The sequence below is a fragment of the Tachyglossus aculeatus genome, chromosome 13 (assembly GCF_015852505.1).
Source record: "Tachyglossus aculeatus isolate mTacAcu1 chromosome 13, mTacAcu1.pri, whole genome shotgun sequence".
Lineage (NCBI taxonomy): Eukaryota > Metazoa > Chordata > Mammalia > Monotremata > Tachyglossidae > Tachyglossus > Tachyglossus aculeatus.
The window spans coordinates 20,504,478-20,643,312 of record NC_052078.1 but is presented as its reverse complement, the minus strand read 5'-3'; the positions used below and the strand labels follow the sequence as shown (position 1 = coordinate 20,643,312).

The 138,835-nt window shown below is 47.0% G+C and overlaps 3 protein-coding genes, 1 non-coding gene and 1 pseudogene across 4 annotated transcripts; 2 read left to right on the top strand and 3 right to left on the bottom strand.

The window, feature by feature from the left end:
* The first annotated feature begins 8,526 nt into the window (after positions 1–8,526).
* MSRB2 (methionine sulfoxide reductase B2) lies at positions 8,527–20,019 on the top strand. Its single transcript, XM_038755650.1, has 5 exons — positions 8,527–8,635; positions 12,432–12,529; positions 14,357–14,433; positions 17,740–17,887; positions 19,514–20,019. The coding sequence occupies exons 1-5, from the start codon at positions 8,527–8,529 to the stop codon at positions 19,610–19,612; spliced, it is 531 nt and encodes a 176-aa protein (XP_038611578.1). The 3' UTR covers positions 19,613–20,019.
* LOC119936431 lies at positions 17,062–17,182 on the bottom strand (annotated as a pseudogene).
* Positions 20,020–36,791: 16,772 nt separating the features above from the next.
* PTF1A (pancreas associated transcription factor 1a) lies at positions 36,792–38,545 on the top strand. Its single transcript, XM_038755649.1, has 2 exons — positions 36,792–37,525; positions 38,242–38,545. The coding sequence occupies exons 1-2, from the start codon at positions 36,820–36,822 to the stop codon at positions 38,445–38,447; spliced, it is 912 nt and encodes a 303-aa protein (XP_038611577.1). The 5' UTR covers positions 36,792–36,819; the 3' UTR covers positions 38,448–38,545.
* Positions 38,546–49,451: 10,906 nt separating this feature from the next.
* C13H10orf67 (chromosome 13 C10orf67 homolog) lies at positions 49,452–110,333 on the bottom strand. The gene is made up of 16 exons (XM_038755947.1): positions 110,239–110,333; positions 108,314–108,434; positions 106,954–107,097; positions 105,630–105,704; positions 96,460–96,612; positions 87,079–87,223; positions 85,892–85,950; positions 80,382–80,447; positions 78,153–78,212; positions 64,540–64,632; positions 64,244–64,326; positions 64,099–64,164; positions 63,209–63,296; positions 60,411–60,491; positions 60,234–60,324; positions 49,452–49,704 (listed from the first exon to the last, which is right to left on the bottom strand). Exons 1-16 carry the CDS (start codon positions 110,331–110,333, stop codon positions 49,508–49,510), a joined length of 1,617 nt encoding a protein of 538 aa, XP_038611875.1. The 3' UTR covers positions 49,452–49,507.
* A 14,523-nt stretch (positions 110,334–124,856) lies between these two features.
* Positions 124,857–124,994, bottom strand: LOC119936452. The gene has a single exon (XR_005453778.1). It is a non-coding gene; the product is annotated as a small nucleolar RNA SNORA7 (small nucleolar RNA).
* Positions 124,995–138,835: the final 13,841 nt, after the last annotated feature.

Genomic DNA, 138,835 nt, shown 5'->3' with positions numbered 1-138,835 from the left:
TGTTTGTACATATTTATTACTCTATTTATTTATTTATTTTGTACATATCTATTCTATTTATTTTATTTTGTTAGTATGTTTGGTTTTGTCTCCCCCTTTTAGACTGTGAGCCCACTGTTGGGTAGGGACTGTCTCTATATGTTGCCAATTTGTACTTCCTGAGCGCTTAGTACAGTGCTCTGCACACAGTAAGCGCTCAATAAATACGATTGATGATGATTGATGATATATGTAGATATGTTTGTACATATTCATTACTCTATTTATTTTACTTGTACATATCTATTCTATTTATTTTATTTTGTTAGTATGTTTGGTTTTGTTCTCTGTCTCCCCCTTTTAGACTGTGAGCCCACTGTTGGGTAGGGACCGTCTCTATATGTTGCCAATTTGTACTTCCTGAGTGCTTAGTACAGTGCTCTGCACACAGTAAGCGCTCAATAAATACAATTGATTGATTGATTGATTATGGCTTTGTTTTGATGGGTCCTCTCCCTCAGTGATAATATAATGATGATAATGATAATTGCTGATTGACAACTTTTATTATTACTACTGCTAATAATATTACATGGTATTTAACTGCTTACTCTGTGCGAAGCACTGTACCACATAAGTCCGTCAGACACAGTCCCTGTCCTATGGGCTCATATTCAGAGGGGGAGAGAGGACAGGTCTTGAAAACCAATTTTACAGATGAGGAAACTGAGGCACAGAGACGTGAAGTGACTTGGCCAAAGTCAGACAGCAGATAAGAGGTGGAGCTGGGATTAGAGTTCATGTCATGTTGGAGAAGCACTGTGGCTCAATGGAAAAGAGCCCGGGCTTTGGAGTCAGAGGTCATGGGTTCAAATCCTGGCTCTTCCAATTGTCAGCTGTGTGAGTTTGGGCAAGTCATTTGACCTCTCTGTGCCTCAGTTTCCTCATCTGTAAAATGGGGATGAAGACTGTGAGCCCCCCGTGGGACAGCCTGATCACCTTGTAACCTCCCCAGTGCTTAGAACAGTGCTTTGCACATAGTAAGCGCTTAATAAATGCCATAATAATAATAATAATAATAATGTCCCCTGACTCCCAGGACTGTGCATTTTCCACTAGGCCACACTGCTTTTCTAACATCAGAATTTGCCTCTCTATAGCACATTCTTTCCAAGGGCCCCAGAGGTGTTCTCAGCCTGGTGGGCGGGGTTCCCCCCATCCCCACCCGAGACCAGAGGGGCTCTGATTGCTGACGTCCTTTCACAGCTGGAGGATTCAGGCCACAGAAGGGAGGAGTGGGAAGCAGCATGGTCTTGTGGAAAGAGCACAGGCCTAGGAGTCAGAGGACCTGGGATCTAATCCCGACTCTGTCACGTGTCTGCTATGTGACCTTGGGCAAGTCACATCACTTCTCTCTGCCTCAGGTACCTCATCTGTAAAATGGGGATTCAAGCTCTGAACCTCATGTGGGGCAAGGACTGTGTCAAACCTGATTAGCTTCTCCAGTGCTTCATACAGTGTCTGGCAAAACCAAATACTATTAAAAAAAAAAGAGGGACCCTCCCCTGGCAGTGGTTTCTCGCAGTAATGCTCATAACCACTACTGAAAGGCAGTACCCCAAGCCCGAAGCCTCCGGGCTCCCTCCTCCCCCCCCCCACATCCCCCCCGCCTTACCTCCTTCCCTTCCCCACAGCACCTGTATATATGTATATATGTTTGTAAGTATTACTCTATTTTATTTGTACATATTTATTCTATTTATTTTATTTTGTTAATATGTTTTGTTTTGTTGTCTGTCTCCCCCTTCTAGATATGTATATATGTTTGTACGTATTTATTACTCTATTTTATTTGTACATATTTATTCTATTTATTTTATTTTGTTAGTATGTTTTGTTTTGTTGTCTGTCTCCCCCTTCTAGACTGTGAGCCTGCTGTTGGGTAGGGACCGTCTCTATATGTTGCCAACTTGTACTTCCCAAGCGCTTAGTCCAGTGCTCTGCACACAGTAAGCCCTCAATAAATACGAGTGAATGAATGAATGAGTCCCCTCCTTCCTCTCCCCCTCGTCCCCCTCCCCATCCCCCGCCTTATCTCCTTCACCTCCCCACAGCACCTCTATATATGTATATGTGTTTGTACATATTACTCTACTTATTTTATTTGTACATATTTATTCTATTTATTTTGTTAACATGTTTTGTTTTGTTGTCTGTCCCCCCCTTCTAGACTGTGAGCCCGTTGTTGGGTAGGGACTGTCTCTATATGTTACTTGTACTTCCCAAGCGCTTGGTACAGTGCTTTGCACACAGTAAGCGCTCAATAAATTCGATTGAATGAATGAATGAATGACATTCCCCTTGGACACGTGGGGGCCTCTGACCCTCCCTACATCTTGACTAGGCCGGGGCGCCCACGCATCCGCCCTCAGAATTTGGGGAGCCCTGTGGACCCGCCCGGACACTTCCCCTGCCCTACATCTATCAGTCAATCAATTGAGCACTTCAGGTGTGCAGAGCACTGTACTAAGCACTTGGGAGAGTACAATTCAACAGAGTTGGCAGACACGTTCCCCGCCCAAAACGAGCTCGCGTCTACCTCCATTTATCCTCATAATATCTCTCTGAGGTAGGGAGATCAAGAGGTAGGGAGAGGTGGGCCTTCCCCATTCTACTACTGAGGAAATGGAGGCCCACAGAGATCAAGGGACTAATCCAAAGTTACACAGCAGGGTAGGAGCAGGGTTAGGCCAGGAATCCAGCTTCCTGACTCCCAGCCCCGCGTACTCTTTTCTCTACACCAGGCTGCCTCCCTTGAATCCAATTGAAATCTCTCCCGTTTGAATTTCACCCATTTCCTCTTGATCCTCAGTGGACAGTGACCCAGCTGGTCAGCTTGAACATCACAGTTTTGGCGATCGTTAATTATACCCCTTCATCCTTCTTTTCTCCAGACTCAACAACTTTAATTCCTTCAACATTTTCCCACCTTTTTTCTGTCCCTTTAATATTTGATATTCACCCCCCTCTCAGCCCCCCAGGACTAATGTATCTATCCCTAAGCGTTCCCGTTTCCCCTAGCTGTAATTTATTTCAAGGTCTGTATCCCCCTCTAGTCTGCAGACTAGATCATTGTGGGCAGGGATCATGTCTACCAACACTACTGTACTCTCCCAAGTGCTTAGTGTACAATAAGCGCTTAAGAAGTACCACTGACTGATTTCATTTTTATTGCTCTTTTCTGGGCCCTCTTCAGTGTTTCCATCGTCTTTAAAGTGGACCGCAGGCTCTGCGCGGGTCTGTCTGGGGCAGAGTGCAGAGGCAGCGTTAGATACCGACTCCTGCTTATCACCCTCCTAGTAATATATTTTCGGAACTACAATAACACACTTCACTTGCGGGGCAGGGTAATATCGACTTGCAACTTGAAATAGAGCTTGGGAGACATCATAATGCAATTAAATGAGCTTCAATAGGCTAAACAGGTTTGTTAATACAAGAATAATTCATGCTATACATTGTGTACCTGACATTTAACAGATGTTAGTGCATTCCGCAGTGCAGGCAACAATTGTGACATTGTAATTAATAACTACCCGGTTATCTCCAGAGACATGAGAACCCTCTCAATGACACAGCCTCCGGAGGGGATAAGCTTATTCCCCCTAGGAAATATTCACATAATTCCCGGAGGGGCACGGAAATTCCTGACTCCCGGGAGCATGTGAATGTGCGGAGAGATGAAGGAGCAGAGCCTGATCGGCACAAAAGCACGTCAGCCCCGCGCTGTTCGCATGGGTGACCAGGAAGAGGCACAAAGCATCACAAAGGCAACGTGGCTGGAAGATTGAAATGGTTTATTTTGTCTTAAATCCAGGCCAGGAAGCAAGTTTTGTTCTGGTCTTTAATGGTATTTGTTAAGTGCTTACTATGCGCCAGGCACTGTACCAAGTTTTGGGGTACTTACACTCCTCTGGACTGAAGCTTGCTGTGGGCAGGGAACATGCCTAACCTCTCTGTTATCACTCCCCCAGTGCTTAGTACAGTGCTCTGCACTCCATTCATTCATTCAATCATATTTATTGAGCGCTTACTGTGTGCAGAGCCCTGTACTAAGCGCTTGGGAAGTACAAGTTGGCAGCATATAGAGACGGTCCCTACCCAACAGCGGGCTCACAGTCTAGAAGGGGGAGACAGACAACAAAACAAAACATGCAGACAGCTGTCAGAGTCGTCAGAACAAGTGGAATTAAAGCTAGATGCACATCATTCACAAAATAAATAGAATAGTAATTATGGTACAAGTAAAATAGAGTAATAAATCTGTGCAAATATATATACAAGTGCTGTGGGGAGGGGAAGGAGGTAGGGCGGGGGGATGGGGAGGGGGAGGAGGGGGAAAGGAAGGAGGGGGCTCAATCTGGGAAGGCCTCTTGGGGGAGGTGAGCTCTCAGTAGGGCTTTGAAGGGAGGAAGAGAGCTAGCTTGGTGGATTTGTGGAGGGAGGGCATTCCAGGCCAGGGGAAGGATGTAGGCCGGGGGTCAATGGCGGGACAGGCGAGAACGAGGCACAGTGAGGAGGTGAGCGGCAGAGGAGCGGAGGGTGCAGGCTGGGCTGGAGAAGGAGAGAAGGGAGGGGAGGTAGGAGGGGGCGAGGGGATGGACAGCCTTGAAGCCCAGGGTGAGGAGTTTTTGCTTGATGCGTAGGTTGACAGGCAGCCACTGGAGATTTTTGAGGAGGGGAGTAACAGGCCCAGAGCGTTTCTGCACAGAGATGATCCGGGCAGCAGAGTGAAGTATAGACTGAAGTGGGGAGAGACAGGAGGATGGGAGATCAGAGAGGAGGCTGATACAGTAATCCAGTCGGGATAGGATGAGAGATTGAACCAGCAAGGTAGCTGTTTGGATGGAGAGGAAAGGGCGGATCTTGGCGATGTTGTGGAGGTGAGACTGGCAGGTTTTGGTGATGGCCTGGAATCAGTCCCATTGATTAATTGATTGATTTGGGTAGATACAAGCTAAGCAGTTTGGACACAGTCCAACTGGACAGCTGGCAGAGCTGGGATCAGAATGTGGGTCCTGTCTCCCAGGCTTCTCCTCCTTCCTGAGCCCTGGTTTTGGCCTGTGATCAAAATCCCGGCTCAGCCAGTTGTCAGCTGTGTGACTTTGGGCAAGTCACTTCTCTGTGCCTCAGTTACCTCATCTGTAAAATGGGGATTAAAACTGTGAGCCCCCCGTGGGACAACCTGATTGCCTTGTAACCTCCCCAGCGCTTGGAACAGTGCACATAGTAAGCGCTTAACAAATACCATTATTATTATATGGCGGGGGGAAGAGGAAGGAGGGGGCTGAGTCTGGAGCCGCTGATCTGGGAGCCCCTCCTGGGGCAGCCACCGGAGTTTGCAGGCAAGGCAATAGGGGCAGGATGGAATCTCCAGTGGCTCCCAATCAATCTGCGCATCAGGCAGAAACTCCTCACCCTGGGCGTCAAGGCTGTCCATCCCCTCACCCCCTCCTACCTCACCTCCTTTCTCTCCTTCTCCAGCCCAGCCCGCACCCTCCGCTCCTCTGCTGCTAACCTCCTCACTGTGCCTCGTTCTCGCCTGTCCCGCCATCGACCCCCGGGCGTGGAATGCCCTCCCTCTGCCCATAATAATAATAATGTTGGTATTTGTTAAGCGCTTACTATGTGCAAAGCACTGTTTTAAGCGCTGGGGAGTTTACAAGGTGATCAGGTTGTCCCACGGGGGGCTCACAGTCTTAATCCCCATGTTACAGATGAGGTAACTGAGGCACAGATAAGTCAAGTGACTTGCCCAAAGTCACAGCTGACTAGTGGCAGAGCCGGGATTTGAACCTATGACCTCTGACTCCAAAGCCCGGGCTCTTTCCACTAAGCCACGCTGCTGCCTCATCCGCCAAGCTAGCTCTCTTCCTCCCTTCAAGGCCCTGCTGAGAGCTCACCTCCTCCAGGAGGCCTTCCCAGACTGAGCCCCTTCCATCCTCTCCCCCTCGTCCCCCCTTCATCCCCCCATCTTACCTCCTTCCCTTCCCCACAGCACCTGTATATATGTTTGTACATATTTATTACTCTATTTATTTTACTTGTACATATCTATTCTATTTATTTTATTTTGTTAGTATGTTTGGTTTTGTTCTCCTGTATATATGTATATATGTTTGTACATATTTATTACTCTATTTATTTTACTTGTACATATCTATTCTATTTATTTTATTTTGTTAGTATGTTTGGTTTTGTTCTGTCTCCCCCATTTAGAGTGCGAGCCCACTGTTGGGTAGGGACTGCCTCTATATGTTGCCAACTTGTACTTCCCAAGCGCTTAGTACAGTGCTCTGCACACCGTAAGCGCTCAATAAATACGATTGATTGTTCTGTCTCCCCCTTTCAGACTGTGAGCCCACTGTTGTGTAGGGACTGTCTCTATATGTTCAATCAATCAATCAATCGTATTTATTGAGCGCTTACTGTGTGCAGAGCACTGTACTAAGCACTTGGGAAGTACAAGTTGGCAACATATAGAGACAATCCCTACCCAACAGCGGGCTCACAGTCTAAAAGGGGGAGACAGAGAACAAAACCAAACATACTAACAAAATAAAATAAATAGAATCAATATGTACAAATAAAATAGAGTAATAAATACATACAAACATATATACATGTGCTGTGGGGAGGAGAAGGAGGTAAGGCGGGGGGATCAATCAATCAATCGTATTTATTGAGCGCTTACTGCGTGCAGAGCACTGGACTAAGCGCTTGGGAAGTACAAGTTGGCAACATATAGAGACAGTCCCTACCCAACAGTGGGCTCACAGTCTAAAAGGGGGAGACAGAGAACAAAACCAAACATGCTAACAAAATAAAATAAATCATCATCATCATCAATCATATTTATTGAGCGCTTACTGTGTGCAGAGCACTGTACTAAGCGCTTGGGAAGTCCAAGTTGGCAACATATAGAGACGGTTCCTACCCAACAGTGGGCTCACAGTCTAAAAGGGGGAGACAGAGAACAAAACCAAACATACTAACAAAATAAAATAAATAGAATCAATATGTACAAATAAAATAAATCATCATCATCATCATTAGTATTTATTGAGCGCTTACTATGTGCAGAGCACTGTACTAAGCGCTTGGGAAGTACAAATTGGCAACATATAGAGACAGTCCCTACCCAACAGTGGGCTCTCAGTTTAAAAGGGGGAGTCAGAGAACAAAACCAAACATACTAACCAAATCAATCAATCAATCAATCAATCAATCAATCGTATTTATTGAGCGCTTACTATGTGCAGAGCACTGTACTAAGCGCTTGGGAAGTACAAATTGGCATCACATAGAGACAGTCCCTACCCAACAGTGGGCTCACAGTCTAAAAGGGGGAGACAGAACAATCAATCAATCAATCGTATTTATTGAGCGCTAACTAACCAAATAAAATAAATAGAATAGATATGTACAAGTAAAATAAATAAATAGAGCAATAAATATGTACAAACATATATACATATATACAGGTGCTGTGGGGAAGGGAAGGAGGTAAGATGGGGGGATGGAGAGGGGGACGAGGGGGAGAGGAATAAATAGAGTAATGAATACATACAAACATATATACATGTGCTGTGGGGAGGGGAAGGAGGTAAGGCGAGGGGGCTCAGTCTGGGAAGGCCTCCTGGAGGAGGTGAGCTCTCAGTAGGGCCAAGCGGCGGTTGTCCCCGAGGCTGACGAGTCGGTGGGGGGGGGAGGGAGGTTGCCAACTTGTACTTCCCAAGAGCTTAGTACAGCGCTCCGCACACCGTAAGCGCTCAATAAATACGATTGATTGATTGTTCTCTGTCTCCCCCTTTTAGACTGCGAGCCCACTGTTGGGTAGGGACTGTCTCTCTATGTTGCCAACTTGTACTTCCCAAGCGCTTAGTCCAGTGCTCTGCACACCGTAAGCGCTCAATAAATACGATTGATTGATTGATTGTTCTGTCTCCCCCTTTCAGACTGTGAGCCCACTGTTGGGTAGGGACTGTCTCTCTATGTTGCCAACTTGTACTTCCCAAGCGCTTAGTCCAGTGCTCTGCACACCGTAAGCGCTCAATAAATACGATTGATTGATTGATTGTTCTGTCTCCCCCTTTCAGACTGTGAGCCCACTGTTGGGTAGGGACCGTCTCTCTATGTTGCCAACTTGTACTTCCCAAGCGCTTAGTCCAGTGCTCTGCACACCGTCAGCGCTCAATAAATACGATTGATTGATTGTTCTGTCTCCCCCTTTCAGACTGTGAGCCCACTGTTGGGTAGGGACTGTCTCCATATGTTCAATCAATCGTATTTATTGAGCGCTTACTGTTGGGATTGATTGATTGATTGATTGATCAGCGGGGGCGGTTCGGTCCCTCTCCCGCCCGGATTTTAGGCCGGGCGCTGAGCGAGCCCGGCGCTAGGGGGCCTCCTTGAGCCGGCGGAGCGGAGGGGCGTGTGCGCGTGCGCGCGGCCGCGGCGGGTGGGCGGGGCCTCCGGGCGCGCGACATGTTGTGCCGTGTCCTCCGTGGCGCCTCCCCTCGGGCCTCCGCGGTACTGCCGCCCAGGCTGGGGAGGGGACGCGGGGCCTTGGCCTGGCCCTCACGCTCGGGCGCAGGTAAGGGAAAGGGGGAAGGGCACCGGGCTCACCTCCTCCAGGAGGCCTTCCCAGACTGAGCCCTCTCCTTCCCCTCCCCACAGCACCTCTTTCTATAATAATAATAATAACGTTGGTATTTGTTAAGCGCTCGCTATGTGCAAAGCGCTGGGGTGCATACAAGGTAATCAGGTTGTCCCACCTGTATATAGAATAATAATAATGTTGGTATTCGTTAAGCGCTTGCTAGGTGCAAAGCGCTGGGGTGCATACAAGGTAATCAGGTTGTCCCACCTGTATATATAATAATAATAATAATGTTGGTATTTGTTAAGCGCTCGCTATGTGCAAAGTGGTGGGGTGGATACAAGGTAATCAGGTTGTCCCACCTGTATATAGAATAATAATAATGTTGGTATTTGTTAAGCGCTCACTATGTGCAAAGCGCTGGGGTGGATACAAGGTAATCGGGTTGTCCCACCTGTATATAGAATAATAATAATGTTGGTATTTGTTAAGTGCTCACTATGTGCAAAGCGCTGGGGTGGATACAAGGTAATCGGGTTGTCCCACCTGTATATATAATAATAATAATGTTCGTATTTGTTATATATTATATATATATTTGTTACATATATACATATATATGTATATATAATTATAATAATGGCATTTATTAAGCGCTTACTATGTGCAAAGCACTGTTCTAAGCGCTGGGGGGACACAAGGTCATGAGGTTGTCCCACGTGGGGCTCACAGTCTTCATCCCCATTTTCCAGATGAGGGAAGTGAGGCCCAGAGAAGTGAAGTGACTTGCCCAAAGTCACCCAGCTGACAAGCGGCAGAGCCGGGATTTGAACCCATGACCTCTGACTCCAAAGCCCGGGCTCTTTCCCACTGAGCCACGCTGCTTCTCCAGTAATACCAATACCAATAATAATGTTGGTATTTGTTAAGCGCTCACTATGTGCAAAGCGCTGGGGTGGATACAAGGTAATCAGGTTGTCCCACCTGTATATATAATAATAATAATGTTGGTATTTGTTAAGCGCTCGCTATGGGCAAAGCGCTGGGGTGGATACAAGGTAATCAGGTTGTCCCACCTGTATATAGAATAATAATAATGTTGGTATTTGTTAAGCGCTCGCCATGTGCAAAGCGCTGGGGTGGATACAAGGTAATCAGGTTGTCCCACCTGTATATAGAATAATAATAATGTTGGTATTTGTTATATATATATATTTGTTATATATGTACATATATATACATATATATGTATATATAATAATAATAATAATGATGGCATTTATTAAGCGCTTACTATGTGCAAAGCACTGTTCTAAGCGCTGGGGGGACACAAGGTCATGAGGTTGTCCCACGTGGGGCTCACAGTCTTCATCCCCATTTTCCAGATGAGGGAACTGAGGCCCAGAGAAGTGAAGTGACTTGCCCAAAGTCACCCAGCTGACAAGCGGCGGAGCCGGGATTTGAACCCATGACCTCTGACTCCAAAGCCCGGGCTCTTTCTCACTGAGCCACGCTGCTTCTCCAATAATACCAATACCAATAATGATGTTGGTATTTGTTAAGCGCTCACTATGTGCAAAGCGCTGGGGTGGATACAAGGTAATCAGGTTGTCCCACCTGTATATATAATAATAATAATGATGTTGGTATTTGTTAAGTGCGTGCTATGTGCAAAGCGCTGGGGTGGATACAAGGTAATCAGGTTGTCCCACCTGTATATAGAATAATAATAATGTTGGTATTTGTTAAGCGCTCGCTATGTGCAAAGCGCTGGGGTGGATACAAGGTAATCGGGTTGTCCCACCTGTATATATAATAATAATAATGTTGGTATTTGTTAAGCGCTAACTATGTGCAAAGCGCTGGGGTGGATACAAGGTAATCAGGTTGTCCCACCTGTATATAGAATGATAATAATGTTGGTATTTGTTAAGCGCTCACTATGTGCAAAGCGCTGGGGTGGATACAAGGTAATCAGGTTGTCCCACGGAGAGGGCTCACAGTCTTCACCCCCGTTTGACAGATGAGGGAACTGAGGCCCAGAGAAGTGAAGTGACTTGCCCAAAGTCCACAGCTGACAATAATAATAATGGCATTTGTTAAGCGCTTACTATGTGCCAAGCGCTGTTCTAAGCGCTGGGGTGGATACAAGGTAATCAGGTTGTCCCACGGGGGGCTCACAGTCTTCACCCCCGTTTGACAGATGAGGGAACTGAGGCCCAGAGAAGTGAAGTGACTTGCCCAAAGTCACACAGCTGACAGTAATAATAATAATGGCATTTGTTAAGCGCTTACTATGTGCCAAGCACTGTCCTAAGCGCTGGGGTGGATACAAGGTAATCAGGTTGTCCCACGGGGGGCTCACAGTCTTCACCCCCGTTTGACAGATGAGGGAACTGAGGCCCAGAGAAGTGAAGTGACTTGCCCAAAGTCACACAGCTGACAATAATAATAATGGCATTTGTTAAGTGCTTACTATGTGCCAAGCACTGTTCTAAGGGCGGGGGGGGGGGGGGGGGGTTACAGGGTGATCACGTTGTCCCACGTGGGGCTCACAGTCTTAATCTCCATTTACAGATGAGGTAACGGAGGCTCAGGGAGGTTAAGTGACTTGCCCCAGGTCATACAGCAGACGGCTGGCGGAGTCAGGATTCGAATCCATGACCAAAGCCCGTGCTCTTTCCACCGAGCCACGCTGCAAGTGGCGAAGCCGGGATTTGAACCCACGGCCTCTGACTCCAAAGCCCGTGCTCTTTCCACTGAGCCGCGCTGGTGCTTCCCGCAAACGTATATGTTTGTGCTTATTTATTACTCTATTTATGTTATTTGTACATATTTATTCCGTTTTATTTTGGTAATATGTTTTGTTTTGTTGTCTGCCTCCCCCTTCTAGACTGGGAGCCCGCTGTTGGGTAGGGACCGGCTCTAGATGTTGCCAACTTGTACTTCCCAAGCGCTTAGTACGGGGCTCTGCACACAGTAAGCGATCAATAAATATGAATGAATGAATGAATGAATGAATGAATGAATGAATGACCAGCGCGCGCCCCCGCCCCGTGACCGCGGCCGCGGGGACTGCTGGGCGCCAACGCCATCGTCCTCCTCCCCTCAGGGCCTCTTCAGACGAGCGCTGTGGCCCAGTGGAAATCAATCAATCAATCAATCAATCGTATTTATTGAGCGCTTACTGTGTGCAGAGCACTGTACTAAGCGCTTGGGAAGTACAAGTTGGCAACATAAAGATCCCGGGCTTGGCAGTCAGGGGTCATGGCTTCTAATCCAGTGCTTAAGTAAGCGCGTAACAAATACCATCATTATTATTGCTATTATTATTAATCCCGGCTCTGCCACTTGTCAGCTGGGTGACTTTGGAAAAGTGATTTCACTTCCCGGTGTCTGTTTACCTCAAGGTAAAATGGGGCTAAGACTGAGAGCCCCCATGTGAGACAACCTGATTACCTTGTATCCACCCCAGCGCTCAGAACAGTGCTTATGAATTGATATGAATGTATGTATGTCTGTACATTTTTATTACTCTATTTTACTTGTACATATCTATTCTATTTTATTTTGTTAGTATGTTAGTATGTTTGGTTTTGTTCTCTGTCTCCCCCTTTTAGACTGTGAGCCCACTGTTGGGTAGGGACTGTGTCTATATGTTGCCAACTTGTACTTCCCAAGCACTTAGTACAGTGCTCTGCACACAGTAAGCACTCAATAAATACGATTGATGATTGGAGGGAGGTAAACAAAAGTCGTAATTATGGCCTTTTGCTCTTTCTATTTAAAGATTCATGTTCTCCTACTCAAAATGAGTCAACCACTGACGGGAAAAAGAAACTGACTCCAGAGCAATACTATGTTACCAGAGGAAAAGGAACGGAGCCGGTAAGAGACTCAGAAGTCATTCATCTAATATCCAGAGGGAAGGCACCCTTCACCATACACATCCAGCGAGCTGGAAATCCAACCAGTTCATTCACAGAGAAAACATTCCTCTTCAAAGCCACTGGCTGGCTGGCCGTTATCCTTATCCTTCTGCCCCCTAAATAATAATGGCATTTGTTAAGCGCTTGCTATGTGCAAAGCACTGTTCTAAGCGCTGGGGGGGATACAAGGTGATCAGTTTGTCCAACGTGGGGCTCACTGTCTTCATCCCCATTTTACGGATGAGGTAACTGGGGCTCCGAGAAGTTAAGTGACTTGCCCAAGGTCACACAGCAGACACGTGGGGGAGCTGGGATTCGAACCCATGACCTCTGACTCCAAAGCCCGGGCTCTTTCCACTGCGCCATGCTGCTTCTCTAAAGGATATGACCTTAAATTCAGCTCAGCACCACATTAGCTAGTCAACTGATGTCTGTCCCTATGCTTCCAGATGGTCTTCACTGTGAGACAGAGGAGAACAGACCTGGAGGTTTTTGTTGTTTTTTTTTTGTTTTGGCTTTTTTTTATAGTATTTAAGTGCCTACTATGTGCCAAGCACTGTACTAAGCAATGGGTTAGATACACGCTAATCAGGTTGGACATAGTCCCTGTCCCACATAGTGTTCACAGTCTCAATCCCCATTTTACAGATGATGTAACTGAGGCACAGAGAAGTCCAGTGACTTGTCCAAGGTCACAGAGCAGACAAGTGGCGCATGCTCTATCCACTAGGCCATGCTGCTTCTCTGAGATCCTTATGGTGCTTGGCACATAGTAAGCGCTTAACAAATGCCGTCATTACTATTATTATTATTATTATCATTATTATCGTCATCTGACGGAGTCCAGATGACAGCTGGCTGACTCATGTGGGCTTTGTGACCAAGGACCCACCGTTTATTTTGTTTCTACTTTTTAACCAGCAGGTGCTGGGCTGATTGGCTTGCCTAATGCCTCTCCCCCATCTTTGTGAGGGGTGGTCAGTCTGAGAGGAGGAGCCCAATCTTTCAACCAAAAGGCACAAAGGAGCTCGAGGGTCTCCGACCGTGGGCAGGAGAGGTTCTGTAGGGTTGATGCCTGCCCCACTTAGAGAGGTCCAGGAGCAGCTGTGAGTGGTCCCCTCATGCTCTAAGTAGTAGTAATAATATTTATGAAGTGCTGACCGTGTGCAGAGCAGCGTTTTAAACGCTGGGAGAGAATGTGCGGTCCCAGACACCTAAGGAATGATGAAACGATATTGAAAACAATGTAAAAGACAGGGACAAATGCACAAGAGAAAAGCAAGGATCAATAGGGTACTGCTGGCGGAGGGTTAGAAATTTAGCCTCCTCGTGACTCCGAGTCCAAGTCACCCCCGCAGCTACTGCTGCTTTGGATTGGTTTCTGGGGGCCTAAAATCTCTCTGTGCTGTTGGGTATTTATACGTGTGCCGTCCACTCGGCTAACCTTGCAAGTCCTTTTGGACTGATTCTGGAAGCTTCTGAGCTTCATCCAGAAGGGGCCTGGGGAAGACATGAACTAAATGAGCATCTGCCTTCCATACTCCTTCCATTCTAGATTGTAAGATCCTTGAGGGCAGGGATGTGACTACCAATTCTATTGCAGCGCTTAGAACAGTGCTTCGCACATAATAAGCACTTAAAAAAATGCCGTCATTATTATTATTATTATTATTGCACTACGCTCTCCTAAGCTCTTAGTATAGTGCTCTGCACCACAGTAAGCACTCAATAAATGCCTTTTGTTGATTGAAGTTAGAGGTATAAGGGAAACTGTGTTTCTTTTTAGCCTTTCAGTGGGATCCATTGGAATAACACAGAACGAGGAATGTACCACTGTGTGTGCTGTGACATGCCCCTGTTCAGGTAAGAGCCAAAGCAGCTCTCTCAGAGAGCATCCATGATTCAGCTTTTGCGACACTGAGCCTGTTGTCTTGGACTTTAGCTGCAGGGTTTTGGTTGAGGCAGCGAACAGTGGAACAGAAGACGGAATGTACTAGCAGGCTTTCAGCCCATTGTTTTTAGAATTGATCCAGATCGTCTCATGTTTTAGCCTAAAATGTACCTTTCTTGTATCCCGGTATTGGGAAAACATAGTCATTGGTGGCCTTCCAGCAAGAAATACATTTTTTCCAGTTAGAAGGGAAAAATCAGGAGGAGTTTGATGATATAATAATAATAATTGTGGTATGTGTTCCGTGCTTACTGTATGCCGAGCACTGGGGCATATATAAGATAATCCGGTCCCACATGGGGCGCACAGTCTAAATAGGAGAGAGGCCAGGATATTTGACCTCGAGATTAAAACTGGAAGGCCTTCCCAAGCAAACCAATTTAGACCTTCATTGAGGAAATGAAGGATTTTAGGAAAAGAAATTCCCAGAAGTCCTTTGCTATCAGAAGTGAGTGTAAGAGTAAGTTTAATCGTCCCTTGATTTCAAAGCCTCTTTTAAAGTCAGTCGGGATCGGCAACAAGGCTTTGTTGTTTAGATGCGCAAGGAAACAGTCTAAAAAAGGAAAGCGGATGAAAACGAAAAGGAAAGCATCTTTGAAGTTCCGTTTTTCAGAAGTTGAAAGATCTTTCCTTTCTCCCGCATCTCCTCTAAATTGGCTCAGGATAAAATATAAATGAAGGAAGGCTGAGGACTCCTGTACACACAGGTTCTAGCACTGCCGTGCCTGTGTGCTGCCTTCAGGGGCATCCGGGCCCTGCTATCAATCGCTCAATCAGTAGAATTTATTTTAGCGCTTTTTCTTTATGGTATTTGGTAAGCACCTGGCACATAGTAAAGCGTGTAGCAAATACCATTAAAAAAATGGGCCAGGCAGTGTACTAAACTCTGGGGTAGATTCAAGCTAATCAGGTTGAACACAGTCCTTGTTCCACATGGGGCTCACCGTCTTAATCCCCATTTTACAGATGAGATAACCAAGGCACAGAGAAGTTGTGACATGCCCAAGGTCACACAGCAGGCAAGTGACGGAACTGGGATTAGAACCCAGGTTCTTCTGACTCGCAGGCCTGTGCTCTATCTACTAGGCAATGCTGCTTGTGTTGCAGAGCATTGTACTAAGCGCTTGGGAGAATACAATAAAGTTGGTAGACGTGTTCCCAAGGAGCCGTCAAGAGAGGATTGAGCCGGTGTCCCCTCGGACTGGGCGAGAAGAGGCCCAAGTTCCATACTATTTTTCACCTTCATTTTTTCCAATTTCCCACAGTCATCTGAGGGTGAGATCAAAGAGTCGCAAATAGTCCCGTCCACGGTGTCACTTTGCACACCTCAATTTTCTGTTTTCTTGTGTTTGCAAATGTTATGGGGATTATTGATTGTTGGGTAACTGAAATCAAGTCTCTAGGTGACTGGATTCTTTCATTAGCATCTACAAATGATTTTGCCATGAAGCTGACCATTTTGGAAAATCTGGCCTTTTGTTACAATGTTAGACTCATTAATAATGATTGGGATTGGGTTCCTTCCACATATAAAGTGGAAACTATTTGGAAAGAGCACTGGTAGGTAGAGATGAGATTATTCCCAGTAACTGAAGAGCTTTTCTGACCTTCTACTGTCTGAATTTTGTGCGTCGTAGGACTCTTCCAAGGCTTTATTTTAACCCATCCAGAATCGTGGGAAGGCCCTGATCTCTGGAAATAGTCTATAAGATGTACAGAATGAAGTGGCTCTGTGGAACTAGTGTTACTACACGCAGAAAGCGATTATCTCTGCAGTTTCATTCTGCACTCTCACGTAGCAGAGCCTATAGGGTGGAATGCAATTTGTTCACCAGAAACCTTGAGACGATAGGCAGGAGAACTGCGTGGTTCAGCGACTAGAAAAGACCATCTTTCCCCCCGTTTGGCCCCCAAATCCCCATGTTATCTGTGGTTTAGAAACGGCACCTTTCCCAAGCCTGCTGTCGCACAGGTGTGCTGTGTGGAGCTTCGAGTTCGGGAAAGGGCTCTCTCTGCCTTTCATTTTTCGGGACTATTCGCCCAGCTTCCCTCACCTTTTCCTCTCCCCTCTTGGGCCTCGTGGTGTCCTCTGATACGGTCCGTGGCTTGATTGGATTATCTTGTGGCCGTCCCAGCATTTAGCACCGTGCTTGGCACACAGTATGCCCTAAAGTATCATCGTTATTGTTGTTAATTATTGGTATTATTATTATCATTATTCGTATCAGACCTCTGCAGAGTGTGAGGCGTGGAATCTGAGGGGTGAGGAGAGCAGGATAAGGGGCCCCACAGGTCTAAAGTGGCATAGATAATGTCTGGGTTCTAGGGGGTTGACGGGCCGTTTCTCTGAAGGATCAAGTGTGCCCGGCACAGCGAGTTCCACACTCCCAGAGGAGATTCTCCACTGTGGACTTGTCTTTTTTTTATGGTATTTGTTAAATGCTTCATCATCAATCGTATTTATTGAGCGCTTACTGTGTGCAGAGCACTGTATTAAGCGCTTGGGAAATACAAGTTGGCAACATATAGAGACAGTCCCTACCCTACAGTGGGCTCACAGTCTAAAAGGGGGATTCTTCCTCGTGGTTTCAGTCTCTTTACACTTTCAATCTCACTTCTCTAGTTACATACTATAGAAATGATTCCTGAAAGTATAGTCTTGCTCCGTGTCAGGTACTCTATCAAAGTGCTGGAGTAGATACAAACCAACTAGGTTGGACACAGTCCTTTATCCCACATGGGGCTCCCAGTTTAAATCCCCATTTTACAGTTGCGGTAACTAAAGCCGGGAGGAGTGAAGTTACTTGCCTAAGGTCACACCACAGATAAGTGGCAGAGCCGGGATTAGAACACAAATCCCAGGCCCGTGCTCTATCCATGAGGCCGTGCTGCTTCTCGCATGGCCTCTTTTTCCCGTGGAGTTAGGAGGCTCAGCCCTTGAACTGCCTTCGTGCAGCTGGCTTTGCAACCAAGCTCCCTGGGTGTTCATGGGGTAGCCATTTTCCAACCCCTCAGGATTGAGAGCGACGTCACCGTCAAAATCACAAGGAACCCAGTCACCCTGCAGCCTCTCTGGTGGACGTGCAGAAGGCAGGAATCTTGTTTGAAGCGCAGTGGGGGTGGAGAAGGGGAACAAGAGGAAAGAAGGAAACGGGCTCTTATCTGATCGTGGAAACCGTCCCCCTTCCCCTCAGTGACTGCGATCGTCTCTCCCCCAGTTCGGAGAAGAAGTTCTGTTCTGGCACTGGGTGGCCTTCATTCCTGGAGGCCCACGGGACTCAGGGCACCGATGAGAGCAAAGCTGGCATCCTGAGAAGGCCTGACCACAGCCTGGGCCCAGCTCGCACTGAGGTTGTCTGCAAAAGGGTGCGTTTCCCTGGGATCCGCTCTGAGCGTGCTGGTCTGGGAGGGCTGCTTCCTGCTGGGGTTTCAGTCAGGTGGCGATTAGATGTACCCAAGGGTCAGAGGCCCCGCCGGTCACTGGCAATGGGATCAGGCAGGAAAGAGGCCTGGGAGGGGCCTCCCCAAGCCCCCCCACCTCAGTACTATCCTGTCCCAGCGCCCTGCGGCCTTGGCAAGATAAGGACGGGAAACAAGCTTTAAAAGTAAAAAGGTGCATAAGGAGGGCTTGGAGTTGTGGGGTCCCTGATGGCGGGGTGGGGGCTACAGGGAAGCCACAGTGGTAGTCAGTTTGGGGGCCCACAGGGTGAAGGAGGTGTAGAGGGCCCACAGCAACAGATGTTAGAGTAAAGGAGGTTGAGGCAAGTAAAGATGAAGTGGATGAAAAGCCTCTCCTAGGCAACAGGAAGGGGAATCACAGCAAATGGTCAGAAATGGGTGACAGCAAGTGAAAATACCTGACTGACACGGAATCCCACAGATCTCCTAAGCACCCCATTATACACGCTTCTCCATCCCGGAAAGGGCTTGGTTCTCCCCGCCCTTTGGTTTCTGTGTCTCCTACCCAGTTTACACCCTGCACGGGTCTTCCTTCCATGACAGATCAGGAAACTGGGACCTTTCCACTCCCCTGGCCCAGACAGCTGGTCACCAGATCCATCCTGCTCAAAGAGCCCACGTTCCACGATTCTCAGATTCTCCCAAGAGCCTTTTAACAGGAAGACTCAGACAACTGAGTATGGAGAATTGGCCTTCCCCCACATGGTTACTTACCCAAACTAACGGTTTTATCTAAACTTTCACCCATGAGGATAACCCGTCTTGCGCTCCTTCAGATCTTGAAGCCAACATTTTCAGATAAGGACTTGGTATAAAGTGGAGATGGGGATACCACAAGCTCTTGACTTGCGCATAATAGAAGCAGCAAAATAGGCTAATCTCAAATGCTAACCTTCAGTGGGCAAGTCAGAGTGCCTTTTTAATGCCCAAATTGGATTTCTTCCATGGGTCGAGCTGAGTCCAGAGGACTAGGTGAACCACTTGGTGAGGGTGGGAGGGAGGGAGAAAAAGAAAAAAAACCACCCCCCCTTCCCGCCCTCAAAGACTTTATGAAGCATCGAAGCAACAGGCTCTTGCCACTTGTCTTGAACCATCAGACTTGAGTCGACTACCCCACTTAGCACTGGCCAGTCAGTCAATCGTATTTATTGAGCGTTTACCATGTGCAGAGAACCGTACTAAGCACTGTGGAGATACAGTATAACAGGCACATTCCCTGTCTACAACGAGCTTACAGTCTAGAGGAGGAGACAGACAATATAAATAAAAAAAAATTACAGATATGGACATAAGTACTCTGGGGCTCGAGGGCGATGGGTGGTGAATAGAGGGAGCAAGTCAGGGTGATGTGGAGGGGAGTGGGAGAAGAGGAAAGGAGGGTTTAGTCAGGGAAGGCCTCTTGGAGGAGATGTGCCTTCAATAAGGCTTTGAAGTGGGGGAGAGGCATTGTCTGTTACCTCTTGTCACCTGGTTTGTGTCTGAACGGGAAGACTCGTCCCCAGTAGGGGCCTGACAGTGGGTTCTGGTCCGCAGTGTGAGGCCCACCTGGGCCATGTGTTTGACGACGGTCCTCCGCCGACTGGACAGCGGTTCTGTATCAACAGCGTCGCGCTGACCTTTAAGCCAAGTTAGAGGCAGGCCAACTCAACCTAACTCCGGACGCACGACCCCACCCGGCCCGCAAGGAACGCTTCTTCTCGAATGGCACTGGATTGAAAGTCTTGCACGTGGGAATTTGAAACTAAATCACGGTTAGAGTATTTTAGAGTGTTTTCACCAGCCGCTCCCTCCCTGCCTTTAGTTCTGAACGTTTAAGGATGTTTGATCTTTACCCAGAATATGAGTCAGCTCATCTAAACATTTTATGAGTCGTTTGTTCCAGCAATCAGGTTTGTAAGTGGTCTGCAGTTAACAGGTACTTGTAAAGGGTGGTGACACAGGAAAATGAATGTTGAATTACCCTAGTGGATTAAACAGTCTGCATTATTTGGCTGTAAATGGAAAAGATTTGGGAAAAATAAATATATGTCTCTTTTGAAGGGAGGTTCTTTAATCACTAGCTTATTTGTTTTCTGCATTTAAATCATCCTTATCCACTGGCTTTCAAAGACAAGCTACAGTAGCTCCCTGTCGCTGTAGGGAGGTTTGAGAGGGCCACAGAACACTCCCTGTTATCTGTCATTCAGCCAGTCTGAACAGTAGAAATTAAAGGCAGAATCCCGACCCTCAAGGAGCTTTAAGTTTAACTGGGGAGACACACAAGCTACAGAGATTAATTTAGATAGGAGGAAGGAGAGAAGAGTGCTGAATATGAAAATTGCAAAGTTCAAAAGGGCTGTGGGTGGTTGTGCGGGCATAGGTGGGAGGATGGGAGTGGGAGAGAGGAGAAATTAATCAGGGAAACCTTGCTGGAGGAGAGGGGGGTTCAAGAGGGCTTGGACCTGCAGGATCTGGGAGACTTTGCCAGTCAAGATTCTTGTTTCTGTCTGATGTTGAGACACTGATTCCTCCCAAGAACAGGAGTGCAGGGGATACCTGGTCTCGCATGGCCAATCAATCCATTAATTAATGATATTTATTGAGTACTTACTATGTGCAGAGCACTGGAATGAAAACTTGGGAGAGTACGCTGCAGCAGAGTTAGCAGACCCATTCCCTGTCCACAACTAGCTTACTAGTCCAGAGGGGGGAGACAGACAATACTAGAAATAAGTAATTTATTAATTAAAGATACATAAGGTGCTGTGGGATTGAGGATGGAGCAAATATCAAATGCCCAAAGGTCGCAGATCCAAGTGGAAGGGAGAGGGAGCTGGGGTAAAGGAGGCTTAATCAGGAAGGCCTCTTGGGGGAGATGATGATGATGGTATTTGTTAAGCGCTTACTATGTGCAAAGCACTGTTCTAAGTGCTGGGGGGATAACAAGGTGGCCAGCTTGTCCCACATGGGGCTCACAGTCTTCATCCCCGTTTTACAGATGAGGTAACTGAGGCACAGAGAAGTTAAGTGAATTGCCCAAAGTCACACAGCTGACAATTGGTGGAGCCGGGATTTGAACCTGCGACCTCTGACTCCAAAGCCCGTGCTCTTTCCACTGAGCCATGCTGCTTCTCTAAAACACCGTTCGAAGCGCTGGGGAGGTTACAAGGTGATCAGGTTGTCCCACGGGGGGCTCACAGTCTTAATCCCCATTTTACAGATGAGGTAACAGAGGCACAGAGAAGTGAAGTGACTTGCCCAAAGTCCCACAGCTGACAATTGGCGGAGCTGGGATTTGAACCCATGACCTCTGACTCCAAAACCCGTGCCCCTGCCTCTCCACTCAATTCCGTGAGGCCGGCAGCAAACTGGCCAACTTCAGCCTCAGTTGGGCGCAGCCTGGCTATCACTTGAGGTGCAGGGGGGAGTCTGGCCCGGAACAACACCCCTGTGCCCTGGAATCGAGGACTCGTTCAGTCACTCGTGACCGGATACGATCAGGTCCCCCAAATCCAAAAATCACTTTAAGCACTATGTAAATAGCACTGACTGATTGAATGGAGGTTCCCATTTCTGTAAACCGATTCTAACTGACCTTTCAAAGTGGTCAAAGAGAAGCAGCGTGGCTCAGTGGAAAGAGCCCGGGCTTTGGAGTCAGAGGTCATGGGTTCAAATCCCGGCTCCGCCACTTGTCAGCTGGGTGCCTTTGGGCAAGTCTTCACTTCTCTGGGCCTCAGTTCCCTCATCTGGAAAATGGGGTTAAGACTGTGAGCCCCCGGTGGGACAACCTGATCACCTTGAATCTCCCCAGCGCTTAGAACAGTGCTTTGCACATAGTAAGTGCTTAACAAATACCATCATCATTATTATTATTATTTTTGGATTTTGGGGACCTGATTGTATCCGGTCACGCCTGGCTGAACGAGCCCTCGATTCCAGGGCACAGGGGTGTTGTTCCGGGCCAGACTCCCCTCCCTGCACCTCAAGTGATAGCCAGGCTGCGCCCAACTTTCCCTGTGGGCGGATCCCTCCTTCCTCCTGCCTGGAATTCCCTCCCCCTTCTTATCTGACAGACCTCCACTCACCCCTCTTAAAAGCTCTATAAATATCATGTCTCCTCCAAGAAACCTTCCTTGACTAATCTCTTCTCTCCCCACCCTTTTTTCCCTCCCTCGGGCTTCCGAGCAGGGGTCTGGACCCCCTAAGCACTCATTCCAACACCAACGTACTTATGTACGTACCTGAATGTTCCGTTCCTTCCCCTCCTGGTAATTTCTTAAAATGTCTATTCAACTTTTCTTTTTTTGGTATTTGTTAAGCTCTTGGAAGAGAGGACTGGACTTATGTGCTGGGGTAGATACAAGCTAATCAGGTAGGACACTGTCCATGGCCCACATGCAGTCAATCCCCATTTTACAGAAGAGGTAACTGAGGCACAGAAGTTAGTGACTTGTGCTTAATAAACACCATAAACTTTTTTAAAAAGTATGTGAAGGAGTGAGTGTTCTAGCGTGGATGTGTATGAGGGTTTGCGTCGAGGTGCCGAGTATGTGCGTGGGTTGGCAGGGGTGAGAAGCAGCATGGTGTAGTGGGTAGAACACGGGCCTGGGAATCAGAAGGTAGTGGGTTCTAATCCCTTTTTCGCCACGTGTCTGCTGTGTGACCTTGGACAAGTCACTTCACTTTTCTGGGCCCCAGTGACCTCATCCGTAAAATGGAGATTTGCTGAGTATGTGCATGGGTTGGCAGGGGTGAGAAGCAGCATGGTGAAGTGGGTAGAACACGGGCCTGGGAATCAGAAGGTCATGGGTTCTAATCCCTTTTTCGTCACGTGTCTGCCGTGTGACCTTGGACAAGTCACTTCACTTTTCTGGGCCTCACTTTTCACCCGTAAAATGGGGATTAAGATTGTGAGCTCCATGTGGGAGGTGGATCGGGTCCAACCCGATGATCTTATACCTCCCCCAGGGCTTAGTACAGTGCCTGGCACAAAATCTCCAGTGGCTACCAATCAATCTGCGCATCAGGCAGGAACTCCTCACCCTGGGCTTCAAGGCTGTCCATCCCCTCGCCCCCTCCTACCTCACCTCCCTTCTCTCCTTCTCCAGCCCACCCCGCACCCTCCGCTCCTCTGCCACTAATCTCCTCACCGTACCTCGGCCCACGTCCTCCCCCGGGCCTGGAATGCCCTCCCTCTGCCCCTCCGCCAAGCTAGCTCTCTTCCTCCCTTCAAGGCCCTGCTGAGAGCTCACCTCCTCCAGGAGGCCTTCCCAGACTGAGCCCCTTCCTTCCTCTCCCCCTCGTCCCCCTCTCCACCCCCCATCTTACCTCCTTCCCTTCCCCACAGCACCTGTATATATGTATATATGGTTGTACATATTTATTACTCTATTTATTTATTTATTTTACTTGTACATATCTATTCTATTTATTTTATTTTGTTAGTATGTTTGGTTTTGTTCTCTGTCTCCCCCCTTTTAGACTGTGAGCCTACTGTTGGGTAGGGACCGTCTCTATATGTTGCCAACTTGGACTTCCCAAGCGCTTAGTACAGTGCTCTGCACACAGTAAGCGCTCAATAAATACGATTGATGATGATGATGTTGATGACCATCCCGGCCAGGCCCCGGGGCAGCGCCGCCGTGCTCCGCGCGGCCACCAGAGGGCGCCAGAGACCGCTCAGCCCCAGAAGGGGAACCCAAAGGCCTGCGGACATTCATTCATTCATTCATTCATTCATTCATTCATTCATCCGCTTGGATCTATTGGGCGTTCACTATGTGCGGAGTACTGTACTAGCCGCCTGGCCGGGCGCATTCCTTGGGATCAGCCCAGGGGAGGCCGAGCGGCCCCCGGCGCCTGTGAGCCCACTGTTGGGTAGGGACTGTCTCTATATGTTGCCAACTTGTACTTCCCAAGCGCTTAGTACAGTGCTCTGCACACAGTAAGCGCTCAATAAATACGATTGATTGATTGATTGATTGAACCGGCCTGGCTCCAGCTTCCTCCGCCCCGCACAGAGAAGCAGCGTGGCTCGGTGGAAAGAGCACGGGCTTTGGAGTCAGAGGTCATGGGTTCGAATCCCGACTCCGCCACATGTCTGCTGTGTGACCTTGGGCAAGTCACTTAACTTCTCTGAGCCTCAGTTACCTCGTCTGTAAAATGGGGGTTAAGACTGTGAGCCCCACGTGGGACAACCTGATCACTTTGTAACCCCCCAAGCGCTTAGAACAGTGCTTTGCACGTAGTAAGCGCTTAACAAATACCAACATTATTATTATTATTACCTTCGCCCGCTGCTTCCCCCACCGCGGCAGCGGGGAGCACAACGTGCTTGTTCGCCCTAATAATAATGATATAATAATGATAGCATTTATCAAGCGCTTACTATGTGCAAAGCACTGTTCTAAGCGCTGGGGAGGTTACAAGGTGATCAGGTTGTCCCACGGGGGGCTCACAGTCTTAATCCCCATTTTACAGATGGGGAACTGAGGCACAGAGAAGCGAAGTGACTTGCCCAAAGTCACACAGCTGACAATTGGCAGAGCCGGGATTTGATGGCATTTATCAAGCACTTACTATGTGCAAAGCACTGTTCAAAGCGCTGGGGAGGTTACAAGGTGAGCAGGTTGTCCCACGGGGGGCTCACCGTCTTCATCCCCGTTTTACAGATGAGGAACTGAGGCACAGAGAAGTGAAGTGACTTGCCCAAAGTCACACAGCTGACAATTGGCAGAGTCGGGATTTGAACCCATGACCTCTGACTCCAAAGCCCGGGCTCTTTCCACTGAGCCATGCTGCTTCTCCCTAGTGGGCGCCGGCCAGGGAGCGGGCAGGCAGGCAGCCCGCCCTTTAAGGGCCAGTGGAGACGTGGCCGTTTACCCATGTTGGAGCACGGGCAGAGAAGCAGCGTGGCTCAGTGGAAAAGAGCCCGGGCTTTGGAGTCAGAGGTCATGGGTTCAAATCCCGGCTCCGCCAATTGTCAGCTGTGTGACTTTGGATAAGTCGCTTAACTTCTCTGTGCCTCAGTTACCTCATCTGTAAAAATGGGGATGAAGACTGTGAGCCCCCTGTGGGACAACCTGCTCAACTTGTAACCTCCTCAGCGCTTAGAACAGTGCTTTGCACATAGTAAGTGCTTAATAAATGCCATTATTATTATTATTATTATTATTATTTAATCCCTCCTTCATGGATAAGGAAACGGAGGCGTAGAGAAGTTTTAGGCGGCTTCCCCAAGGTCACAGAGCAGGGAAATGGTGGATCTGGAATTAGAACCCAAGTCTCCTAACTCCCAGTGCTTAGAAGAGTGCTTGGCACATAGTGAGTGATTAACAAATACCACAATTATCATTATTGTCATTACTATTATTAAATTCCACAATCATTAGTGGCCTTACCAACAAACACCAGTTATTATTAACATATACCGCGATTTTAAATATTAATAAATACAACTGATACTATTAACAAATTCCACGATTATTAACAGATGCCATAATCGCTACTGTTATTATTATCATCATGATTGTTGTTATTCTCAGGGAATACCAAAATTATTATTATTGTTGTTACTGTCATTTCTTCAAAGAGACACCCCACCCCCAGGATGAGGGCCGGGCGAATCCCTGGAGTTGTAGACTGGCCTAGCCCTACCCAGCCTCCTGGGGCTTTGGTGGACACTGTCAGTCAGTCGTATTTATTGAACGCTTACTGTGTGTCGAGCCCTGTACGAAGCGCTGGAGAGAGTACCCTAGAACAATACAACAGACACGTTCCAAGCCCACAACAAGCTTCCAGTCTAGAGGGGGAAAAGCTGGGGCTGGTCCAGGATTCAGCGAGCAGTGCCTACCTTCCTGCTCGTCACCAGTTCTAGGGCAGCTAAATCCTGCCGCCGTCCTAGACTGGAAGCTCGTTGTGGGCAGGCAAAGTGTCTACCAGCGCTGTTCTATTGATTGGACTCTCCCAAGTGCTCAGTACAGTGCTCTGTACGCAGTAAGCAGCAGGGCTCAGTGGAAAGAACATGGGCTTTGGAGTCAGAGGTCAATCAATCAATCATTTATTGAGCGCTTACTGTGTGCAGAGCACTGTACTAAGCACTTGGTAAGTACAAGTTGGCAACATATAGAGACGGTCCCTACCCAACAGTGGGCTCACAGTCTAGAAGGGGGAGACAGACAACAAAACCAAACATATTAACAAAATAAAATAGACTAGATATGTACAAGTAAAATAAACAAATAAATAGAGTAGTAAATATGTACAAACATATATACATGTATATATATATGTATATATATATATATATAGATAGATAGATTACCTTGTAACCTCCCCAGCGCATAGAACAGTGCTTTGCCCATAGTAAGCGCTTAACAAATACCATCATTATTAATATTATAACATGGAGAGACGGTCCCTACCCAACAACGGGCTCGCAGTCTAGAAGGGGGGGGGGACAGACAACAGAACAAAACATGGAGACAGATGAGGGAGCTGAGGCCCAGAGAAGTGAAGTGACTTGCCCAAAGTCACACAGCTGACAATGGGCGGAGTCGTGATTTGAACCCATTACCTGTGACCCCCGGGCTCTTTCCATTAAGCCACGGTGGGTTCAAATCCCGGCACCGCCAGTTGTCAGCAGTGTGACTCTGGGCAAGTCACTTAACTTCTCTGTGCCTCAATTACCTCATCTGTAAAATGGGGATGAAGACTGTGAGCCCCCCGGGGGACAACCTGATCACCTTGTAACTTCCCCAGCGCTTAGAATAGTGCTTTGCACATAGTAAGCGCTTAATAAATGCCATTATTATTAGTAGTAGTAAGCGCTCAATTTAATTTGAGGAACGCCCCGTTTATCCTCAATTCAATTTCATTCAATTTGACTGAATGATTTCCCGAGATCGTTGTGGGCAGGGAAGGTACATTGGACTGTCTGCTCACAATAAGCGCTCTATCAATGCGATTGATTGATTGATTGATTGATTGATGGCCTCGGACTCCGGCTTCACCTGTTTCGGCGGGGAGAGAAGCCCATCAGCTGGGTGCTCTTTCACCAGGCGGCCAGCAGGGGGCGGGGGCAGTAGTCATTCATTCATTCATTCATTCATTCAATCGTATTTATTGAGCGCTTACTGTGTGCAAAGCACTGTACTAAGCGCTTGGGAAGTACAAGTTGGCAACATATAGAGACGGCCCCTAGCCGACAGCGGGCTCACAGTCTAGAACGGGGAGACAGATAACAGAACAAAACATATTAACAAAATAAAATAAATAGAATAGTAAATATGTACAAGTAAAATAGTCATAAATATTCAGTCATTCATTCAATCGTATTTATTGAGCGCTTATTGTGTGCAGAGCACTGTACTAAGCGCTTGGGAAGTACAAGTTGGCAACATATGGTCCCTACCCAACAGCGGGCTCACAGTCTAGAAGGGGGAGACAGACAACAAAACATATTAACAAAATAAAATAAATGGAATAAATATGTACAAATAAAATAGAGTAATAAATATGTACAAACATACATAGATATATGCAGGTGCTGTGGGGAGGGGAAGGAGGTAAGGCGGGGGAGGGGAAGAAGGGGGATCGGTCTGGGAAGGCCAAAGTGGCTGGACTATTGAAGCACTGGAAAGGTAAAGGCCCGGGAGGCCTCCCGGGGAAGAGGGAGTGGTAGGAGACAACTTTATTTAGGATTTGAGGAACGCCCCTTTTATCCTCTAGACTGTAAGCTTGTCTCTAGACTGTAATTTTGTTGTGGGCAGGGAACGTGTCTCCCAACTCAGTTGTATTATACTCTTTCAAGCGCTTAGTACAGTGCTCTTAACACAGTAAGTCCTCAATAAATGTCATTGACTGATCCCATCCAGGCAGCCGGGGGAGAGCCTCTCTGGGCTAGCGGGGCTTAAGGCTGAGGTGTGATGTCCTGGGAGACGCAGGACAAAGGCGGCCGCTTCTCTGGGCCTTGGGACGCGGAGGATACTGAGGCAGAGTCTCTCGCTGCTGCGGTCCTGAGGGTCAAAGGGAAGTGGAGAGTCAGGTCCAGGCAGCCCAGGGCCTTCGCCCCATCCTTGAACCACTGACCAGATGGACAGTGGCCCTGGAAGGGGGAATCTTTTAGACTGTGAGCCCACCTTTTAGACTGTGAGCCCACTGCTGGGTAGGGACCGTCTCTAGATGTTGCCAATTTGTACTTCCCAAGCGCTTAGTGCAGTGCTCTGCACATAGTAAGCGCTCAATAAATACGATTGATGATTGATGATGATGAATCACCACGGCTGAGCTGGGGCCTGGTAGCGGCTGGCCCGGAGGGGGCCGGCCTGGACACAACCTGTCCGGGCTGCACAGGGGCGATGCCTTAGGAGGAGGCAGCTGTCACGCCAACTCACTGAATGAATGAATGAATGAATGAATGAACGAACTCATTCCCTAGCCCTGCTCTCTAGGATGAGCTGCCAGAGCGCTCCCTCTCCCCCGACTGGGGAAAGCAGGGAGAGCCCACCCCAAGGCTAAAGGGAGAGGAATCACCACAGGTGTCCTGCCAGGTTGGCCTGGTGGGAGGGGGGCAGGGGTCACCGGTGACCTCCACTCTGCGGCCCCGCTCCCGGACTGCTGCTCTAAACATCCCTGCCCTCAGCCCTTTTCTGGGGATTTGGGGAGCAGAGATAGGCAGGTTCTGGTGGAGCCGGGGTGGGCAGAGCAGGGGTGGGCAGAGGAGGGCCGGGCCCATCGCCTCCCCTTCAGCACCACGGCCAGAGCCCCGCGCCGCCCGGGATCCCCGTTGCCACCGCCTCCCCAAACCGCCCCTGCCCCCTGCCCCTTCCCTGACCTGACCTGATAACAAGAATAATAATAAAAATAATAATAATAATAATAATAATGGTATTTGTTAAGCGCTTACTATGTGCGAAGCACTGTTCTGATCTGATGATAGTAATAACGTTGGTATTGGTTAAGCGCTTATTATGTGCCAAGCACTGTTCTAAGCGCTGGGGGGGATACAGGGTAATCGAGGTTGTCCCACGTGGGGCGCACAGTTTTAATCCCCATTTTGCAGATGAGGTAACTGAGGCCTAGAGAAGTTAAGTGACTTCCTAAAGTCACACAGCTGCCAAAGTGGCGGAGCCGGGGGGATTAGAACCCATGACCTCTGACTCCCAAGCCCGGGCTCTTGATCGGACCTGATCTGGACAAAGCGACCCTGAGGCCTGAGGACCCGGCGGGGGGGGGGGGGGGGGGGAGCCCTGTCGCGCGTGGATTCCCCCCCGTCCCGCTCTGAGCGCCCCCAACTCAGCCACGCACCCGCGCTCACATCATCATTATCATCATCAATCGTATTTATTGAGCGCTTACTGTGTGCAGAGCACTGTACTAAGCGCTTGGGAAGTACAAGTTGGCAACATATAGAGACAGTCCCTACCCAACAGTGGGCTCACAGTCTAAAAGGGGGAGACAGAGAACAAAACCAAACATACTAACAAAATAAAATAAATACACTCACACACTCCCAGCCGGGGCAACCCAGGCGCTCCCGGCCCCCAGGAGGGCCCGGAGCCGCCCACCTCCCCCCCGGGAGCCCCCAGCTTTTGGATTCAGAGGTCATAGGTTCAAATCCCGCTCCGCCAATTAGCTGTGTCACTTTGGGCAAGTCACTTAACTTCTCTGTGCCTCAGTTCCCTCATCTGTATAGTGCGGATGAAGACTGTGAGCCCCACGTGGGACAACCTGATCACCTTGTATCCCCCCAGCGCTTAGAACGGTGCTTTGCACATAGTAAGCGTTTAACACATACCATCATTATTATTATTATAATTCTTACTATAATCGGGACTGTATTTACCATGCGCCAAGCCCTGGGCTGGGCCCTCGGGTACATGCAAGATCGTCGGGTCGGACAGAGTCTCTAAGGGGATGGGAGGACGGGTATTTAACCCCCGAAGACGTTGAAAAGACCTAAGGTCACTGCCACTTTTCTGCCGTGTGTCTTTGGGTAAGCCACTTCCACTTCTCTGGGCCTCAGTTACCTCGTCGGTAAAATGGGGATCGAGACTGTGAGCCCCTCGTGGGACGGGGACCGCGTCCCGCTCGATTTGCTTGTGTCCACCCCAGCGCTTAGTAATAATGATGGCATTTGTTGAGCACTGTTCTAAGCGCGGTGCCTGGCGCATAGTGAGAGCTTAGCGAATACCACAATTATTATTACTAAGTGCGGGGGGGAGGAATTAGAACCCAGGTCCTGGAACTCTTCCCACTAAGCCAGGCTGTTTCGCAGTTGTCTTGTCCCTCCCCTCTCCTTCCCTTTCCTCACCCCGTCGTGGTTCTTCATTCCGTCCTAATGAAGGCCCCGGATTCCTGGTCTCGGAGCCTTCCCGAGGGCCTTGAACTGGGGGTGGGGGTGGGAGGGGAGGGAGACGGATCCCCCCGCCCCTCCCTGCGGCTTTGGAGGGGGAGGCCTTCGCCTTCTCAGCCCTCCGAGACGCCTCAAAATCCAACCCCGCCTTTCAGGACCCGTCTCGCAATCCCGGAGGGGGTTGGTGTCTGTGTGTGTCTGTGTGTGTTGGGGTGGGGTGACTTGCGCCTCCTCCTCCCCCCCCGCCCAGGCCCAGCAATAAATACATTTTTTATAAAAGAGACAGAAGAGGGGGCGGGAGGGGGGCGAGCCAGCAGATACCTGTTCCCGTTCGGCAGCCCGTGGCAATCGGCGGGAGTGACCATATAATTTGATTTGCCAGGCAATCTGCAGAGCGACCGCCCGTCATTTATAATGTTCATTGAGCGTTTTGCTGAATTGTGTCCGTCCTGAAAGCCGGGCCCCGGCGGCCGCGCACAAGTGGCGAGATTCCCATGGAGCGGCCCAGCCTGCAGCTTGCGCGCAGACGGGAGCCGCCCCGCTCCAAGCCGGGACCGGACCGGGACCGGACCGGAGGGCAGCGGACGGCACCGGGCAGCCCTCCGGGCCTCCATCACCGGGTTGAGGGCTCTGTCCGTCGGTCCGGCTGGCCGGGGGTCGGAGACACACACAAACACACACACACACACACACAGACACACACACGCGCGCTCACGCCGGGGGTCGGGCGCCCGTTGGGGGGGAAGGGCCTGGTTGCCGTCCAGATGCCGAAATTGTATTTTGGGGGCTCTGGGCCCCCCGCCCGCCCGCGCGCACAAGTGTCGGGATTCCCATGGAGGCGGCGGGCAGGGCAGCCTGCAGAGCGGCCCCGGCCCGGCGGGCACACGGGGATCTGTCGGCGCGGTGACCCGGGCGGGCTCCCCGTGAAAGGGCCTGCAAGCCGCCCTCAGGTACCAGCTCCGGCCCTGCCCGCCGGGGGGCCGGGGGTCAATCAATCAATCAATCAATCAATCAATCAATCAAACGTATTTATTGAGCGCTTACTCTGTGCAGAGCACTGTACTAAGCGCTTGGGAAGTACAAGCTGGCAACATATAGAGACAGTCCCCACCCAACAGTGGGCTCACAGTCTAGAAGGGGGTCGGGGACCCGGGGCCACCCGCCCTTCTGCAGGTGCCGCGGGACGAGCCCCGGTCCAGGATCCAGCCCCCCCTCCCCCCCAGCCCAGCAGTTCTTCATTTCCTCTTTTCTGCCCTTTCGGGGAAGCCGGCTGGGGCCCAGCCTTCCCCCCGGCCAACGGCCTCGGATTCGTGGGCCGCCACCGGGCTCTGCCCTACCCATCAATCAATCAATCAATCGTATTTACTGAGCGCTTACTGTGTGCAGAGCACTGTACTAAGCTCTTGGGAAGTACAAGTTGGCAACATCTAGAGACAGCCCCTACCCAACAGTGGGCTCACAGTCACCTGGCCAGGGCCTTGTGGGCATTGGAGGGAGGGGAAGGAGAAGAGAAAGAAGCATGGCCCCACGGAGAGAGCCCGAGTACGGGAGGCGGGGGCCCTGGGTTCTAATCCCGGCTCTGCCACTTGTCCGCCGTGTGGCCTTGGGGAAGTCACTTCACTTCTCTGGGCGTCAGTAACCTCATCTGTAAAATAGGGATTAAGATCGTGAGCGCCCCCCCCCCCCCCCCCCCCCCCCCCCGTGGGACGTGGACTGTGTCCGACCTGATTATCTTGTATCTACCCCGGTGCTTGGTACAGTTCCTGGCACAGAGTACCCGCTTAACAAATAGCAATGAAAGAAGGAGCCCAGCTCCCACAAGCACACCTGCTGCTACCTTCGCCATCCATTCCTGATCCCCCTTGGGGTCAGCCCCACCGCACTGGGTGACACCACAGTGCAAGAAATACGGCCAAGGGCCCTGTTTTAACAGGCAGCATCGGGGCTCTAACTGTTCCCTTGGGGGCCTGAAAAAGTTCATCCCCTTCGACGCCCATGTGTCCATGTACCCGGCTTTATGTCCCCAAAGCGGTCCAGGGAAAGAGTGGAGAAAGTTTGCTCTCATGGAGGGGGAGTGGGGAGGTGGGGAGGGGGACCGTTGGCCAAACCCATTGTTCCGAGGGTTTGGGAAGAGAGGAGGACTAACCGTTAACAATGAAACTGGTCAAATTGGGCTCCTCTTTCTACCTTTGGGGAGCCCAATCAATCCATCCGTCAATCAGTCGTTTTTATTGAGCACTTCCTGTGTGCAGAGCACTGTTCTAAGCGCTTGGGAGAGTACACCACTCCCAACAGTATCACAGACACATTCCCGGCCCACGGGGAGACACCAAACCTTTCCTGGTACCATTCTGCAGAACTCTGGGGCTTGGAGAATTCAGGATGCACTAACCTAATCCCCTTCCCAAATGCCCAAGGGGAGATTTGAAGCCAACGTTTCCTAAATCCCGTGCAGGCACTAGAGATTATATCCTGGAGATGCAGGAGGTGGAAAGGATCAAGGCCATTGGCCGGTCGCATCAGGATGTGGGGAACAGGAAGAGGTCACCTCACAGGAGAACTGATTCTACTCTTCAGTTTTACTTTGAGGCATTCCTGGGAGTCTTGGAGACTGCCCTTCATAGTCAGTCAGTCAATCAGTCAATCAATCAAGGGTATTTATTGAGCACTTAATGTGGGCAGAGCACTCTACTAAGCACTTGGGAGAGCAGAATACAACAGGAACAATCCCTGCCCTCGAGGACCTTAATGACAAAGGAAGAATGATGACTGAAATGGAAAAAACACAGATTTTCATTTCCTCCCGGAATTATTCTGCAGATTATGACATCCCAGCCAAAGGACGTGAAAAGTTTTTATCCTGAATTTAAGTTTTTCCTTGGCTTGTACTGTGGGGAGGAAAAAAAAAAGCTGCACGTATTTTAGTCATTTGCCACCTCCTGTATTTAGCAGCCACTTTTCATTACATCAGATCTCAAATATCTCAGAGACAGAAGGCCGATGATTCTTTCTGACACCTTCTATGCTGTATCAAGCCATCCATCAGTCCATCCTTCAATCGTACTTATTGAGCACTTACTAACTACATGCACAGTACTAAGGGCTTTGGAGACAGAATTGGCAGACACGTTTCTTGCTCACTAAGAGCTTACAGTCTGGGTGGGGAGGCAGGGGGAGATAGGCATTAATACAAATAAATAATTTATAAGTTAAAGCTGTAGGTACCAAAATAGCCAAAGAGCTAAGCGGGTGACTCTGCTCAAGAATGGATGGGTACTACATTCCCACTTCTCCCTCTGGAAAGTTAAAGGTTCAGATGGTTTGGACATTGCCCGAGTAGCTCCCAAATACGGTCTTGTGGTCTACCGTCACCTTGAACCTCATCAGACTCCCAAGCAGGGGATCAATTCCACCATGTGATGCTTGGTGTGCTGCTCGGGGGAGAGAAGACCCGCAAAAGAGATGGTTTTTCTGGTGCATAAATTCTGAAGGGAGCCTTCCAAGCCAAGAATCTGTTTCAAGATTCTTGAAAGGAAAAATCTCTCCTGAGACCCTGCTTGGCACCAGATTTCGGTCCGGTTTAAATTTAAGAAAGGCCAGTCTAAGCAGCCTTCTCTGTCAGAACGGTTTCCCAAGGAGTCGAAGGAGTGGGGTGCTCAGGGGTGGAACGGCTTGCTATAGGAGCCCTGTCTCCTATAGTAATAACCGTGGCCTTTACACGGTCTAGAGGGGCACACTTGTCATGCACCAGGCAGGGATTGTTTCTACCAACTCTGTTGTAGTGTGCTCTCCCAAATGCAGAGTATAGTGCTCTACCCACATTGAGAGCTCGAGAAGTACCCTTGATTGATCGATTGACTATCAAGGGCAGTCTCCAAGGCTCCCAGGAACGCCCCAAAGCAAAGCTGAAGAGTACCTGATCACCTTGTAGCCTCCCCAGCGCTTAGAACAGTGCTTCACACATAGTAAGCGCTTAACAAATGCCATCATCATCATCATCATCATCATCATAAATAAATGCCCTCCCTCCGCACACCTGCCAAGCTAGCTCTCTTCCTCCCTTCAAAGCCCTACTGAGAGCTCCCCTCCTCTAGGAGGCCTTCCCACACTGGGTCCCCTCCTTCCTCCCTCCCTCCTCTCCCTCCCCATCCCCCCGCCTTACCTCCTTCCCCTCCCCACAGCACCTGTATATATGTATATAGGTACGGATTTATTACTCTGTATTTTACTTGTACATATTTATTCTATTTTATTTTGTTAATATGTTTTGCTTTGTACTCTGTCTCCCCCTTCTAGACTGTGAGCCCGCTGTTGGGTAGAGACCGTCTCTATATGTTGTACTTATATGTTGTATTATTGAGCTCTGCACACAGTAAGCGCTCAATAAATACGATGGAATGAATGAATGAATGAATGAATGAATGAATGAATGAATGAATGGCCCAAGGTCACTCAGTAGGCCAGTGGGAGAGCCGGGATTACAAGCGGGTCCCTCCGCGCCCCGGGGCAGGCCCACCCGGGCTGTTCCCGCTGCGGCTTAGTGTTTCCCTGCGGAGCCCACTGTTGGGTAGGGACTGTCTCTATATGTTGCCAACTTGTACTTCCCAAGCGCTTAGTACAGTGCTCTGCACACAGTAAGCGCTCAATAAATACGATTGATTGATTGATGGATGGGAGGGTGAGGAAAGGGTCCTCACTGTGCCAGGCCGGGCGCGGATCCCCCACTTAAGGGGGCTGAAGCCTCCCAACCCGGACACCAGGGCCTCGAGACCTCTCCGCGCCAGGCCTCCCCAGACAAGGGACCTTCTGTTTGCACATATTTATTACTCTATTTATTTATTTATTTTACTTGTACATATCTATTCTATTTATTTTATTTTGTTAGTATGTTCGGTTTTGTTCTCTATCTCCCCCTTTTAGACTGTGAGCCCACTGTTGGGTAGGGACCGTCTCTATATGTTACCAACTCGTACTTCCCAAGCGCTTAGTCCAGTGCTCTGCACACAGTAAGCGCACAATCAATACGATTGATTGATTAAGGGGGCTGAAGCCTCCCCAACCCGGACATCAGGGCCCCGATACCTCTCCGCGCCAGGCCTCCCCAGACGAGGGACCTTCAAGCTTCGTTCGCGGGGCCGGTCCCGGGGGTCGGGGCACTTCCGAAATCAGAACGGGCCTTAGGGGGCCGCCCCATCCCGGGGCACGTCCTGGGCGAGTGGAGGGTGCGGATCCGGCCCGGCCCTGCCAGCCCCAGGCGAGGGTGAGAGGTGGGGCGCGCAGGCTCTCCCCCAAGCCCACCGCCCGTTTTAGACTGTGAGCCCACTGTTGGGTAGGGACCGTCTCTCTATGTTGCCAACTTGTACTTCCCAAGCGCTTAGTCCAGTGCTCTGCACACAGTAAGCGCTCAATAAATACGATTGATTGATTTTGTTTTGTTTTCCGTCTCCCCCTTCTAGACTGTGAGCCCACTGTTGGGTAGGGACCGTCTCTCTATGTTGCCAGTTTGTACTGTCCCAAGCGCTTAGTCCAGTGCTCTGCACACAGTAAGCGCTCAATAAATACGATTGATTGATTGATTTTGTTTTGTTGTCTGTCTCCCCCTTCTAGACTGTGAGCCCACTGTTGGGTAGGGACTGTCTCTATATGTTGCCAACTTGTGCTTCCCAAGGTCCAGTGCTCTGCACCCAGTAAGCGCTCAATAAATACGATTGATTGATTGATTTTGTTTTCTGTCTCCCCCTTCTAGACTGTGAGCCCACTGTTGGGTAGGGGCCGTCTCTCTATGTTGCCAACTTGTGCTTCCCAAGCGCTTAGTCCAGTGCTCTGCACCCAGTAAGCGCTCAGTAAATACGATTGATTGATTGATTTTGTTTTCTGTGTCCCCCTTCTAGACTGTGAGCCCACTGTTGGGTAGGGGCCGTCTCTCTATGTTGCCAACTTGTGCTTCCCAAGGTCCAGTGCTCTGCACCCAGTAAGCGCTCAGTAAATACGATTGATTGATTGATTTTGTTTTCTGTCTCCCCCTTCTAGACTGTGAGCCCACTGTTGGGTAGGGGCCGTCTCTCTATGTTGCCAACTTGTGCTTCCCAAGGTCCAGTGCTCTGCACCCAGTAAGCGCTCAATCAATACGGTTGAGTGATTGATTGATTGAAGGGAGGGGCGTGTCCCCCAGCAGGTGTCCCAGCAGGGCCGCGCGCAAGGTGCAATAGGCGCCTAATAGGCGCCGGCCCCGCCCCTCCCGCGGTCCCCGGGAGGTTGGCCGGGGCGGGGCGGGGCGGCGGGATTGGCTGGGGCGGCGGGGCCCCGGCACGCGCCCGGGGATGTCCCTATAAGAGCCCTCGCGTGCCGGGACGCCGCGCCAGCCCCGCCGTCGTCGCCTCCGCCGCCGCCTTTCCCTCCCCTCCCTTCCCCTCCCGGGCGCACGCGGCCCGCACGGGGAGCCCGGGCCAGCCGGGGCCCGGCCGGGGGGCGGGGGGCCAGACCCTCCCCGCCCCGCCCCGCCGGGATGGACGCGATGCTCCTGGACCACTTCCCCGGCGGGCTGGACGCCTTCCCGTCGCCCTACTTCGACGACGACGACTTCTTCACCGACCAATCGTCCTCCCGGGACCCGCTGGAGGACGGCGACGAGCTGCTCCTGCTGCCGGGGGCCGAGGCGGCCCTGCTGTACCACCGCGGGCCCCACGACGGCAAGCGCCTCCCGTCCAACCCCGCGCCCGGCGGCCCCGACGGCGCGGCCTGCGGAGCGACCCCCTGCCTCGGCGGGGGCGCCTTCCCCCGCCCCCCCGGGGCCTCTCCGCCGCGGCCGCCGCCCCCACCACCCACCTCGGGCCCCGGGGGTCCGTCCCCCGGCGGCGGGCCCGGGGCCCCGGGGGCTCCGCGGCGGCGGCGGCGGGGCCGGTCCGAGGCGGAGCTGCAGCAGCTGCGGCAGGCGGCCAACGTGCGGGAGCGGCGGCGCATGCAGTCCATCAACGACGCCTTCGAGGGGCTGCGCTCGCACATCCCCACGCTGCCCTACGAGAAGCGGCTGTCCAAGGTGGACACGCTGCGCCTCGCCATCGGCTACATCAACTTCCTCAGCGAGCTGGTCCGCGCCGACCTGCCCCTGCGCGGCAAGGGGGGCGCGACGGGGGCCGGGGCCGCCGGGGGCCCGGGCGCCGACGGCGCCGGGGGACAGGCCCGGAAGGTCATCATCTGCCACCGGGCCACCCGTAAGTCACCAACGGCCCCACCGGGGACCGGGGACCCGCGGGGGAAGGGCACCGGGGGTGGGGTGGGGACCAGGACCAGGAGAGAGGCCCACACTGGGTCTGACAAACACACGCGGGGGGCACACACCAGTTGGGAAACTCAACGGGTGGGCCTGCAAAAACCCACCCTCAGGACCTCGAACAACAGGCCCAGCCACCCGCACTGACCCACCCAAGGGTCAGCAGGCCGAGGCCCCCACACATGCACACAACTGCAAGCGCGCACACGGCGGAGCTCCCTTGCCCGGGGCGGCGCGGCTGTGCAGTCCCGGGAAAAGGCGAGCCCTTGCTGTTCGGGCCACTGCCCCCGACGGAAGGGAGGCCGGTAGAAGGCGCGGACTTTCAGCGCGGGTCCTTCCTTCATTCAATCGTATTGGGCGCTCGCTGTGTGCAGAGCACTGTGGTAAGCTCTCGGAAAGTACAATTAGGCAACAGGTAGAGACAGTCCCTACCCCGCAACGGGCTCACGGTCTAGTAACCCTTCCGCGCCCAAAGACTCACTTGCGTGGCTCGAGGTAGGACTGGTGGGGAGAGGAGACCCCCCCCCTTCCCTCCCCTCCCTCCCTCAGAAGAAGCGGGGCCGGGAGGCGTGGGGACAGTCTCTCACCGTGTCTCTGTGTGTCTCTGCGTCTCTCCTACCCACACACCGCCTCTGCCCCTCCCTCCGTCCCCGCCAGGCTCCGCTTCTCCCAGCGACCCCGACTACGGGCTCCCGCCCCTGGCCGGTCACTCCCTTTCCTGGACGGACGAAAAGCAACTCAAGGAACAAAACATCATCCGCACGGCCAAAGTGTGGACTCCCGAGGACCCCAGGAAAGTCAACTGCAAACCCCCCTCGCTCAACAACATCGAGAACGAGCCGCCCCTGCCCTGCGCGACTTGAGAACGGTGGGGCGGGGCCGGACCCCTCGGTCCTCGGCTTGCGGGTGTGGGGCCAGTGTGAGTTGCGGATGTGTGTGTGTGTGTGTGTGTGTGTGAGAGAGAGAGAGAGAGAGAGAGGAGAGTCAATGCGTGTGTGGACATAGCTCTATTATAAATGTAATTTAAGAAACAAATTTTTCTAAAGGCAATCAACCGTTTGTTATTTATCTATTTATTGCCCAGTAGACTGGATGAGCTCGAATGGTCTTTTGTGAAATGCAAAATTTTTATCTAATTTATCTTGATTTTGTTTTAAGAAAAACCGACAAAATATGCAATAGTGCCTAATCCCTTAGCGCCTTTCGGGAATGCGCTCCTGCGAGGGGGCGGGGGGGGGGGGGGAGTGAATAATCTGCCCTGAACCCGGACTGTTACTTATTACCAGAAGACGGACTGGCCCTGCGCATGGTCAATAAATCCTGATTCACCCCTTCGACGCTGTCATCCGTCTGGGGTAGGAGACGGAGGAAGTTGGGGCGTGGGGGGGTAGAAAAGAAAAAAGTGGCGGGACGTTGGGTGGGAGGGAGGGAACAGGGCAGGGGGCTGCAAGGACCAAGCGGCCCGGCCCCTCTATTTCGAAAACTCTACAGGGACAGTCCCAAACGCGCCACATTAGAAGGGGAAGACGGGGGTTCTGCGTGGGGGGAGGGAAGCGATAAAGACAGCTCGTCGAAGTTAAAATTTCCCCTCTCCTCTCCTTCGCCTCCATGGAGGAGAGAGAGAGAGAGAGTGTGTGTGTATGTGTGTGTGTGTGTGTGTGTGTTGAGGGGGTCCCCTGCCGACCCCCGGTTTCTCCCCGTCCAACGCCGGCTCCGAGACGCGTCGGGCCCAAAGGTAAAAGACGATGCCCCGCAACCTGGAAGGGGAAGGGGAGAGGGAGGAAAAGAGGGAAGAAGGGAAGGGAGAGAGGGAGAAATGGGGGGGAAGGAGGGAGTGAAGAAGGTAAGGAGGGAGGGAGAGAAGGAGAGAGAAAGGAAGAGAGACGGCGGGAGAGAAGGGAGGAGGAAAGAAGAGGAATGGAGGAAGGGAAGGAGGGTGACAGGGCGGCCCTGGCAGGGTGGCCCGAGGCCTGATTGGAGGCGTCTGGGCACGGGAGGTGGCGGCCAGATAGACAAGGTATAATTGCTAATCCCCAAGTAGCCACTTTGTCCGCGCCCTGGCCAACTGGGAGCAATTAGTCGACGGCGCGGCCAATGGCTCTATCCCAGGTAGCGGCACATGGAGCCTCTTTAGCGCCGGCCGCGCTCAGCACAGTGCCAGAGCCCCCTCAGGCCGCCCCCGGCCAGGGGGGCTCCGAGGGTCCGCCCCGTACAATGCCCGAGTCCCCTCAGGCCGGGAGGGACGGAGGGAGACGAAGGAAGGAGAGAAGGGAGAGTGATAGAGAGAGAAATGAATAAGGACACATGGGCAGAATTCGAGAGAGGGGCTTTAAAGGGATAGGGGCAGAGAGACATGGAGACGAATATTAATATTCCCGATTAATACTTGTCTACCAATAATTGATGAGGAGGAGGTTCTAACAGGGCCGAACCAGAGACCCAGGCCAGAGGAGCAGGAGGGCTCCCCGCAGACAGAGCCCCGAGGGGGGGAGATGGGCAGGGAGACTTCCACTAATTCGATTTCTCCCCGTATTAGGTCCTCATTAAGCCCCGAAAGCCGTTCTCGTCCAAGGGTCTCCACTAGGCATGTAATCGCATTACTCTGATTAGAAAGTCAAATACCGGCCCGGCTCCGACTCCGCTGGGAGCCCGGGCAGCGCCGTACCGTGTCCTTGAGCGGTGGAGGCCCACCGGAGGCCCGGAGCGGGTGGCGGTGATCCCGGGGTCTCCGGGGTCTCCGGGGTCCCCGGGGTCCCAGGCCGGGGCGGGGGGAGAGGGAGGAACGCCTGTTTTACTTGTATTGCCGTCTGTCTCCGTAAACCCGTTGTGGGCAGGGATGGTCCCTCTCAATTGCTGTATTGCACCTTCCAAGCGGTTGGTACAGTGCTCTGCACACAGTAGGCGCTCAATAAATACAATTGCATGAATGAATGAACTTCCTGGGGGGTGGAGTCGGGAATGCCCCTGGGCACTTTTCCGGGGATGCATCCGGGGCCGGCCAGGCTCGGGTAGCAGTAGGTAAAACACGGGCCTGAGAGTCAGAGGACCTGGGTTCTAATCCCGACTCTGCTACATGTCTGCTGTGTGACCTTGGGCAACACACATAACCTCTCTGTGCCTCAGTTCTTCATCTGTACAATGGGAATTCAAATCCTGTGCTCCCTGCTACTTGGGCTTTGAGCCCCACGTGGGGCAGAGACTGGATGCGAATTGATGCTCTTGTATGAACCCCAGCGTTTTGTACAGTGCCTGGCACATAGTAAGCGCTTAACAATAATAATAATTATTATTATTATTATTACTGTCCCTGCCAGGACGAGCATAGGGGCAATCCGAGAGGAGAGGGGCCTCAGCCCCCGACCCCCCAACACACACACACACACACACACACACACACACTGTGGTTTCAAAGCGAGAAAAACCATTTTCCAGCGGTCTCGAGGCCCGTTGGAACCCTCTGCCGCGGGCACCGCTCTAGCACCAGGAGAGTTGGGGTGAGGGCCCCCCCTCGGCGTGCCCACCCACCCATCAGGGGAGATGCCGAGGGGCAACCCTCTGTGGGAGGAATATTTTTGTGTCTCTCCCTCTGGGAGCCTCCGCCCCAAGGACCGGCCCGTGGAGATGGCGGGTCGGCGGATTAAAGGAGGTGTTTTTTTTTTAAAAAAATAGCATTCGTTAAAAGTTTCCCGTGTGCCAAGCACTGTACTAAGCGCTGGGGTAGATAAAAGCTAATCGGGTTGGACACAGTCCAGGTCTCACATGGGGCTCCCAGACTTAAGCCCCATTTTACCGATGAGGCCCAGAGCAGTGAAGTGACTTGTCCAAGGTCACACAAGCAGACAGGTGGTGGGGGCAGGACTAGAACCCAGGTCCTTCCGGCTCCCAGTGCCCTATCCACTAGGCAGTATGTGTGGGAGCCGCCTGGTCTGGAGCCTCGCCCCGCCCTGAGATTTGTGATAAAAGGAAGCGGGAGGAAGTCCCCCCAAGAGGCTCTTGGTAGGTTTGAATGCCCGCGCCCCCCACCTGCCTCCATTAAACTTGGAAGGAGGGTGAGGGAAGCGCCTCCTCCTCCCTCCTCCTCCACCTCCATCGGCAGCCTCCCTCTTCCTCCCTTCAAGGCCCTACTGAGAGCTCACCTCCTCCAGGAGGCCTTCCCAGACTGAGCCCCTTCCTTCCTCTCCCCCTCGTCGCCCTCTCCATCCCCCCCATCTGACCTCCTTCCCTTCCCCACAGCACCTGTATATATGTATATACATATTTATTACTCTATTTATTTATTTATTTTACTTGTACATATCTATTCTATTTACTTTATTTTGTTAATATGTTTGGTTTTGTTCTCTGTCTCCCCCTTTTAGACGGTGAGCCCGCTGTTGGGTAGGGACTGTCTCTATGCGTTGCCAACTTGTACTTCCCAAGCGCTTAGTCCAGTGCTCCGCACACAGTAAGCGCTCAATAAATACGATTGATGACGAGGATGACCCTCGGGGCAGGGGCTTGTGTGCAAAGCGCCCAGAAGGAGGGGGGTGTTGGGTCGGCCTCGCCCACCCCCGGCTTCCCTCCCGAGCCAGAGAACGCGTGAGAGGGTTTGGGGCGGGGGGCAGTCGGGCGACGGGGTGCCCCCCCACCCCACCCCAGGCTGGCAGAGGCCCCCCCGGGCACTGTGAAATCGGCGACCCGGAGTTCCCAGGGCCCCTCGCCTGCCAGGCCCGGGATTAACGTCCCGCCCTGGCGAGGGTGTGCAACCCCTGCCTTCGGCGCACTCGTCCCATTTCCATGAATGGGCCTCCGCCGTGGCACCGCGGACCAGCTGCGAAGTGGAACAAACACCAGTTGAGTGCGTCTCCCCCCACCTCGCCTTCTTCCTCTCCCCCCCCCTTCTCTCTCTCTCTCTCTCTCTCTCTCTGTCTCCTCTGTCTCTCTCCCTGTCTCTCCCTCCCTCCCCGTCCCCGTCTCTCCAAAGCCTCCTTTGGCCCGGGAGAATGGTCCTAAAGAACCCCGCCCCTCGGACGGCGGTTTCGAGACCTGGAATCGCTCGGAGGGAGCGATTCCCACGACGGGCTGTGAGGTCTGGCCAACAGGTGCTCGATTTGGCCGAGGGAGATGGGGAGAGCCAGGGACGGACAGCTCGGCTGCCAGATAAAGCAGACCGCCCCAGCTCCTCTTTGCTTTACATGCCGTGGAAGCCGCGGACAATCGCAATGATATCTTTATTGCTAGGTTCATGTCCTGGGCTATAACATATCAATCCCTGTCGTGGTGCTCTAGGATGCACCTGGTATTTCAAACTTGTTCTTTTTTGTGCTTCTGGGTCCTGGACTGCAGCTGCTTAAAACAAGCAAAGAGAGAGGCTCTTACAATGTCTCCAAGACGTGTTGGCATGGTTTGCTTGTCTTTAATGTACCATTAACTATTGTCTTTACACAATATGGGAACTGTAAAGCATGACATGTGTTATAATAAAACACATTTTCAATGATACACTTGGACTCGAAGCTGGGATGCAAACAAACAGGCCCAAATCTTGTTTTGTCTCCCTGGCTGAGCCTACTGGCAATTAAACTTAAGACCACCGGCCCCGCCCCCGCCCCCCCGCCCCCCCCCCCACCCCGATCGGCCAATTAAATTTTATGTCTCCTAATTTTTCACATAGAAAAAAAAAAGTCTCCGAGCCGGCCCCTACAGACATCGATTTTCCCGCTATCACCTGGCGTTCGGACCTTCTTTCCATTTATCAAGAAGGAAAACGTCAGGCGTTACATAAAGTGACTCTGTTCCCATAAGGCTCTCACCACCGCGGGCCATTGTTTTCCCTCGTTAATAACTCATTACCAGGATTTAACAAATCGGGCATTACATATGTTTTGTGTCCCCATATTTTGATCCGTCCGATTAAGCAGATGTTACGATTGAAAATTGAAAAGTCCGAGGCTCCTCTCGTCCGAGAACGAGGGCGGCCTCAAACAACGACCTCACAATGAGATTCAGAAGATCTTCAGAAAAACATTTACCCCCAATAAACGGGCTCCAACCCGCTCCGTGGCCACCATTGTGCGCGGGGGGGAGGGGGGATAATTAGGTTTAATAGGAAGAGGTCCGCGGGGTTTTCAATGCCAGCATCACAGGTGCGGGCTGGCACGATGAATGATCCCCCTGATTTTTGCCAAGCTCAAGGGCCCTTCTCTCGGACTTTCAAGCGCACGGGAAATATTGTCATTTCTTTGAATCGGCAGCGTTGGTTCCAGGCGGAACAAAGGCGGGGGCGGGCGGGGCCGGAGCGCGTCGCGGAGGCCGCGCGCAAGGGCCTGCCCCTCGGCCGCCGCACAAAGGCCGCTCCGGCCCGGGCCCCGCCGTCGTCGTCGCCGCCCCCCCGGCCCCGGGACGGGCCCCGGGACCCCCCCCACCGCCGCCGCCCCCCGGCCCGGCCCGGCCCGGCCCCGCGGGGGACCCCGGACTCCCCTCCCGCGGCCCTCCGGCGGCGCGGAGGGGCGCGGAGCGGGGCGGAGCGGCTTGGGCTTTGGGGCCCAGGGGCGCACGGTCCCCGGGCTCGCCAACCTCCGGGCCCGGGCCGTCCGCGGGTGGGGCCGCGGGGTCCGGCGGGGGTCCGGCCGGGGGCCGTCCGGCGGCGGGGCCCGGGGGTCTTTGGGGTCGCGGGGCCCTCCCGGGCCGCGCCCCCGCCGCCCCCTCCGCCGGCTTTGCGCACGGAGCTCTCCAAGGCGGCGCGGGGAGGCGCGGGGGCCTCTCCTCTCCTCTCCTCTCCAACCCGGGGCTCCGTGCCCCGCCCGCCTCCTCCACGCCCTCCCGGACCCTCCCCGCTGGCTTATTTATTATTTATTTCACTTGTACATATCTATTCTATCTATTTTATTTTGTTGGTACGTTTGGTTTTGTTCCCCGGCTCCCCCTTGTTAGACTGTGAGCCCGCTGTTGGGTAGGGGCTGTCTCTCTATGTTGCCAACTTGGACTTCCCAAGCGCTTAGGACAGTGCTCTGCACAGAGTAAGCGCTCAGTAAATACGATTGATTGATGGATTGATTGCGCCCCCAACGCACACCCACACCCCTCCGCAGACACACAAACACACACACACTCCGGTCCGCGCGTGGCGAGCCCCTCTCCGGGACCGGAGGGGGTTCCCTGGCCGGGCCTGTTTTTGAGGCTCCCCTCCCGCTGCCCTCGGTGGGGGAGGTTCGTGGGCTTACACCCGGGACCTGGGGGCGAGGGGTCTCCCCAACTCCCGCTCCTGAAATCGCCGCGTTTTGGGGGGCCCCAAACCTTTGCTCCTCTTTCCTTAGGGGCAGCCGGACACCGCGGCCAGGGCGCCTCGGCTTGGGCAGCCCTGATCACACACACACACACACACACACACACACACACACACACACACACACACACACACACACACACACACACACACACGTGTGCCAGGTCCTCACAGTGCCAGGGCCGGATCGAGATCCAGGCCCAGGCCCAGCCCTGGCCTTTGAGGGGATGAGGGTGTCCGTGTGAGCCCGTTGTTGGGTAGGGACCGTCTCTATATGTTGCCAACTTGTACTTCCCAAGCACTTAGTACAGTGCTCTGCACACAGTAAGTGCTCAATAGATACGATTGAATGAATGAGGCTGGGCCGTTGGGCGCGGGCCTGCTCCCTCCGGGGCCGGACAGGGCCGAGGGGAGTCGGGGACCCGGGAAGGGAAGGGGGGAAAGGGGGGACCCGTCCCCCTCGGGGCGCCGGGAGGTGCTGGTCACCGTCGCATTTCTAGACTGTGAGCCCACTGTTGGGTAGGGACCGTCTCTATATGTTGCCACCTTGGACTTCCCAAGCGCTTAGCACAGTGCTCAGCACACAGCGCTCAGTAAATACGATTGATTGATTGATTCACCACAAACGCGACGCGGGCGACAGCCCCGCTCTTTATCACGCGACTCCGGGGGCGTCGAGTGGCACTTGAGGGTGGACCAGGCGGGGGACGTCTCGGCGCAATTATTCGCAACTTTCTCATACTTTTAAAAGCATCCTCGAAGCCCCTTTGAGATCCGCTCAATAGGTCCCCCACCCCGGGCTTCCTCCTCCCCAACGTGCCCGTTTCCAGCGCTCGCTTTCATCAAGGGCTTGAATTGTGTTGTCAAAGTTGGGAAAGGGGGTGGGTGGGGGCTTGGAAAGTCTTGGAAATCGGTAGGTTTTGCAGGTGTAGGATGGGATCACAGCGTGCTCTCCCCAGCGGCCAGAGGACGGAGGCAGGGCCAGCTGCCTGTTTGCAGAGGATTTGGAAGACGCCACCCCACCCCACCCCCCCAGGACCAAACACAGCGATAGTGACCTTTCCGCGGGGGGACCGGGGCCGGGCCTTTGACTGAATTAGCCATAAAGCCGTCTTGCTAGAACTTTTCTCGCCCCCCGCGCCCCCGCCCCGAAAGCAAAGAAATACCGCGCCTAATAGAGCCGTGCGGCTCACAGCTTGTTCGTGCCTGACAAGAAATATGATGGCGGCGCGGGACGCCGGGGTCCTAATAATAATAATAATAATAGCATTTGTTAAGCGCTTACTATGTCCTAAGCAATGGGGGGGATACAAGGGGATCAGGATGGCCCACATGGGGCTCACAGTCTTCATCCCCATTTTACAGATGAGGTAACAGGCCCGGAGAAGTTAAGTAACTTGCCCAAAGTCACACAGCAGACACCCTTTGTGAGTTCTTATGGACAGGTTCCTTTTTCTCCTCCTCCTCCTCCTCCTCTTCCTTCTTCTTGTTCTTCGTGCGGACACGCTGGCTTCCCGAGAAGTTTCCTTTCCATCCGTGGGGGAGCCGGGATTAGAACCCACGACTTCTGGCCCTTTCCACTGAGCCACGCTGCTTTTTCCATCACTGACAGTCAGGGAGGGTTGATAGGTGATCACCAAGCGCGGAGCCCCCTTCCCAAGGTCAAGTGGAAGATTCTTGTTTGCCGTTTAACTGGGGTTTGTTAAAAGATAAATAAATAAACCAACCCGGAACAATGCCGGCCTGTTCCCCGTCCTCGGCTCCCTAGAGCGACCAGAAACCGGGTTGGCCGGGTTTTCCTAGGCTGTGCCGGCCGAGCCACGGGCAGGAGCAGGAGTGGGGGTGAAGGTCGACCCTTTCCGAGGCGCCGGAGACGGACGTGGGCGTGCTGTCGGCGGGGGGATTCGTCCAGCAATCCATCAATCAATCAATCGTATTTATTGAGCGCTTACTGTGTGCAGAGCACTGTACTAAGCGCTTGGGAAGTTGGCGTACAGGGCTGTGTGTACGCTCTGGGCGTGTGTGTGCGCATGGGTGGGTGCGGGAGCACGTGTGGAGGGATGTGTGGATGCACGTGGGTGCAGAGCTGAGGAATCCTCTTCCAAATCCCGCAGGGATCAGGAATTTTGCAGCGGGCCGGAGCCACTCCCGGCTCCCGGCTCCGCCGGGCAGGACCGGCCAACCCATTCGTCTCGCCGGCCCCCAACCTGTGGCTTTCCGACTCCAACCAGCGCTAACCCTTTGTGAGTTTTTATGGCCAGGTTCCTTTTTCTTCTTCTCCTCCTCCTCCTTTTCCTCTTCCTCCTCCTCCTCCCCTTCCTTCTTCTTGTTCTTCGTGCGGACGCGCCGGCTTCCCGAGAAGCTTCCTTTCCATCCGTGATGATTGATATTTTTTATTCAGCCAACTTTTATTTACCTTGCAAAAATGTTGGGGACCCATGTGATAAATTAGATATGCAAATTTCTTTGAATGGTGTGGTAAGTGTGTCTAGCTGGAGCTGAATGAGGCCATGCAAGTCGGTCTGTGCGCACTCCGGACCCCAGGGAGCTGATCAAAGCACCTATTCTCTCCCGTCCACAGTATTCTCCTCCGAACTATTTCGATACAATATGTTTCCATGATGCACTTAATGTGGTAGGGACACAGAACTCATTACAACCTAGCTAGGTCTGCCGACCTCTTTGTTCCGCGGCATAAAGTCAAAGAAAAAAAAAAAGGCAAGCCTTTGCCAGTTGCCAGCTTTCTGAAATGCTAAAGCATGCGTCATTTTTCACCAGGTCTCGTCTTGATATCCTCAAAAGACAAACTACGAAACCGGCTTCAGCCCTTTCTGGCATTAATTACGCCGCCGCCCAGCCGACCCGTTTTGTGTGTGTGTTTTTTTTCCCCCCTTTTTCCTATTATATGCATTTCTCAGCAGGATTTTTCTCTCTCCCCCCACCCCACCGCCGCCGGCTCCGTCCCCCCACCCCTCCCGCAAGACCAATGCAGCTGCGAGTGAAACTATGAATGCGTTTTTATCGCTATGGAAAGAAAAAAAGGAGCGAGGGAGAGAAAAATAAGGGGGAAAGCGCGGCGTTGCGTTTGCAGGACCGGCTTGGGCGAGGGGGCCCGGGGTGACGTCCCCGGAGGCGCCGGGACCCCTTTCCTTCCCCCTCCCCGGGGGGATTCGACGGCTTGGACCCCCAATTCCGCTGGCGGTTCCGGTCCTCGTGGTGGGGGGCTACCCACGGGACCCCCCCCCCTCCCCTCGACGGGTCCGGGCCGCCCGGAGACCCCGCTCCCCTTCCCCCCGGGGCCGGCCCTGCCGCCGCCCGACAGCCGTGGCTGGCCGCCAGTTCTGGGAAAGATTCCAGCCCTGACTCCGATTAACCCTCTCTGGTGAAACTCTGCTGGAAACCAACTCACCAGCAATTGCCATTAATCTACTTACTAATTAAGCCAATTCATTTCTAAAGGAGAAAAAATTCCTTTCTTTGGCCAAACCGATGGGAGGAAATCTGAAAGAAGAGCCAAACTGTGTCACTGTAATTCAGCCGGGGACTGCTAGAACGAGGTGTTGATATATAGCGGGGGATTGAGAGCGAGTTTCTAGGGCAACAACCCACGGAGGCGGTGGTATATAGTGCATAGGAGATGAGGCTCGAATAACGCGGGGCCACCCTGTGCCACCGTGGCCTGGGCCCGAGAATAAGGCGTCTTTTCTCCCCCTGCGGTGGTGCGGCTGCTTTTACGCACTGATGGATGGGCTCGGCGCTCGGGGCCCGGCCCGCAGCGCACCGACGGGACCTCGGAGCGGACGAGGGCAGGACTGGGGGACAGGGCAGGACCCCCCCTTACCCCCTTTCCCCCCCCCCAATCCACCCCCCCCCCAATAAAGAGGACCGGCCCCTCCTCAGCCGAGCCGGCTCCGGGATCCGGAGCGCCTTTACGCACGCAGGGCCCGGCCCGGCTCGCCCAGCGGATTGGTGGTGCCACCCCTGACCCCCAAAAAGTCATTTTGTGCCAAAGGCCCAGGCCATCTGGGTCTCTCCCCACCTGAAGGTGCGACTGCGGGGGCAGGAGATGGGGGAAGGCCCAAGTAAGCCCAGGAGCCGGCCTTTTCGGCCTCCCTGGCGTTACTGCCGGTCCCTCCTCCTTGAGGATGATGATGGCATTTATTAAGCGCTTACTATGTGCAAAGCATCATGATCAATCGTATTTATCGAGCGCTTACTGTGTGCAGAGCACTGTACTAAGCGCTTGGGAAGTACAAATTGGCAGCATATAGAGACAGTCCCTACCCAACAGTGGGCCAGCACTGTTCTAAGCGCCGGGGAGGTTACAAGGGGATCAGGTTGTCCCACGGGGGGCTCACAGACTTCACCCCCATTTTACAAATGAGGTAACTGAGGCCCAGAGAAGTGAGGTGACTTGCCCGAGGTCACACAGCAGACATGTGGCGGAGCCGGGATTCGAACCCCTGACCTCTGGCTCCAAAGCCCGGGCTCTTTCCACTGAGCCACGCGGCTTCTCCTTCCCACTGCCCCTGGGGGTGGGCGGTGTAGACGGCGCCAGGGAGCACGATTCTAAGAGGATTCCCCAAAGAGGCCCGTGGCCTTCTTTATTGCCCCCCCGCCCCGGGGCAGGGCACACGTTGGGTCCCACCGCGAAGCCGGTCAGGGCGGGGTCGGTGGTCCAGACGACGGCTCCTCCTCCTCCTCCTCCCTCCCTGCCCCCTCGGCCCGCCCTTTGGATGTGTCCATCGCTCCCTCTGGTCCCGACCCGGGGCACGGGTCGGGGCTCGGGGCGGGAGGGGCGAGTCCTGAGCCCTCACTGCCATCCATTTCTTCCGGGCCCGGCCCCGGCAGGCTCCCTGCAAAAGGGACAGACGGGGGGGGGGACAGTGAGACCCGGGCCCCGTGCTGGACGCCGCTATAACACTCGGAAAGGCCCGGGACCCAGTCTTTACCCTCCTTCTCCTTCTCCTCCTGCCCCCCACCTCACTCCTTAGGCCCAGAAAAGCCCTGGGGTAGGTCCATTGCCCATGGGGTTGATTCTTGTCCGGTTCTGTGGTCTTTCGTGGAGCGGGGGGCGAGGGTGTGGGCTGGGAAAGTACCCACGCTAGGCCCTGAGCCACACTGGCCCCCACGCTCCCCAGCCCCTGCAGAAACCACATGCCCGGAGCCAAAGGGTCAACAAGCCCATCTCCTCATCCCTAGGAGAAACCAAGTTTCATCTTCGTGTCTGGAGGCAGCTGGGAAGTAGCTGGGACAGTCCAGCTGTGCCTCTGTGCTAGCCTCCACTAGACTGTAAGCTCCTGAAGGGCAGGGGTCACATCTACCATTACCTAGTGTCTATTGTACCCTCCCGAGTGCTTAGTATAGTTCTCTGCGCACAGTAAGTGCTCAACAGATACCTCTGGTTGACTGACTGGGCTCCTCCCAAACTCCCTCCTACTTGGACTGTGAGCCTCCAGGTGGGAGGGACTGTGTTTGACCTGATTAACTTGGACGTAGCCCAGAGCTTAGGAGAGCGCCTGGCACAGAGTGAAAGCTTAACAAATATGATAATGTAGCAATGATGATAATGATGATAATGATAAAAATAGTAGCTCCAGCGAGTCTCCTGGGCAGCCTAGGCGCTAGGAACAAGCCCCGCACCCAGCGGCCCACACTGCCTCGGGTTGGTGGCCACCTGGACTGGGCACATTTAGCAACCAGGAATGGTGCTTGGCTTTCTGATGTTCCAGCCAGGAGCCGACCACCTTGGAAGGGCCGTGTCTGTTCTTGCCTGGAAAGTCAGACCAACCAGCGATCGGGCTTCCCATTGGATGTGGTGGTGAAGCTGGGTGGAGGAAGGGACCCTGAAGGCCTCGAGCAGGAGTTTAAAGTGGATGGCTGCAGGCTTAGGAACCGGAAACCAGCAGGGAAAGCCCTGCCTTAGCCACAGGACACCCCTCTCTAAACTGGAAACGAGACTCCGCTGCCGTCTCCGCCAACGCAGTCTTCCCCATCCGGTGGGAGCTCTAAGAACATGTGTTTCCGCTAAGGATGCGCCCAGGAGCCAGACCCCTTCCAAACCCTGAGGTTAAAACTCAAATCCCCGCTAACCGTCCAATGCCGAGTCACCTCGACCTCCGAACTTCTGATTTTCCTTAAGTAACTCTCTTAAATAATAAAAAAAAATAGGATGTAAGCCTCCTTAAAAGACTAATGACATTTCACAGGTAATGCAATTTAGAAAGCAACACTTCCATGTTTTCTTTTCCAACAATGTGCATTTTTGTAAACTGCTATAAATTGCAATTCAAAAGCACTGATCTCGCCATCCCCAATCATTTTTTATACTGATCAAATGAATGCAGATACTCCCATTTGGGAGGGGCGACATGACATTTCACTTGGCAGTTCTAAACAGGTCACAGACCTTTCACAGACCCTAAGGCAGTGGGAGGGAGCTCTTTGCGAAACCGTGTAACCAAATCAAACCAATGGTTACCCCTTTTCAATACCATTGGAATGGTTTGCACAATGCTATTCACATAGCAGCACAGACACTGAAAGGATGGTCATCCAATGGAAATTTCTTTTCCTTTGTTTAATCTTCAGGGCTCAAAAAGTAATACCCCAAGGAAAACAGTTCCATTTTGCCGGATGAAAATAAACAAAAACAATATGCCCGCGCTCGTCTTAGCACGTTGCGCCCCAGGCTCACGGGCAACATTTATGTGTAGCCCCATCCACGTATATGTATGTATATGTATGTATATTTATTGGAGATGTTGCTTTGTTAGAAACCATAGGCACAAAGACACAACATGGCTGCCCTGGAGATGACCTATTGCTTTCAAGTTGCTTGAACACATCAGAATTTCCATTGTTAGGGTTGATTAATTGAAACTGATAAGTTACCATGAATAAAGATTGTTTTTCTGTTTAATGTGGTGGGCCTGATTTGGTAAATGCTTCATTCATGTAGCTTTGCAGGGCAGCATATGGGCAAGATTCATTCAGTATCACAAACATATACGATTTATTATGCTTGTATAGCCACGACTAAAAGCCCTTTCTATTTTAATGGCAAAGTTGGAATGAAAAATTCCACGTAAAGAGCCACTAGTAACGTTAAGTGTGATTTTTATCATTAATTCCTAAGAGTTTCGGGCTCTTGGCAAATGAGAATAAGTTAAAGGATGTAAAATGAGGTTCCGGAAAACAAATGGATATACGTCAGACTAGAACTTTAGCGTCCTTTCCTGGTTTATCTGTCCGGTTTGTGGACACATATGCAGGGAACATGTTTTATGGTCCGGTGTCATCTTGTGTCACATACCATTGATAAAGTTATCACTAATGTTGCAATGAGATGCTGTCATTGTGCCTCCGAGCTCTACATTCCTATGGAGTATAATTAGGGGAGACCCAGGGGCTTGTTTAGAGAATAAACAAGGCAACTTCCCAACCTTGTGTTTTTTCAGGGAAGCATCCAAAGACACATATATCATTTGACTTGTGCGATGTTATATCGAGAATGATGGTTCGATTAATATTTAATAGGAATTCTATTTTATATTTTTTTTCCCCTCAATTTCCTCCTTCAGGACTCCTGAAGAAGGTCTGTAGAGCCAAGTAAAACTGAAAAACTGGTTCATGGGAAAGGCAGATTTTTCTCATCTCCCCCCCACCCCCCAAAAACAAAACCTATGGATTTTATAGGTCTCTGCCATTCTGCTACTGAGTTACTTTAACTTCTGCCATCATCAGGCACAATGGCAATAGCAACAGAGCTGAAAGACAAGCGAGTGCTTTTGTATCACACAGACAAACTAGAGAACTGTTGCTGTCACTTGGTATCTTACCCAGTAAAGTCTTCAGGGCCTGACAAATAGTTCAAGTTCATCCAGTGTTTCTTTAATTAATTTAAGCTGGGTAATCTCGGTTCAAACTCTTGAGCCGAGTAATAAACCAAATTGGTCACAGTTGGTGTGTGGTTAATAAAGGACTGGATGTGCTTTGGGGAGTTTATCTGGGTGCCATTACATGTAAAATCTCCTCCTATTCCTGCAGCATGCCTTGTTAGCCCTGGAACTTAAGTTTGTAGAGAAGATAAACTTTCTCTGTGATCCTAGGAAACGGATTTGCTCTCTAGATCAGGAGAAAGGTCGTGAGTAAAATATATTCTTTATACAGTTCCCCCTGAGGTATTTCCTGCCTTATCATTTGGGGATGTTATCATCATCCTCATGAGTAGTATTTATTGAATGCTTATTGTGTGCACAGCACTGTACTAAGTGCTTGGGAGAGTACATACAACAGAGTTGGTAGATTCAATCCCTGCATACAATGAGTTTAGAAAGGTACCCCTCTCAAGATAGTCTGCGAGACACGATAAGATCTGCTCCGTGCCCTGAAAAGTCTCTTGAGCTTTATGGCTCTTTGTGGAAGATGAACAGGAATCTGAATATTAGGTGAGTTTGTGGGGCACGGGGAGGGGGAGGATTAAATGGGGTGGTGCCAAAGGTAGCAGAGAGCAGGGAGGAGGACAGAGAGCAGAGATGGGTAAGGAGGAAGCAAGTGTTTCTAATCGGGCCCTTTCTCTGGGTGAAATTTGCAGAGAGGCAGAATTGCAGGGACTAATCATTTAATAGGTCAGTCTGCCAGATGCACCCCCAGTTTTTATCCTCATGATGGCTGTTGGCTTTCACTTCCAACTGACTACCAACCTATTCCTCTTCGACCTTCAAGCCATGTTTGCATGGGATTTAATACTTGAGTTTAAAGGCTTATATACCTTACAAGCTACTTTTTTAAACAGGTGAAAATGGTCAGCATTGGGGGTGTTCTATAAAATGCACAATTTGACTTAAGTTTGGGTTCTCTTACTTTTAAAAACAAGCAGCTGTCTTTGAGTAGTAGAAATCAAGCTTTTCATCCTCAGGACCAGACTCCTGCTTTTATTCTTTGCTTTCCCCACCAATAATGAATACAGTTGCATATTGCTAATACTGACTTTGCCAAATTGCTTAAGTTGATATCTGTCACTTTCCAAATCTGGAAATCTGTTCCTAAACTAACAAAGGATGAATAGTTTGGAAGGACATTGAAGTGCTAAGTGTGGCTCTCACAGAGGCATGACTATTTCAGATGTTTATTAAAAACATCACCAGAGATATTGTCTTTTGTGAATTAATGAACCACTTTTAAAAAATTGGAAATGACTTCCTATTATGCTTGTAATTTTCTAATTCCCAAAGGATGTCTCTATCTATGAACAATTAATCTGAATAATAACTCAAACATCAAAGCACCAGATTTTCTTTTTTTTTTTCCCCACAACTCCTAGGAAGCAAGGTAGGTATCTCCCAGTTTTCAGATGGATAAAAGGAATCTGGTGATTTCCCCACTATAATCCAGCAGGAGCTAAAACTGGTCGTTAGAACTCCAAGCTGAGTTTTTTATTCAGTTTAGTACCGCTTTCTAAACAGTGCTGTGCTGCCTGCTGTTCATTTCAGCTTACTAAAATTTCCCAGTAATGCTAATACAGTAATACCTCCCAATTTATTCAAGTGTCTGCCCCTTTCAATAGACTGTAAGCTCCTTGAAGGCAGGGATCATGTCTAATCATTCTGTTGTCCTCTCCTAACTGCTCAGTACCCTGCTCTGCACAATGAATACTGTGTCTGCAACCCTCTGGGCCCGGGCTCTGCTCTCGGGAGCAGAAACTGGCTTACACCACGAGAGGCACGGCATGATAACCTGAATCCAGGGCTTTGGAGGCCCAGTGATCTGGAAGGGTTAAGGTCTCCTTCTTCCCAAGACTCCCATCTACCCTGGCAGAATCAAGCCCTGCTTTCCCTGATGGCCTTTATGAATCATTTTACAACCCTGCTCCTGATATTATTTGGATGCAATAACTGCATTACGGCACAGTCAACCCTCTCCTAATAATGCAAGTTCTAGCTGAAGGGTTCTTGGACTACATTTACTAATAACTGTGGGATTTGTTCAGCGCTTTTTAATGTTCCAAGCATTGTACTAAGTGCTGGAGTAGATACAAGACCTTCAGGTTGGATGCTACTCCTGTCTTACATAGGCTCAGCGTCTGAGCTGGAGGGAGTACAGGTATTTAATGCTCATTTTACAGAGGAGAAAAATGAAGAACACGGCCTTACCACCCGGCAGCCACTCATTCAGTCGTCTTTAGTTCATACATTCTTTCATTCAATTGTATTTACTGAGCGCTTGTTGTGTGCAGAGCACTGTACTAAGCGCTTAATCCCTGTGTTTCTAGGTGGTGCTTTCACTACCAAAGCGCCTTACATTACTTAATTACATTAGAGAAACAGCCTGGCTTTAGTGGAAAGAGCCAGGGCTGAAGAGTCGGAGGACGTGGGTGCTAATACCGGCTCCGCCACTTGTCACTCTGTGACCTTGGGCAAGCTGTTTAACTTCTCTATGCCTCAGTTACATCTGTAAAATGGGGTGAAGACGTGGGACAACCCCACGTTGTATCTACCCTAGCACTTAGAACAATGCTTGGCATATAGTAAGCGCTTAACAAATAGCAACATTATTATTATTATTAAATGACTTGCCCAGGGTCATAGAGCAAACAAGCAGGAGAGCCGGAATTAGAATCCAGGTCCCCTGGGTTCTTTCCACTACGCTGTATTGCTTTCCTGAGCAATAAACAGATTGAAGTCCCTAATTTATGCTTTCCACATATTTTTGACAGGGTCATCTAGATTTTAATTTTTCCATCCTTAAGCAGCACTTTTAACCTGAAACAGTCATCAGTGCTGCAGCTCAATTTGTAAGACTCCATGAGCAACAAATGGCTGCATTTTCTATTAGAAAATATACTGATTTCAGAAAAAAAATTCCAATTTTAAATTGCCATGGAATTCTACTCATTGGGAGTGAAAATAAAAGTTTTACAGAGTCATTGATTCTGTTCTTTTGAATTCTTAATAAGAAAGAACAACACATCCCTTAACTGGTTTTTTCCTGGATTATCTCGGGAGGGTTAAAACACAATGTAATCTAGGCCTTTAATACTAGTTCCTCCTGTGCATCAGATATTTATGTTTGAACTTTCTCTTACTGACAAGCCAGGAAAAGAGTCACTGTTACTTTGAGGTTTTATCTCTGAGATTCGTGTCTTTTGTGCTCATTAAGAACATTTCTAGAGATTACAAAGTCAATAGCAGCCAATTACAGGGCTGTGAGAAAGTCTTCTTGAGTACATAAAATCAGTTGCCCTGTGTATCATACAATGGGAGGCTTAGATGCTAAATTTTATCATGACTAATTAGCAAACAAAATTAATAATGTTACAAAGTCTTAGGTTAGCTCTTCCTTACCAAATTGCTTTGCATTTCTGCTAATAGCACTTTCTTTCATCTTGTCATTACTCTTTGTAAATTCTACATTTAATAATTTATTTGCTTAATCTCTTTTTCCTGTAAACTACCTTCTCACGCATAAGTTTGTTTAAAATTTGACAACGTGTTTAATATCATTTTTAACCTCTGCATCTATGTATGCAAGTAGTCTGGATAACTGAAGTCTAAAAATTATACTCTGAGCTTAATTATCAAGCCGTTTCTAGCCAATGTGCCTGAAATAGTATGAGAAATGAGGTCAGAATACATAGTCTGGGACTGAATTTCTGGGACTCAAGAAATTGCATATGTACAAGTTTCTTTTATGAAAATATATTTCATTATCAAAGAACACGAGACCATTCATGAAACTGTACATCTGTACTGATCCTTTCATTTCAGAATTCTGTGTTTTAAAAGATTTGTTGCCCTTTGAGCATATCAGCATGAGTTGATAATAACACATGCCCGAGGAAGAAGTTAAGTTTCCAATTGGGAAATCCTGGTTTTTACCAGGAGTGTTGTCCATTTCACGATGCACATTTATGAAAGAGACCTCAAGGAGTTGTGAGACCATTTTTCCCCACAAATAAAGGCAGATAAAATATTAAAGAGTTACTGTGAGCTTAAGATGCAGGCCTCTGTATTGGGGTACAATCTTCCTTGTGGTTTTGATCATCATCATCATCATCAATCGTATTTATTGAGCGCTTACTATGTGCAGAGCACTGTACTAAGCGCTTGGGAAGTACAAATTGGCAACACATAGAGACAGTCCCTACCCAACAGTGGGCTCACAGTCTAAAAGGGGGAGACAGAGAACAAAACCAAACATACCAACAAAATAAAATAAATAGAATAGATATGTACAAGTAAAATAAATAAATAAATAGAGTAATAAATATGTACAAATATGATCATTCAATTCCACCAGAAATAGGGTGGATTCTTTAAGGTTCCCGGGGAAGAGAAAGTTACATTTGCTCCTCCGAACTGATTAGCAGATGGCCTGAGAGAACTGGCCTGGAGCTATCAATCAATCAATCAGTGGTACTTATTGAGCGCCTACAATGAACAGAGCACTGTTCTAAGTGCTTGGGAGAGTACAATACAAGAGAAATTAGCAGTCACGTTCCTGCCCACAATGAGCTTACAGTCTAGAAGGGGAGGCAGACATTAAAATGAATAGCTACAGATGCTATTTCCCAACAAACTGCGAAGGATAGTCTAAGTTCTGTGAGCTGGGTTTTAATTCTTGACGGCATATCCACTGGGCCTGGGGCTATGGGTTGTCTTTGTGTTTGGCTGAAGGAATAACGTGCTAAGGGGGGTGAGTATCCATGGTGCTGAAAGCCAAGACCGTTACATGTGCGAAGTGTGGGAGTGCCAGGGAACACTTAGAGCAGGAACTCAACCTCATCAGTGTAGTGGTATTAGCATTTGTTAAGCGCTTATTGTGTACTGAGTGGTGTACTGAACACTGTGAAAGACACACAGGTGGGAATTAGACGGGGCCCCTGACCCGAAGGAGGCTCACAATCTAAAAAATCATCAGTGTAAAGGCTAAACTCACAGTGGGCAAGACAGCAAGAAAAAAACCCACTTTTTTGGTATCCTTTGTAGATTCACTATTTGATGATTCCCTGGTACTCTTTCTCCCCTCAAACACACAATTACCTGACTTCTAAGAAGCTTACAGCCCTCCCCATGTTCTGCTAAACTGGCCCCAAATATCCAATTAGGAAGGGGAAGAGGAAGTTATTTTTTCTGATTTCCTCAGGGGAGACTGAAGTGAAGTGAGTCTCAAGTTCACATTTTGGATGAGAATGAAGAGGTAGAGGTAGAGAATGAGGAGGAGAAGAAGGAAGAAAGTTGGAGGAGGAGGAGACAAGGGAGAAGGGAGAAAATGAGAAAAAGGAGGAAGGAGATAAGGAAGAGGAAACAATGGAGAAGGAAGAGGAGAGGGAGTTGCAGGATATAGGAGAAAGAGAAGGAGGCAAAGGAGAAGGAGGAGAAGAAGCAGGAGACACAAGGAGGAGGAAGAGGAGACAAAGAAAAGGCCAAGTGTGATGAGGAAGAGATTAAGAAGAAGAGGAAGAGAAGGAGAAGAAAGAGGATCCAAAAAAAGGTGGCCATGATCCACCAGCTCTTCCCAGGTACAATACACCTTCATTATTATCCCCAAAGATTTTTCAGAAGGGACAATGTAACATTCTCTAAAAAAATGCTAGTGAACTACGGCTGCTCTTTGCTAGACTTTGAGTACTTTGAAGGCCAGGTATCATGTCCACTAATTCTACTGTGCTTCCCCAGCTCCAAGTAGAATGCTCTGCACCCAGCAGACATGTACTGAATGCTATTGATTGACTGAGCATCCAAAAGATAACTGTACTAAAATTCTGTTTTTCTTATATATATATATATAAAATCAATTTCAACTAGAACAAATACTTGCATTGGAGAGAAAAGGCACACACACACACACACACACACACACGCACACACAAAGAATCTCTCTGCCGTTAGTGCAATTTCTGAGCTGGAATGATGGATACACACACATATGTACTCCTCCACAGAACAAGTTAAACAAACATGATTCTTAACCCCTAGGAAGTTTATACTCTATGGCTGTTTCTTTTCTATTACTTAGTTAACCTTGTATAGGCATGCCACATAGTGCAACCGAGCTACGTTGCTGGAAAATGTGGATGTATTGTGGGGTTCATTTTCCACCAATATACATGCAGTTGTTATTTTTTTTTTGGCATTTGTTAAGTGCTCACTATGTGCCAGGCACTGTTCTAAGCCCTGGGGTAGATACAAGATCATCAGGTTAGAAACAGTCCATGTTCCACATGGAGCTCACAGTGTTAATCCCCATTTTACTGATGAGGTAACTGAAACGCACAGAGTAGTGAAGTGACTTGCCCCAGAGATTAGAACCCAGGTCCTCTGACGCCCAGGCCCATGGTCTTTCCACGAGGCCACACTGTTTCTCTCTGCTATCGAAACTCAAGGCCAAAAGGGTTAAAAGCAGGAGCATCCCTCTTTCAGAGGATTGTCCGGTCGCATTTACTAGTGTGTCCCCTCCACTACTCTGACCCAAGCCACAGGCCCTGAAGAAGGTGTGGGCAGTGGGGCAGGGATAGTCAACTGTCATCTTTTTTTACGGTATTTGTTAAGCACTTAGCATGTGCCAGGCACTGTACTAACCGCTGGAGTAGATATGAGGTAATCAGGTTGGTCACAATCCATGTCCCTCATGGGGATCACAGTTTTAACCCCCATTATACAGATGAGGAAACTGAGGCACAGAGAAATGAAGTGACTTGCCTGTGGTCACCCAGCCGATAAGTGATGGAGCTGGGATTAGAACTCAGGTCCCCTGTCTCCAAGGCCCATGCTCTTTCCACTAGGCCACACTGCTTCTCATCTTCTTTAGCTAATTGCTACACTGGGTGTATGTCAGAGGGAGAGTAGGTGGGGAGGCAGCGGGGCCCATTGCAACCATCAGGGAGAACAAGCAGGCCTTAGAAACCCGCTGGCTCCAAGCCTGTTTTCCAGGCAGTCCTGACTCTGTTTTTAGATGCTGAAGAAGCAGTGAGTAAAATAATAATGATAATAGTAATAATTGTACTTGTTAAGCACTTAGTATGTGCCAAGCACTGTTCTAAGCGCTGGGGTAGATACAAGCTCATCAGGTTGGACACAGTCCCTATCTCATATGGGGCTCACGGTCTTATCCCCATCTTCCAAGCACTATTCTAAGAGCTGGGGTAATCAGGTTAGACCCAATCCTTGTCCCACACTGGGCTCCCAGTCTTACTTAATCCCTATCTTACAGATGAGGTGATTGAGGTACAGAGAAGTTCAAGTGACTTGCCCAAGGTCACACAGTAGACACGTAGCAGAGCTGGATTAGAACCCAGATCATTTCGACTCCTAGGCCTGAGAGGCTGGTTCCTATTTGTAAGTTCTCTTTTGAGCACATTCATGATACTAACAGAAATCCTTACCATCATTGCAGGCCGGCACGTTCTCTGCTTCAGATGGGATCCCATCAATCTCTTCCCCTTCCACGGGAGGACCTTGGGCATCTGTGTCAGGCTAAGAAGGAACATTTTCTTACTGAGGCTATACATAGGTACTGGTCAGTGATATCAGAAATGTTGGGGCAGAGAAAAGGGACATACCAAAACGGAAGGACATGATGGGTTCTCTGTAGCAATATCCACCTGAGTTGATGAGGGTGTTATGTATAAAGGAAGATCTTTCTGGAAGAAACAGAGTTTGTGACAAGCATATTGAGATATCAAGGCAAAGTATGAAGATGAGCAAACTTTGTAAATAGGAGTTGGAGCCTTGCACGATGGGCTCAGGTAGCTGAGAACAGGAGGATTTTAGTACTATTCATGGCTCAATGGAAAGAACCGGGCTTTGGAGTCGGTGGTCATGGGTTCAAATCCCGGCTCTGCCAATTGTCAGCTGTGTGACTTTGGGCAAGTCACATAACTTCTCTGGGCCTCAGTTACCTCATCTGTAAAATGGGGATTAAGATTGTGAGCCCCCCGTGAGACAACCTGATCACCTTGTAACCACCGCAGCGCTTAGAACAGTGCTTTGCACATAGTAAGCACTTAATAAATGCCATTATTATTATTATTATTATTATTATTATTATTATTACTATTCATTTTGTTCATCTGTAGCCAGAGGATAAGCGTTTCCTTTGAACTGGAATATTCGCCACCACCAAATAATAACTGTGGTATTTCTTAAGCTCTTAATTTAGTGCCAAGCACTGAGGTAAGTACAGGATAATCAGAATAGACACAATCCCTTTCCCACATGGGGCTCACAGTCTAAGTAAGGGGGAGAACTGGAATTGAATCTCCATTTTACAGATGAGGAAACTGGGGCACAGAGAAGTTAAGTGGCTTGCCCAAGGTCTCACAAAGCAGACAAGTGGCAGAGCGGCATTAGCTCCCAGGTCCTCTTCTGACTTCCAGGCCTGTGCTTTTTCCACTAGGCCACACCGTTTCTCTAGCTTATAAAGAGCAAGAGTTTTTAGTCAATCACAACTCCATCACTGCTGTACCAACAAATTAGTCTTTGGACTTCAAATATCTGACAGGCTTTTGGGCATCTTTATTACCACGAAGAAAAATAGGATATTGGTTTTAAGGAAAAAACACTCTGATTAAAATCTTTATAATGCATGAATTTAATTTGTGTCCCTTAATTCACTTTTTGTAAAAGGATGAAGAGTAAACATTATCATTACAGTATTTGTTAAGTGTTAACTCTGTGCCAAACATTGTACTAAGCACTGGGGTAGATACAAAATAATCCTATTGGACACAGTCCCTGACCCACATGGTGCTCACAGCCTAAATAGGAGGGAACTGTTTGTTAACGATGCTGCAACAAGAGTAATTGTTGGAACAATCAGACTAAAGGAAATGCAAAATTTCAAGATTTGATACTTGATAAGATGCCATACGATCCAGGACTATTTGGTCATGACCAGTTTTCAAGTCTTGGCAAATAAGCAGGTTTTGTCTGATTGTGCCCAAGTACAAACGCAGTACTTGGTATTAGGACAGGTGCTGGGGTGCTTAAAACCTGCTCCTTGTCCACTGCCCAATACAGTGGCTATTGGAATGCTTGACTGGGAGAAACGGGAATTTCAAGATGGAAGCTCAGCTATTTCAGCCTTCCTCTGGCAGTGACTAATGGCACCACTGGGCTAATGCCAGGAAAACCATTGGCACTGCCCCTGCTGCTGTAGCTATTTCCCCCAAAGGTGCTGGTGTCTCAGGGCATGCTCTGAGATGGGGCCAAGCTAACATCACTTCACTTTTCTGGGCCTCAGTTCCCTCATCTGTAAAATGGGGATTAAGATTAAGTGTTTCTTATAGTTTCCAGGCTTCCCTGAGGATGGAGGACTAGGGAAGGAAACACTGCTGTTATCTCTGCCAGTGAAGCAGATGTGCTATTTGGTGGTTTCTGGGCCTTCAAAGCAGGACTGGAAGCTTCAGAAAGGTTGTTCCTTTCGGCAGGGCACCCTACCCCTAATGATAGACTGGCGTTTAATGCTAGCTTTGCTCTGTGTAGATTTGAGCCCCTTATGAATTTTTCTAAGGGAAAATTATTCCTCTGCAGATCCAGCAACAATATCCTGCTCGAAAAAGCTGATTCTCACTGTTTGGGAGGAAACAATTTAAGAAAGGCCATGAGCTGGTGGCCATATACTGTTGTTCATCTAGGTCAGATTCTGAAATTATCAAATTAAATTGGAGAAGCAGCGTGGCCTAGTGGAAAGAAGCATAAACCTGAGAGTCAGGAGAGTGGGGTTCTAAACGTGGCTCCATTACTTCATCATCATCATCAATCGTATTTATTGAGCGCTTACTGTGTGCAGAGCACTGTACTAAGCGCTTGGGAAGTACAAATTGGCAACATATAGAGACAGTCCCTACCCAACAGTGGGCTTACAGTCTAAAAGGGGGAGACAGAGAACAAAACCAGACATACTAACAAAATAAAATAAATGGATAAATAGAATAGATATGTATTCTATTCTATTCATTACTTGCCTGCTGTGTGACCTTGAGCAAGTCACTTAACTTCTCTGTGCCTCAGTTTCCTCAGCTGGAAAATGGGAATTAAATATCTATTCTCCCTCCTATTTAGACTGGGAGCCCCACATAGTACAAGGACTGTGTTTGACCTGATTGCATTATATCTAACCCAGTGCTTAGGACTGAACTGAGCACACACTAAATACTTCAAAAACACCACAATTCTTATTATTAAACATCTACAGAATGAGATTATTCCGTATTTTCCTTGGAAAACAAGAATATATTTTCTCATACATCAGCAGTAAACTTTAAATTCACTGAAACAATTCTCAGAGCACACCCAGAACCCCCAATAAAGCAAATCACGATAATGACAAATAAACACACTCATTTAATCTACATACGGAGTAATTGAAGGATGTCTCTGGAATCACTGCCAACTGACGTTGCAAAGTGTGCCTAAGAAACATCTCATCCTTGAGGGCATGCAGACTGAAAAGAGAGTACAATAAAAATGTAACTGAAAATGTAAAAATAACTTTCCCTAAATTTTTAGTGATTCTGTGATCATTTAAGGGGGTAATTCTGACTTAACTGTGAGTTACTCAGAAACCAATGTGTAAAATTGACTTTTCAGCGCTATGAAAACATTGAAATCTTGGTGATGTCAGCAACTCCTTCCCCACATCCTTCCTCTGCCCAGGAATTCCCTCCCCTCTCACATCTGAAAGATCCCCACTCTCACCATCTTCAAAGCCTTATTAAAATCACATCTCCTCCAAGAGGCCTTCCCTGACTAAGCCCTCATTTTCCTATTCCCTCTCCCCTATGTTTCACCTATGCAATTGGATCTGTACCCTCTAAGTACTTGATATTCACTCCACCCTCTGCCCCAAAGCTGAAATGTGATTTATTTTAATATCTGTTTCCCCCTATATTCTGCAAGCTCCTTTTGGACAGGGAGTGTGTCTACTGACTCCGTTGTACTGTGCTCTCCCAAGAGTTTAGTACAATGCTCTGCACACACAGTAATTACTCCATTCATTCATTAATTCAGTTGTATTTATTGAGCTCGTACTGTGTGCAGAGAACTGTAAATATCACTGACTTATAATCTGTTCTAGTTCAATTTTTTTGCTTTTCATAGTCAAAGCAAACAAGACAGCCTATTATGAACTAATATGGCATTAGTATGTAGGAGGAAACAATACTGTGCTCTTAACTCCTTCAAGATTACTTTAATGAGATACTTTCACAAATAACACTGAGCCAACCTGAGTTGGGAACACTGTACCTGTTCTGGAGAATATAGAATTTCTTTTGCCATATTTTGCTTGACAGGTCAGCTTGATTTCTAAGCCTGAAATTCAGTTTGAAATTTGTTAAGTTGTTTGACTAGGTTCAGAGAAGTTTCTTGAAAAGAGAATTGGGGTCCAAACCTTTCAATGGACTTTTTCTCTTTCTCTAACTTCCTGTTGAGCTTTTCCAGTTCATCTTGCAGTGCTCTTTGTTCCTCGTGACTCTATTTTTTGGGGGGAGAGAGCAAATGCGGCACAGAGTGTTAATACATACATACAGGATTGTATAACAGTTGCATGATTTTGCTTTTGGACTTTTAAAGATGGGTTACATTGGAAAGAAAGGGAGATTATCGATGACTCGTGTTGCATAGCTAGAGGGTCATCAGTCCCTGAATTTTCTGTTGTAAGAATCTGAATATCTTATGAAACTGTACCTTCATAAAACTTCTCTCTGGAAACCTGCGATACAGCTTCGTGTCACGTTTTTCATGTGCTAATTTTCCTTCTCTTTCCTGTTTTTCTTCACTCTGAAAAGAAAATGAACTGGGATGAATTTAAGCCTCAAATCACTCTACCAAAGTTGGGTTTTCCCAGGCAAACCTGAGTTTGAGGATTTGGGGTAAGGGGGTTGGAAGAGGACTATGGAGCTAATCCAAGCCTAAAACTGACTTTGGTTTGAATGACCTAGATAACTGCCTTAGCCCAACTGTTGACAAAACTTTTCTGCGTACCACTGACCATTTTCTTACACTCAGCATTTCACTGTGATTTTGAAATTGAGTTGTTTTGTCCCCCTGAAATCAACTCGGCTACTGAAAATCTATCGCTTTTGATGGAAACAAAGAGAAATGAGACCAGCCCACCTATGAAATGTTGGCCAAACTCAACACCCCGTGTGTGGCCTTAGCTGTGGCCTAAGGATATAGAACCCTTGTGGGTATATCTATAATTCCATTTATTTTGATGGTATTGACACCTATCTACTTGTACTGTTTTGCTGTCTATATCCCCCTTCTAGACTGTGAGCCCGTTGTTGGGTAGGGACTGTCTCTACATGTTGCCGAATTGTACTTTCCAAGTGCTTAGTACAGTGCTCTGCACACAGTAGGCGCTTAATAAATACAATTGAATGAATGATCTAGTGGGCCTTAAGACACATTGAGCCTATCCCAACCTGTCCAGCAGGCCATCGGGAGGCTCCTAAGTGCAGAGAAAATCCCCAGGGAGAACTGACTGTTTCCTGTGCAGGGAGTGGTGCGTGTTGAGCATCCCTGAAGTAGGCTGTCAAGGCTGCCTGTTCCCTGAGACCACCAGACATGAGACCATTCCCCAGTCCCTGCAGGGAACTTGCCTCTTGCTTCTGTTATATCTTCCCAAGGACAGAGTAAAGTGCATTGTACCTGTGGGTGCTCAATAAATACTATTACTAGTACTACTGCTACTACTCTTATGGGCCTGGAGTCAGAAGGACCTAGATTCCAATCCTGGCTCTTCCACTTGTCCGCTGTGTGACTGTGACTTTGGGCATTTTACTTATCTGTGCCTCAGTTCCCTCATGTATTCATTCATTCAATCGTATTTATTGAGTGCTTACTGTGTGCAGAGCACTGTACTAAGTGCTTGGGAAGTACAAGTTGGCAACATATAGAGACGGTCCCTTGCTTGGGAAGTACAAGTTGGCAACATATAGAGACAGTCCCTACCCAACAGCGGGCTCACAGTCTAGAAGGGGGAGACACAACAAAACAAAACGTATTAATAAAATAAATAGAATAGTAAATATGTACAAGTAAAATAGAGTAATAAATCTGTACAAACATATATATAGGTGCTGTGGGGAGGGGAAGGAGGTAGGGCGGGGGGATGGGGAGGGGGAGAGGAAGGAGGGGGCTCAGTCTCTGTAAAATGGGGATTGAGACTGTGAGTCCCATGTGGGACAGGGACTGTGTTCAACCCTATTTACTTGTATCCACCCCAGTACTTAGTACGGTGCCTGGCACATAGTAAGCGCTTAACAAATACCACAATTATTAACATTACTACCACCACCCTATTACACAAGGTAAGAGTGGTCATCTTGTTGCCTATGATTCTCTCCTCTGTCAGAGTGGCTTAAGTCAAGAGTTCCTGACAATGGGGTTTAGCTCCCCATGCTCACCGAGCACCCTGTGGAGAGCATCTAGCTAAGACCACTTTTATTTTTTGACGGTATTTGTTAAGCTTTCTATGTGCCAGGCACTGTACTAAGCACTGGGGTAGATACTAGCTAATCAGATTGGACACAGTCCCTGTCCCACATAGAGCTCACAGTGTTAATCCCCACTTTACAGATGAGGCAACTGAGGCCAGAGAATTTAAGTGACTTGCCCTAGGTCACGCAGCAGACAATTGGCGGAGCCAGGATTAGAACCCAGGTCCTTCTGACTCTAAGCCCGTACTCTGTCCACTAGACCATGATGCTTTCCTGCTTGCATGGGTATGGAGGGAGTAGGAAGGTGGGCTGCAGGTTCATCTTCAGAATCTGGGAAAGTCCATTGCCAGAATCATGGGGTAAATTTCCCATGGCCTTGTCCACTTTGTGCAAATAGTAGCTTGGTTTTTCTCCACATACAAGGATTCATTCATTATTTCCAAACAGTAAAAGGTTTTCATGTCCTCAACCATATATCAGGTTTGGTCTTCAAGTCCCCCCTTTCTGCTTCCAGTAAATTTCCCCATCCAAATTTACATGAAAGAGAGGCAGCTAAAGAAGTGGTTAGCTGGGAAGCAGCAAAGCCTAGAGGATAGTGCAAGGGACTGGGAATCAGAAGGCCCTGGGCTCTAAACCCGGCTCTGCCACTTGTCTTCTGGGTGATCTTGGGAAAATCACTTCACTTGCCGTGCCTCACTTACCTCATCTATAAAATGGGGATTAAGATCGTGAGACCCATGTGGGACAGGGACTGTGTCCAACCTGAATAGCTTTATCTACCCCAGTGCTTAGAACAGTGCTTTGTGCTTAACGAACACCATAAAAAATTAAAATAATTGTTCAATCACTTTAGAAGACTGGTGATCTCATGGAGACTAAAGCAAGTTCATTTTTTTCCTTTAAATCTGTGCACATGGACTATATTGTTTGCCCTTCTAGGAATGGAAGTTTCAACTTTGCTCTAGCATGTTAGGTTGAATCCAGTCCTCCTTCCCTTGAAACCATCATTTTGTTTTGTCAGCTGCTCACATTCCTCTTTCTCTGGATTAAACATGCTGATCTCTAGGTGGTCAGTTGGCTGGCAAGTGCAAACAACAGCCATTTAAAGAATAAGTAGAAGTAGAGGTGATAATGAGAAATAAAGGAAGCAACATGAAAACAGTATACTTTATAATGAGAAAATGCAAATGAAATTGATTGTGAAGAGAAATGTCAGACTCTGACAACAATAATGATCACATTTTTTTCCCCAGAATTTGAAGAGTGAAGCTTCACTCGTCACTCCTTTCTCTCATAAGAGCTTATATTTCATATTGTACTTTCCATTTAAATGTTTAAGATCTTTAATATATCATTGGTAATGGAGAAGGTTTCCAAAGCTGGGATAATCAATCGATCAGTGGTATTTATTGAGCACTTTCTCTGCACAGAGCATTGTTCTAAACACTTTGGAGAGTACAATAGAGTTGGTAGACATGAACCCTGTCCTCAAGGATCAAGCTAGGAAGGGGAGACAAAATACTAAAATAAATTACAGGTAGGGGAAGCAACTGGGTACCAAGATAGGTATGGAAGTGGGAGTGGGGGCGGAGTGAAAGCATAAGGATTTCGAAAGGTAAGGAATCAAGTGCGTAGGTGACACAGTAGGGAGGTAAATAGGGTGGGGGAGATGAGAGTAAAGTGTCTGAGTGTGTTTTGATGAATCTGAATCAGATTATTTTGTTCCTTCTTTAGTCGGCTTCCAGGAAGGCATGATCGGAGTGACTTGCCTCACTGAAATTAAACTCGACTGGCAGCTTTCCAACTGTTATAAAGCCCATTGCGTCTCCTGAAGAATACTCACAGCCCCGGCCTCTAGTGCCGTTGTCCCTCACTTTGGGCAAGTCACTGCTCTGTGCCTCAGTTACCTCGTCTGTGAAATGGGGATTAAGACTGTGGGCCCCATCTGGGAAACTTGATTACCTTGTATCTACCCCAGTGCTTAGAACAGTGCTTGCATGTGGTAAGCGCTTAAGAAATGCCATTATTATTATTATTATCTGCTTATGCCGTGTCTACGCTGGCGTTTGGTTTGGTGCTTGGCACAGAGTCAAGCTTATTTCTATTGTCATTAATCGGACGGGCTGGGGTGTGTTTGTGTGTGTGTGTGTGTGTGTGTGTGTGTGTATGTATATATGTTTGTACATAGTTATTACTCTATTTTACTTGTACATATCTATTCTATTTTATTTTCTTAGTATGTTTGGTTTTTTTCTCTGTCTCCCCCTTTTAGACTGTGAGCCCACTGTTGGGTAGGGACTGTCTCTATATGTTGCCAGCTTGTACTTTCCAAGCGCTTAGTACAGTGTTCTGCACACAGTAAGCACTCAATAAATACGATTGATTGATTGATTGAGAGATTAGTCAGAGAAGGCATCTGGAGGAGATGCGAATTTTAACAGGGCTTGGAATACACACTGTTGGGTATTGTGTCTGTTCTAGGCATTATGTGAACTATAAAATGAAGTGTGCCCTAGTGAGAGCAATGTAGCCCTCTTCATGTAGTTATAATAATAATAACTAGGGTACTTGTTAAGTGCTTACTATATGCCAAGCATTGCTTTAAGTGCTGGGGTAGAAGATACAAGTTAATCAGGTTGGACACAGTCGCGGTCCCATATGAGGCTCACAGGTCTAAGTAGGAGAGAGTAGGATTGAATCCCCATTTTACAGATGAGGTAACTGAGGCACAGAGAAGTTAAGTGATTCCCCCCAGGTCACATAGCAGACACATGGCAGAGTCAGAATTAGAACCCAGGTCCTTCTGACTCCCAGTCCCGTGCTCTACCCACTATGCCATGGTGCTTTTCTATTCTTTAAATACTGTAATAATGTAATTCCTTTGACTTTCACCTTAAACACCTTCATCAACAACAGCATTTTTGAGTGCCTACTGTATGCAGAGCACTCACTGAACTGGATACTTGTGAAAAATAATTTACCTGGTGGACAGATCTCATTTAAATGGTAAATGAGAGCCTCCTTTTCTCTTAAATGTGCTTACTGCAAATTAAATGATTTAATGTAGTACATTATTTCAATTACACCTAATAATAATAATAATAATAATGGTATTTGTTAAGCGCTTACTATGTGCAAAGCACTGTTCTAAGCGCTGGGAGGATACAAGGTGATCAGGTTGTCCCAAGTGGGGCTCACAATCTTAATCCCCATTTTACAGATGAGGTAACTGAGGCACAGAGAAGTTAAGTGAGTTGCCCAAAGTCACACAGCTGACAAGCGGCGGACCCTGGATTAGAACCCATGACCTCTGACTCCCAAGCCTGTGCTCTTTCCACTGAGCCACGCTACCTCTCACTATGTATTTAGAACATGTATTTATGCATGTATTTCGAAGTTCCTCACTAAAGCAAAAATTCTATTATTTTTCATATCTTCTGCTGTAACAGAGCCAATCTTCCTGAGTAAACATAATCTGTATCAGTCATGTAAAAACCCTTTAGAAAGTCTTTGGGATCAGTGCAGGTGTACATCTGGATATTATTCAGCCCAAACAGTATGGCAATATAAACACCGGACAGTTTGCTAGCTAACATTGTAATCGTGTATTTAATGTTAACAGCCTGTTTCCTCTAAGATTATCAGCAGAGCCACGAAAAAAAAGGGAAGTGAAAATAGGAAAAAAAAAAACCAGACACCGTGGATTTATTTATACTACGTCCTCAAAGGGAGCTCACTGTGGGCTTCATAGTCTCTGTAACCGTGTATGCCCAACCATGAATCTCAGTATTCAAAAGTATCTCTCTGTCACTCCGTGGCCAAGACCAGGTTCAATCAATCAATCAATCGTATTTATTGAGTGCTTACTATGTGCAGAGCACTGTACTAAGCGCTTGGGAAGTACAAATTGGCAACACATAGAGACAGTCCCTACCCAACAGTGGGCTCACAGTCTAAGAGGGGGAGACAGAGAACAGAACCAAACATACCAACAAAATAAAATAAATAGGATAGAAATGTACAAGTAAAATAAATAAATAAATAAATAAACAGAGTAATAAATATGTACAACCATATATACATATATACAGGCTCAGACACTCTTGGGCACAGGCCTGGTTTAAAGCAGGGACCCCCACTGTGCTCACAGCTTGCCCCTCTTCCCCCCAGCATCAACAACAATATTGCCTTAGTACCTCCTTTTTTTGTGGTTAAATGGCATTTGCTAAGTGCTTACTACGTGCCAAGCACTGTACTAAGCCTGGAGAAGAAACAAGCTATTCAGGTTGGACTCAGTCCCTGTCCCATATGGGGCTCACAGTATTAATCCCCATTGTACAGATGAGGTAACTGAGGCATAGAGAAGTGAAGTGACTTGCCTAAGGTTTTACAGAAGACAAGCGACGGAGCCAGGATTAGAACCTTGGTCCTTCTGACCCCCAGATCCGTGCTGTATCCGCTGCGGAGCCAGGTTCCGCAACAATGTGGGAAATTTTACTTTGTGGGGAAGCCTTCACTGCTGTCCACCCTTTGCCCTAGCTGGCGATCAGACAGGTCCCACCCTTCTCTCTCATTGGAGAAGCAGCGTGGCTCAGTGGAAAGAGCACGGGCTTTGGAGTCGGAGGTCATGGGTTCAAATCCCGGCCCCGCCAACTGTCAGCTGTGTGACTTTGGGCAAGTCACTTAACTTCTCTGTGCTTCAGTTACCTCATCTGTAAAATGGGGATGAAGACTGTGAGCCCCCCGTGGGACAACCTGATCACCTTGTATCCTCCCCAGCGCTTAGAACAGTGCTTTGCACATAGTAAGCGCTTAATAAATGCTATTATTGTTATTATTATTATTATTATTCGTTCTCCAGGCTTCAGTCCTCCCTGTGAAGCTACAGAAAATAGGAGTCATTTCCTTTCCCAGGGCCTCTTATGTCTGCCCATGCTGTGCCACTGGATGGCAGGTGCCCCTGCCCATCCCCTCCCACCCCAACCAATCTGGCTCTGGTCCTGGTGAAGCAATGTTTTTTTCCCCCCCCTAAAGTCGTTTCACCAGTGCTGTTGCTTGCCCTATCCCTGCTTGTAGCATACGTTCCTCGGGACTGCCAAGCTACTGGGCTGGGACTGGATGGGTTAGGCGAGGAGGCCTGATCCTGTCCCACTTGTGGCCATTTGTCTGGTTTTCAGATGGCACGGCTCCTGTCCGGCAGGGAAAAACATCACCAGAAAATAATAATAATAGTTTTGGTAGTTATGTGTTCATTCATTCATCCATTCATATTTATTGAGCGCTTACTGTGTGCAGAGCACTGTACTAAGCGCTTGGGAAGTACAAGTCGGCAACATATAGAGATGGTCCCTACCCAACGATGGGCTCCAGTCTAGAAGGGGGTGACAGACGACGAAACAAAACATGTAGACAGGTGTCAAAATCTTCAGGACAAATAGAATTAAGGCTATAATATATATAAAGTTATGTTTACTGTGTGCCACCGAGTGTACTAAGTTCTGGGGTAGATACAAGATAATCAGTTCCTGTTCCTCAGGGGGCTCATGCTCGCATGTTTGGGTCAAGGAAGGGAGAAGAGAGGAGGGAAAAGCAGTGTGAAGATCCTGGTGAGTGGGTGCCATCTCTCCCGAGGGGGCTGGGTACAGCATCTGCAGTAGAACAGTGCTGCGCACATAGTAAGCACTTAATAAATGCCATTATTATTATTATTATTATTATTACTCCCACAATGTATGTGCCATTGGTGCCCAAGAGCAATGGGAACTGTGTCCAACCTGATTTGTTTGCATCCGTCCCAGCGCTTAGTATAGTGCCTGGCACATAGTAAGTGCTTAACAACTAACACAATTATTATTATTCCTGGACAACCACCGTTCTGCCCAGAAGATAAAACCACCCCATCCTTGCCCCTACCAAATTCTTTCCTGCCCTGATACATTTCAGTTAGCATCTTTGCTAAGATTAAAAGAGAGGCAAAACTCCTGCTAATCTCTGACCTTAAAGGATGATGGTCTTCCATTATCTATCCTGTGTCCTGTGTGAGCTGACAAAATCAAAGATAAATTTCTAGAATTACGGTAGGAGTGGTGGTTCGTTTTTGTAATACTTTCCATCTAGGAGGGAATTGAAACTTGCGACAGATTTGAAAGAACATGGGCCTGGGAATCAGAGGACCTGGGTTCTAATCCCAGCTACATCACGTACTTGCTATGTGACTTATGACAAGTTACTTAACTTCTCTGTGCCTCAGTTCCCTCATCTGCAAAATGGGGATTCAATCCCTGTTCTCCCTCCTACTTAGATTATGACCCCCATGTGGGACCTGATTATCTTGCCTCCATCCCAGTGCTCAGTACAGTACTTGGCACATAGGAAGTACTTAGCAAAAACCTTTTATTATTATTTTCATTATTTTTTTATTATATGCTGAATCTCTCCATCTCTAAAGTGGAATGAGGTACCCCTCGATTTTAAATTGGAAGTTTTTCAATATTCACCTGCTCAGCTCCCCGGTTCCGTAAAATATTTTCTAGGAATTCAACTCAACCTTGGCTTGGGACCCCCCTGTACATGAAGTGTTTTAAGAATATCAAAAACCCAACTCCACACAATAAAAAACTATGAACAAATACAAACTTCACTTGGCAAGACATTCTTTCTACATAAATCAGGCAGAAATGCGTCTGTCATTTTTTTTTTTCAGATCGGCTACACGTTCAACTTATCTGTCAGCATGTGTGCCATTCCCACAAAATGCCACAGATTTCCAAAAATAAGTATGATTAATTAGATAAGTTTAATGGTTGACGCAGAATGGCCCTGCACCCAACTACTGTAGCCACCGACCAATGTTAAATTCAGAAAATTCTCTTGCAGTGAGTTTCAGGAAACCTGCCACTATAAAGCTCTACACAGAGAAAAATCTAAGGAGTGAAATGAAAAAATTTGGTCTAAATGGAGATCACCTAAAAATTTTCATGCATTATATGGGAAAATTTTACAAGTGAGAATTACTTAGAATCAATCAGTGGTATTAACTTAGCATGTACTGTGTGCAGAGCACTTTTCTAAGCCCCTAAGAGTACACTAAAGTTAGTAGACACGATTCTTCCCCACAAGGAGCTTACAGTCTTGTGGATCTACAGTAAGAATAATAACTATAATAACACTGACACCGAGAGGAGGCACAGATCCCAATTACCCCAGTTCTCATATAACGTGAGGGTCATGTTCTTGGGACACCTCACGATCAGGAAATCTCATGCTACATTAGCCACTCTGATGCCATGCTCACGTCCCAAGCAGCTTCTTCCAATAAGGTGACCCACAGAATCCGAACAGACTCATGTTGTTGGAGGAATGCTCCTTAATTCTCTGAAAGGATTCAAATTGAATTTTGAAAACGTTCATTCTAGCAGAACTGATAGTATTTATTTGTTCACGATATTAAGCTTGGGGAAGATCCAACAGCAGTAACTTGATGTCCAAAGAAACATTTTCAAGCTTTGAGACTCCTTGAAAATAGAACCAAAATAAATGAATATTTTGCTCTGTAAAGGGTAGGTTTGTGTTTTTCCCTCAAAGTGGTAATAAATGGTCATGGGAAGTTTAGAAGTATTTTATTGTTCACACAATCAGGTGGGAATCTGGTCTTATGGTTTGGTGAGGATTTACCTCCTCACTCCTTAAAAACTCCAGTGGTTGCCCCATCCATCTCCACCTCAAACAGAAACATCTTACCATCGGCTTTAGGGTGCTCAATCAGCTCTTCCCTTCCTACCTATCCTTGATGATCATCTACTGCAACCCAGACCACACACTCCGCTCCTCTAACACTAACCAACTCTCTGTTCCCCCGTCTTGTTTCTCCTGCTGCCCACCGTTTCCTCCCTCTGTCCGGGAACTTCCCTCCTCCTTCATATCTGCAGGCCGCTAGTGTCCCCTCCTTCAAAACCCTCCTAAAATCACATCTTTTTCAAAAGGCCTTCCCTGACTAAGCCCTCATTTTCCCTCCTCCCCGCTATGTCACCTTTGCACATAGTTGTGTACCCCTTAAGTACTTTGATACTAACTCCAGCCCCACAGCACTCATGTACATAACCTTATTCTCTATTTCTCCTATCTGTAATTTATTTTAATGTCTGTCTCCCCGTGTAGACTGTAAGCTCCAGGAGGGCAAGGATCGTGCCTACCAACTCTATTAGAGAAGCAGCTGGTCTGGTGGATAGAGCATAGGACTGGGAGTCAGAAGGACCTGGGATCTAATCCTGGGTCGCCACGTGACCGGCTGTGTATGACCTTGGGTGAGTCACTTCACTTCTCTGGACCTCAGGTTCCTCATCTGTAAAATGGGGATTAAGACTATGTGCCCATGTAGGACAGGGACTGTGTCCAACCCGATTATCTTGTATCTACCCCAGTGCTTAGTTCAGCACATAGTAAACACTTAACAAATACCAGTATTATTATTACAATTATTATTACAATTTTTACTTTCCTGAAGTACTTGGCCAGCACACAAGGTCTGGTTTGGGAACGGCTCCCAATTGCATGTAAAACAGATTGTAAATTCATTGTAGGCAGGGAACATGTCTGTTAATTCTGTTGTATTATGCTCTCCCAAGTGCTTAGTTCAGTGCTCTGCACACAGGAAGTGCTTAATAAATACAGTTGATTGATCAATTGATATGTCTGTGATGAAATGTACCCCTTATTACAGTCATTCAAAGTACAACCACACGTTGAATATAACCCGGTTGTATCATGGAGTGTGTCTGGCTAAGACAAAATGCCCATTTTCCAGCTTTGGTGGAAAATGCCCAAGCATTTAATCACGTGAATACAAGCAGCTGAGTGTCACTGCATGGTAGGCAGGCCCGTGTAGCTGGACAGTTCTGATTTCAGGACGCTGGTATATTTCAACACAAGTAATACTTGGTCCTCACCTTTCACAAGAGTCTCTTTGTATCTAACTCATTCACCCTTACTAATCATGTTTCTTATCTGAGACAAAAAACAAGATATCAAGAAACTGTCATATTCTCAATGGTGTAGCCCTGGAAGCACCCTGTCTGGGACTGGTTCTATATCAGCTGGATCGCTGGGACCTGATAATTTGAAATGTGGCTTTTATAGCAGCTTCATCCTAGCTTTAAATTTTGGTGGCTCTGCTCTTCTGGGTATAAGGGGGAGGAAGAGGAAGATTCAGTACTTTTCTGACTACTGATACAGACTTCCCTGCCTTCCCAGACATCTGTAAAAGGAGAAAAACACAACCATGACTCCCCACAGACAAACATTTCACTAATAATGAACCAATCGTTTTAATAGTATGGTAAGTTTACTAATATACTGGAATATAGATTTCTAAAAGTGATTGCAAGGCAAGCCTACCATCAGGGCAATTTGCATCTTATAAAACTCCCAGTTACAATATTGTTGATGGTAGGGCAGTTTTGCTGAAGGGCAGGAGGATGTTGCACAACTTTAAAGTTTGCCTTGGGAGCAAAATAACTGTATCCCAATTCTGTTGCCCAAGACAAATTTGCCCAAAGCACAATTGCCGTCTCCTCTCCTGAACCCTGAGAGTGGCATGGAAAGTCTCCGAATTTCTTTCTTGTCAGAAACAAATGAAAAGGAGCACATTTAATTTGAAATTACAATTCCACTTTCAAAGTTCCAATGTGTCATTATTTTACGAACAACATGAAAGGCAGATCCATTAAGATCTTGGGAAGTTTCAGGGTGCTTTTGGATGAAACAGCCTGCACCCAATGCTAAAAATGCACTACGTTTTTCATGTTGAATTTCAATAGGTCATAAATATAAAGGGTAGAGCGAGAATGGGCTATAATGGACTCTTGTTACAATGAGTGGAAACAAAGGCACTGTCAAATCGACTGGGTCAGAAATGCACAGCCAGCAGTACTTCAGAGCGAGTTACTTGAAAATGTGACTTTTTAAGATTTCAGGAATATCTCTCCTGTGTCTCCTTAAAAACGGGTTATGTCAGTACAAGTATCTCACTGAGAGGATGTCTAGAGGGCAGGGAATGGAGTTGAGGAAGTGTGTGGTTTTTGAGGTATCCCTGTATAGTAGTTGAAGTAATCAGAAACTCGATATTTGTTGTTAAATACCCGTGAGTGACTGAATAATAAGGCCTCAATCAAGCAGGGAGGGGTAGAGCAATTAAAAAAAAAATCCTTTCCTTCCCCTCCTGGTTACCTGAGAAGCATTTATAGGTCTATGGCTATGCTCCCTCTTTTTTTAAAATGGTCTTTGATAAGTGGGTACTATGTGCTAGGTACTGTACTGAACACTGGGGGAGATACAGGCTTATTACGTCAGGCATGGTCCACATACCAAATGGGGCCTTACAGTCTTAATATCCATTTTACAGGTGAGATAACTGAAGCACTGAGAAGTTAAGTGACTTGCCCATCGTCACAGAGCATACAAGTGGCAGAGCCAGGATTAGAACCCAGGTCCTTCTGACTCCCAAGCCACTTAACCACTAGCCTATGCTGCTTCTCCTCCACTACTAAGTGCTCTTGTAGTCTCGGTGCAGTTAGCCACAAAACAAGGTCCCAGCTGCTCTAAATTCATCCACTCCTGCTCATACCCCTGGCTCACATGCACGGACACACACTTACAAACTCGGTCACAGGAGACATATAAGCTAGAAGTGTGTGACCCTTAATGATGGGGTGGGTGGGTGGGTATTCTGGGATGAAAGGTAGGCTGGGATTTCTGTCAGAGCTTTAATGGGGGGCCCTATCAATCAATCAAACAGTCGTATTTATTGAGTACTTACTGTGTGCAAAGCACTGTACTGAGTGCTTAGGAGAGTATAATATAACAACAGACACAACAAGCTCACAGTCTGAGGGGGCAGACATTAATATAAATAAATAAATAGATAAATAAATAAATTACAAATATATACATATATGCTGGGGGGAATACATGAAGAGTTACAGGAAAGCTTTGTGGAAAGGGTCAGTGACCGGATTGTTTTCATGATTCTGCCCCTGATTAGTTGGGGGCAAATTAATTGGGTAACCCAGAACTAGCCACCTTAGTTCTTTTAGTTCTCTACTCAGATTCATCATCTAGGAAAGAGAAAATGATGATGATGATGTTGGCCACTTCTGCTCATCTCACAAAACACCAAAGGGATGGGACCGAGACACTGTCACCTCTTTTTAAAAATAGTATTTGTTAGGCACTTACTATGTGCCAGGCCCTGTGCTAAGCACTGAGCTAGATACGAGCTAATCAGGTTGGACACAGTGTAAGTCCCAAGTGGGGCTAACAGTCTTAATCCCCATTTTACAGATGAGGTAACAGAGGTACAGAGAAGTTAAATGACTTGCCCAAGGTCATACAGCAGACATGGGGCGGAGCCAGGATTAGAACCCCTTTACAATGGGTGACTCCAAGTGAGGTGCACGACTGACAACTGGACATGTGAAAGTTAGCACAGGTCATTTTGCAGGGCCTGAAGCTGTTGCCTAACAAGGTTGTCAAGGCACGAGTGTATCTGTCCTCAAAAAACTGAATGGCCAAAAGGCTGACGCCTGGAGGACCTCTCTCCACTCATCAATCATATTTATTGAGCGCTTACTATGTGCAGAGCACTGTACTAAGCGCTTAAGTCTCAAGTCCAATCTCAAGTCCCCAAGCATTAGTGTCAATGGAGCAGGTTTGGAGGTTGGCCATCAATACCTTTCTTAACTGTTTCTGCTGGCCAGCTCTGGAGTGTGCTTCAACACTGAGCGCTCCAGAATGAAAAGGGCTCCTAGTCTCACCAGAAAAGCCCAAACCTGAAGCCTGGGGGAAAATAGAGGTCCTTACCTTCTTTTGAGCTTCAGTTAACGTTCTCATCCCTTCCATATCCTCCATGTGCTTTTGAATCTGAAGAGATGAAGCCAAAAGCAGGATTACTCACTAGAAGCAGTCTGCTCATGAGTAGGGAGGACTTATCTCTGGTAATTTTACAGGGTCTACCTGGGGTCTATCTGGTCTGAGAGTCAGGAAGGGGAAGATGCAGGAAGGGCTTTGTAGACCTCATGGGCTTCTGGATAGTAACTTGTAGAGACAACAGCTTAGAGTCTGATAGTTTCTCTTAATTCTTGATTGCTACCCATCTTGGGACAGGGAAGATTAGCAGGGGGAATTTCTTTCCTTTCTTTCAAATGGAGCTATTTTCCCTGTGCCCCAAGCTGGCTTTCAAACTCTTTTTTTCCCGGAGCACCATTTCAGCTGACCCTCTCCTAGGTTTTCTTTATTTTTAAATCTCCTGCAAGACTACCAGTTCACAGAGGTAGCTGAGTAATATTCTGATGAGGTAGAAACTGCAGCCACGATGGTGGAAAGAGAGTGTGTCCTAGAGAGAGTGGGGGAGAAGAGGGAGGAGGAGGAAGAGAAAGGAGACAAGAAGAGGAAAAAGTAGAGGAAGAGGAGGGAGAAGCAGAAGAAGAGGATAAGGAGGAAGAGGAGGAGGAAGGAGAAGAAAAAGAGAGGAGGAAAAAGTAGACGAAGAGGAGGAAAAAGTAGAGGAAGAGGAGGAGGAAGAGAAAGGGGAGAGGAGGCAGAAGGGGAGGAGGAGATTGACTCTTTGAGTTCAAGGTCGTAACAGGGGGAGCTGGTAGGGGCTAAAATGACTCTTGAAAAAATATTTTTAGTAATATTTCTGACTATTTCACTGCCAGTGTTGGAGCCAAATTGAAAAAAACAATGGCAATAATAAGGCACAGAGAAATTCCTAATTCATGTTAGCAGGCATAGATATGGGTATGCCCAAATCGTAAATCCTTAGGAATGAATATATCATTGCCATAAAATTTCAAAAATAGTAGAAACTTTGGTTTCTTTCCCTACTTCAAACCCTATGAAGAAAGCTAATGCTAATAAGAATCAAAAGTATGCCCAATAGTTGAATATTCAGCAAAGTAAAAATTAAACTCCTCTTTCAGTTAGAACATTAAAAGCTCAAGTTGGGGGTGGGGAGGGAGAGAGGGAAGAGAAGGCGGCTGGGGGGATGGGAAGGATGGGAAGAATCAAAGTCCCTCACTAGACTAGAGAAGAATTCTGCTTTTATATTCCAGGTATCTGGTTGCAAAGAGTTTTTGAGATAAGAATATTTGTTAAAGCAAGCCCATAGCTGAGTAGCTAGATAACCCAAATTCATCCTTGTTTTCTGCGTTTACAACTTGGCTTCCTAGAAGGCTCCATTGTGGTCCGGAAGCATTGTTTTTCATTAATTTCTATGACAAGGGACCCAAAGCACATGGTGTTAAGAGTAACAAAACCAAGGGAGTAAAGCAGCCCATGACTTGGCACAAAGTTTGACAAGCTGTAAAAAAGCGCATGCTTAAATATCTGAAGTGGTGTTGATTTTCTATGAACAAGCTTTTCTCTTCTAAACAGTATCATATTCTTTTCCAGCACATTTAGGACGCAAGTCAAGCTGTGTTTTATTTTTTATTATAATAAACACAGTCAGCTTTCTGTAACAAAGACATACTAGTGGTGATCGGTTGCAAGCCAACCATAAGCTGGGGGGGAAAAAAAGTCAACTGATAAAATAAAGGACCAGCCGTCTGGAAAGTTCTGTTTAAAGAAAAGAAAATAAAAAAGGCAGTGTTCTTATGAGACTAGCACAGAATGCCAAAATATCTAGATGAGGCTTTGTGTCTGCCATTACTTATGACTACTTGTAAACACAAAATAACACATCTTTCAAAACAAAAGAGCTCTCCTAGTAAGTATTTTCCTTGTGTTTCTGTACTAAAACACTTCAAAGTATTTTTAAAATATTTAATGCTATTTCACATCTCACATCTTGCCGTAAGTTGGATTTTCTAAAATGGGACTCAGATTTCTACAGTGTATTTACATTTTTTAAAAAAATCACCTCATGACTAACTTTAATCCTAACAGTAAGTAAATAAGACCTCTTACAACGGACAAGTGAGAATTTCACTCTGAACAGAAATCAAACGGAAGTGTCCACATTTATAAATGATCGTTTTAGAGCTTTGAACTTAGTGATGTTTCATGAATAAAACATGAGAGTCTTACCATTTGTTCAACTAAAACCCTCTCCTGGTCAAGTTCGAGTTTCAATTTTTCTCTTCCTGCAGTTAACTGAAACAGATATAAGAATATAGTTTGGGTATAGATATCTTCAGTTCTTCCATAATCTTTCTTTTCAATGGACTTCAGGAAAATTTGGGTGTAAGCCATGTTAGAGAGCCCAAATGCTTCAGGAGAAGGGGAAGTTAATTCTTTTTGAATAACATGAACCAAAGAAGAATGAAGTTTGGACAGATTATTTATAGGAGCATCTTCCACCCTTAGAAAGTTTCCCTGAAACTCCACATTGTGTCCTATTGTTATTATTCTGCAGGGGCCCAGATAAATGTGGCCCTTATGCTGATAGAAGAAAGCACTAAGAAAAGCTCAGTGTCTCCTTTGTATCTACCCAGCTTCCGCTTATTGTAGTTTCTTGTGGCATAATTGATGGAAAGCACCATACCAACTGGGTCACATTAAGATATCTTCAAATAATTTGGGGCTACTGGACAGGTGGCATGTCCCTTTCTTGTCTCAATTTACACAAACTCCTTCAGGGAGCTCGCCTGCTCCCGAGGCTTTTATTACCACCTCTATGTGGATGATTCCCAAATCTACTTGACTAGCCCAGACCTCTGTCCTTCTCTGCCATCTCACATTCCCTCCTGCCTTCAGGATATCGCTACATGAATGTCTCACCGGCTTGATGTCTCAGACTCAGTCTGTCTAAAACTGAACTCGTCATCTTCCCCCTGCAAAACATTCTCTCCCACCTCACGTTCTCAGCACAGTTGATGACACCACCATCCTCTCCATTGCTCAAATATGCAACAGTGGCATCATCCTTGACTTCTCCCTGTCTTGAAATCCTCCATATTCAGTCAGTCACCCAATGCTGTTGGCTCTAATTTCACAACATTTCCAGAATCCATTCCTTCCTACCATCCAATCTGCTACTTTGCTGGTCTGAGCACTTGTCAGATCCTGGCTCGCTTACTTTATCAGCCTTCTTGTAGATCTCCCGGCCTCCAGTCTCTCCCTTTTCCAGATCACTGCTGCCCGAATCATTTTTCTAAAACAAGGTACTGCTCACAGCTCCCCACTTCTCCAAGGCCTTCAATTGGTTGGCCATTCTTCTCTGCATTAAGCAGAAACTCCTGACAATTGGCTGTAAAGTTCACAGTCGGCTCTCTCCTTTCTAATAATAATAATTGTGTTGTTAAGTGCTTACTATGTGCCAAGTACTGCATTAGCCAAAAGATCATCAGGTTGGACACAGTCCCTGTCCCACATTTTGCTCACGATCTAAGTAGGATGGAGAACAGGTATTTAAATCCCCATTTTACAGATGAGGAAACTGGAGCACAGAGAAGTTAACTGACCTGCCTAAGGTCACACAGCAGGCAAGTGTGACCTACGATTAGAATTCAGGTCCTCTAACTCCCCCCATGCCAATGTTCTTTCAACTAGGCCACACTGCTTCCTATTTATCCACCTCAGTTACAATCTTTATTTTCTAAAGCCAACCTACTGTGCCTCATTCTCATCTCCTGTTGCTGACTTCTTACTTCCCAAGCACTTAGTACAGTGCTCTGCACACAGTAAGCGCTTAATAAATATGATTGAATAAATGAATAAATGAAAGCCCTTCCTGGCTACCTGGAATTCCCTACTTCATATCTGACAAATTACAGCTCCATACTCAAGGCCTTTCTGAGATCATATCTCCTCCAGGAGGCTTTCCCTGAGTATTTTCTAATCTTCCCATTTATATCCCACGATGTCAATTCAGCCCTTCTCTGACACCCAAACCCTTAAGTCCCTACAAACACATAGAGCTAGCTTAGCTTCATATCTTATACATTGTTTCACTTTCCCTATCTTTATCTTTCATGCTAGAATGTAAATTCCTTGAGGGCAAGAACCATGTCTTCTATCCCAAGCACTTAGTTTCAAAATATCAAAAAATGATATTGATTTATTGACTTATTGACCATTGGCCCTGCCCTGAGACATCTCCAGGGAGATTGATTCAGAGTTTTGGGTCACTTTAGCAGAGGTCTGGAATGGAATTCTAGCTTGGTCTGGGACTCACTGGATTCAGTCATTTAATCGATGATATTGATTGAGCACTTACTGAGTGCAGAGTACTGTACTAGGCATTTGGGAGCACAATAGTAGTAAGATGCACATGGGATGTTGTGAGAATGAAAAAGATCAGAGATGTGAAATTAAAAAATAAAACAGTGTTCTACAGATTCAGAGTATCATACTGGTGGAGGCTTCACACATTTATTTCATAGCTTCTGAGGTTTGCCTCAATTACAGGCAAGATACACTGAACCCTACACTTGAAAATTAAGATCTTTCTTTTTGTGCTGGTTATTGCCAAAGGGGGCCAGCAGTAAATTCCTTTGTGTACTGAGTTGGGCGATAGTCCTCACTTTTTAGGGCATTTTGACCTCCTGGACTACATACGGATGGGCTAAAAAGTGTTTGCATTTAAAGCTACTCTTACAGTTACCACAATTTTAAGGGGCAGCTCTGCTCCAATCACTAAATGGTGTGTGGGACCAGAATGTATTGGGGCTGAGCCAGGCCCTATGAGATCTATTCTCAGGCAGTGAGGAGGCTGTTGCCTGGAAAGAAGGGGCATTCCCGGGGGTTGAGTCAGCTCACTTCCTTGCCAGGCCCCTTCTTTGATAATTGTTTTAGCTGGGAGTATGGCTTGTGAGGATTGGGAGACCGGTAAAAGGCGGGGTCCTGGGTTTTTAGACCATGTCACTGTTTATGAGTTAGGTTTCTCCATTCCTGGACTTGGGTTGATAATAATAATTAATAATAATGATTACAGTATTTGTTAAATGCATACTTATGTGTCATGATATTATGTTCTGGAGTAGATACAAGATAATCAGGTTGCACATAGTCCCTGCCCAACATGAGGCTCAAAGTGAAAGTAGGAGGAAGAACAGTTATTGAATCTCCACTTTATTTAGTTCATTCAACCATATTTATTTAGCAGTTACTGTGTGCAGAGTACTGTACTAACCACTTGAGAGAGTTCAATACAACAATAAAACAGACACATTCCCTGCCCTCAACGACAAGTGACTTGCCCAAGTTCACAAAGCAGACATATGGCATTAGAATTTAGGTCCTAATCTGGGTGAGCTCGTTGTGGACAGGAATTGTCACTCTTTATTTGGTGTATTGTACTTTCCCAAGTGCTTAGTACAGTGCTCTGCTCACAGTAAGCACTCAATAAATACGACTGACTGACAATGAATGAATGAATCTGGACATCAAGAATCAGATTTTAAAAAGAAAAGACAACGAAAGCAGCAAGTGCCTCAGCACTGAGAGGGACAGTCATTTCAGGCACAAAGAGTGGAATGGAGTGTCGGTTGCCTATTAGTCTTGGTCCAGTTTCACTTGCCTGCCAAAGTAGACTCTCATAGTAAGGAGAGTAATCTTTGATTGGAAACCTCATGACTCTCTCTGCTCCACACAGTTTTTCTCCCTCTTGCACAAAGTGAAAAGACAGCCCGAGTGGGAAGGTTAAAAATCCCAATTAAGAAAAGCAGCATGACCTGGTGGTTAGAGCACTGCTCAAGGAATTAGAAGGACCTGGGATTTTATCCCAGCTCCTTGTCTGCTGTGTGATCTTGGGCAAGACTCAACTTCTCTGGGCTTTAGTTATCTTATCTGTAAAATACATCAAAAGGAAGCTGCTAAATATAGCCTGGGCCCCCACTTTCTTTCCAGAGATGATGCTTCTGAAGCATCATTGTTTAGGTCCTTGGGTTCTGCTAGCTTGTTTCTTTTTGTTTCTTGTTTCTTGTTTCTCAAGTCCTTACTCAAACCATAGTAGGCTTCAGTTGTCTTTAGATTCTGACTGCAGGATCATGGAAATATCATCAAATTTCCAGTTCAAGCTCCAGTCTCTCCCTAAAGTTCTGCTCTATGCCCTGAATGCAATGAAACTAAATGGAAGGAAAAAAAGAATCCCACTAATACTTCAGAGGTTGTCTTCAAGGCAACGAACCCTTGTTTGATTATCTGGTCGCCCACGAAGGCCAACTAAATTTTGAGGCTTCAGGGACCCTTTTAGTGTCGCAGCATGGCATAATAGAAAGAACACAGGCCTGAGAGTCAGTTCTAATCCCGGCTCTGCCACGTGCCTGCTGTGTGACCTTGGACAAGTCTCTTAACTTCTCTGGGCTTCAGTTACCTCATCTGTAAACTGGGGATTAAGAGTGTGAGCCCCATGTGGGTCAGGGACTGTGTCCATCCTGATTAACTTGTATCTAATCCAGCACTTACAACAGTGCTTGGCACACAGAATGGCACATACTATTATTATTATTATTATTATTATTAGGTCATTTATCAAAATGAGTCTTCAGAGATTACCACTAGTGAGAGAAATATACTCAGGTTGGGATTGGGCCCAATAAGGAAGAGCAACCAGGTCTACTGCCAGTGAGGAGCACTAAGGAAAACTGACTCAGGGCCCAGAAAGTGTGCTGAAGTTGCCCGAGAGATGCAAGGTCCAAGACAGGCTCATAGAAAACAATTCCAGCATCACTTTCCTTCTGCTTTCCCTGGGTGGGCTCAAGTCCTCAGGATGGGGGTGGTGGAGATCTCTACCAAATCCCCACCAGCCATGGCATTCCACCCATGCTCCCACCAACTGGGACCCTTTCCTTGGTTCCCATTAGCCCAACCAGAAGGTGGTCTCTGGGCAATACTTCCACAAGAGTCCTCTATGCCAAAGGGCATGAGAAGGGCAAGGACCGATGAAAAGGGAGATTTGTTTCGAAGACAACCAGGGACTATCCTTCCGTGGACCCTTAAATGACTTCAATAAATGAGCCCGTCACTGTGAATGCTTCTTAAAATGGTACCCTTTGAAAATTTAATTCCTAAATCAGGGATTCCCCGTGATTTCAAACTAAACTACAAAATGGAGGATTATTTTTATTGGGTGGGCGTTACTTGATCTAGGGGGTCATGTCTGCTAGGGTCTCCGAATAAGTCCTCCGATTGTATGATCTCACTGACTCCCATTATGCCACGCCACATTGGCAAAGGAGAACACTAATTCAACTACACGTGCATAAAAACAGACAGACCCAGTCGTAGACGTAATACTCAGGCCACCAATTATCATACTATGATTTACCACTCATGAGAAATTTGTTAGGCTTCTGCTAAAACATAACTTTTACTCTACAAACTTCACATTCAGCCACAGTTTAGGTTCACAGGGCTAGAAAGTCAGAAAAAGAGCTATGATTCCATTGGTTTTCCAACACACGGAAAAAAGCCGATATGGAGAGGAACCTCTGCTGACCATTAGTCATACTAAAATAAACAATGTGGAAGAATGAAAATGAATCATGTCAATTTTTTATGCCTCATAAAACTATCTGGACATTGTGTGAATTCCCCAAGCAGGAAGATATTTCAATTAAAAAGAGTCATTCATCAATGTCAGAAAGTTACAGTACCTTTTCAATAGTTTTCTGATCATTTTCCCTTAGCTCTTTCATACTTATAATTTCAAATTCTGAAAACAAAAGGAGAGAAAAGAAGACCATGAAATTACACGCTTATGTCCGTGCATTCATACTGCGTGCTCCAGGTCAGTCTGGACGCCCAGTGGAATGCACAGTGGACGAAAGTCCTAGCGGAGCTGTGACCTTCACAACCGCCCTTGACATTCACAGCCTTCTTCCTGCTGTTCAGCCGGCTGGTCAGATTGAGATTAAGAAGTAAGTTCAAGAGCCAAGTGTGGCTGAGTGCCCAAAGCTTTTCATCAATACTAGCAGCAGACATTTTTGCTGTTAGTCACAGCCAATACAAAGTGCTTTAACAGGTGGTTCTTTATGGCTCGGAACTACCAGAAGTTGAAAACATCACTACATCAAATGATAAGCAGAAATTTGCAATGTTGAGCACCAACCATTTTTATTCTCAACATCTGAATGGATTGTCTCTTAGTTTTGTTCCCATACACCTGAGGACCAGCTTTTCACACATACATTTAATGCACCATCAAGCAATTACTGGGTGATAAAAGAATTGTGAACAATATAACATTTTTGTTCTTGTGCATGCTTAGTTAAAAAAAAAAGTTTTGCCAAAACACAATAGACCTTTCAAAATTTGCACTTTGAAAGGATGAACAACAAAATGGAAGATGTCATAAAGGGACTCATTCGCATGAAATGTTTCCAAAATTTTATTCTATTTTATACAGGAGGCAGTGATAAACAGCTAAACTCTAATTTGCTCTGTGATTTAAAGTTCACCTCATTGGTGAAGATAATTGAAAACTAACTGGATCACAAATCGTGGATCACCTGTATTTTTTAAACCTCAGTTACCAGGTTACCCTACTACTCAGGTTTGGTAAGCGAACATAATTGAAAGCCTCTATCCAATAAGCTAAGATGTGCACACCGATAACTAACAGAGATATTCTTTCAAAATTCCTTTAAAAGCACATCTGCTGAAATCAAAATGAATGCACTTTTCACTGAAATGGCACGGAAGGATCGAAAAATGTCTGCGTATGACATCTGAAGGACTGACAGTTTGGGATTTCATTTTTTTCCTAAACTCTTGAGAATTGTGTGTGTGTGTGTGTGTGTGTGTGTGTGTGTGTGTGTGTTTGTGTGTGTCCAAACATTACCTAAGAGTTCGTTTTCTTTTCCATTGAGTGCTATGGTTTCTTCAAGGTCTGAAATAATATTGGTCAGTTTCGCATTTTCCTTTCGGATTTCTGCAATTTCCTTTTCCAGGGCTACTTGGTCAGTGGAGCTCACTGGGCTGAGATCCTGGAGGATGAGAAATTGCCCATTTCTAAGCAGGGACCGGGAGATTTAAATATGCAGCCCAAGAACAATAAATCTACAGCAACACCATCATATAATTTTCTGAATTCTATTAGACACTTACAATATGAATAGGCAAAAAAGGAAAGAGAATCTTTCTGGAAGAAAGGCTGCCGTACATTATGTACAAAGACCATAACGCATGGGGACATTTTATTGACAGGAATAATGCATATCATACTGTTTGTGTGCCCTCATCATTCAGGTCAATTTATTATGGAGGCTGAGTTGGGGAAGGCAGCTGGGCCTACCCACCCACACTTCCCTCTGTGTGTTTATGAAGTGCCGTCCGTAACTAGGCAGGCCGGGGGAGACTTTGGACGGCCAACCCAGGGGGCTGAAGAGTGCGTGGCTAAGGAGGGGGGCTTGTAGTCTTTGTGCCATTTCTCTGTGTCAGGGCTGCCAGTGTCAGGAGGAGCACATCACATGTCAAAGCGGTGAAGTTTTCAGGCTGGGAGCCGCACGGAGTCCATCAGGCTCTCTGATATCAACACAGTTGGTTTTCTACTCGGTGTAGGACCTACCCAGAGGCAATTCATATTCTGAACATTAACATGGCTTTGCATGCCTGTCACACTTCGACTGTGCAGGCGTTTAATGCTATTGAAGACTTCGGTTTAAATCTCTATGCAAACAGTGATTACCTTGTAAGAAGGTTTCAGGATAACTTACAACAAAAGACTTTAAAGTTATAGTTTTAGTAAAGCAAACTCATTTACATTTTTATTATGTGTGTCTTTTGTTTAAATCTTGCCATGTCCATTATGGGGGAGTCTTTTTCTTACGCAATTGAAGCTTATTGGGATGGCTAGTCTTTTTTCTTGTCTGTTTCAATGCTATTGAAAACATCTGAATATACTCTCCTATGGCTGTCTAGATTTTACTGCCCCACGTTTCTTTAAAATTAAGATAGGAGGGATTTTAGAAACCCGGAGAGAAATGTGCATTTAACCGAGATATCCAACTGAATTCAGAATCTCACAAATATTAACCAGCCCCCTTTCCGTAAAGTTATTTCCTCTTTGTGGAAAAATAAATCTGAAGTATTCCTCGTTTCACTCTATAAGGATAATGCCTGTATCTGAGAAAGCCGGGACCTTTCTCCTCGCTGACCTTCTGAGCAAGAGGGAATCTCAAAACCCGGTGCTTTATGGCACTAAAAACAAAATTAAGGGTTTTGAGTCATGATCAGCTGACTACCTTTATAGTTGCAAATATTGCATGGTGACCAATTAAAAAAGGCCTTCCGCCACAAAAAAAGTTACAATATAGGGTGCTGTTCTTTGGAGATAGCTCTATCACTGTGCTAATGGGAGAGATGTTTAGATCTATAAACCATAAAAGGAGGATTTTGCCTATTGCCATTCCCACTGATTTTCCTGGGAAATGGGTGACTAAAAAGTCCCAACAGTGCTTTGCAGGTGAACTTCCCAATCTTTATTTGTAGTTTTTCTTTTAGATCACATATGAGGAAATAAGTATGTAACTAGGTTTTACATTCCTTTATAGTAACCGTTAAAGCCATTCAGTACATATTTTCAATGCTTTATGGTACTTTTTCCCTAAAAATGAAATTTTAGTTCACCCTTCCGTTCACCTTTTGGCTGGCTCTGAACTCATTTTTAAGGAGGAACATCCACCTAAATGCGGAAAGCATTTAACAAATTGGGACGTTTTGTTCAAAACGGAAGGAAACTCAACTTTGGAGTCATTAGTTGGTATTCTTGCCCGACATTGTCCAATTCTAGGCTCTTCCAGGATGTATTTACGGGATCAAAAGGCCTTTTAAATAACTGAAACAGGCCTTAATAGGCTTAAGCATTAGTTCTTCTCCCCCCCTGGCAGAATTGGAACGTCAGCAGCTGATTGCACGAGGAGCCAGCCAGTCATTATCACAAACTAAACAAGGGCCGAGTTGAATTAATCAGGTGGAGTGTCACATTTTAAAGTGGTGATTTAATACCTACCCCAGTCTCTTTATCTTATTGCGTAGGAGCCCCAACTCGGGAAAAACAGGAAAAAAAAATTGGTTATTTTCCCACCTAGATCAATTTAGAGCGGGGGTCTTGGCTGGGGTGGGCTCTAGCGCCACCATCTGTTGCGAACAAGAACTGCACGTCATTAGCGATTCAGTCTCCTGCCGCAATGAGGACACTCATTAGCAAAACGAACAAAGGGATAGTTCTCTAGAGCTACAGTCATCTGTTACACTTTGAGTGGCAGGTTTTGTGGTGGAGTTCTTGCTCCCATCTGCCCGCAGCAGTAGATTTTGGCTTGCTTAAAACCAGGAGGCTTTAAACTAAACCGGGGGAGCCGAAGAGGGTTAGGATGTGGGAGGTTTCGACCCCATTCGGGCGCCAGTTGTTTAGGCCGGTTGGCTTAGCATTATTCTGGGGCTCATCTTTCAAGGTTATGACATTATAAAGGAGGTTGAGAGTGATTTTTTTTTAAGTTCAAAATGAATGAGCTCAGATGGACGGCTCTCCTGAATCTGAATGGATCTTTATTCGCCCATGGCTGGGGTTTGAACCCTAGGCCTGGTTGATGACTCCCAGTTTTCAGAAACGCCTTCCACGCCCTGTGCGCCGGTTCCATCTCCATCGATCCCAAACCACCCTGTTGGGGCCAGGAAAGGTCCTAAAGAGCAGGTGCCGTTGGCCACGTTGGGGGGTGGGGGTCGAGGGGGGGAGTCTTTAAGAGCCTTCTCAGTCCCCCTCCCTCCACAACTGCCACAGAGAGCAGTCGGGCATCTGAAAACCCCATTGGGGGCAGGGTGGGGGTTGCCTGATGTATGCCCGCTGCCCCTGACATCCGTACAAGCGAGCAGGTGCTCTCTCAGATGAGTGACAGCCAGGGAAGCAGCCCACTGGGGCCAAGCGGTCCTGGGGAGCCGTCAGTCCTGAATGACAGCTCTGTTTTGGAGCTGTCAGCCAGGAGTAAAGACCCAGTCTCCGAGGGGGGTATCTCCTCCCCCTCTTGGGGTTGGTAAGAGGAGAAAACACAAGGGAACACCATTCGAGGGAAAGCCGAAGCCTCCTTTATTTCCCAATTCATTCAATCGTATTTATTGAGCGCTTACTGTGTGCAGAGCACTGTACTAATGTCTCACTACCCCCTTACACACACACACACACACACACACACATACATCTATATCTATCTATCTATATGTATATAGATAGATAGATATCCTCTGCCCTCTACCTTTTCTAGAAGGTTAGCTAAAGATGCAGGAAAGAGGCCCCACATCCAGAACTGGGCAACTCCTCACTTTTCCTGATAGCATTCCACACTAAGTGCTAACTCTGTGGGCAACAGGGACTTAGTGTCCCATGCTAGGTTTCTAGATGGGGTAAAGCCAACATTTTCACCCTTACAGAAGTTTGGGCTGCTTCACCCATGCCAGCACTCTGGAAGAGCTTGAGACCTTCCTAAATAGAGCTGAAGAGAATCGTAATAGGACATTGATAATATTGATGCTTTTTATTAAGCACTTTCTATGTGCTAAGCACTGGAATAGATACAAGATAATCAGATTAGACACAGCCTCTGCCACTCACAGAGTTCACAATAGGAAAATGGGTATTTTAATCCCAATTTTAAAATGAGGAAACCAAGGCACAGAAAAACAAAGTGACTTACCCAAAGTCACACACAGTCTCCTGGCTCCCAGACCTGGGCTCCTTTCTTTGGGTCATGCTGCCATCCCCATTAAACCCATTAGCTTTTCAAAGCCTGCCTGCCCCTCCCAAACTCTTCTCACCGAACCCCCAAGTCCCTCTCCTTCTATCACTCCTTAAGTCAAAATGAAATGTGGCTACGTGTATATATCCATCATGGCTCTCCAAACATCCTTACAGCCTTACTCCACTCTCTCCAAAAGACTATAAGCTCCTTGAGGGCAGGTGTCTACCAATTCTGTTGTATTGTACTGTCTCAAAGAGTGCTCTGCACACAGTAAATGCTCAATATATACCAGAAGCACTCAATATATACCACTGGTTGATTTTTCAGAAAAGCCCAAGCGTTCACACTGAGTATATGAACTGGAAGACTGTCCTAATTATGGAGTTCAAATCCTAACTTTCATATAGATATTTTAATTCCCTTGCCCCCTGGGCCTACTAAAATACGTTATTCAAAAGCAATTAGATAAAGATTTTCCCACAACATTCTCAGAGGGGTCTTATCGGTCTTAAAAAAAGAGCAGTAGATTTGGCAAGTATATAGGTGGTCGGAATATAAAGGTGGTAGGATTACAAATAAATACTGCAGAACATTTTCTCTGATACTGTGTGTCTACCACCTTTAAAAGGTGCATCTCCTCAGATTATTTAGAAATTAAACTTCAGGCACTTGGCTGTGTGTATTTTTTATACCACAGGGTGGGGCAGTTGGATAAAAGGTGACCTGGAAATCAAGCTTTCATTCCTGTCTTGTGCCAGGGATTTTCATAAAGTGACTTAGGATCTTAATCAGGAAGTTACTCTTTGGGGATTTAAAGTATTTTTTTGGTAAGGTTTATTTGATTCCCACAAGATTCCTCCTGCTCCTCCACACTATCCCAAATATTTCTGCCCTCATCCTCCTCCCAACCCTCACAACTCCAGTGTTGCTGACTGACTCCTTCCCTCCTCCTTTCCCATCTCCTTCCCCATCTCCTTCCCCATCTCCTTCCCTCTCTCCTTCCCTCCTCCTTCCCCATCTCCTTCCCTCCTCCTTTCCTTTCTCCTTCCTTCCTCCTTTCCCATCTCCTTCCCTCCTTCCCCTCCTCCAGGAGGCCTTCCCAGACTGAGCCCCTTCCTTCCTCTCCCCCTCGTCCCCCTCTCCATCCCCCACATCTTACCTCCTTCCCTTCCCCACAGCACCTGTATATATGGATATATATTTGTACATATTTATTACTCTATTTATTTATTTATTTATTTATTTTACTTGTACATATCTATTCTATTTATTTTATTTTGTTAGTATGTTTGGTTTTGTTCTCTGTCTCCCCCTCTTAGACTGTGAGCCCAATGTTGGGTAGGAACTGTCTCTATATGTTGCCAATTTGTACTTCCCAAGCGCTTAGTACAGTGCTCTGCACATAGTAAGCGCTCAATAAATATGATTGATTGATTGATTGATTCCACTCCTCTCCTTCAATCTTATTCTTTTTCCTCTTATGGGTAAATAATTTTGTTTCTGTCTCTCCTATTAGATTGCAAGCCTCTTGAGGGCATGGAAAGTGTCTTCTACCTCTGTTGTACACTCCCAAACGTTTCTCTGCACATAGCAGACCCTCCAGTACTCTCGTGCACTCTGGGTTACTGCCATCCCACTATACATGGAACCTGAAGAAAGGTCATGCATTATTGCTGACATACCCTGAGGTTACTCCCAAACACTGTGGGCATAACAATTCCATCCCGTTCTCTCCTCTTCCAAGCAAGTTTCCTTCACCCTCTCAACCAAGAACTTGGTCCCATTCCTCCTCCTTCCCTCCTTCCTGTCCCTGCTCCAGGATTTATTTATTTATTATTATTATTATTATTATTATTGAGCCAAGCACTGTTCTAAGCACTGGGGCAGATACAAGTTAATCAGATTGTCCCACATGGACACTTTTAATCCCCATTTTTCAGGTGAGGTAACTGAGGCCCAGAGAAGTTGTGCCTTGCCCAAGGTCACACAGCAGACATGTGGCAGAGCTGCGATTAGCCTGGCATTGTGACTCCCAAGAGTCACCAAGACTGTGCTCTTTCCACTAAGCCACGACATACCAATTCTGTTATAATCATCATCAATCGTATTTATTGAGCACTTACTGTGTGCAGAGCACTGTACTAAGCGCTTGGGAAGTACAAGTTGGCAACATATAGAGACAGTCCCTACCCAACAGTGGGCTGTATTGTCCCAAGTGCTTAGTACAGTGCTCTTCACACAGTAAGCACAAGATAAATATGATTGATTAACTGATTGAGAGGGTCCCAGCTAGGCCCCGCTTACATTTTCCTTCTCTTTTTTTACTGATAGGAGCAGATGTTTGACCAGGACATCGTGTTAAAAAAAAAATCCTTGAGGTTGGGAATGGGGAGGCAGGGGAGAAGGAGGCTGAGTTTGGGATGCATAACGAGAGACGGGAGGGATTTACAATGCCATTTTTACTTATTTGAAGGGCTCAGACATCATGTTGGGGCTGGTTCTAGGATGAAATCAACCAAATTGCATGCACGTCTGTGGGAAAATGTTACCTATAGTACAGCCATATCGTCAAGTGACATAATCCTGCTGTATTGTATGGAATGCCTATGGTACTGAATGATTGATTGATTGATATAATGAGGCAATCTCCTATTGGTCTCAACTGTTGTGGAGGAACAGAAACATCCTTTGACAACACTATAAGGTGTGGGCAGCACTATTTAGGAATGTGCTGCTCATTTCCTCTGGGGAAAGGTTTATTTTATGGTATTTGTTAACTATTTCCTGGGTGCTAGGCACTGTTCTAAGCCATGGAGGAGATATAAGCAGCGTGGCTCAGTGGAAAGAGCCCGGGCTTTGGAGTCAGAGGTCGTGGGTTCAAATCCCGGCTCCGCCAACTGTCAGCTGTGTGACTTTGGGCAAGTCACTTTAACTTCTCTGGGCCTCAGTTCCCTCATCTGTAAAATGGGGATGAAGACTGCGAGCCCCCCGTGGGACAACCTGATCACCTTGTAACCCCCAGCGCTTAGAACAGTGCTTTGCACATAGTAATGCTATCATTATATAAGCTAATTGTGTTTGACACAGTCTGTGTCCCAAATGGGGCTTGCAGTCTGAAGCCCTGTTTTACAGATAAGGTAACTAAGGTACAGAGAAGTGAAGTGGCTTGTCCAAGGTCACACAGCAAAGAAGTGGTGGAGCCAGCGTTAGAACCCAGGTCCTTCTGACTTCCAAGCCTGTGCTCTATCCACTAGACCACGCTGTTAGAAAGTGGCACTACTCTTTGACAGAAATTCCACTACATTGTCTTGAGGCCGACGGAGACTCTTATCAGCCTCAGTCCTTTAGCCTTCCGGATCGAGAACCTGCACAGAAGGATTCTTTTTAGTTTTTTTGTTTCTCTTTTATGGTATTTGTTAAGTGCCAGGCACTCTACTAAGCGCTGGGATAGATACAAGCTTAACAGGTTGAACACAGGCCCAGTCCCATGCTTGGCTCATAGGCTTAATTCCCATTTTTCAGATGAGGTAACTGAGGCGCAGAGCAGTTAAGTTCCTTGCCCCGGGTCATGTGGCAGACACTCAGCGGAGCCAGGTTTAGAACCCAGGTTCTTTTGACTCCCAGGCCTACTGTCTATCCATGCTGCTTCTCAGCAGCACTGGCGGTAGTGCGAGTGGCTTGCACGGCATCGGATAGAGATAAATGGAAAATTAGCCCATGCTAGCTAGCAGGGCCTGGAAGGAACAGAGCCAAACCCAATTTGCCGGGGAAGAAAGTTGGGGCATGGTCAGAGAAGGGGAATCTTACCACTCCCACCCATTTTAAACGGCAGGAGCACTCAGTACTATTTCCAATCAATCAATGGTATTTTCTGAGTGCTTACTCCAGCAGAGCATTGTATTAAGTGCCTGGAAGAGTATAATACAACAGAGTTGGTAGTCACGTTCCCTGTCCACGATGAGCTTTCAGTCTACAGAACTATATTGCCTATTTCATTGCCCATACTCCATTGGGCCAGCTGGGAAATTCTGATTCCTGCCCCAGAATGGTGGGATTTCCTTGCTGGGCCAGAGGTGACTGAGGAGGCATCTTATAAGTGCTCCCAAACGCAGCTGTATGCCCTCCCCAATTACAGAATTCTGCTGGAGGGGAGAGTACAATAGAGTAGGCATGATCTCTGCCCTCAAGGAGTTCACAGTCTACCTAGGAAGACAGACACTAAAATAAATTACAGGTAGGAAGTTAAAGAGTTAAAGATATGAACATAAATTCTGGGTCATAAGCACTGGGTGTGGTGGGTAGCTAAGTGCTTAAGTGGTGAACTCAAGTGCCTAGGTTGGGAAAGAGAAGGGTTAGAGTGGGAAGAAGCTCCATCCAAGAAGCCACATGGCCTAGTGGGTAGAGCATGGACCTCGGGGTCAGAAGGACCTGGGTTCTAATATCGGCTCCGCCTCTTGTTTGCTTTGTGACCTTGGTCAAGTCACTTAATGCCTCTGTGCCTCAGTTACCTCATCTGAAAAACAGGGATTAAGACTGTGAGCCCCATGTGAGACATGGCCTATGTCCAGCCTGATTAGCTTGTATCCTTCCCAGTGCTTAGTACAGTGCCTGGCACAGAGTAAATACATAACAAATGTCATTACAAAAAGATCCATCTGCAATAAACCTCACTTGGATTCATTCATTCATTCAATCGTATTTATTGAGCGCTTACTGTGTGCAGAGCACTGTACTAAGCGCTTGGGAAGTACAAGTTGGCAACATATAGAGACGGTCCCTACCCAACAGTGGGCTCACAGTCTAGAAGGGGGAGACAGAGAACAAAACAAAACATATTAACAAAATAAAATAAATAGAATATGTACAAATAAAATAGAGTAATAAATACATACATATATACATATATAAAGGTGCTGTGGGGAGGGGAAGGAGGCAAGGGGGAGGGGGAGGAGGGGGAGAGGAAGGAGGGGGCTCAGTCTGGGAAGGCCTCCTGGAGGAGGGGAGCTCTCAGTAGGGCTTAAGCACTGTGCTTAACAAATACCATAAAAAATAAACTGCAAGCAAAACAAATTATTTTCTCAGTGCCTGTGATAATCTCTTAGCTCACTGTGGGCAGGGAACATATCTACCAATTCTGTTATACTGTATTTTCCCAAGAGCTTAGTACAGTGCTCTGCATGCAGTAAGAGCTTAATAAATACGACTGACAAATTAAACCTTATGTTGTGGCAGGGAGACAGGACAATTTTGGTTCTACTTCAGAATTTATCAAATTTGAAGAACTATTAAGTGATTCAAATTGTTTCCTGGTATTGACTCTTCCTTATGAGGGGAGGGATTCTGTTATTCTGCTGTTTTGGTAGGGGCCGGGGGGGGGGGTTCCTCTTTGCAAGAAGGGAATCTTGGTTACAGAAGTCCAAAAGATCAGAATAAGGAAAATTTCCATAAGAAGTTTGGTTCTATTCCCCCTTAATTTTCCTCTTCTAACTTACCACTTTTGGGCATTCATTTTCCTGATAAATTAGTATTTCTTCTTTTAATGATTTAATTAAAGCGTCTTTCTCTTCAAGCTTCTTCGTCAAAACGTTTATCTTGACGGCGAGCACATCTGTGCCCGCCGCTTCCTCATCAACCTCAAAGTACTTCTGTAAAAAACAAATTACATAATGGAAATACAGATAAAATTAACCTACTGCTGTAAATATTCAGGCCATTCAATGTGACATACCCACTTTTTGAATAATTTTCAGACTTAGAAATATATTGCATATAAGCATATTCATTCTCATAAATTAAACTTTGATTATAGTATGCTTCCGAAAGCTGTGAAAAGCTGATTATCTGAACTAATTGGGATAGAGGCTAATTTGGATAATTAAAAAATTGGATACCTTAACATATTTGGTTATCTTGAAGAGACATTCAGCCAGGTTTGTTCAGTTATCTGAACTTTTGAAAAATCATCTGAACCTCGAGTCCTGATGCATCATGAGCAAGTAGGTGTGCGGGTTAGCCTGTGAGTGATGGTGTGCATGAGAAAGCATTCATACATGTATCATTCATTCATTTCATTCATTCAATCATATTTATTGAGAGCTTACTGTATGCAGAGCACTATACTAAGTGCTTGGGAAGTACAAATTGGCAACATATAGAGACGGGCCCTACCCAACAACGGGCTCACAGTCTAGAAGGGGGAGACAGACAATGAAATAAAACATAGTAACAAAATAAAATAAATAGAATAGTAAATATGTACAAGTAAAATAGAGTAATAAATCTATACAAACATATATACAGGTGCTGTGGGGAGGGGAAGGAGGTAGGGAGGGGGGGAATGAGGAGGGGGAGAGGAAGGAGGGGGCTCAGTCTGGGCCATGGCTGATATCAGTCTGGTATCAGTGGCCATGGGTGAAAGTGCCTCTCTGTGGTTTGGGGTGGGTGATGGTGACAGTCTGTGAATAAGGATGAAATAAGAAAGGGACTCTTTTTTCAAATGAAAACTGTAAAAGCAGAGACAGGAAAGGAGCTTAATTTAATCTACAAAGTCAGGTTGGAGAATGGGTCGTTCTGCTTCCATATTGCTTTGAAGGTTGCCCTGATCTTAAGGGCTCAGAAATACAATTTCTCATGTTTGAAAGTTTAACAATAAAAGAACTTCCATGATAATTCCCATTAATCAACCCGTCAAACAATCAATGGCATTGCTTGAGTGCTTACTGTGTGCAGAGCACTATACTAAGCGCTTGAGAGAGGACAACGCAATGGAGCAGGCAGACATGTCCCCTGTGCACAGGTAGCTTACAGTCTAGAAGGAGAAACAGGCAGTAATATAAATAAATAAATTACAGATATGTACATAAGTGCTGTGGGGCTGAGAGTGAGGTGACTATCAAGTGCTAAAAGGGTACAGATCCAAGTGCATAGGTGATGCAGAAGGGAAAGAGAGGCGGGGAAAAGAGGGCTTAACTGGGGAAGGTCCCTTGGAGGAAATGTGATTTTAATACCACTTTAAGATAGGGACAGTGATTGTCTGGCATATGTGGAAGGGGAGAGAGAGAAGCAGCATGATGTAGTAGTGGACAGAGCATGGACCTGGGAATCAGAAGGTCATGGGTTCTAATCCTGGCTCCACTATTTGTCTGCTGTGTGACCCTTGGGTGAGTCACTAACTCTTCTGTTCCTCAGTTTTCTCATCTGTAAAATGGGGAATAAATATCTGTCCTTCCTTCTATTTAGACTGTGAGTTCCCGGTGGGACAGAGACTGTGTCCAACCGTACTATCTTGTATCTACCCTTGTGCTTAGTACAGGGCTTGGCACATAGTAGGTGCTTAACAAATATTATTATTACGTGCCTAAAATTAACTCCTAGCTTAGAATTCATTCATGCCAAGACAAGTGTTCTGGTCCCTGGGTCAGCTAGGCATTATCTCCTTTCCTATGGTGCCCACGAACCAGGCTGTCATGGGAAAAGATTCTCCCGCATCTCAGTGGCCTGTCTGCTGTCACTGGTTGCACTGTCTCCTGCCTCAGACTGTAGGAGGGCCTGGTTAAAGGCTACTGAACAATCCCTTGAACAGGGCCCAGTGAGGGATCAAACCATCACATCTTCCAAACCAAACCAGGCCTTCCTTGGTTGTATTCTCTTTCAAAATGCAAACCATGAACAGCCCTGAAGCTTCGGTGCTCCACAGGAGAATTTATAGCAGCCTCGGAAATGGTTCTCAAAAAACCTTGTGCTTAATTGTATTTAACTTCACCCTTCTTCAACCCAAAGTAACTCGATGCAATTTTCTTCTACTGACTCTTCTCCTGCCTCGCCATCTCCTTCTCTTTCCTCAGTCCACCAGGCAGCGAAGGCCCATTAATTTCCACGCAATAAATGTATCCTTTCCTGTCCCTGTTTTGTTTGAGAATTTATAGCAGCCTCGGAAATGGTTCTCAAAAAACCTTGTGCCCAATTGTATTTAACTTCACCCTTCTTCAACCCAAAGTAACTCGGTGCAATTTTCTTCTACTGACTCTCCTCCTGCTTCGCCATTTCCTTCTCTTTCCTCAGTCCACCAGGCAGAGAAGGCCCATTAATTTCCACACAGTAAATGCATCCTTTCCTGTCCCTGTTTTGTTTGGTGTCCACAGGATTCTTGGTTCGTGTCTCCTCCCAGACCTAGAATCCCATGAACACCAAACAAAATGGGAGGAGGAAAGAGAGGCAGAGTGTACATTTCATAGCTTACAGACTTTGATATACCGTCAGAAGGTCTTGAGGTTAATTATTTAAATGACTCTCCGAGGAAATCAATTCTTTTTAGGCACGTAGTAAAACATGAAAACACGCCCAAATCAATGAAATGTAACACTTTGTTGGAAACCAGTTCACTGCCAGGTGGATGTGGTCAGCTGACCATTTCGGATACCTATCGATTCTGAATTAAGGAGGTGTTATTTTATACATGGGTTTTAAGTAATCTTTGGAAATGATCAAGTGGGTGTAGAAAGGGGATTTTTGCATCAGCAAGCACTGTCAGTGAAAAATTCTGAATTTTTTTTGAAAACATGAGAACCTCATGAGAAGCAATGTGGCCTAGTGGAAAGACCATGGGACTGGGAGTCAGAGGACCTGGGTTCTAATCTAAGCTCTTCCACATATCTGCTGTGTGACCTTGGTCAAATCACTTAACTTCTCTGTGTCTCAGTTACCTCATCTGTAAAATGGGGATTAAGACTGTGAGCTCCATATGGGACATGGACTATGTCCAACCTGATTAGCCTGTATCTACCCCAGCACTTAATACAGGGTCTGGCACATAGTAAGCACTTAAATACAATTAAAATACAAGAACCTCAAAGGTTCTTGATCCTGAAGGCTCAGGACTGAGGCCAGAAATACTATAAAACAAACAAACAAAAAGACCCATCACCCTTCTCGGAAGTATGCTACTAACATATATTGGTTTCACAGACACAGAGATTTACATGGTCCGTGGTCAGACTTTTGAGCTTTCACTGCCAATTTAAATTCTTTTGGGTTCAACAAAAAGGTGACAGTTTCAATTCGGGAGTGCTGGACAGAATCAGAGAAGAAACAGCAGAGGAGCCACTTGTCAGCAATGTGGCCAGTATCAATGATACTAAATTGGGTTACACTGATGTAACTGATTGATTCTCCCGCTGCTGCTGATAAATCTGGGTTTTCACTTGACAAGATGGGGATTCTTAGGTCTCTCCACAAAAGATGCTCCTGAGTAAGCCCCCCTGTTCAGTTTCACAAATGAGCATGAGTGAAATGAATATGTGAAAGATTTGGAATCGATTACCTGTTTGTTAATCCAGAATTTTTGGAGTACTAGAGACCCTTGCCCCAAAAACATTTTTGTGGAATTCCTCCTGCAGCGAGTCCTCGGTCGCATTTAACAATAAAGGATGTTTTCAATTATAAAACAGCCAACTAGTGGTGCATGTAAGTAGATGTATACATGCATGCATGCATTTATGCATGTGTGTAGGTGCATCCATATAGATTATGGCCTCCAATTGGTTACAGTAGTAGTATTAGTAGTAGTAATGGTATTTATTAAGCACTTACTACATGGAAAGCACTGTACTAAGTGCTGGGAAAAAAAATACATGACTTAGATATGGTAATGGTTCCTTCCCCTCGAAGGAGCTCACAATCTACGAAAAAGGAGAGTGGCAGGAAGGCAGATACAAATACAAAAGACAGAGGTCGACAGACATGGAGAAGCAGCATGGCCCGGAGAAGCTTCATGGCCTAGTAGAAAGGGCACAGGTCTGAGAGTCTGAGGACCTGGGTTTTAATCCTGCCTCCTCCAATTGCTCGCTGTATGACCTTGTCACCTAACTTCATTGTGCCTCAGTTCCCTCAACTGTAAAATGGGGATTAATTACTTCTTCTCCTTTCTACTTAGTCCGTGAGCCCTTGCGGGACAGAGACTGTGTCCGACCTAAGTAACTGGTATCTACCTTAGTGCTTAGAACAGTGTTTGACACGTAGTAAGTGCTTAACAAACACCAGGAAAAAAAGGAGCAGAAGGAGAAGCAAGCTCCTCCCAGTTCACACCAGCAGTCTCAGAAAGACACAGTTGTGGTTACGGCAGTGATCTCAATTATTCTAAAAGTTGAGAAGGTGGTTGCCAACTGCTATTAGCTAACAAGGTGCACACGGTAGAACATTTCTCCAGCAACAACCCAGGCTCTTCCACCTAAGTCAGTTTTTTGGCAAAGTGATCGATAGCTTGTGGCCAGTAATTAGATGATGTTACGAATTTGTGCTAATGTTTACTCACTCAAAGTGGGTTTTAGGGGCATGTTTGTCTGGTGCTAAAAACATTGCCAAATTTTACAGCCTCAGGCAAGCTGGTGTTTAGTGGCCCTTGGTTGAAGAAGAAAATCGCTTGCTCAGCAGTTGTTCTGCTCTTTAAACGGCTCCCCACCAGGACAGGGAGGAAGGTGAAAATTTGCCTGTAAATTATGGAGAGATCCATAATGTCCACAAGTAAAAGCAATGTAAAGTATGATCAGAAAGAAAAAAGACCTCAATTTCAGCATGAGCAACAATAAAGATGTTTTACCTTGGGTAAAACTTAAAGGGAGACTGGTGATTTTGTTAATTACTCTTTGGAGGGATGACAAAGCAATTTATTTCACAAAAAAATGGCAAAAGAAAAAACAAAAACCAAGCCTCCAACCTCTTCCTTTCTCTTCTGTTGGCTCAATGGCCCCTCTAGGCAGACTAAAGGAAAAATGTATTGCATTAGTAACTAAATGCAACATGACCTTTGCTTGTGGCAGGCACATTTCAGCCCTGGAATTTCAGAATATGTCTTTTGTAGGCATTGTAATGATTAGATTAATATAGGGAAACTTGGAGTGCTACATAGGAGAGTTCAGGTGACAGATTGAATTTTGAGTTTTCTTATTCTTCTGACTGCTGGAACTGAAAAATTGTGAATCAAACGTTCAGCTGATTGTTCACTAACTGTGCAGACCTCAAGGCACTTGACATGAAATGCCTAATTCAAACTAAAAAAATCCAAATACCCTTTCCTAGAGTGATTGAGTTTTCTCTCAAGAAAAGAAAGGAATTATTGATAGTTTTTATCCCATCCACCTCTAAAAATCCTTTCTCTTGACCCATATATTTTCCACTTCTAATGCCTTGCCTTTCCCACTGATTTTCCCAGATCAATTACAGCTATCCTACAGCTGTACATACAGCTAGGTGTTTCTATTTCTAGAAACAGAACACTTACTTCATGAAACCAAATGTGGTAGCATTAGGTTGTAATTATAAAACTGCCTCACTACACTCTCTTCTTTTTCACCTGCAATTGAAACCTAACGATTTCATAAAAGAATTGCTTTTGTAGGAGAGTGGCAAACTGATAAAGGGAAACTCACTGTCATGGAAATTTTGCTACCGCTAATCTTTAATTCAAGTCTCTAGAGGGCAGTAGGATGTAGCATGGAGGTTTTGAGAAAAGGAAGAAGAATGCATGGGAGACATTTTCATTTTTTGCATTCCAAAAGAAATTTCCTTACAATGACTTTGGATTTCCAGTGAAGGTTGACATCTGCTTCAGTTGTTTCAGCATGCAGCATTTTAGCTGCCTGAAGCCTACATCTCAGGGAATTCATTGCACCGCTGCTCCAGAATCCGCAGAGATTCCCAATTTGCTCCCAACTGTTGTTTCCACAAAACTGCAGCACTGAAGCCCCATGTTCAGTGTGGGAGCCGCAGGACCCAGTTTTATGGTAAAAGGAGGATGAGGCTCTTAGGGGAGGAAACCACCCTGTACCGAATGGTGAAGCCACCCCTTTTAAGTATTCCTATCAAATAATTGGTAGGGAGAATCCTCCACCCATTCCAATTTCCTGTCCCACTCTCTCTTGCACCTCTGAACCCAACGATAATCTATCACATCCCTAAGGCAGCAAGCTACGGTCACCATATTGTGGCCCAGGCACTCCCATGTTATTTTGATTTTAATCCCCTCTCCCTATGCCTTTCTTAGCAGTCCTGGATCGAGATGCATGTAGTGCGTTATGGAATGGAACACTTGGAATTTCTCAGGGGACTGACACCTTTCAACATCCCTGCCATTCGTGATCTGATGTTGACGGGGCAGGAGAGAAGGTCAGTCTTCAGAAGAATCTGATCCAGGATCAAGGTCAGTGAGGGGCACTAAACGCCACACAGCTCATTGTGCACTGTGTTGGACAGGCATTAGAAAGGAGATGCGGGCGACAGCAGGGCACGGGAAAAGGGTTTTGGGGGTCAGGTGGTATGGCGTCCCATCAGGAGGGGCTATTTGTCCGTGCGATGCAATATGAGGCTGTTCTTTTTGGTAAAAACAGAAGCAACAAACAAAATTAAAAGTTGTGCCTCTCTCATCCACAAAACAGTTGAATTTTGGTTGTGAGGGAGGAAGTCTGGGGACACAGGAAGGGCTGGGCAGGGAGTAGGATTTGGAGACAAGGAACTGTCTGGCTGGGGGAAGTGAGTGAAGGGGAATGCTGAAGCAGAAGAATAGGCAGGGGCAGGAATAGGGAGGGAGGCAAGTGCTGCAGAGGAAGGAGATGAGGGAACACACTGAGAAAGGGGTGGGTCAGCAGAAGGTGACCAGATGCTCAAATATAAAAGGGGCAGGCCCAGCTCCCTCTTAAAGTGCTACAGGACACATTCATGTCTAGAAAGACCTAAAGAAAAAATCATGGTTGGCCAGTCAGTCAGTCGTATTTATTGTGCGCTTACTGGCTGCAGAGCATGTACTAAGTGATTGGGAGAGGACAATACAAGAATAAACAGAAACATTCCCTGACCACAACAAGCTTACGGTCTGAAGCAGCGTGGCTCATTGGAAAGAGCACGGGCTTTGGAGTCAGAGGTCATGGGTTCAAATCCTGGCTCCGCCAATTGTCAGCTGTGTGACTTTGGGCAAGTCACTTAACTTCTCTGGGCCTCAGTTACCTCATCTGTAAAATGGGGATTGAGACTGTGAGTCCCAAGTGGGACAACCTGGTCACCTTGTAGCCTCCCCAGCGCTTAGAACAGTGCTTTGCACATAGTAAGCGCTTAACAAATGCCATCAGTATTATTATTATTATTATTATAAGAGGGGTTGGCTGGGATGCATTTCAGCCAATGGGAAGGGATCACATAGGAAAGAGACTGTAAGTTCACTGTGGGCAGGGAATGTTTCTACTAACACTGTTGTACTTTCCCAAGTGCTTAGTGCAGTGTTCTGCACACAGTAAGCGCTCATTAAGTACGATTGATTGATTGAGAAATGGGGTGGAGGTGGAGAAAAGGGTGATGAAAGGTCAGGAAAAGGGAAGAATGCAGTCGTCTGGGCCCTGGACCTGAAGGGTCTGATAAGTCTCTAAATTCCACTTCTTTTCTTGTTCCGTTACCCTCCTTTCTCATTTTCCCTTTTCCCTTCTCTCTCTCCTTGTCTATTTGGCCCTGTCTCACCCTACTTAAGGTGTACAGTTATCTGGTCACTGTATGGTAGTAGACGTGAAGTGGTTTGGAGTGTGAGGTAAAGGAAAGAAGCCAAAGTTAGCCCTGCTTCTCTCTCAATCAAGGGTATCTATCGAGAGCTTACTGGGTGCGGAGCCCTGTACTAAGAACTCAGGAGAGCACGCTAGAGTGAGTAAAGGCGATCCCTGACCTCCAGAACCTCTGTGAACCAACCCCTCTCTCAACTCCCTCCTTGGTCCTTTCTCTTTCCTCTTTCAACCCCTCCCTGGTTTGGCCAAGATAATTATTTTGGAGGGTAGTAAATGTCCATCTGTGGAGAAACTTCACAACCAGTATTTTAGCTATAATTCCAAAATATTAGAAATCTGAGAAATGATCTTGAATCAGAAAACAGTGACATTTTGCACTGGTCAGATGATGGTAACTAGGTTCAGAGTTCTCACATCTGCATTGAGTAGTGATAATATTTATTAAAGGCCTGCCAAGTATTATGCTGTAGGGAAAGATACACAAATGAGAATGAGACACAAACTTTGGTTTTCAAGGAGCTAAAAATCTAGTGCAAATTACTGCTAATATGTACGATTAGCTTGAGGAATAACTAAAAAGAAATGATGATCTAAAGCTCCTGGAGACAATAAGAGCGCACAAATTAAAACAGAGGAACTGTAAATATTTTAGCATCAGGTAACTTTTGTTATGGCATTTGATAAGTGCTTACTATGTGCCAGCCACATGGAGCTCACAGTCTTAATTCCCATTTTACAGATTAGGTACTTGAGGCACAGCAAAGTGAAATGACTTGCTCAAGGTCACACAGCAGACAAGTGGTGGGATTAGAACCCAGTTCTTTCTGATTCCCAGGTCCATGCTCTATCCACTAAGCCACACTGCTTCGCGGTTTCTTGTTTGACAATCATTTTTCAAGTCAATTTCTCCAATATGTTCGCTGGATATAATTTTTAGGACTGTTTAGTTGTGGGAAATATAAATTCCTCTCTAAGTACTGTTTCAATTTTGCTACCTGTACTATCAATATTATATCTCCTTTTTGTTTGGATAGTTTTCATTAATAGTACTTACGTGTTATGGTACTAGAGCATAACACACTTATTTATAATGTGTTTTCCTGGTGTTTCAATCAAGTTAAACCCACCTTGTAACTTGCTTTGATGATAGCAATGGCATCGCTTAGTTGCTGACAGAAGCTTTTTCTCATTTGAGACTCCTTCTGCAAATCAAATGTAAATAAACAATTATTTCATCTAAAACTCATAGTTTGTTCTGACAGGAGCAATGGTACCATTTCATTGCTGACATATGCTTTTTTTTATTTGAGCCTCATTCTGCATAGCAACTTAAATAAACAGTGAATAATTTAAGTATTTTCACCACCAACCACTTGTTTGTTCTGGCCCCTTGGAAGCTTCAGGCTAAATTAAATCCTTTACTTCTATGATACTTCAGCCTACCGTGCCTTTCTCCCAATTCACCCACCTTCAGTTGGGGAAGTTTTCAGGTTAGCAGACTTCTGGGTGCTCTTCAAAGCATCAGAGCTAGAAGGGGACATGATTTTTTAGGGGGTGGCCTTGAAAGGGCCAACTTCAGGGGGAAAAGGTTCCTTTTCTTAGATACCCCAATCGTGTGCTTCTCTCACTCACCTCTTCTGTTTTCCCTTTCACTCCACCCTTTGCCGCCACCTTACTGTTAATGAATCAATCATTGGTATTTGCTGAGCACTTACTGTGTGCAGAGCACTGTACTAAGTGCTCGGGAGAGTACAGTACAGTAAAATGGGTAGACATCATCATCATCAATCGTATTTATTGAGTGCTTACTGTGTGCAGAGCACTGTACTAAGCACTTGGGAAGTACAAATTGGCAACAGAGCTTTCAATCCCCTCTGCTCTTTGCTCACTTTAAATACTAGGATTTACTGATGGAGGCTGGGGCATGCTTGGTACATTATTCAGGGAAGGTGCCACGGCCTTCTGGGACTTCCCTTTCCCTCGAACCATCATTTTCTTTTTCAGGGCCCTCTCTCTGGGTCTCACCTCCCCTGAAGGCTCAGGCCCAGTGACCAGGCTTCACTAAGGCCTTTACGAGGCTTGAAGAGTCCTGCACACATCCAGGACATATTTATTACTCTATTTATTTATTTATTTTACTTGTACATATCTATCCTATTTATTTTATTTTGTTGGTATGTTTGGTTTTGTTCTCTGTCTCCCCCTTTTAGACTGTGAGCCCACTGTTGGGTAGGGACTGTATGTGTTGCCAATTTGTACTTCCCAAGCACTTAGTACAGTGCTCTGCACATAGTAAGCGCTCAATAAATACGATTGATGATGATGATGATGCACAGGCTCAGAGAACCTTCACCTCCCCTCACAGTTCCTAGCTCGAGTGCTTTAGTAGGAAGGAAAGACTGGCTCTCGGCGTTCAGCGTTCCACACGGAAAGGATCGAGAAGATCCGTACCTGTCGATGATGGGATTCGATCGCTTTCAGTCTATCGTTTAGCTGGGTGAAGAGTTTCCAAGATTCCTCTTGAAGTTTTTTTTCAAACTCTGTCTGAAGGAAACTTTTGAGGAATATAAAATCATGCTGCAGGGACTTGGTGATCTGGAAATGTAAAGATGGGCAATTTTATACGCAAGCCAACTCTCTCCCTCTCTCCCTCCGTCCTAACCCAGAGCTGATCCATGGCACCTGGGCCACTTAGATGACTGTGTATTGGGACTGTAAAGTGGCAAAGACAGGATTAGAACCCAGGTCCTGTGACTCTCATACCCATGCCCTTTCCACTAGGCCATGCTTCTTCTCAGAACTTGGCACAATCAATCAATCAATCAATCGTATTTATTGAGCACTTACTGTGTGCAGAGCACTGTACTAAGCGCTTGGGAAGTACAAGTTGGCAACATATAGAGACAGTCCCTACCCAACAGTGGGCTCACAGTCTAGAAGGGGGAGACAGACAACAAAACAAAACATATTAACAAAATACTAACTACTTTGGCCTGGCCACTCTCTATCTCCCTATTCACCAACCCATTCTTCTCCCACTAAAACATACAATCAATCAATCAATCGATGGTATTTACTGAGCGCTGGGGAGAGTAGTGCAACAGAGTTGGTAGACATGATTTCCGTCCTCAAAGAGCTCACAACCTAGTCAGTCAATCATATTTATTGAGCGCTTACTGTGTGCAGGCACTGTACTAAGTGCTTTGGAGGGTACAATACAACAATAAACAGACACATTCCTTGCCCACAATGAGCTCACAGTCCAGTGTGCCCAGTGATAGTTGAGGCCAACTCTGGAGAACGGTGGGACCACCTCACCCCTGGAACTGGGACGGGAAAGGGAGGGCCAGACCCCACCTTAGTGACTCTGCTCTGCTCTGCCATACAAATGGGGGCTGGCTGTAAGTTGGAGCCATGACTGGGCTAAGGGCCAGGCTCTACCCAACCCTGACCTCATGGGAAACAGATCCCTACCTGCGTGTTCAACTCCAAACACTTGTGCGTGTACGCCCAGCCCTGGGTGAGTTGGCATAGACACACCCCAGTCCCGGATGCAGGTGGCCTCTCTTTCCTTCCACATCTCTCCCGATATTCCCCCTTGATTTAAGTGAAGCACTGATATCCCCACCAGACTTGGTGTTGATGAAAGAAGCAGCTGCTCTTATATAACGGAGGTACCTTGGCCTGCTGAACCTCATTTTGAAAAATTAATTTAAGACATGTATGTATATATAAGAGGAATGTGAAGATAACGACAGTGAAGGTGCTTTAATGCCACCTCACATTGAGAGCCCGGAATCTTGAAACTTACTTTCAGCATGGTTTGAGTGGTCCGAGTCATCTCCTTCAATTCCTTCACTTCACTGATGTCAGTTTGGGTGGAGTGGTCTGTGTTGAAGAAGCCCACTTGAATTTCATCTGAAATAGAAACCCTGAGAGAAACAGAGAAAGGTATTTCTGCTGTCTCAGCATGATTGCTAAAGAAAATGAAGTTAGCTTTCCAGATAAATTCAAATAAATGTCCCAGGCCACAGAAATTCTCCCTAATTGCCAAGAACAGGCCCTAGGTACTGACTTGCCAGGGGTGAGCACTTTGGACCCAATCCCTGACCCACATGAGGCTTACAGTCTAAGCAGAAGGGAGAACAGGTACTTCATCCCCATCCCCAACAGGTACTTCATCCCCACGGGAAGCAGCGTGGCATAGTGGAAAGAGCCCGGGCTTTGGAGTCAGAGGTCATGGGTTCAAATCCTGGCTCCGGCAACTGTCAGCTGTGTGACTTTGGGCAAGTCACTTAACTTCTCTGTGCCTCAGTTACCTCATCTGTAAAATGGGGATTAAGATTGTGAGCCCCATGTGGGACAACCTGATCACTTTGTAACCTCCCCAGCACTTAGAACAGTGCTTTGCACATAGTAAGTGCTTAATAAATGCCATTATTATTATTATTATTTTACCGATGAGGTAACTGAGCAAAAGAAAAATTAGGTGACTTGCCCAAGGTCTCACAGCAGTTACGTTCTGGAGCTGGGATTAGAACCCAAGTCTTTTGGCTCCTAGGCCCATGCTCTTCGCACTATGCCGCCCCAGTCCCATGTTTGCTCAGCACTTCATGAGGACTCAAGGATGGAGACCAGAAGGAGAGTGCTAGACTGTGAGCCCGCTGTTGGGTAGGGACCGTCTCTATAGGTTGCCAACTTGTACTTCCCAAGCGCTTAGTACAGTGCTCTGCACACAGTAAGTGCTCAATAAATACGATTGAATGAATGAATGAATGAATGAATGAGTACTGCCTCTGTTTCCCCACTTCATCATGGCCTTGTTGAAGAAACAGGATCTGCCCTGGCAGAAAGGTGTTGTTGTGAATGTATTTCCCCTGGGCTGTTCTAAGGAGGGTTGAGCATGACAGCATGCAATTACCCCTTATGTAACTGGACCAATGTCCGGACATTCAGTAAGGATGTTTAAAAACCACAAGAAGGTGGGGCCAGGAGCATAATGCCTTCAGGAGTGACAAGGCAGCTGAGAAGAGGTAAGGAAGGCATCTTTGCCCTTCCCCGCCTAGCCACCTCTTCAGCCTCCCTGTGATTGAGCCCTTAGGTAATGAATGAACTGACGGGCACATCTGCACATGTATGTCTTTGCCAAGAGCCCCAAAACAAGTATTTTCAGGTTGGCATTTCCCTGGTACACAAACCATTGGCAGGGAGATTGAGTATTGGAAGGGACGCCAATTTGTACTTCCCAAGCGCTTAGTACAGTGCTCTGCACATAGTAAGCGCTCAATAAATACGATTGATTGATTGATGGAAGATTGATTATTCAGGAGACTGAGTGGAGAATTGGGGATGGGAAATGGGAACAAGCATGGGGGGGTGTTGTGGAAGGGTGGGGCAGAAGGATGGAGAAGAGTGGTAGAAGGATAGGGAAAGGAATTTGGGGGAGGGAATGGGAGGTGGTAGGTGGAAGGGAGATGGAGGTGAGGGAAAAGGACAGAGAAGGGAAGGTACAGGGATGGGGAAGGGGAATTGGGGGTGGGAATCGGGGGCGGTTGGTGGAAGGGATATGGGGTAGGGGAGAAGGGCAGAGAAGGGAAGTTAGAGGGTGAGAGGAGGGAGATAAGTATGAGACAAACACCATTAAAATAAAGAGATTGGGGGGGGGGCAGCTGGAGGAAGGGGCTTGGAGAGGAAGGAGACTTGGTGGAGGGGAAGCGTGGGGAGGCCCCTGGTTACCTAGTGGTGAGCTTCAGCTGCTCTAAGGAGAACTCGATGTCTCCGAGCACCTCCCTCCAGCGCTCGGCCCGGGGTGCCGGGCCCCAGCTGGCCATCGAGGAACCTTTCCACCAGTCTCTCGGTGAAGCCACCCTTGGGGTGGCCCAGAGTCTGTTGTCATAGCAACACCCAGGTCTCGGGCCACCCCCTCCCCCGGAAGTGAGGGAGCCTTCTGAGTGGACGGGAGGGAAGTGTCATCATTTCTTTAAACCTCCTGAACCAGGCCCCGGTGTCCACCAGAAGAGTTTATGGCTTCACTCTCACCTTGTCCCCACAGAGAAGCATCTCCTATTCCCCACCACCCGCCTGCTGCGTGGCCTAGTGGATAGAGCACTTACCTGGGGGTCAGAAGGACCTGGGCTCTAATCCAGTCTCTACCACTTGTCTGCTGTGTGACCTTGGGCAAGTCACTTAACTTCTCTGTGCCTCAGTCACCTCATCTGTGAAATGGGGATTAATCAATCAATCAATCGTATTTATTGAGCGCTTACTGTGTGCAGAGCACTGTACTAAGCGCTTGGGAAGCACAAGTTGGCAACACGTAGAGACGGTCCCTATCCAACAGTGGGCTCACAGTCTAGAAGGGGGAGACAGAGAACAAAACAAAACATATTAACAAAATAAAATAAATAGAATAGGTATGTACAAGTAAAATAAATAAATAGAGTAATAAATATGTACAAACATATATACATATATACAGGTGCTGTGGGAAAGGGAAGGAGGTAAGGCAGGGGGCATGGAGAGGGGGAGGAGGGGGAGAGGAAGGAGGGGGCTCAGTCTGGGAAGGCCTCCTGGAGGAGGTGAGCTCTCAGTAGGGCCTTGAAGGGATTAAGATTGTGAGCCCTATGTGGGACAGGGACTGTGTCCAACCTGATTACCTTGTATCTACCCCAGTGCCTAGTACAGTGCCTGGCACACAGTAAGTACTTAACAAATACCAGAGTTATTATTATTATTACTATTCAGATGATGCTTTTGTCCCAGGGACCTTCTAGCCAGCTTCCCTCCTAGCCCTGGAGCCTCTCCCAGGTTTATTTCCAGTTCAACGTCCCTCATTTTCGTGGCAAAGCTGCTGTGTGACCTTGGGCAAGTCACTTCACTTCCTTAGTTATCTCATCTTTAGAATGAGGATTAAGACTGGGAGCCCCATGTCGGACATGATCTGTGTCCAACTGAGCATCTTGTATCTGCCCCCGAGCTTAAAACAGTACCTGGCGCATAGTGAGCACTTAACAAGTACCATAATTATTATTAATTAGTACAATACCTGGCACAAAGTAAGCACCTAAAATAAATAAATAAATAAAAGAAAGGTGCAGCATCTAAACTAAATAAATAAAAGAAAGGTGCTACAAGTTCGGCAATCTATAACTCTCCCACCCCTGCCATGGCTTGCTGCAACCTCCCCTGGTGGAGCCTCATATTCTATTATCACCATCCACACCCCAATCCCAAATTCCCCTTCACACAACTCCCACTCCCCGGATGAAGTGGTCTGGTCCGTTAACCCTCGCCATTCAATTCTTAAACCCAGCCCTAAGTAACCATCTTCCGTTCCTCAAGGTAACCTCAGAGCCTCGTTCTCCAAAGAACAAACCAAGGGTGGATGTTGGGAAAATCTTTCTTCACGCTTTAGTGATGCCTATCCCTTAGCGAAGCACATCGTATCTGGGCTCCACCTTTCAGGTCCAGGTAAGAGAACCCTCCCTCTCCCGCCCCCCAAAATAATAATAATAAAAAACTACTGAATAACTTAGGTGAGTTCCTGCAATCTATAGGTGCTTTTGGAGAAGTTCCAATTCAAATGCTAACTGAAAGGGGAACAGTTTTATGCAGCCCCAACCCTAAAGGCAAAATGTGGCCTACTCCATACATAGTGGAATCTTCTTGCGGTAGATATAAATTCAATTTGATTGACGTTGCTGCTTTTCCTAGCCTCATAAACTTCATTCAGTACCACACCTTGGTGTCCCCTACCCAGCAAAAATAGTTTTAAAAAACCTCTGCCAGGGGCTCATAAAATAATCACGTTACCTTTAAAATTTTCCATACAAGTTGGACATAGTCCCAAGCACCTAGTACGGTTCTCAGCGCATAGTAAGCACTCTACAAATACCATTGATTTACTGATGGGGCAGAATTCAATCTTTCGGAATGAATACTTGGAAATATTTTATTCTAATAATTGTGGTAGTGTTTAAGCGCTTCCTATGCACTAAGTACTACGTACTAAGCTTTTGTAGTCTCCCAAGCGCTCTGCACACAGTGAGCCCTCTGTGAGCCCGCTGTTGGGTAGGGACCATCTCTATATGTTGCCAACTTGCACTTCACAGGTGCTTAGTACAGTGCTCTGCACACAGTAAGCGCTCAGTTAATACGATTGATTGAGTGAATGAATGAACTGATTGATTGCTGAGCCATCGACCCCCGGCCCACGTCATCCCCCGGGCCTGGAATGCCCTCCCTCTGCCCATCCGCCAAGCTAGCTCTCTTCCTCCCTTCAAGGCCCTACTGAGAGCTCACCTCCTCCAGGAGGCCTTCCCAGACTGAGCCCCTTCCTTCCTCTCCCCCTCGTCCCCGTCTCCATCCCCCCCATCTTACCTCCTTCCCTTCCCCACAGCACCTGTATATATGTATATATGTCTATACATATTTATTACTCTATTTATTTATTTATTTTACTGTACATATCTATTCTATTTATTTTATTTTGTTAGTATGTTTGGTTTCATTCTCTGTCTCCCCCTTTTAGACTGTGAGCCCACTGTTGGGTAGGGACTGTCTCTATATGTTGCCATCTTGTGCTTCCCAAGCGCTTAGTCCAGTGCTCTGCACACAGTAAGCGCTCAATAAATATGATTGATGATGATGATAGGGACTGTCTGTATATGTTGCCATCTTGTACTTCCCAAGCGCTTAGTCCAGTGCTCTGCACACAGTAAGCGCTCAATAAATACGATTGATTGATTGATTAGTACAGTGCTCTGCACACAGTAAGCACTCAGTTAATACGATTGAACGAATGAATATACTGATTGATTGCTGAGCATCTCACGCCTAGTACACCGCTCTGCACATAAAATGCCCAATAAATACGATTGATTAGGTCAGTCACTCGTATTTATTGGGCGCTTCCTGTGTGTAGAGCAAGAGCACTGTACTAACCGCTTGGGAGGGAACACCACAACGATTTAACACCCTCCCTGCCCACAAGGAACTTCCAGTCTGGCGGGGGGGGGGCTGGATATTAATAGAAATAAATAAAATGACGGATATGTACATAAACAATGTGGAGTTGGGGAAGGGGATGACTTTTAGACTGTGAGCCCACTGCTGGGGAGGGACTGTCTCTTTATGTTGCCAACTTGTACTTCCCAAGCGCTTAGTACAGTGCTCTGCACACAGTAAGCGCTCAATAAATACGACTGATTGATTGATTGACTGACTGGGCCTCGCGCGCCTCAGCCTCAGGCGCCTCAGCCTCGCGCGCATGCGCGACAGCTTCAACGTCGCGCATGCGCGAAGGCGCCCCCGCCAACCCCCTCTCGATCACGTGGTCCCCGTGTGGGCACGTGACCCCGCCCCCACCTCCGTCGCATCTTTACCTCAGCTCTCCAGCTGAAAACGTAATATTTTTAAAATAATAATAATAATAATAATAATAATGGCATTTGTTAAGCGCTTACTATGTGCAAAACACTGTTCTAAGCGCTGGGGGGATACAAGGTGATCAGGCATCATCATCATCAATCATATTTATTGAGCGCTTACTGTGTGCAGAGCACTGTACTAAGCGCTTGGGAAGTCCAAGTTGGCAACATATAGAGACAGTCCCTACCCAACAGTGGGCTCACAGTCTAAAAGGGGGATTTCCCTAAATTTCCCTAAATCAATCAATCAATCGTATTTATTGAGCGCTTACTATGTGCAGAGCACTGTACTAAGCGCTTAATGAGGGAAATCAGTAAGGCTGGCTTGGAGGAAGCTTTCACAAGACAAATCATATCTGGAATTCCTTAACTTCCACTTCACTACCCCCTCCAGACCTCCCAAGAATGCAGAACATAAGCGATTTAAAATATTTTCACATTCAGATGCTGAAATAATATAACTAAGATGGTCCGAAGTTTTAGATTCATGGGATAAAAAAAATGGAAACCAGAACTACACCTGGAGAGAAAACCAGCCAGTTCAATCGTACACCTGTCACACTAATGTTTAGATTAGTGCAGATAGTTTAAGGTGAAGTCGCATCCAATAACACGATGGAATCGATCAACTTTTTCTTAAAAATAGACGGTAGACGATGGAATTGCACTTAATTCTGAATGAATTCAGATAGGTCCTATCGATTCCATGTCTTGCTTAGTCACCACTTTCCTCACGGCTTCTTCCAACTCCCCCTTACGAAAAGCGCTCAGAACGAGCACTTGTACATCCTGTTTAACTTCCGACGTTTGGTTACGACAGGTCAGTGGACCACTTAGTACACTTAGTACAGTACTAAGCGCTTAGTACAGTGCTCTGCACACAGTAAGCACTCAATAAATACGATTGATGATCAGGTTGCCCCAGGTGGGGCTCACAGTCTTCATCCCCATTTTACAGATGAGGTAACTGAGGCACAGAGAAGTTAAGTGGCTTGCCCAAGGCCACACAGCTGACAAGCGGCAGAGCTGGGATTCGAACCCATGGCCCCTGACTCCCAAGCCCGAGCTCTTTCCACTGAGCCACGCTGCTTCTCCTTTGGTTATTTTAAGTTTTTGGTTTCCCGGCCTCCCCTGGGAAAAAGGTATAAAATGTCAGCTTCAAATAATAATGAAAAAGACCCACAGGAAACTCGGGCCTCGTTATGAACTAGGAGGCAAGATGGGGCAAAGCTGTGATGTCATGCCTTTGGCCTTTTAATCTAATCACCGGCTCATGCTTAGGAATTTGAAAGGAAGGCCTCACAGTCCATTCCATCATTATTATAATTCCAAGAGTCACTAGTGAGCAGCTTTACGCAACACCACTAATTGGCAGTCAATGCGTAGCGACACCAAAACATACAGAGCCTTAAAATACACATTTCTCATTTATATTGTGTTGTAAGGAGCAGAACTGGGCGGCTGATGACTCAATCATCTCTGGAAGATATTGTCAAAAGGCGGAGAGCCCCTTTCCTCAAGATTCTTGCCCCTGGAGACGAGCCCAGCACCATGGATGAAGAAACAAGGTGCCATTAGCTGGGCGATTGTATGGGAAAGGGTATATTAGGTTGGGGATAGTATAAAGCTAGATTCGTGTGAGTGAGCCCACTGTTGGGTAGGGACTGTCTCTATGTGTTGCCAATTTGTACTGCCCAAGCGCTTAGTACAGTGCTCTGCACACAGTAAGCACTCAATAAATACGATTGATTGATTGAGTGAGTGAGTTTTTAGTCTGGTGGCCATTTCGAGAAGAAGTTGGCCGCTTACTGGAATGGTCACGATGTTTGATTTGGTGGCAGTTTGGTCCCCATCGGCAGAGATTGCATCTTCCACTTTGAGCTGTAGGAAGATGCATAGAAACCTCCCTGAACCCCACCTGGGATAACTTCCTGCCAAACTCAAGTGTTAGGGATCATCGCTAGTCAGAGAGACCTTCAGGAATGGGCTATCCAACATCCCTACTTTTTCTCATTTCCATCCCTACCTTTCTTTCCCTTTAGATTCCACTGCCACAGGAGAAATTCCCCTTGTTCCCTAAAGTCTCTGGGACAATTTGTCTTTGCCTGGAAGTTGAGGTCACGATATGAGAATCATGCCCGGGGCTTCAGTCAGGTTTTAAATAGTTATCACTGTAAGCTGTCATTGTTGTGGTGAACTTGAAGTGCACACATTGCCAGCGACCATATTTTAGTCTTTTATGGGCAAGATCGGCCCGCAGAAGTGACAGTCATTTCATCTGACTCATCCTGTTTGGTTCTTCCATGAATGCAAGTTGACAACGGACAATTGTATTCTATGTCGAGCGGGCTGCATCCAGCTCTGGTCAAAACGTTGTGTTGTTGGATCTTCCTACTGTGTTTCTGGCCTTCTTCACCAACGTTTTCTGCTTATTGTGATCCCATCTGATAGGCAGGTCCATCAGTTGCCCAAGCTATGAGTCTCCTGGCCTCCTCAACTTTATTTTACTTTGCATGTAGAATGTGTTTGTGTGTGTGTGCGTGTGCACGCACCATATCATTACTCCTTGTTTCTCCCTGGATTGCTTCATTTAGAATCTGCATTATTTAGTTTGTCTTTGGGTGACAGTTATCTCTTCCTCAGTGCATGTTGTCCAACAGTATTCCGATCTTGAACCAGAAGTGTACTCAGCAAAGGACAATCTGTTTTTTATGCCAGGTGTGCCTGGAACTTCAGGTTCCCACATTAACCTTTTCAGTCATCCCTGCACACCTCTGGGTCACCTTCATCTCAGTGACATCATTTAGGAGTGTGAAGGACAACTGTTTATAGAAGTGTGTCTCCATTGAGATATTCCAGTTATAAGCCATTCCTCTCAGGGTACTTGCCATGTTTTATACTGTGAACCGCATTTTCACCTACTTTCTAAATTACTTCCTGGATTGGGTCCTGGTTCTCTCTTGGCTGCTTCTGACTTGGAGGGACTTCAGATGAGTGGAGGGTATTGTAGAATGTTTTCCAATTGGATAGAGCATGGGCCTGGGAATCTTAAGGTTATGGGTTCTAATTCCGACTCCATCACTTGGTTTCTGTGTGATCTTCGGCAAGTCGCTTCACTTCTCTGTGCCTCAGTTACCTCATCTGTAATGAGATGCTTTGATTATTGCCACAGTCTGAGTGCTAAGGTGATGTAGAAGGGAGGGAGAATATGGCAGGGAGATGAGAGGTTAGTCAGGGAAAGCTTTCCAGAAGGGATATGATTTCTGTAGGGCTTTGAAGATGGGGAGAGTGGTGATCTGTCAGATAATAATAATAATGATAATAACAACAGTAATAATTTTGGTATTTGTTAAGCGCTTACTATGTGCCAAGCACTGTTCTAAGCACTGGGGGAGATACAAGGTAATCAGGTTGTCCCACATGGGGCTCACAGTCTTAATCTCCATTTTCCAGATGAGATAACTGAGGCACAGAGAAGTTAAGTGACTTGCCCAAAGTCACACAGCTGATAAATGGCAGAGCTGGGATTAGAACCCATGACCTCTGACTCCCAAGCCCATGCTCTTTCCACTGAGCCACGCTGCTTCTCTAATATGCAGGGGGAGGGAGTTCCAGGCAGAAGGATGCATTTGAGCAATCAATCAATCATGTTTATTGAGCACTTACTGTGTGGTAGAAACGTTTCCTGCTCCAATTATCTTACAGCGTAAAGGGGAAGACAGGCATTAATACAAATAAAGGAATGACGGATATATACATAAGTGCTGTGAGGTGGACAGAGGGGTGAACATATGGTGTACATGCAGGTGCAAGGATGACGCATAAGGGAGTGGGAGAAGAGAAAATGAGGGTGTAATTGGGGAAGGCCTCTTGGAGGAGATGTGCTTTTAATAAGGCTTTGAAGGTGGGAGAGTGATTGTCTGTCAGATATAAAAAGAGAGGTTGTTCCAGGCCAGAGGCAGAACGTGGATGAGAGGTCGGCAGTGAGATAGATGCAGTTGAGGTCCAGTGAGTGGCATTGGAAGAGTGAAGTTTGCAGTCTGGGTTGTAGTAGGAGAGAAGCAAGGGAAGGAGAGAAGCAAGGGAAGGTGAGGGGGCAAGGTGATGGAGTGCTTTAAAGCCAATCCTGTGGAGTTTCTTTTTGATACAGAGGTGGATGGGCAACCACTGGAGGATCTTGAGGAGTGGGGAAACATGGAATGAATGGTATCTTAGAAAAGTGATCTGGTTAGCAGAGTGAAATATGGATTGGAATGCGGAAAAACAGGAGGCAGGGAGGTCAGTAAAGAGGTTGATGCAAACAAAGCAGGGTAAGATAAGTGCTTGAGTTAACGTGGTAGCAGTTTGGATGGAGAGGAAAGGGTAGGTTTTGGCGATGTGGTGATGGTTGAACAGATGGAATTTGGTGACATGGAATATGTGGGTGGAGCAGGGGGTGAAAGGTGAGTGAAATGAGATGGAGGCACAATCAACTTGCCTCTCTGCCCCGACCCCGGCTTGACCCCATCCCGGCTCTACTGGACAGGCCGCATCTTGTGCCCTGCTCCCCGTGTCTGCCAAATCCACGCTCACACCCAGACTCACGTTGGGGCAGGGAAGAGCGACTTGGTGGGTGCGTAATCTGTAGGCACCACACCTTCCTCTCTGCCTGGAGAAAAGAAATGTTTTTGCTGAATTGTTTTTTGGCCCCGCAGAGAATGTCACCTTGATGGCTGCATTGGGTGGTTAGGGACTGAATATCAAAGCCTTTCTTCTTATATCGGTACCCATGGAGAGTCAGGGATCGTGTCTAATTTGCACCTGTGTATTTTTTCCTAGCATTTAGTACCCTGCGCTGCGCAAAGTAAGCCCTTAAATACTGTTACTACTACTATTAGGAAGCAGCATGGTTCAGTGGAAAGTGCACTTGGGCTTGGGAGTCAGAGGTCATAGGTTCTAATACCGGCTCCGCTGCTTGTCAGCTGTGTGACTTTGGGCAAATCATTTAACTTTTCTGGGCCTCAGTTCCCTCATCTATAAAATGGGGATTAAAACTGTGAGCCCCACGTGGGACAATCTGATAACCTTGTATCTTCCCTAGCACTTAGAACAGTGCTTTGCACATAATAAGTGCTTAACAAATGTCATCATTATTATTATTATTATTCTTGTTATTACTACTACATTTCCCAGAAGGCGAGCTAAGGCCCCAAGGGGTGAAATGCTTTGCCAATGTTCCTGCAGTGAATTTCAGGCCTGAAACTCATTCATTTGTGCTGTTTGTTGCTTGGCCAGAGCCTTGTCCAAGGGGGTTGTTGGCATTGAGGGGGGCCTGCAGCCTTGGCGCTGAATAACATGATCGGACTGGAAGTTGAAAGGAAATGGTTCTGCCAAGTGGTGAATCCCAGGCCCTCATTTAAGATTCTGGTTGAGAAAGGGATGGGTCAATTCTGGGTGTTTCTCAGAGGATCTGGGACGGGGTGGGGGCGGGTGGGTGGGGGAGTTGGAGTTACACACTTTCAAAGCAAATGCAGCCAATGGAGGAGAATCAGAAGAAGCCTTCTTTTATTGTAAGCTTCTTGAAGGCAGAGACCGGGTCTCTAATTACCCTATTGTAAGTGGTTAGGACAGTGATCTGCACACTGAAAGTGTAAAACGTGGGCCTGGGACTCAGGAGGCCCAGGTTTCCAACCCTGGTCCGCCACATATCTGCAGTTTGACGTTGAGCAAGTCACTTAACTTCTCTAGGCTTCAGTTACCTCATCTGTAAAATGGGAATTAAGACTGTGAGCCCCATGTGGGGCAGGGACTGTGTCCAACCTGAGTAACGTGTATCTACCAGTGCTTAGAGCGGTGGTAGGCACATAGTAAGCTCTTAACAAGTATTATAATCATTATTGTTTTTAGTAGTAGTGGTAGTAATAATTATAATGATTTTTGTTATTATTAGTAGTAATAATAATGAAACACCATCGTCTGTTGTCACTGGACAGATTTTCTGTTGGGGAAAAGATCAATCATATTTATTGAGTGCTTACCAGGGACAGAATAACATACTTAGTGCTTGGGAGAGTACAGTATAATGGAGTTGGTAGACATGTTCCTTGCCCACAACAAGTGGGGCTTTAGGGATTGATGGGAGATAGACACCCAGAAAGATCAAGGGTTTTTTTTTTTTTTAATGGTACTTAAGTGCTTACTATGTGCCAGACACTGTCCAAACACTGGGGCAGATTCAAGATGATCAGATTGGACAAAGTCCATGACCCACATGGGGCTCACAGATGAGGTAATTGAGGCACAGAGAAGTGAAGTGACTTGCCTAAGGTCACACAGATAAGTGGTGGAGCCAGGATTAGAACCCAAGTTGTCTGCTTCCCAGGCCCGGCCTCTTTTGCACTAGGCCACACTGCTTCTCAAGGTACCAAAAGTTCCAAATTAAACTGTTCCAACCCAGACACCCGAGGTTGTAAATCAAACCGATCCGAACAGTGGGGAGAGGGAGGACATGGTGTTTCCATAATGGTGTCTCCTGTCTTTTAGCTAAGCACCATTGTTTCAGAGTGAAAAGCCCCGTTGCAAAATTGCTCCAGCAGTTCAGGGCTGTAAGGTATCTTGAACGAAAGGAGGCCATATCGAACGTGAGGAATAATGTGGGTCTGATGGTATACCACCTACAGATCGCATTAGCGGCTGATGAACACCTCTCTGTTGTCATTTACTGCTCTGCTGGAATCTGTGAGCTACGTGTACTAAGAAAGTCTGAACTGGTGCCAGACCGAGGGAGGATTCCCTCATTCTGCAGATTCTTCCACAGAATAGTTCGTCCGCAAACTCTCGTCATCCGGGACAGGCCCAGGCCGGAGTTTGAAGCCAGAGGGTGGCAGGTTCCAAACAAACAGAAGGAAACACTTCTGCATGGTAAGCACGTAGACAGAGTAGCAGTCATATTTAATTAAGAACGTACTGTGGGAAAAACGGTGTACTCAGTTGCGGGTAAATGTACATGGATGAGAGAGAATTAGAGAAGGTCTCTGGCCCTCCAGGGGCTCACAATCTAGAGTAAATACCATAGCACTTACAGACCAAAGGGCTAACGAGCAGTTTTTTCCTCCTTAGTTGCCACCTCCAGGAAGGGCTGTTCTGACCGTCCTAACAGCCACTACCATCGTCACCCCAACCCCAGTGTTCTCAAAGTTGAGACAGCCACGTGCTGTGGCTTTGTCCTCGTGCTGTGGCTTCATCCTCGTGCTGTGGCTTCGTCCTTGTGCTGTGGCTTGTCCTTATGTCGTCATGTCGTCCTCACGGTATCGCGATGGAGAGAGCAGGACAGGCCCCCATGTCGGGGGGCGGGGGAGGAGGTGTCTGTGGCAGGTCTTCTGGGAGGTGGGGCTTGCACTGGAAATCCTTCCCACCAGAAATGAGGTAGATGGAAAATAGCACCAGGTCCACTGGAGGTTGATAAATTCAGGATGAGAGGCCTGTGGTGCATTTCTAAAGGGAAAGTTAGGGTTGTAGGGGGAAAGGTAGGGGTGTCAGATGACCCATCTCTAACCATGAGGAGGACCACTGATTGATAATGGTGAGAAGCATCATGAGAAGCAGCATGGCCTAGTGGATAGAGCACGGGCCTGGGGGTCAGTTCTAGTCCCAGCTCCATCGCTTGTCTGCTGGGTGACCTTGGACAAGTCCCTTCACTTCTCTGTGCCTCAGTTACCTCATCAGTAAAATAGGGATTAAGACTGTGAGCCCCATGTGGAACAGGAAGTGTGTCCAATCAGATTAGCTTGTTTCTACTTCAGGCTTAGTACGGTGCTTGGCACGTAGTAAGCACTTAACAAATACCACAATTATTATTAATAATGGTGGCACTCATGTTCATAATGCCGTATTTTCTGACCAAATTAATTTTAATTGCATTCTTCCTTTTCCTCATTAATTACTGGCTCAGTCACTACTCACTTTTTTTTTCCTTTTCCTCCCCGCATTGTGACGGTGACCTGCTTTTTTTGCCAGCTCCTTGAGGGATTTTGGGCCAGTGTGACTTAGTTTACTCATTTGTAATGGGGATTAACAGTAGTATACAGGGGCACAATCTGAAGATGAGCAACCATTTTTATCTCTTTGAAATAAAGGTGCAACCACTCTGTCCATTATTTTGACACTTTTCCCAAGCTCCATAAGTCATTTCACTACAAGCAAACAAGCAACACTAGCCTATTTTACAGGCACATCAGAGTTTGGAATGTGCCCAGGGTTGCACCGTGTGTCAGTAGCTACAGAGATAATAAGAGATTGTGTGACTGATTTTTTTTTGCCTGGTATTTTCTGAGAGTCTTCAGCGTGCTGCTAGCTGCCTAACTGAACAAACATAAAGATCTGACCCTGCTACGGAGCAGGGAACACCATTTGTCTGGAATAAGGCTTTCTTTGATTTATTTTATCCCTTCCTGTGAATTGTCTATAGAAACCCAGGGCAAGTTTTAGCTCTAGCATCTTGTTTGGGGAGGGTTCGGCCCAAGCCTCTCCTCTCAGAGCGATCGTGCAAGTAGATAGCACCAAATTCAGCATCCCCAGGTGTGCCTTGCTCCCCAGCTGCAAAAATGTCAGGTCAGTCAATCGGGAGTATTACTGAGTGTGTCCTGCAGGTACAGCACTGTACTAAATGTTTGAGGGAGTACAATGCAGTAGAATCGGTAGACATGATCCAAGCCTACAAGAAGTTATGCATAGGTGGCAACTTCCAGGACAGTGAAGGGGAGCAGTGTCCCCAAGGATTTTTCCCAGCTGTGGGGTGAAGCCATTCTTTATATACAGTGTGGTCTAATGGAAAGACCACGGGCCTGGGAATCAGAGGACCTGGTTTCTAATCTAGGTTCTGCCACCTGCCTCTTGTGTGACCATGGGCAAATCACTTCACTGTTCTATGCCTCAGTTTCCTCATCTGTAAAATGGGGATTAAACCCTTCTCCCTCCTATTTAGACTGTGAGCCCCGTATAGGACAGGAGCCGTGTCTGGCCTGATTCACTTGTATTTAGTACAGTGCTTGGCTCATAGTAAGCACCTAACAAATACCATCATTATTATTCTTTCCACCCCCACAGCTGTTTGAGCCAGACAGTCGGCCTCACTCTTCCCAGGCCTCCAACCAGACCCAAGAGCTTCCGAGAAGGAACCAATTTGAGGGTGGGCCTGAAAAAAACCCCAAATGATGTCTTTCTGACATTGGCCTTTCCCCCTTGAGCCTGCCTTTCTTAAATTCCATCCCACTATTAGTCATGCCCCCTTTTTTGCCCCTGCTCTTCGAATGAAAAACGGTTACCTGCAAGTTGGAGGATGGAGGTGAGACCCTTTCTGCATGTTCTCCCAGCCTAGCAGGTCCCTATGTGGAAGTAGGCCACCATAGCCAATAGTGATCCCATGCAGAAAGCATGCTATATTTCCCCACGTGGGCAGGGATGGGAGGTCATCCTCCCTTGCCCCGGGCCTTGTGCTTGCTGCGGCTGGCCCTGGAGAGGAGCTGCCATCCGTTGGACGGAGATCAGTTGGGGAGGGTGCTTTCTTCTCCACGATTCACTTAATGGGAGTGGGTTTTAAGGTTCCCAGAAGGAATCCTGAAGGTTTGGCCTACCACTTTCAGTCGTTGAATAAACTCCCAGCAATTTGAAAGTGGCAAAATACTCTTAAGAAGTTACCCCTCTGCCCATGTCTCTGCTCTGGCCCCCTGCGGCTGCCCATACTAAGGTGTCCGAAGGCTCTGATCAGGGCTGGGCCCACTGTCACGCTAGCTGCTGGGCCCAAGGCTACCCGTCTCCAAGAACCTGATCCCTGAGGCTTTCTCTGAGCCCCCAAGAGACCAGAGTCAAGGAAGATGTGTGTGACCTAGTGGAAAGAGCACAATCCTGGAAGTCAGGGGGTGTGGGTTCTAATCCCAGCTCTACCACCTAACTGCTGTGTGACCTTGAGAGAGTCACTTGACTTCTCTGTGCCTCCGTTTCCTCATCTTTAAAATGGGGGTGAAATTCCTATTCTCCCTTAGACTGTGGGCCCCATTATAGGTCAGGGATTGTGTCTGACCTAAATATCCGGTATCTCCCCCAGTGCAGTACTTAGCCCATTGTAAGTAATAATAATAATAATAATAATAATAATAATGTTGGTATTTGTTAAGCGCTTACTATGTGCAAAACACTGTTCTAAGCGCTGGGGTAGATACAAGGTAATCAGGTTGTCCCACGTGGGGCTCACAGTCTTCATCCCCATTTTCCAGATGAGGGAACTGAGGCCCAGAGAAATGAAGTGACTCGCCCAAAGTCACCCAGCTGACAGTTGGCGGAGGTGGCATACGAACCCATGACCTCCGACTCCAAAGCCCGGGCTCTTTCCACTGAGCCACGCTGCTTCTCAAGTACTTAACACACATTATTATTATTGTTATTATTATTATTTAAGAAGGAGGCCACCCCCTCCTGGTTACCTTTCCCCCATCCCAGATGTCACAGGAGGATAGCTATGCTTCCCTCATTGGCTGTAAGAAAATAATACAAACCTTACCTTTGTTTCTATTCAAAATGTGCTTTTAAAACTATCATCAAAAAAAACATAGCCCAATGACCCATACTATGTTATAAAACCTCTTAGGTCTCTTGCTAAAAGAATATGTTGCACTTAGTGTGGAATATTGTAGTAGTGGTAGTGGTGGTAATAGTAGTAGTAGTGCACCGTCTTGTCTTATGCCATTGAGTCATCGACCCGTAGTGATACCATGGATACGTCTCTCCCAGAACACCCCACCTCCATCTGCAGTCATTCTGGTAGTGTAGCCGTAGAGTTTTCTTGGTAAAAATACAGAAGTGGTTTACCATTGCCTCCTTCCACACAGTAAACTTTAGTCTTCGCTCTTGATTCTCTCCCATGCTGTTGCTGCCCAGCACAGGTGAGTTTTGACCTGTAGCAGATTGCCTCCCGCTCGTCAGCCACTTCCTAAGCAAGGAATGGAATGGATATGCCTCTGCCTGGCTCTCCCTCCCGTAGTCAAGGCTGGTAGAGTACTGGGAACTCTCCAGGTGTGACCCTGAGAGGCATTACACTGTACTGAGGTCCGATGTGACTAACCAGCCATCCAGTAGTTCCTCGGTTCTGATGTTTCTCTAAGGAGTGAAAGTTTCAAGGCCAAGCCTGTTGAAATGATTCCGGATGGATTTTCGTGTGCTTAGAGAACCAAAGCCCCAGAAGACGTTTCCACAGACTGAATCTTGAACTTTTTAACTGCCTCTGACACAGAGAGAGCTGCCTTCCCCTTGGACATCATTCGGTTCTGCATTAAACCAGGCCTCAAGACTGAACAAGTCACTTGCTGACTCATACAACCATAGAGGCAAGGAGCCCAGACACCTGTGTTTCTGAAGCCCGTTCAGGGTGGGGTTCGTAAATGACCCAAATGAATTCGTTTTGCAAAACATGCCAGCGAGAATTTCCAGTTAGCACAGAAAACTGGCCTAGTCCATTCTAGATAGAATCTCAAAAGGATCAGTGTGTGAGTCTCCTCTGCTGCAACAGAGGCAATGTGACCTAGTGGAGAGGGCACAGGTCGGGCAATCAAGGGGATTGGGGAGTGAAGGGGCCTGGACTTTAGTTCCCCAGCTCTACCAGTCACCGGCTATGTGCCTTCAGGCAAGGCACTTAACCTCTCTGTGCTTCCGTTTCTTCATCTGTTATCGATGAGAAAGTGCTGCGGGAAAACGATTTATAAGCAGAAATTGTGGGACGAGACGAAAGAGAAAGAATCCTGGTTCCAGTGATTAAACATAATAGTCTAAGCCCACAAAATCTATTTGAGCTGACACATTGGATGGTGAGATAGCCTTAGTGGGAAATGTGCCTAGATAAACTTTATTTTACAATCACTATAAAACTAAGGCTGAGTGACTTTGTCCAGGCACTGTCCTTGTAATGCCATGAACCCTCATTCTGAGAGAGTGGATCCCCCTCCCCTTCACCCTCCACAATTTTGTTGTTGATCCTTCAATCCACTGAAACCACTCTCTCTTTCTTACCACCTCTAATGGATTCCACTCAGTCCTAATCTTCCTCAACCTCTCAGCTGCCCTTGACACTGTGGACCACCCCCTTTTCCTGGAAACACTACCCAACCTTGATTTTTTTCTCCTGGTTCTCCGGCCATTCATCATCAATCCCTTTTGTCCCCCTGCCCTTCCTCTGCTTCCCACTCCCTATAGACTCAGTTCTCATTCCCCCTTCTATTTTCAGTCTACACCCTAGGGATGGGACTCAGGCAGAGACTGTCACCATCTTTCCCTTCTCCCCATCTCCATCCCCATCGCCCCCCAGCCTGGCCTGGTTCTTGTATCCCTGGAGGTCCTGGGGGCTGCAAGCTGAGGAAGAGGCTGGCTCCAGCAGTGAAACATATTTTAGAAAAATGTAATAAGTGGAGCTCAACTTGGGCAAAGAGGGTAGGCCCTGAGCACAGGCAGGGAACAGATTTAGGGGTGTAAGGCGTAGGAGGTTGCATGGGAATTATATGGAAATAAAAAAATAAATGAAAGTTCAGGTGGGACATAGGAGAGAAAATTAAGATTTGTGGAAGGAGTGGGAGAGGATGGGCAGAAGGTAAGGAGGGAGTGGGGTTACCTGATTGACAACTAGGGATGTCGGGGTAGGACAGTATGGTTGAGATATTCTAGTGAAGAAAAAATTGGCCCCAGCGTTGACTTGCTTAGCCAAGCTAGAAATGATGTCCTGACTGCTGCTGTTTTGCTTGAAATAATGTGGTCGGCATCTCCCGGTCCCCTCTGTGACCTAGTTCTGTGTTTAACAAACCCACCCCATCAGCAAATTCTTCCTTCTCTCTAACCTAAATCCTGAATCCCTGTAGACTTTAGGCTTTTTGAGGGTGGGGATGGTACCCACAGCTCTGTTGTGCTCTTCGAAGACTTAGTACAGTGCACTGCCCACAGTAACTGCATGATAAATACCCATTATAGTTTGGTCCGTTTACCTCTTATTCTATTCGTGGCAGAGATGGAGAACAAGTAACTGCCCTCTTGCTGTTTGTGAGAAAACAGGAAGGTCTTATCCTTCCCCTGAATGATTTTTGTTCCTCTTTAAGCATCTGCACTGTCCCCGCAGTGGTGATGGAGATTGTTCTGTGTGTTGTCCCAGGCCAGGATGTCACAGGGGGGAGGTCACTGTGGCTCCAGGCCAGTTCATTCATTCATCATTCAATCGTATTTATTGAGCGCTTACTGTGTGCAGAGCACTGTACTAAGCGCTTGGGAAGTACAAGTTGGCAACATAAAGAGACGGTCCCTACCCAACAACGGGCTCACAGTCTAGAAAGGTCATAAGGTCTGCATTGCCAATGTCCTTCCAGCCCAGATTGGAGTTCCTACCAGGAAATACCACCACTCGGAGTCTAGAGAGGCTACACATTGCTGCAGTCTTTTTTCCTGGCCTTGCCTGCTCTGGACAAGACCATCCCTTCCCTCATCTCCCCTCCATCATTCTGGCCCGTCTCTTCCCCTCCCCTCCTCCAGAACCTTCTTCATTACTTTTTTTAAATAGTATTTGTTAAGCCCTTACTACCAGGTACTAAGTGCTAGGGAAGTTACAAAGTAATCAGGTTGGATACAGTCCATGTCCCCAATGGGGAGGAGAGTCTTAATCTCCATTTTACAGATGAGGTAACTGAGGCCCAGAAAAGTGAAGTGCCTTGCCCAGGGTCACATGGCAGACAAGTGGCAGAGCTGGGATTAGAATCCAGGTCCTTCTGTCTCCCAGGTCTATGGTCTGTTAAAGCTGTGAGCCCAACATGGTACAACCTGATGTACCGTGTATCTACCCCAGCGCTTAGAAAGGTGCTCAGCACATAGTAAGCACTTAACAAATACCATAATCATTATTATTATTATTACTAGACCACTCCACTTCTTCATAGTCTTCTTCTGTATGGCTCATGCCAGGCCATAGAGCCCCCAAAGATCTAGCCACTCCTGAGGGATGATCGCTTCAAACTTAGTCCCTCTAAACTTGGGCCTTGTCCAGAGTTTTCGCGACCACTTGGGCCTGTGGAGTCAGGGCCAGCCTGGCTCCAAGTCTTGTGGGAAGGCCCAGTTAGGGTGGCTACGAGGTTCGAGGAGGAGAATCCTCTTAACTTGCTTCTGCCATGCAACTCTCCTAATCTGAAGAAAGTGAGGTGAGCCAGTGGGAAGCTGTTTGGCCTAATAGAAAGAGCACTAGCTTAGGACCCAGAGGACCTGGGTTCTGATCCTGGCTCTGCCATTTGTCAGCTTTGTGACCGCAAGCAAGTCGCTTCACTGCTCTGCGCCTCGGTTTTCTCGTCTGTAAAATGGGGATTCAATACTACCTGTTCTCTCTTCCCCTTAGACTGAGAACCCCCTGTGGAACAGGGACTGGGTCCAACCTGATCATCTTGTACCTACCCTAGTGCTTACAATGATTTCTGGCACGAAGTAAACACTTCACAAATATTATTATTATTACTATTATTATTAATAATAATAATAATTACTCCTTGAGGTGCTTGGAGCCAGATGTGGCCCAGTGCCGGCTCACATGGGCCCCCCTTTCCCTCTCCCCCGGTCATTGTTCTGGCATGCCGTTGGGCCTGTCCAGTCCTGTGTAGAGATGCCATTTGCTCTGGGAAATTTGCACTGGGCACCATCCGTTGTGAACAATGCCACCTCCCCCGTCTCCTCCCTCTCCCCAGCTCCTCCTGCCAAAAGCTTCTCCGCACAGCAAATGACCTCCAAAGCCTCCACTGATTATGGCCCCTGAAATCCTACTAATAATAACTGTCATATTTGTTAAATGCTATGTACCAAGCACTGTGCAATTATGCTTGCTCTTTCCTTCCTTCATTCTTCGTTTTTTGAAAACTGCCACAGGGTCAGTGTATTATGCCCTGTTTGTCCTAGGCTTTTTGAGACTTTTATCTTCCCAGAGCCAGCCTTTTTCTGTCATGCATTGGTTCGGTTTGTCATCCTATCCTAACAGACCACCCTCCTTCTCCACACATTTTTGCCCAGGCCTCCCCAGGTCTAAACAAGGTTGGGGGCTAACCAGGGCAGTCGATTCACTGCCAATTACCAATCCCATGGATTCAAGTTAAAAAATAAGCAAAAATAATCTGCCTTTACTTAATTTATTCAGAAAGGCTGAGTGGATGATCCCGGTTTCTCTTCCTGATTGTGAAATTCACCGCGCTGCCCTGGCCGGCACCTGGGTTTTCAGGGATCTTTACATTTTGCTTCTGGTCTTCCTTCCAGCTATTTTAAATGTTAATGACTTACTGTAATCAAAAACGTTAATGAACACATGGTAGCACTGTCCATTTCAGGTCAACAAATGTAGATTCGGGTAGCTAGCTGAATCCAGCTAGGAATATCAAGGAAGTCCCTGCTTGAGCTTTCTCTCCCGCTCTCCCAATCAGTCAGTCAATCAATGATATTTGTTTAGTACTTACTGTGTGCAGAGCACTGTTACTGTTCCTCTCACTTAAGGGGTATATAGGCAACACAGAGGGGAGGGCAGGTAGGGGAAATGAGGGCTTAGTCAGGGATGGCCTCTTGGAGGAGATGTGATCTTAGAAATTTTTTTTGGAAGGTGGGGAGAGTGGTGGTTGGTCGGATACGAAGGAGGAGTCAGTTCCAGGCCCAAGGGAGGATGTGGGCAAGGCGTCGGCAGAGATATAGACAAGACTGAGGTATAAAGAGTAGGATAGCTGTAATAATAATAATGATAATAATAATGGCATTTATTAAGCACTTACTGTGTGAAAAACACTGTTCTAAGCACTGGGGATGTTTCAAGGTGATCAGGTTGTCCCACGTGGGGCTCACAGTCTTAATCCCCATTTTACAGATAAGGTAACTGAGGCACAGAGAAGTTAAGTGACTTGCCCAAAGTCACACAACTGACAAGTGGCGGAGCTGGGATTAGAACCTATGACCTCTGACTTCAAAGCCCAGGCTCTTTCCACTGAGCCACGCTGCTTCTCTGGCTGTAGAGTGTTAGACTGTAAGCTCCTGGTGGGCAGGGATACAAGTCTACCAACTCTGTGGTATTGTACTCTCCCAAGCACTTAATACAGTGCTCTGCATACAGTAAGCTCGCCAAGAAATACCATTGATTGACTGATTGACAGTGTGTTTCCTTCTCCCCATCCCTCTCCCTCTGACTCTGCCTATTTTATGTTATTTTAACCATCCGTTTACACTCTGACCATACATCTAGTACTCGAGCACTCTAAAAATAACACGGGTACCAGCATCCCTTCTGCGTCATTGCATACCACACAAGTTCCCCAGCTGTTTGCATGACTTGGTTTGCCTTTCGAAGTATCTGAAAATCTCCTAGAATTTGTAGTGTAATCAGTGGTCATAGTTAATTTTAGCTGTCGGAGACATGAGAGAGTTTTTATTTATCGCTGCTGACGTGGCTTTAAACCACGATGGAAATGTAATGAGATCAAGCATGGATTGCTGTGCTCTATTCTATCTGTGCGATACCATCATCTTCATTCGCTCTAATTATAATGTAACTATGAGGCACATGTGGGTCAATGGTACAGTTTAATCTGAGCATTCTTGAAGAATGGTGTAGAAGAGTTTTGCAAAATAAAGCAGACATGACAGTGCTCATTTTAATTAAAAGATTTCCCAAATTTAAACCTTTTAAGCTTCTAAGTGTTCTGGGTATGGGTTTGCCCATTCTGTTGTATTGTACTCTCCCAAAGGCTTAGTACAGTGGTTTGCACACAGTATGCCTTCAGTAAATGCCATTGATTGATTTTAGGGATATTCCCTTTTTAGTTAGATATACCGTATGTTAAAAATAATTATTTTTTCAGCCACTGAGTCCTGAAAAAATATTTTACTGAAAATGTACCGTATACTATGTTTTGAACAGAGAAAGCAGATTATTGAAAGTCAAAACACGAGAAAGGATAGCATCAGTGAATGGATTACTATCATCATTGACAACAGAACTGAATGACTACTTCATATGTATTGAGTACCGTACTGGATGCCAACTGTATTATAATGTCTGAAAATGTCTTAAAATGGTGAAGATCGTAATACTGAGTACTTTCTTTGTGCAAAGCACTTTATTGGGTACCTAATGAGGGCAGAGCTCTGTCCTAAGTGCTTAACTTCTCTGTGCCTCAGGATCCTCATCGGTAAACTGGGCATTCAAAGTCCTATTCTCCCTCTCACTTAGACTGAGTTCCATGTGGGACAGGGGCTATGTTCAATCTGATTATCTTTTATTTACCCCAGCACTTAGTACATTGCTTGGCACATAGCAAGCACTTAACAAATACCACAATTATTAGCAGCATTTTCAGCATCTTTAAAGTGAGTGAAGTAGCACTAGTGTGTAAGTGGTCCCAAGATTCTTTAAATTTCAAAAATTAAACTATAACCTGTGGAGAACTTTAAGGCTTCCTTTGGATTGCCCAGGATTGTGGAAAATCAAATGCATCATTTGTTCGTTTGAAGATCATTTCTAAGAATAGATCATATGCTGTCATCTGTTACTCCTGACAAACGGCAGGACTCCATCCATCCCTCAGATACTGAGTTGAACCCAGTGGTGACTCTGACTCATAAAAATGACTCTGACATTTATAGAACAGGCCACACAAACTTGACTCAGGATTTTGCCTTGACACAAAAGACACAGGGAATCTGCAAGATGTCCACAGAGACTAGATTCATATTTGGCTACAGGTTGTTTTTTTTTTAAATGGTATTGGTTAAGTGCTGTCCGTGTGCCAGGCACTGTACTAAGTGCTGGGATAGAGAGAAGCTAATCAGGTTGAACGCGGGACATGTCCCGGGAGGCTCACAGTCTTAATCCCCATTTTACAGATGAGGTAACTGAGGCACTGTGAAGTAAAGTGACCTGACCAAGGTCACACAGCAGCGCTGCCATCGTTCCCCTCAATGGCTACATCTAGGTGGGGGTTTCTGTGCTCTGTAGTCCCTCTGGTTCACCCCACTTTTCCTAGCCATCTCAAAAGGGACAAAAGCACGTCATTTATTCCTCCCAACTCTAGAGTGACCCTGGAAATAATGGGGCCCTGCTAACTGACCAGAGAACTGAGCTCAATGCACACTGTACCAGAGCACACAGTAAGTGCTCAATAAATTCTTCTTCTTCTTATGATATTTGTTACATGCTTACTATGTGTCAAGCACTGTTCTAAGTATTGGGGTTAATACAAGTTAATCAGGTTGGATCCAGCCCCTGTCCCACTTGGGGCTCACAGCCTAAGTAGGAGAAGCAGTGTGGCTTAGTGGAAAGAGTACAGGCTTGGGAGTCAGAGGTCGTGGGTTCTAAACCCGGCTCTACCACTTATCACTTAACTTCTCTGGGCCTCAGTTCCCTCATGTGTAAAATGGGGATTAAGACTGTGAGCCCCATGTGGGACAATCTGATTAGCTTGTATCTACCCCAGCGTTTAGAACAGTGCTTGGCACATAGCACTTAACAAATACCATTATTATTATTATTATTATTAATTGATCAAGATCCCAGAGTTGATAACCTCAATAGCTGAAGTCACCAGTACTTGAAGGGTCTGGGTAAGGGTTGGGGCTAGGGTTAAAGTCAGGGTTTAGGGATTAACATTGAGGTTTAGTGTTGTTGACATTTGGACTGCCAGTGATGGGAAATTAGGCAAGTATTGAATTGTTGAGGGCCTGTAAAGTCGTGGTTTTTGAAGATTCATTTTACTTCCCTTCCAGGAAATCTCTGTGCATCCCCTTGAACTTGTTCCAATGAATAGTGAATAAAGACTACTAACTATTGACATATTGTCCTATCACTAGTATCTCACTTCTGGAGGGCTTCGTAAATGAATTGACAAGCTTCACGGACTGTGTCCAACCTGGTTAGCTTTCGCTTAGTACTGTGCCTGGTACAGAATAAACACTTAAGGTACCACAAAAAAATAGGCAGTACTCTTTCTCTTCAGAGATTCCCACTGGGATTTCAGGTATCCTGATTCCTTGACTCATCTTTCTGTGACTCATTTAGAGCCCTTACAACCTGCTTTTAAAGTTTATCTTCTTCTGTCAGACATCCCAAGTAAATACTTCATGCCGCTATTTTTGAGTCTCTGACCTCACTTGAGGAGGCTAGAGGTAAATGAAGTTTTCTAGAGATTTGAAGTCCAATAGAACTTGAGAAAGGATAGGACAAGTTTGGGAAGTTGTTGATTTCCCCCATTCATTCATTCATTCAATTGTATTTATTAAGTGCTTACTGTGTGCAGAGCACTGTACTAAGCACTTGGGAAGTACAAGCTGGCAATGTATAGACCCCAATATCATAGCCTTCCATTTTCCCATTTCTGTAAGTGGTTTAATGGATGAGAAAGGAAGAGACATTCCACTGGATTTAAAACCTTTTATAGTGTAGGGTTTCCAGTGGCTTACAATATTTTTTACAAGAATCCAATCATTCAGTAACTGGTGCTAAATTATTTAGAAAACATTTTCACTGGTAAATGTACAGAACAATTCAAACCCTGAGTAATGTTCTTCTGAAAATGACTTTTTTTAAAAGGAGGTTTAGACTAATTGGTATTTGAGTTGGAAAATTGCTGCATTGGAATCTGTTCAAACTTTTAGAACAAATGATTGGACTAACCCATTTTTTTAGACAAACCATCCCTAGAACCCCTAAGCACCAGTATTTTAAGAGAAACAGGTTTAGTGGAAAGAGCGTGGGACTGGGGGTCAGCGGACTGGGATCTAATCCTTGCCTGCTGTGTGACCTTGGTTAAATCACTGAATTTCTCTGTGCCTCGGTTTCATCATCTGCAAAATGGGAATTACATACCTGTTCTCCCTCTCCCTCAGACTGGGAGCCCTGTGTGGGGTGGGGACTGTGTCCAACCTGATTATTCTGTACCTGCTCCAGTGTGTGGCCCCGAGTAAGCACTTAACAAATACCTGAGTTCTCAGTATTAGCTCATCTGCAGACAGCATTTGGCATATTTATTTCACTCCAAACCAGAACCAGATTAGGACCTTGGAGGAGTCCTGGGCTAGTGGGCTGTAGAGTAGCCTCCTAGGCTAGAGTTTGGCCCTTATCCCACACCCTACAGGAACGTTGCCCCCACCCCCAGGTACCCACTTTTCCTTCCCAACATTGCCAGGGCTATTTTTAGCCCCTGCAAAGTGGCCGTGGCAGAAGTAAGAACAGATGGGACGGGCAGGGGAGGGGGAATAGGTGCCAAGGGCTCCTTTGGCAGGGGTCATCCTTGGTCCAGGTGAACAATCTGGCCCTACTTTAAACAGGCCAAGTTTGAGAAAGTCTGTTATACGGAGCATCTCCTCGCTTGCCTTGAGATTGATTTACGTCCCGTGCCTCAGCACTTAGTGAATCTCCTCTTTAATTCCTTCCTTCCTGTTAATGAGCCCAAGGAGGTCTGATGCGAATACTGTGGTACTTTAATCCAGATGAACTCTTCAGCAGCTCCAAAATTCTATTAATATTTCTGTGATTACGCTGCTCTTACCATCATAGGTGATGTTCTCTTCTTTTTTTCTCAGGTAACCTCCATTGTGGTAATTTTTGCAATGGAAGTGTATCTTGTTTTGGTGTTTGGTATTTTAGGATCTGGGTTCTAATTCCAGCTCCACTTGTCTGCTGTCTGACCTTGGGCAAGTCACTTAATTTCTCTGTGCCTCAGTTACCTCATCTGTAAATTCGGGATTAAGACTGTGAGCCCCCCGTGGGACAGGGACTGTGTACCACCTGATTTGCTTGCATCCACCCCAGCTGTTAGTACAGTGCCTAGCACAAAGGGTGCACTTAAAACACATACCACAATTATTAAACAGTTGGTACAGCATCTGAGCTTCACTTGTGATCACAGTGTACTCTAAGACAAGCAGTAGTAAACTTTTACTCAGTGTAGCTGGCCAGGAGTCCTGCCCCTGCTAAGGGAGAACCGGCTCCATCCCATCTCAAGACCTTGGCGTTCCAAGCTCCCCGATAAGGCAGACATTTGGACAGGATGAAACAAAGGAGAGGAGGATGCGTGATGTGCCCGCTTTGGTAAATGGTGGATTGACCAGACCAAAAAAAATGGTATTTATTGAGCACTTACTATATGCAGAACACTTTATGAAGTGCTTGGGAGAGTACAGTATAACAGAGCTGATAGACATGTTCTGTGCCCACAATGTAAAATATAGAAGCGGGGATAGATGGTAATATAAATAAATACATTTAGGATATGTACATAAGTGCAGTGGGGCTTTAGGGCGGTGTGAATAAAGGGAGCAAATCCAAGTGCATGGGTGACCCAGAAGGGAGGGGGAGAAGAGGAACTCAGGGCTTAGTCAGAGAAGGTCTCTTGGTGGAAATGTGCCTACAGTAAGGCTTTGAAGGTGGGGTGAGTTGGATATAAATAAACTTATACCACTGTTTCCCCCACTAGACTATTAGATCCTTGAGGGCAAAGGTCTTGATGGCAAGACGAGGAAGAGAAGCTTGGTTAGATCCCCTCTCCTGCCCTCACCTACATCCTGAATAGAGGCAGCACAGTGCATGTGGGGTCAAACCTGGGGACGTCATCAGATCCCAGCAAAGCATATCAGTACCCACAGGTGGCTCATGTGCCCACGACTGTGATCCCGCCTTGCAGAGCTCAACCGCATCATTCATTCATTCATTCATTCATTCAATCGTATTTATTGAGTGCTTACTGTGTGCAGAGCACTGTACTAAGTGCTTGGGAAGTACAAGTTGGCAACATATAGAGATGGTCCCTACCCAACAGTGGGCTCACAGTCTAGAAGGGGGAGACAGAGAACAAAACAAAACATATTAACAAAATAAAATAAATAGAATAAATATGTACAAATAAAATAAATAGAGTAATAAAATACATACAAACATATATATATATATATATACAGGTGCTGTGGGGAGGGGAAGGAGGTGGCATCACCTGTGCTACATGGGTGGAGACCCCCCTGGGCCGGGTGCCAGCCAGTGGGAACTTGGGGAGAATGTCCAGGTTGCATTTGAATTCCCACCCGAAAGCTGTGAAGTGTGCTAGTTTGGCAGCATGTGGACCAGCCAGCCCCGACCTTGTACCACGAACTGTTTTCCGTAGCGAGTATAATTGTATTCGTTGACAGAACTAGCCAAGCAAGTCAGCAGTTCGGCTTTTGACGAACTCTTTCAGGCCAACAGGGCACCTCGTGGGCCTGAAGGCATTACTGTAGCCCTGGCATGACACACGCTTGGCTTTTCGCGTCCTGCAGGCAGGGCCGACGTGTCTCCAAGCGTCGCCTTAAGAGTGAATGCTAGCCATCGGTGCCCTTTTACACAGCATTGTCTTTTATTGAAGATCTCGCAAGGTTGCTCAGACATTCCCGATGAACTGGCTTTGTAGTCAGCAGGGTTAGTCTCCTAATCCTTTGCTTTAGACTGGAAGCCCTGGAACCAGAATATATTTTTAGACTGTGAGCCCACTGTTGGGTAGGGACTGTCTCTATATGTTGCCAATTTGTACTTCCCAAGCGCTTAGTACAGTGCTCTGCACATAGTAAGCGCTCAATAAATACGATTGATGATGATGATGATGATATTCTGGGGCAACAGGGAAGTGGCAGAAGGTTTGGAAAGGTCAGATCATCAATCCTGCTTTCCATTACCATTGTTGCACACAGCTTCATGTATTGGTAGGGAGACAGGTCAAACTGAACTCGTCAGCTTCCTTCCTTAATCCCTTTCCTCTTCCTAACTTTCCCATCACTGTTGACAACATGACTCACTCTCCTTGTCCAGCGAGCTCACAATCTTGGGGTCAGTCTTGGAGACGAATGCCCAAATGTGTAGGTGAAACAGAATTACCGAAGTGGCAATAGGGAGGGGAATAGGATAGAGAGATGAGAAGTCAATTAGAGAAGGCCTCTTGGAGGAGATGTGATTTCCCAGTGGTTTTGAAGATGGGGAGAGCAGTACACTAGATTGTAAACTTCCTCCACGGTCTCAATCCCCACTGATGAGGCACAGAGAAGCAAAGTAATAATAATAGCAATGGCATTTGTTAAGCACTTACTATATGCCAAGCACTGTCCTAAGCGCTGGGGTAGATACAGGGTAATCGGATTGTACCACGTGGGGCTGACGCTTTTAATCCCCATTTCACAGATGAGGTAACCAAGGCACAGAGAATAGACTTACCCAAGGTCACACAGCAGACAGGTGGTGGAGCCGGGATTAGAACCCGCGTCCTCTGACTCCCAAGCCCATGACCTCTCCGCTAAGCCACGCTGCGACTTGGCCAAGGTCACGTACTTTTACTTCCCCAGTGCTTAGTACAGTGCTCTGCACACAGCGCTCAATAAATACGATTGGATGAACGAATGAACATGGCAGACAAGTGGCGGAGCGGAGATTACAACCCACGACCTTCTGAGGACCAGGCCCGGCCTCCATCAGCTACCGCATGATGTTCTGCCTCCTCCCCTTCCCCGCCCCGAGACCCTCGGGATTCCGGGCACCCCTTCCCGGGAAGTTGCACGGAGCGTGTTGCAGGAGGAGCTAGGACTGTGAAGCCTTGGGCAGGCCCGGCCAGCTGGGCTGCTCTTTGCTCAGGGCGGTCACTTCTGGGCCTCGTCTCCCAGGCCTTAACCCACCCTGGGTCTGGCCCCTGGGGGCTAGCTATGATCAGAACTGCCCTCCCTGCCCACAAAATCAGTCCGCTGGGCACTGCCCCTAACACCCACCCACTGCTGCTGGGAAGCAGCGTGGCTCAGTGGAAAGAGCACGGGCTTTGGAGTCAGAGGCCGTGGGTTCAAATCCTGGCTCCGCCACTTGTCAGCTGTGTGATTTTGGGCAAGTCACTTCACTTCTCTGGGCCTCAGTTCCCTCCTCTGTAAAGTGGGGGTGAAGACTGTGAGCCCCTTGTGGGACAACCTGATTACCTTGTATCTACCCCAGCACTTAGAACAGTGCTTTGCACATAGTAAGTGCTTAACAAATACCAACATTATTATTATTATTATTATTATTATTATGATGATGCTCTGCGCACAGTAAGCGCTCAGTTAATACGACTGAATGAATGAATGAATGAACTTATTGACTGCTGAGCCATCGACCCCCAGCCCACGTCATCCCCCGGGCCTGGAATGCCCCCCCTCTGCCCATCCGCCAAGCTAGCTCTCTTCCTCCCTTCAAGGCCCTACTGAGAGCTCACCTCCTCCAGGAGGCCTTCCCAGACTGAGCCCCCTCCTTCCTCTCCCCCTCCCCCCTCTATCCCCCCTGCCTTACCTCCTTCCCCTCCCCACAGCACCTGTATATATGTATATATGTTTGTACGTATTTGTTACTCTTTATTTATTTTATTTGTACGTATTTATTCTATTTAACTGAGAGCTCACCTCCTCCAGGAGGCCTTCTCAGACTGAGCCCCCTCCTTCCTCTCCCCCTCGTCCTACCCCCGGCCTGAATGCCCTCCATCCGCACATCCGCCAAGCTAGCTCTCTTCCTCCCTTCAAAGCCCTACTGAGAGCTCACCTCCTCCAGGAGGCCTTCCCAGACTGAGCCCCCTCCTTCCTCTCCCCCTCCCCCCTCTATCCCCCCTGCCTCACCTCCCAGGCCTTAGTACCATGCTGTGCACAGAGTAAGTGCTCAGTCAACACTATTGACTACTTGACTGATTGACAGATGTATCAATCAACGGTTTTTATTGAGTACTTTTTATGCAGAGCACTGTACTAAGTTCATGGGAGAGTACGACAGAGTTGTTAGCCACGGTCTCTGCCCACAAGGAGCTTACCTTCCCCTCCCTACAGCGCCTGTATATATGCATATATGTTTGTACGTATTTATTACTCTATTTAAT

Bases quoted from the DNA above. Each gene is read 5' to 3' on its own strand.
- C13H10orf67 (XM_038755947.1), bottom strand. From the start codon at position 110,333: ATGGCCAGCTGGGGCCCGGCACCCCGGGCCGAGCGCTGGAGGGAGGTG. The intron at 96,613-105,629 runs GTGGGTTTAACT...TGTTTTTTACAG, and splicing joins TCATCAAAGCAAGTTACAAG to AAGTACTTTGAGGTTGATGA. The intron at 60,325-60,410 runs GTATGTCCCTTT...GTTCCTTCTTAG, and splicing joins CATCATGTCCTTCCGTTTTG to CCTGACACAGATGCCCAAGG.
- PTF1A (XM_038755649.1), top strand. From the start codon at position 36,820: ATGGACGCGATGCTCCTGGACCACTTCCCCGGCGGGCTGGACGCCTTC. The intron at 37,526-38,241 runs GTAAGTCACCAA...CGTCCCCGCCAG, and splicing joins CATCTGCCACCGGGCCACCC to GCTCCGCTTCTCCCAGCGAC.
- MSRB2 (XM_038755650.1), top strand. From the start codon at position 8,527: ATGTTGTGCCGTGTCCTCCGTGGCGCCTCCCCTCGGGCCTCCGCGGTA. The intron at 12,530-14,356 runs GTAAGAGACTCA...GTTTCTTTTTAG, and splicing joins GAGGAAAAGGAACGGAGCCG to CCTTTCAGTGGGATCCATTG. The intron at 17,888-19,513 runs GTGCGTTTCCCT...TCTGGTCCGCAG, and splicing joins CTGAGGTTGTCTGCAAAAGG to TGTGAGGCCCACCTGGGCCA.